We start from the raw sequence: 144,179 nt of genomic DNA on the forward strand, positions 1-144,179 counted from the left end.
GGTAACGGCGATATGAGAAATATTATAAGCGCATTGAAGAGTACCAGATTTGGTTATTTTACAAAAAAGGACAACTCGATACATATTCATCTATATACTAAAGGCATTCAGAAATTGTTACGAACGGTTCTTGGATTTGCCATAAATTCTAGTAAATGATCGAGAAGCATTTTGTCAAATATTCGTTCAACTCTCTGTGATTGTCTGAATCCTTGTAACGTGGTTGTAGTTTTTTGGGCTCATCATCTCTAATGGTCTTAAATAAATATCAACTACTAATATCCTATTCTACATAAGAACGATATTATATTCATATCTGATGGCAAGTAAATGGAGAAGGTTAATTTAAATCTTAAATGGTAATGAATCACAAACATTTGAAAATCGCAGTCTTGGTCTTATTTAATAAGATCCAATAACAAGGGCAAAGCAGGCAATGTGTTGAGACAGAGGTCCTTTCGATCGACTAACAATATTAGTTTGAACTGTTTAATTTGATAAACCAGAGTATAAATACGCATTACCTACTTTTTATGGATATTATGAAATGAATCGTGATTTTGTAATTCACATAAAGGATTATTGATATACAAACATTAATATTTATTATTGTAATATAGCTTTTCATGCTTTCATAAATGTTTCTTTAAGGAAAATGTTTGATTTACCTTATAGAGCAGTGATCTATCCACCGATAAGAATAATCATATAATAGAATTGTGTAGAAATATCAACCTTCTAAGCTTCTGGTAGTAAAGTTTTTGTATTCCTAATCTGCTTATTATTACATGTACTAAACATCATGTATCTAACATATCAATAATATATGAAATCATTGGATTTGTAATATTATGAGATTTTTACCTTTATCGTAAGTTCACCCATTCGATAAAATATGCTGTGGTTGGCACTATCACTATAGGTGCCATAACTATGACACTATGACTGGCTCTATAAAAATCGGGTAGTTATCTTAACTACGTTATTAATTCGCAGCAATAAGGTTATTTTATTTACTTCCTCTCGTGTGAACACACAATTTAAACCATACTCATATTTTGAATATTTCTGGTTACAGCGAGTAGGGACGTGGATGTGGTAAGTATCCACTGTTATTAATCTGTGTTGATATTAAGATATGAAGTATTTTGGCATACAAAATAATTATGGAGAGATGTTGCAATTATTCGGTTATGTAGATATAGGCTAGTGACTTGTCTAGAGATATCGATATATTTTTACCATATTTATTACATAAACGCTAATTATTAGAGATTGTACTAGTTATAAGTGTGGTGAGACATTAATAAATATGATATAATTGATAATATACAATATATATTCTATATTGGTAAATTATATAGGTATAGACTTAGATAGTTTTATTATAGAATATAAGACTTGGCTCATTTTGATCTCATCTAAGTCTGAGTATTTCTGGCTCTTATATATAACGAGAGAAATTAGATGCTCTAAATTACCGGGTAGTATAATAACTATAGTTTTACGCCATGTTTTGGTGAGATATTATAAACTTAAAAAATCACCTTCACTTTTCGTTAAGTGATTATATAATTCATCATATTTATTCAATATTATAATTGATATAAACATAATGAGTGAAAAAATGTGTAACAGGATCTATGTGCTGAGAGAGTGAGTCGATTATTAGATGCTGCAAAATGCGGCTACACAGGATTTCAAAATAAAATTAAAGACACACGCGACCAACCACGGAGTACTTCTATTACTGAAGTTTGAGAGTTAATCTGAGTGAGAACACTGTTAGACACACTCAACCAATTTGTCTTCACAATGACACCAACTCTCTAGACATAAAGTTTGTAGATAGATAAGTTTATTAAAACATAGAACTCATACGATGTGGCGGCCAGATGAGAGTGCGATTGTTACGATCAGAAGACTATGTGGGTATTTAGCGGTGTAGTATGGCCGGGCAAGTGCTCAATATTAATACTATATCGACTGTGTATTCGTCTATAAAACAGTACTCTGAGAATGTGCAAATAATAACCATAATATATAACGATATCTGACTTTAATAGGTAGCTCTTTTGTAAAAGATCTTCTGTAGAATTTAATTTTTCAAGTGCGAATAAGTAATGAAATGCTAAAAATGTTAAGGTGGGTAGAAGATAGCTCAGGGGGCGACTCAGTCTACAAAATTAGTGGGGCGCGGTGTGTCTTCATGGTCAGGGCCTGGAAATTCTCGTTATGTTTACTTAACCGCAAGCCGGCTCTGCCCGGGCTGTATATAACAACTGGTGGCAAAGGCTAATTACTTTTGTCAATCTAGTGCTTTACTTCTTATATGGTTAATTGGGAGCGGTAAATAGCTAGCATGGCAAAGAGAGGGATAGGAGCAATATCATAATTACCTTCATGTTTACGACTCTATAATGGAATCAAAATAATTTGATAAAGAAATAAATCATCATGGGTATTTATACAAGTCGTTCTAGATATTAACTCACGCTCTCAGGTTCGGAGGCAATATGCTTTATTTCACCTTTGTTTTTGGAAATGTTATTAGTACTATTTGACATTTTCTAACATTATTATATTTCTCGCACTTCAACTACTCACAATTCCATCACGTTGGACTAATGATTTTCGCGCAGCTAAATTAATAGAATATATCATGTTAAATATGTTAATTTATTGGAATGAGGAGTGGACCCTAACATGTTTCTATTCGTGATTATTTAATAATGAGTTATTGGTATAGTCTTATATATATTGCCCTGAGAGATAGCTTGACTCAGTATTGTCTCAATGATTTTATAAAATTATGGCCTTATAATTCTATATGTATACGATTGTTCGTGATTAGTTAGCGATTATGTTCAGTTTAGTAGTATATAGTTGGAAGGTGTATCAATCTTTTATGTTATTGTCGGATTGGTCTTGTGGGTACATATTAGTCTATATATTTGTATATTGTTATCCTATCATGCGCATTATTGTGAAGTTATTATGCACTATAATATATTATGTATTATCTTAGGCTCGTACTTATTTTCAATGTTTATGCTGATGTAAGCGTATGTTTTATACAATGTGATGCATATCTCTCTCTGGTGCAGTGTACATCTATTCGAGGTGTTGTTGTTAGATGTTATATTTATTTCTAATTGACTGTACATAACTATTTGTTCTAAATGTTTTCTAGTATCTCTCATACTAATGTAACTTTTTGGTACTCTTAATTGTAGTCATTGGAGATTTACATTATTGTATATTTATCATTAGTCTTTCTATTATCTTACTAGAACCTTTTGTGATTACATATTCCATATTTGTGAAATGGTACATTGATATTTTCATCATGAGAGTCTTGTAATTCGTCACGAGGATATTTAGTTCTTTTACAATGATATAATATCACGTATAATTAGATTACTATTCTTGTGGGAAGGGCTTAAATGTGTACTATGGTGATATCTATAGTTTTGGATAAGTGTCTTCTATGCAGATTGGGCATAATTATATAGGAATATCTCGATGATATTATGTATACAATATTATTCTTTTAGTTCCGACGAGCAGAAGATCTATTGTAAATGTACATATGTGTGTAACACATGTTTTGATAAAATAAGTGCGTATCATATTTCCATATATAGGTTACATTATATTTGTATGTACATATGTCTCCAGATCGCAGCCTATTGAAATTGTATAAGCGACAATAGTTATGTAACAATATCACTCTTATTTCTGCCACTAATCGTTTACATTGGATTTTTTCACTCACATAGATATTAGTAATAATGTAACACATTATTAGATAACGTTAAGCGTAGGATATTTTTGTGATGTTACAATTACTCTATATCCATGTATGACATATAATGAATCATGATGACACTCACCTATATTGATTCACATAAATATGAATAATATAATTGTAAAACGTATTTTACATTATTTTCTATGTTTCGCTAACCTCTGAGTACATAGATAGAATTCTAATTATGAAATTTTGTTAATTGTATGACAAAAGTATAAAGCAACAATCGAACACCCGAGATGTAGAGTTCGGTTGACTGAATACGCGAATATATTCTACGCTTACGTGATTTAATATTCTAGAATAAAGCGTGAAAAGCCCCAGGGTAGAGTGATTTGCATCCCGTTAATCATCGAGAAGCAATATTGTCATGATTATTACTATTATATCTCTCTACAAAATGAAATTCTGGCTAATGTAGCTATTTCATACATGACTCTCTGTGAGTTAAGAGAATAGTATATATATTTCTTGAGACTGTTACACATGGAGGTACACTGGTGTGTTGTGGATGATTACTAGCTATATAGTTAATCACATGATGCTGTTGTTAAGTTAAAATACACTGATTATAACGCTAACTTTGGTTGAGACTTGATGTTTTTATTATTTTCCTTAATTATAGCATGAATGTATTATATTTTCCTTTACATTTTAACCGCATGAAATAAATTTAGTTATATTTATGCAGGACCGAATAAATTCAGTGCTATTTTGGTGCATATATTGTATGTTTGTGGGGTACATATTTCAAAATGTAGGACATATTTATTTCAGTTTCGGTTTTGACGTTACTACTAGCGTATAACATGATTGATGTAGAGCCTTTCAAACGTGGGTTATTCTGTAATGATGAGACCATTCAGTACCCGTATAAAGACGACACCGTCAGCGACAGTTTAGTCGCTATTATTTTCGTCCTCGTACCTATTGTAGTCGTAAGTATGAGCAAATGATACAAGACCATATACATCTGTGAACATTTTAGAAAAAAATGTTTAGTTAATACTAATAATAATTTATTTCGTTCGATTGTGTTGAAAGCTATAAGCTGATTCATCAATCTATTCCTGGAAATCAATGAGTGTAAAGTTTCTTGGTTACGGACAGGGTTTCTTGTTGCCTCTGACAGGGATTGAACCAAATTACACGAAGGATGGAAATTCTTATGATAACTTTCACGAAATTGGTCGGAAAACATTTGCATAAACTACAAAACACTCGTCAAAAAAATAATTTTTATATTTAAAAAATGAGTTTTAGGTGCTAAATCAAACTTTAATGATTAAGCTTACCTTACATCTTGTATTATATACACAAAAGTGATTCATAGGCCATTTTTCATCACCTCTTGCTTAATTCATGAAATCAAGATTTCGTCCTTATGAAGCTGAAATCGTGATTTCACGAAGTTAAAATCATGGATTCACGATGTTGAAATCGTGAAGTCTATCAAACCGTGAACTCATGAAGTTAAAATTGTTAATTGTGAAGAAAGACCCGAGAATATGTCACGATCGGTCTTTCGTAAATATACTCTCTTGAGTTTATGTTTGGATAATCTTCTTTCAGATGCTTATCATAGAAACGGCTTACACTATTTCCTCCACAAACAGACAGACAAACGAAAAGAAATTTTTAGCACAAAAACTCTCGGTGAAGTTGTACAGGTAAATCTGTTTCATTTTTAAGTTCATTATCATCAAAATTGGTTTTATAACATAACATAACATAACATAACATAACATAACATAAATTTTATTTAACATAAAATTGTAAACATACAATTTATAGTCAAATCATATTCTGTATAGTGTAATAAGTGTTACAAGTTACAATTAGCCGAGAAGTATTGTTAACCAGTATGAACAAATGTTATGATATATATAACAGAGTTTGCATTTGAAATAATTATAAATGTAAGAAACAAATGTACTTTAACAAAGAAGAAAAAATATTTGTTAACGTTGCCGAGAAGTATTGTTGACAGATATAAACAAAGGATACGGCATAATTGCATAAAAAATACTTATTCATGTACACAGTTGTACGAGATTTGTTCACGTCGTGCCGAGAATTATTGGTGACAAGTATAAACATAAATACACTTAAATATGTAAGAAGCTAAGTAGAAAGATATTTGTTAACGTTATATCATATCGATATCCACAAATCAAACGGCAATAATAATATTTCTAAGATGACATAACCGTTGTATATGTACTAATCATTTATTGTCGTAGTTATCTCCCATTTGCTTGTAAATCATAAGAAAAAAGTATGTTATTGGTTATTAAAGTCTCTCTTTAAATGCGTAATACAGATAACTTGCCAGATTATTAATTGTTTTGATATTTGTGCTTGTCATTAGTGTTTCGAATTTCTGCATTGAAGGCCATCTTCAAAAATATGGTTTAAAAAACTTTCTACGTAAATTGTAATATTTCGGGCATATTAATAAGAAATGATATTCTGTCTCTACTAAATTTAATGAACAATTTCGACATTTTCTGTTTTCTCTTGGAATATTATCGTGCCTTCCTTTTTCTATTTCGAGATTATGAGCTGATAGTCTAAATTTGGTTAAAATAATCCTATGGCTATCTTTGTTTATAACGCTTAAATACTTTTCGCACTGAAATTCGTGTTTAAAATGACTGTAAGACGAAAGTCTGTTAGAGTTATTAATACTTGAATACAAATTTTGTTTGTAGATATCTAAAATTCTTTGCTTTATGACACATACATTTATATTTAAATTATCTTGTTGTAGCCAAAAGTAAGACATTCCTATTTGGTTCAATATATCTTTTATTTAATAAGCCCAGTTTTTTTCTCTGTATGATAGCTCATTATCTGCATCTTCTTTTAGCATGTTATACATTTTTTTAAGAATTGAGTTATCAGGTGACTTAAGTATTTTAATCCAGTATTTGAACATTATGATTTTACGGTATATTGCCATTGGATATCTCCCTATTTCTCCATATAATGCTTCTAGATTTGTTGATTTACGGACACAAAGGATCTTTCGAATAAATTTACAATGTACAAGTTCTATATTTTTACAATCATAGTATCCAAACACTTCTGCGCTATAATTTAAGACGGATCCAACTAGTGTATCAAACAGTTTACATTTATCTTGAATCTTTAGATCAAGTTGGTTAAATACTGTAAAAAGGTTATGCATAGAAAATGATGAATGTTGAGCAAGAGGCTTTTGAGTCCGATTCCAATGTCCATTTTTAAAGAAATAAACGCCTAAATATTTAAAGCTTTTAACAATTTCTAAGGTCTGACCATTGAAAATGAAGTTAAACGTTGAATGTCTACCTTGTTCAAATATCATTATTTTAGTTTTAGAAGTGTTATCTTTTAGATTCCATGTTTGGCAGTATAAATTCAAATCATTTAACATTGATTAACTCATTTGATATCATGCTAAAAAATAGCACGTTACCGTTGTTATTAACGGTAATTAACGTTACAAAAACGCACGTGCTTTATTATAAAATTGCTAAAAATAGTGTTATTAAATTATCGTTTTTATTTAGTTGCGAAAATCGCACGGGTATGTGATAAATGTTAAGTTATCTCATGTAAAGTTTCTTTTTTCTTTCAGAACAATTGGAGCATTTTTATTCGCCGCGACATGTACATTATTTCTAACAGAAACCATGAAATTATTTGGAGGAAGGCTCCGTCCTCATTTTGTATCTTTATGTAAACCAGACTTTTCTAAAATTAACTGTTCCCAAGGTTACATTATGATACCAACTGACGCGTGTACATCAGACGTGACAAAGAGGAAACTTTTGGATTCAAGGTATGGCTATAATTGGGCGCTTTGCATGCTGGGGAAATTGTCGTCTGTAAAAATGTCTGCTTAATGTTTTGAATTTCATCTATTTGGTCTCGAAATAGAAAATAAAAAATTTTGACTGTCAAACAAGTAGTTACCTGACAAGAGGCTGTGATACTCGACCCCTGGTTAGGCACCAAATTGTTTGGAAAGGCTTATTTGATTAAAAAAAATCTAGAAAACTCCCAGCAGCTTTAGCGTTAAGAATTTTTTAATAAGTGCGACTGGTATGGTCTCCGTTGCTCTGGAAATATCATAACAACACATTTTTTTACATTAATTTTGACCTAGCACTCAAGCTTTCATTATCGAAAGAAATTTGATTTTGCATTATTGTGAATATATATAATGAATAGACATGAAACTTTAAATTTTCAAAAATGTCGTACTTAAAGCAGAAATAATAAAATGTACAGAGTGTTGTCTTAATGAAAATCATTGATGAAAATCATTGAAGGTATTTTTACCGTTTGCCCATCCTGTCAAATAACAAAATTGGATCTAATAATTACCTTTAGCTTATTAATGAATTAATATCATTATATATCAAAGTACTTAAAGTATTAAGAATGATCAGGCACGCTTTACGGACATATATTACTAGGAAGTTAACAGACTTAGGCTTACTGAAAGCTGGTTCTTCTACACATGTGCCCGGCTCGTACCGTAAATAAAGCACGAAGGGGTCACAGGTTTTACTTGTTTTCCAAGTGAAATAATACAATAAATGCTATAAAACCATGTTAAAATACTTTTGACAGGTAAAATATAATTACTTAATATTTACTAGCTGATACATGTGTAACCTTGTTTTCCAGTCAATAAACGTCGTTATAAAAACGCACGTGCTTTCTTCTATACCTAGTTTATAAATCGCTCGCTCGTATGACCAAGAATGAAAACTCTGTCAGTGAGTAGAACAATCCATGAATTTTGAAGATAAGTATCTAACAATATATAATTAACTTACCTTAATAAGATTATGAAGAATTTATTAATAATTCTGTCATTTTATTCCAGGAAATCATTTCCATCAGGCCATGCTTCTTTGTCAACATTCGGTGCAATATATTTACTGGTAAGAGTTTATATATTATCATTTAATGATAATATTATTATCATCTCTTTCGATAATTCTCCATAATTACACAATCACTAAGAGGTAGCTCAACCAACGTTAAACATGTCACTTTGACCAACTTTAATGCGCTGCGCATAGGTTTGATTTAATTAGCTACTAAGGAAGAAACAAAGTTAAACGCATTATATAAGATATTACACTATGAACTTTTCTTTAAATTTGTATAAAAGAATTTTATGAATATTTAATAACTTACATGATTTAAGTTAAAAAAAAAAACATGTTCATTTACCATGTTAATTGGCTTGTGAAGTCTCAAATGCAGCCTTTGCTGTTTACTAGGATTTTTTTATTAATCTTATCCAGAAAAAAATATGGCGGACCATGGGTCAAATAATCTTAAATATCTATAAAATAGTAAGACATTATGTACAGTTTATTTTACATAATTTATTCAGATTTTATTTTTATTTTTAGGCTTTTCTGCAGCTCCGTTTCACATGGACGAAAAAAATAAGAATATTGTTGCCATTACTACAACTTGGAATTTTATGCGCAGCCATATTTGTTTGTATTTCCCGCGTGAATGATAACAAACATCATTTTAGTGACGTCATCGCTGGTGCTATTTTAGGAACGGTCATAGCTTTATTGTCGGTAAGTTTCTTCTTTGCTAGTAATAAATCATTTAGAACATAGTCTTAAACATAAATTTTGATGATATATTAAAGTCTGTAATTTAAAATGGTGTTATACATGTATAATCGGTATAATAGAGAGCGGCGTATCACTTTCATTTCACAATAGCTAAATGGACCATTTATTCACGGACCCTATAGAGCATAATTATATATAAGCGAGTCGCCATTTTGGCATTTTCTCAAATAATGACGTCACAGATGAGAGTGCCCTCTGGCATGTCAAAAATGTAATAAAAATAGGAATTACAAAAATGTTCGGAGTATCACGACAACATCCGAAACTAGTCGATATTTGCCGATTCGTTTGAAAAGGGTACACGTGCACAGCAAATAATTCCCATATCCAAATACTGTACTAGTGTATAAATTTTATGTTTTTCAGTTAAAATACGTGTCTTGTATACGAAAGGATGTGTCACAAGAAATCCATCTACCCGAACAGTCACGTGACAGATCTAGTAATCCTGTACTTATTAACAATATAACAACAACAACAAATTCAGGACAGTCTCCAAACATTGCTGTTGAGATGAAAGAAGTATGACACAACAAATATAATGATTATACAGTCGACTTCGCTTATAAAACGAACTCAATAGGACATTTATATATCGTTCGTTTTATTCGGAATTCGCTAGAAGCCAAGCAGCAACAACTTTCGCTGGGCATTTTTGTCGTGAAAAAAGCCATACCTATTACTGAATAAATTATACAGTTATTTAAAGTGGATTGGTCTACAATGGGCACATTTTCCATAAGTATTTCAAATATGGATTAAAACAATAGAAATGTATAATGTGGATATTCTTACCATATATTGCTTGAAAAACTTAAATATTATGATATTCTGTTCTAGAACAATTTAATATATGAGCCGCGTCACGACAAAACCAACGTAATGCGTTTGCGTCCAGCATGGATCCAGACCAGCCTGCACATCAGGATCCATGCTGCTGTTCGCTTACAAACCCAAGAAGAGAAACTGATAGCGAACAGCATGGATCCTGATCAGACTGCGCGGATGCGCAGGCTGGTCTGGATCCATGCTGGTCGCAAACGCACTATGTTGGTTTTGTAAAGATGGACTCATATATGTTGTATGAATATATATAATATCAGATCATGTATCTCACACTTGCCAACAACATCTCTATATAATTCTGTCATGATTTGTTGCTATGTCTGATACTAAATGCTGTCAACATAATTATTTATTGTATTACAGACCAATTCACTTTAAAGCAATATTATAACTAAATAAATGATACAGGAATTTAAAGCAATATTACACCAATATTTGATACTGATGTATAAAGACGTTGATATATGAAATACTAAAATAGAATATGATAATTATAATTGTATGTATTCACATACAATTATAGAAATTTAAAGCTACATGTATATATCTTATTTAACATCACATTTCTGTTTGTTTGTTGTTGTTGTTTTTCGTTTTTTTTTGTTGTTGTTGTTTTTTTTGTGTTTTTTTTTTTTTTGTTTTTTTTTTTTTTTTGGGGGGGGGGGGGTTGGGGGGGGTATTTTTTTTTCGGGGGGGGGGTGTTGTCGCCGATTGCTTTTTTTTCCGTTTGTTGTTTTTTTATGTTTTTTATAGTTTGCTTTTTTTTTACTTACAGTATAAAATTATTTGACATATTCGTTTTAAAAATGGAATGCAATACATGTAGGAAATATCATATGTGTTTGGTCGCAGAATAAAGAAAGCCAGGCCATAATCAATAAATTTGGATCCAATACTTATTTATATAAAATGGTGCACATGCTTGAAGCTCATTGGATATATTAAAAAGATGTGATAGTTATATTCATTGTTTTATCTCAATGCTTGTTTCAGTTAACTTTATTTAATATTTAACATCGTACTGTTATTATTTGCTTTCGTGAAAAAGTTGAATCGTTTTGGACCATTTCTAATTTACAAAAATCATGTTTTGGACACACCAGATACAGAAACGAATGTAGACTTAATCAAAATACAAAACAGAAATTGGGATACACATGTACATGTATATAAAAAATGCAAGAATATATTTCGATTTTATGTTTTTGCTGTGTTATTATTTTTATGATTTTGTTGTTGTAATAAAAAACAACAACTTAAACAAACTTTGATATGTCTAAAAAAGTAGAAAGCATACCCTGTGAATGACTTACTTTCACTGTCATAAAAAGAGTTTTATACATGTAGTGCACATCAAGAACAGTGAAAAGTCACATATTATTTATGTTTTATGAATAAAACTAGAATTTTATTAAAATATGATTTGTTTCCTTTCCTCTTATACATGTAATTCAATTTTATGAATGGCAGTGTTCAATATTTATTGGTGTAAATACAATGTTGTTTTTGTCATATGTATATCATACATTAATAAGGCCAATATAATAAAATTATAAACGTTATGGTATTTTTTTTAACTGATGATCAATTTTGAGATACATATGTGGTTCAGCCACCGTGTTTATGACAAAACTAACTGAATATGGATAAGACAATTTTTGCTGACCAGAATACTCATAATAAAATATGTAAAAATATGACAATATGACAATAAACTATATAATAAAAGTACAAAATTAAAAGTTGGGATAAACAATTGGCATTCATGTACTGTTCCCTATTCAAATTTCGTTAGGCGTTAAAAAGGTACGATGATAAAAAGTCGAAACCACGATAATGAAAAGTCGAAACCACGATGATGAAAAGTCGAAACCACGATGATGAAAAGTCGAAAGTATGAAGGCGAAAAGTCGAAAGAATGAAACCACGATGGTGAAAGGCCGAAAATACGGTGATGAAAAGTCTAAAGTACGATGGTTAAAGCATGAAATTATATCGAGGTCTTTCCATCGTGGTTTCGTTTACCGACTTGTCACCGTCGTACTTTCCACCTTTTAAATGTTAAAGTTTTTCTTATTACTTATAACTTCTAATATTTCACCAATAAACTCTCTTGCTTCTTTTACTTCTTCTTCTTCTTCTTCTTATTTTTATTTTTATTATTATTATTTATCATTTTTTTATTATTATTATTATTATTATTATTATTATCATACAGATATTCCCAATGAACGAAATGCTATGCCCGTCGTTGTATTGAAATGTTACAAATAATTTTATGGCCAGTCAAGGGCTTCTTCTGAGGTCATAAAGTCCCAAAACATAAAATTGAGTTTCATATATACAGATCAAAAAAAGGGGCACTTTAAAACAGAAAGATATCCAAAACGTGAATGAAGAATATGCTCAAACATCTATTGAAAATCGTATTTTTGTGCTTTTCTTAACCCGATTTGAGTTAAAAACGTTGCAAACACTTTTCAATTCTATGTTATTTCAAGCAGTTATCATTCGTGATGAAGATGTAAAAATGGAGTGAGCGAATAATCTGAAATTTTACTACATAAATCATTTGTTCATATCTACATCAAATAGACAATTAATCTCGAACAAAATATTTCTAGTCCCATCATGTCAAAACAACCTCGTGATCGGCGGATTCCCTTTAAGCTGGTAATGCGCAGCAGTTCAATAAAGATATCGTAATTATTTTAATTGCATATACTGACATAGGCAATCTGAAGTCTCCTGGAAGGTTGCCTTGGCCACGATAGTTAGCAAATGACACGATTTGAAAACTATAATAATACAAATGGTCAGGCGATCCAAAATGATCAATGTCATTACACGCTTTATTACTTCACCATACGTTTAGTTTTTGTTTTGTAGAAACAGATGAGAAAATTATGGTTAGATACAGCTTGCAAGGATTTATTTCTATTATACGGATTTTTATATGAATAACGTTTATATTCATTGGAAGTAAGTGCGATTCAAGTTTTGCAAAATAACAATTATATGGACATAGTTAACATTCTAGAAAAAGAATTATACAAACTACAAACCCATAAAAAGTAATTTCAGGTCAATTCTGACCTTTCTATAGAGACAGGTCGCTATTTTGGTGTTGAAAGAGAAAAAAGAACGTGCTCACTTTGTAACCAGCAAGAAATAGGTGATTAATTTCATTATATTTTTAAAATGCAGTTATTTTACTCTTGAAAGACACAGGTATATCATTAATTATTCATATATTCCAATCTCTGTCATTCACATTTCAATTTCTACAAAATTATCGCGTAAGAAATATTTACTTTTTAGAATTAGAGATAATTGTTAAATAATTTCAAAGAATGTTTGTATAGGTTTAATTTACAGTGTTAAGTGTATGGTAATAGGAACAAGACAAAAAGTAAATATTATGAGAAAATTAATTCTTAAGATAAATGAAATAGCTCTTGAAAATGTAACTGATCAAAAAGTCTTGGGTATTTGCATAGATAACAACTTAAAATGGCACTTGCAAATTGACAATGTTTGTAAAAAACTAAACGGAAAAATTGCCTTATTGAAAAAAATATCGTATTTTGATATGAAATTATTGTTTTACAATGCATATATATTGCCCATTATGGACTATTGTTGTATTATATGGGGTAAAGGAAACACAAACTACATAAATAATGTTTGTAAGTTACAAAAACGAATTGCTAAAATCATTTTACAGCAACCTCAAAGATCTCCGTCAATAAATCTATTCGAAACTCTTAATTGGTTACCGTTCCTTGACAGATGTAAATACCACTAGGCGGTGCTTGTTTTTAAAACTTTAAATAACATGGCACCGACTTATATGACAGAACTGATGACTTTATCCGACAACAAAATATATAACTTAAGATCTAGGTCACGAAAAGATATTGTATTATGGACAAGACCTAAAACAAATTATATTAAAGACACATTTTCTTATTATGGCATGAACATTTGGAACAATATACCTTTAAATATTCGTAATGTTAATAACCTTAAATGTTTTAAAGAAAAATACAAAGCATATCTTGATGTTCATATGAGTGAATGAATGAGTGAATGAATGAATGAATAAATATATACGAACGAACGAATGATGCAATATACGTATATGTTTAAACAAATTGTTGAGTGTCTGTCGAAAGTATATGAGTTGTATTATTCTAAAAATTACATATTATACACTCATTTTTCTACCTATGCATATCCTGTTGTTGTTGTTGTTGTGTTGTTTTCTATTTCAGAAGGCCACATTGGAAATAAGATATATATGATTGTTATTATATGTTCTTAATGTGTAACCTTCTTTAAATAAAGATATTATTATTTTTATTATTATTATTATTACTATTATTATAAGGGTGCACTTGGTTTTTTTCCCCAATTTTCCTCATGGGGTATCCCAAATTTCTGCAATACTAAGAACCAAAACGTATTCTCCAAATAGAAAATTTCCTTGAAATATCGTCAGTGTGATCTTTATAAATAACTTTAGTACTTGCAACAGCTAAAGTTTGTCACTTGAACAGTACTTGGTGTGGAAATTCGAATGGTAAGTTACATGCACATCAATATTACCATGTCCATATTTGACACGACTGTTGTCACGCAGTTTCCATTTTTATACCCCCATTCTGGAGAGGGGGCATTTAGATTTGCCTTTGTCTGTTCGTCCCTCCGTGCGTTTGTGCGTGCGTTCTCATGTAGTGTCACGTGTTGCTGAAAAAGTGTTTCAGCAAGAGTCAACAAACATGACAGGAATGGTTGATCAGTGTACACCTGGGGTTTTGCGTGTAGATTTATTCAGTTTTGTCAGAGATTTTGCCTTTAATTTAGCGGTTTGTATCAGGTGGTTTATGGACGGTACTGGAAAGTTCAAGTTACCTTCTGCGCCCCCTAGCACCGGCTTAAGTAACTGGCAAAATTGAAAATGTTATAAACCGTGTGCAGCCGATACAATACTGCATATTTTATACCAATTTTGCAAATGTCGTGTTTTAATAAGCAATTGCTTTTATTGAGAACTCTCTGTGTATTAATATCAAGGCTGGTTTTCAATGAGGAGATAATTGAAATATATAAGTAATGAAGTCCATATTATTATAATTTTATTTGAGTTTTTAGATAATTATGTTTTTCAGGTTTTTACAAAGAAATTTATTGGCGAAAAAAGTCAAAGTGTCAGCCATGAATGAAGTGATATCCAAATTTCCATAAAAGTGCGTCCAGTATAATGACTTATAATACAAGTACATGTATCGACAGTTCTTCAATGCCAGTATGTAATGTCCACAGCATTGTTGTGTTCTTGGCAGGATACTGAATAACTTATCATTTAGTTGTCATCTGTGCAAGTTATTGCAGCACTTATCATCTGGATGTCCTCTGTGCAGATTATTGTAGAGCTTTTACATCTGGATGTCATCTGTGCACATTACTGTAGTACTTGCATTTCGGTGTCATTTGGGAACGCTATTGTAGCACCTTGTCATCTGAATGTCATCTACGCTGATAACTGAAGAACTTATCATCTGGGTGTAATCGGGATAGATTACTGAAGCATTTATCATCTGAATGCCATCTGGGCAGGTTATTGTAGTACATTGTCATCTAGATGTCATCTGTCCATGTTATTGTAGTACATTGTCATCTGGATGTCATCTGCTCAGCTTACTGAAGAACTTCTCATCTGGGTGTCATCGGAGCAGATTACTGTAGCACTTATTCTCTAGATGTCATCTGGGGAGGGTATAGTAGCACCTTGTCATTTGAATGTCATCTGGACAGATTATTTTAGCACTTACCATCTTGGTGTCATCTGGACAGGTTAATGTAGCACATTTCATCTGGATGTCATCTTGGCAGGTTAACTACGTCATCTGTCATTGACTCAGGTGGAAATAAGCTGTATAATCCATTCTGGTTAATTAGATTCCTACAATGTATACAAAGTTAACTAGAATTTCGTTTCATGAAAAAGGAAATTAATTGCACTATTTCGATGCAAATTTTACCGAATCGTGAAGTGAATTTTAATATGAACATCGCATTATCTTAATAAGATCACACCAGACAGCTGATAAGCTTTCAATTAACGTACAAACTAAGATTCGTAGTTTTAAAAATGTCTTTTAGCTTTTGTAACGACGATGCAACAGTTGTCAAAATACTAGTCCTTCATTAATTAACATGACTAACAAAACAACAGATGTTAATGACACGTTTAATAGTGCTGATTATGTTGATATGATGACAGACGATTCATTGGTGTTAACTGTAAGTGTAGTAAGTTGTTTCACAATTTACTTAGTGTTTGTTTGCTTTGTAATTTCTGCAATGTTGAAAACCAAGCGTATACCCGATATGGCTAAATTTCTTTCACTAACATTGTTGCAATTTTATGCCGTTATGGCTTTCATAGCTGCAACTAGAAGGATAATTGACTACAACAATAAAGAGGTTGTCATTTTAACAGTGCTTGGTGTGGGGATACGAATGGTAAGCTATACAAATGTTGCCATGTTATTACTTGACAGGACTGTTGTCATACAGTTTCCCTTCTTCTACAGCCGTCACTGTCAGAGCAAGTCATGGAAGATGAAAGCTATTGCTGTATGTATTTGGTGCATGGTATTCGTGGGTTTTGTTTCAGGAATGATTTTGAGCTGTGACCTCACTTCATCTTCAGATCAATACATAAAGGTCACGTGCTTTAGGAAATTTTCTCCGCCGTTTGTTGGACCTATTCTTGGAACAACTATTCCTGTCACGTGCGTGTGTTTATCAATTATTGCGAAAATTGTATATCAACAATCCAGTATCAATAAAACGAAAAATGTTTTCAGACTATACAGGACAACGTTTGTGATATCAGCCAATGGTATAAGCTTTCTTGTTAACGTAATCTTATATGCCATCTCGGTGGTTTCTATTGATTCCCTCCAAAGTTTGCTGATTATTTATGATGTTCTCGTCTGCTTCGGGGCTATAACGGACACGTTCATTTTTGCACTTTTTTTCAAGGAGTGTCGTCTGGAACTGTTGAAGATAGCGAGCATTTGTCTCCCAAAGCTGAACAATAGAGTAGAGGACCTTAGGTATGAAATTTTCAACATTCATATGTCTGATAATATAATTCGTAGACCTGTATAAAAAAGAGAAAATAAGAACCCTTAAAGAAAGTCCAAAACGGCAAAATTGAAAATGATGCAGGCTCTGCTCGATTGAGCCTGTTCATGGCGCGAACTTACGTCAGCGCCACCTAGTACCGGCTTTAGCGGTGTTGTGTTTCTAAGTAATTGGGGAATTATATTAAAAGTTTCATTGATCTTTTTACCCACCACGGTTACACTTTGCACACAAAAACAATGTTAAAAAATAATAGTTTTTAGTTCCTAAAATTTCTAAAATTTAATCGAACTAAAGTTGTGAAAACACTAATTTGTGATGTCCACTATATCGATGTTCAACAGACTACCCACTATATCCAGGAACATAACAGCGGAATTCAACATTTAAACCTGAAATGGCAAATGACGACATTTTTATCTCAACTATTGGGGGAGAATTTCTTTATATATAACCTTGGACCCGGTAATCTATTTCGTCAGACCGAGCACAGAACTAAGACTCTGACCGATGATTTTTTTTTAGATTTGAAACTTTACTTTAATATGGTTTTCTTATCTATATGCCTACTGTAAGAAACATGTTATTTCTGTAACAACATTGTAATTACATGTACATCTTATTGTCACAAAGATATCTTGTTAATATCTGTTGTGAATTATGATTTATTTTGTTAATATAATATACAATACAACAAAATGACCACGATTTACTTTATTTTGTATGTCGTTTAAACTAAATTGACTTAAACAGGTATGCTATATGTATCTTTAATCTGCTATGATCGTAAAATTATTTTTTACACATACAGTTTTAAGTAAATTGCCTAAATGTTGATGATCGATATTAGTAAGAACAAGGTACAAGTTTGCGGACGGCACCGGCAAGGGCGTCAGGACTATAACAACACCTCTACTTTTTCACAAAAAAAATCAACTTAATAATAAAATGATTTTAATGTAATTGTTACCGCACTGTTGAATTCAATTCTGTAATTCACTCGAATTTTGTCCATGATCTGTCCTTTTAGTACAAGTTTAAAAAGCTAACGAACATACACAACATTGTCGACAACAGTACGTCACGTGACATGTCATAAATGTCATGTCACGTTATATGTTCTACATGTAACGCGTTCAATAACGAACATTTTCATTATTCCCTGGTTGTTGAGCGTACACCTCCTCGTTTCCTTTGCATCCGAAACACCCCCGAAAGCTGTTCAACAGTTGCCTTGCGCCATCTCCGATGACAGTTTTCATCTCGGCTATATGAAAACTATAAAGAATTGGATTTATTGCAGAGTTCAGCATTTGTAAGCGGTTCCCAATGAACATGATTTGGCTGTCCCTGAAAATATTCAGGATTGACAGTAAAATCAGTATAACCGACGGCAGTGTTACAATATTAGCCACTACCAGCACTAGCATCAGATGTTTAAAAGCTTTTTCCTGTAAACGTTGACGGCAACCCTGGGCGATGTTCACGCTTGGCGGCGTCTCAATGCGCTTTAGAGCAAACATTGAGCCGATGTAAAATAAAGTGAGCAACAATAAAGCGATGATGTTGAAAGCAAAATATGGCAGAATGGTCTCACTGTCTTCCATTGCCGCTGGGGAGAGACATCCGTTCAATGAAGACGTTCCTTGTGAAATGGTTAACCTCACCACTGGGATGTAGGCCAATGCAGTTATAATCCATGGACATATAATATACACAACAGTTCGTGTTGTAGAAACTTGTCCCGCTCTTGCATTCGGTTTTGAAGCATTTCGTAAAACTACCCATCGTTTTATCGACAAGAAGCAAAGGTTTATTAGAACAGCCAGGTGGGCGGCGCTAGCCGTGCTGAGAATTGCGGTGCACGCCCTCGCGCTTTTATCCAACTTCTCAAACAGCGTTAGGCATGAGATAGCCGGCGTAAATCCAGCAATAAAATCTGTAACACTCAGACACAAGGTCTGTTGAAAAATTACTTCCGGAAATTTCGAGCGATGATTGAACAGCGATTTTATTAAGAAACCGTTCAAAACAACAGTCAGAACCGATATTTTAACATTGACAATGTGTGCAACTCCTCCGATACTATACATTTCTTCCATGGTAAAATTTAGGGATGCATTCAAATTCGCAACTTTCGAATTAAAGTACCCACTCAAATTTGCAAAGTTATCCATTTTCGTCATCATACGGTAAACGCGTTTTAAAGTCAACATACAAGAGCGGATTTATGCCGCAATCAAATGATGTGATCTGTGAGTCTGTAGATTTAACAATCCAGAATGAAATGATATATTTCTAACTCCTAGGAGCGGCGTTGGTGTAATTAGTACAAGAGTGCCAGATGGCCCAATATCGCTCAAATGAGATTTATTGTTAGAAAAGGTCATATTTGTTTGCAAAAGTAAATGATCTGATCGCATTTGGCGTGACACCCTGTATGATTTATAAAATATTTGTAGAGATCTGCTAGCAAATGTTTTATGCCAAAGATCTAAGTTCTGGACATTATAGTTTTCCAGAGCAATTAAATGTGTTTTACTAAACAATTATAACTAAATGACACCCGGGGTTGAATGAATATTCCAAAACTTTTGGAAATGACTTTCCTTAAATTTTACCAATGCAACTTCCGGAGAGGATAGCATCGTGATGTATAATGTTTGAAATAAAAAACAACAATTTGCATAACTAGCTTGTAGAGGTCTATTAGGGAATACCACATGTCAAATAACTAAGTCCTACATATTATATAAGCCGATTTTCATCAACGGGGTATGGTTTTTTATAACTTTTTTGAGATACACAATATCTTTTCTCTTGTCATTATGCACAAAGAAGTAAACTATTTTCTGATATGTTTACTACTTAAACTAAACGGAATTCCGGGTAGGCCTAATTTTAACCACAGGGGCAAGATTCAAGCACATTTTGTAAAGACCAACAAGGCAATGCTATATCTATTTCTATGCTGTGTGGAATATTCTTCAAACAAGACCAAGTTTAGGGTGTCTCCAATATAAGTCCATATAGATTAAGGGAAAACCGACCGGGACCAATGCTTTCGTTATAAAACTTCCGCAGACGACAGTTGTAGTTTTGGAGTAGATGTATAAAGATAATGTTTGCTGTATAAGTCTATGTAAACAAAATGACTCCCAGATATGGCCAATTATGACTCTGAAGGCATGATTTATGTAACTTTCATAGAAGTCAACAAGTCGTCATTGAAAGCAGCTAACTAAGGATTGAGTAAATTCCGAAAATGTATTAAATGTATTAAATGTTAAAATATTGAAAGTGACGAAGAAATATTGTGAAGTGAACAAAAAAGTACTTTTCACATTGCAAACAGGACTTACAACCCATGTTAATTACCAAAAAAGTGGTCAAAATATGCAAAAATAGCACTTAATGCATTACTTAACGCAGTAAAAATATGGTGAAAATTACTGCGAAAATAAATCATACAAGATGAAAATTATTACATTTATCTTAAATCTTTTTACATTTTTCTTAAAATCTTCATACTTTTTTCTCAAGTTTGATTTTTTCTTGAAATATTTTAGCTCATCTGGAGGCATGCAGCTTTAAGCAGGTGAGCTAAAAATATTATTCATCCTTTGAAGGATAATACCTGAAAATTGTTGTCAGGATTTTTTCTCTGATCTATTTTAGATATTATCACGATATGTTTGATGTTAATATAGGAAAATGACTGGGAGATTATTAGGATAAAGGTAACCCGCGAGTTTTTATATTAATTAATAAGACTTATATTCTTTTTTTATCAAAAAAGAAAAAACTCGGATATACGTTGACCGCTATTGATCCAGGCGCTCCTTTAATCTGATGTTATTGACAATTTACCACAAAAGACATAGTGAATATTTTTGACGCAATTATCATGACCAATTATAGTCTATACGAGCTAACAAAAGATCTCAGTAATCTTTCAGAACACCTTGCCGATTTTTCATTTGCATCTCAGAATTTATATGGATTGAAAAAAAATCTACCTATGATGCGACCAAAAAAATTAAAATAGATATAGGGTGTTATTTTGTATAATGAGTAACGAAAATATTTTTTTGAAATCTACCAAAAAGTTTGGACTATTTTGGTATCATTACGATTGAAAAATATTAATCAATTTTAAACTATACATTGGCATACATACAAATGTATATAACTAAATCCGAAATAATGTCAACTGGTAAACATTTTGTACTTTCGATTTTTTAAAACATAGTAGTTTCATCCTTTATATTTATACATATATTTATAAATTTACTTAATTTAAGTCGACTTGTACAAAATATAATTAAATATAAGCCAACAAATGTCAAATCGCAGCCTTTCTTTACTATTGTCTAACAACATTGACCTGGCACTCTTGCATTTGACCCCATAGTCGGTAAATTCCGTAAACGTTACTATCTACTTGTAAATCGATATGAATCTATATAACCAGTTGTTAAATGGTCTTAGCACAGCCGTTAAAGGCTTTCACTTCAAGAATATAGACGTAGACTCGTAGGTTCGAATCCTGGTTCAGCCACTTTTATATTTTTTCTTTTCTTATTTTTAAATTGCCATTTCTCTTTTACTCGTGCAAAACGTTTTGATTTTTGGTTGTGTATTCTATCTGTGTAGTATTTTTAATTTGTATTATGAACGCGCTGTCCTTTTTATTGATTCAAGATAATGTAATGAAATGAAAAATAAAATTGTATAAAAACCCACTACTTAAAATGTATCCTAAACACCAGATGTAGTAAAACGATTTCAAATAATACTTGCGAGTAAATTTCAAAATAACATAATAAAATGCATGTCCTCATAACGTGGTGATGGTAAGGTATCGAACCAGAGACCTTCAGATCAGTAGTCAGGCATCTATATCAAAACATCACAACTCATTGACGTGTGAAGTTAACCAAGATATCGATATATTCGTTAAATACCATTGTTTATCACCTAACGGAAATTCATCAAGTGCCTGCCAGGTCAATATTGTTGAACAATTTTTTTAAATACATGTACTTGTTTACATGTTTATTTTTTGTAGCGCAGGTAAGACCGAAGTACCGTATCCGTTTTCTGTATTCATACTTATCCAAGAATTGACGGAAAAGGGAAAATATGAAACAGAAAAGGTCTTTTGAAATGCACCCATTTATAAAATACGGATTAACAAAAGGTTCAGGCTTTTTTAAGTATTGTAAAAATACAAGTAAATAGAAACACTATTATAAAGGCCATTAAGAAATCTTTGTAGATCATCACAATCACAGTGAATTTCCGGCTGTCTCATCTATGAGATTAAGGTATTAACCATTAATTCAACCTTACCTTTTAAATTACTTATTATTGAGTTTTTAAAAAGTTATTTGCGTCGTACGATCTCACCCACTAATGCACGCTCAATGTCTATTGTAATTTGATGCGATCGTTTACATGTGCGTATATTTCTGTAGAAAAAAAAATGTTACCACGGTAACAGCTTTTTTTTTTTTTAAAGATATACTGTTTTTGTTCTCTCAGACGGAGACTTGAAACGTATTTAAATTTTAACGGAGGAATTTCTTCGGGAAAAGGTTCGTCCGTAATTCTGCAGGATATAAATGGAATGCTATATATGAGCACCGTCACGACAAAATCAACATAATGGGTTTGCAACCAGCATGTATCCAGACCAGCCTGCGCATCCGCACAGTCTGATCGGGATCCATGCTGTTAGTTATCATTTTCTTTACTTGTTATAGGGTCTGTAAGCGAACAGCATGGATCCTGATCAGACTGCGCGGATGCACAGGCTGGCCTGGATCCATGCTGGTCGCAAACCCATTATGTTGGTTTTGTCATGGCGCGGCTCAAATATATTCATATGCTTGAACAGGGAGATAAAATTAATCGCGCAGCTGATTTTAATTACAACTTTTTTTTCAAAATAACATCCAAATATAGAACATAAAAGAAATCTAAAAGTTAATGTTTTATTGTTCCCGCCGATTAAACACATATTTTTTAAGTTTAAAAGACCATCTATTCTAATCATTTTTTTAATAATGAGTGTACGGTAAAAAAAATTAAGGAAAAAAAGCAGAATCGTTATTTTCCCACTCTAGATCTATAACTGTCCATCTATCAATAAAAAACCAACAACAAAAAAGAAAAAAAAGAAAAAACTAAAAGTGCCACTGTCATGGCGTGAATACCCCTGCTTATACCACTTTGTCAGAATCAACAGTGGCCATTTAGATCTCAAGGACAACCTCCCTGCCAAATCTGAGGGTAGTAAGCTATTGCATTGCTAAGTTATGTATTCTACATGTTTTGGTGGCAAAGATCAAAGTCACCTTTACGTTTGACCTATTGATCTCATAACTGCCACTGCACGACTTGAATATCCCCAACAACCATGCAGCTTTGTCTGGAGGTGTTTCATGATTAATTATATGAGATCATAATTATATGCTTCAGATGTGAAAATGTCAAAATCAATACACTGTGGACAGCCATTCTTAAGCATTTGAGCAGACAAGCTTATCGTGATAAAAGCCCCTGTGACCTTGACCTTTGGCACAGTCCACTTAAAATCAATAGGGGTCATCTACTAGTCATAACCAATCTCAATACCAAATATGAAGACTGTTGACCAAAGCATTCTTAAGCAATTGAGCAACTGAAGGACTGTGACATTGACCTTTGACCCTGTGACCTCGAAAGCAATATGTGTCATCTTATGGACATGACTAACATCCATGCCAAATGTGAAGACTGTGGATCAAAGGATTCATAAGTTATTGGGCGGACAAGCTTCTTTTAGTCAGGGCCCTTCTGACCTTGACCTTTGTCATCATTAGGGGTCATCAAATACTAGTAGTCATGACAAACCTAAATACCAAACATGAAGACTGTGACAAGCTTTTTTAACTAAAGGTCCCTGTGACCTTGACTTTTGACCAAGTGACCTCAAAATCAATAGGGGTCACCAAATAGTCATGACCAACAACCATGCTAAATTTAAAGACTGTGGGTCAAACAATTCTTAATTCATTGGGCGGACAAGCTTTTTGAAGTCAAGGCCCCTGTGACCTTTGACCAAGTGACCTCAAAAGCAATACAGATCATCTAATGGTTATGAATAACCTCCATGCCAAATATGAAGACTGTGGGTCAATGGATTCTAAAGTAATTGGGCGACAAGCTTTTTAAAGTCAAGGTCTTTCTGACCTTGACATTTGACATCAAAATCAATAGGGGTCACCTACTAGTCAATACCAAATATGAAGACTGTTGACCAAAACATTCTTAAGCCACTTAGCTGGCAAGCTTTTTTAACAAAAGGCCCCTGTGACCTTGACCTTTGACTTCAAAATCAATAGGGGTCACTTTATCTATGACCAACCTCCATGCCAAAAATGAAGACTGCGAGTCAACGGAATCTTAAGTTATTGGGTGGACAAGCTTTAGTAACCTGTGACCTTTGACCTGAAAATAAATAGGGTCATCTAATTATCATGACTAACCTCCATGCCAAATATAAAGTTGTTGGTCTAAGGATTCTTAAGTTACTGGGTGGACAAGGTTTTTTTAAGTCAAGGCCCCTGTGAGCTTTGACCTAAAAATCAATAGGGGTCATCTTCTAGTCATGCCTAATCTCAATACCAAATATAAAGGATTATGAAGTTATTGGGCGGACAAGGAAAAACCAATGAACGGCCAGACGGACAATCTGATTCCAGTATACCCCTTTACAACTTTATTGTGCAAGGGTATAAAAACAAATCTATGATATATCACTTTTACTTTAGCCTCCACTTTATTTTGTCACATTTTTTTTAAGAAAAAAAAAATTACGTAAGTTTATAGATTTGAATCACGCGGTTTATTGACTACTCCTGCTTAACCAAAAATGATGCCATTGTCACGTATTATGAACACACTGCACACAAGTGCCGTCTAGTCATAGTCTGCACTGTTGGCTACTCAATTAGGAGCTAGTTAAGATTGTTTGTTTGTTTCATTTTACGCCTTTTCCTAACAGTATTTCAGGTAGTTTCCTAACCATCATTCCTGGAGAGTTACACCAGTATTAGACCACCTTCGTCCATGCTAAACTACCAAAGCATCACCCGGTGATTGAACCCACGCCAGAGAGGTAACTGGATTAGAAGTCATCGACTCTAACCCCTCCACCACGGAGGCCGTCAACTCTTGTTACTGGACCCGGTCATTAAACAACTAGCAGACGAGTGTCATGATATAAAACAAAACGATATACAAGACATTTCAATACTTTATTATTATGAATAAGTCGGGCTGTACTCGTACACCGTAAGAAATACATATAAATAAATAGCAAATAGCATTTTGTTTTTTCAAATGGTATAATACATTGTTACTTTACATGTGATAAAAAAGCACACTTTTAACATACATTTTATTTAAAAGAAAATGCGAATAAAGAAAAATAGGCATATTCTAGAAATGAATTTCTAAAAATAGAAACGCGGCAAAGTACAGTTATTATCAAGTGACTGATGTGATTATTTGAATAATTGATGATGTCATACAATTGAAAGCGTCATGTGACTGATGACGTCATACAACATATGACATGATATAAATGATAACGTCATACCAATGATGATGTAAAACAGTGTATATATTATAATGATGTCATACAATTTGATGTTATCCATGACGTAAAAAACATCATGATGTCATACAACGGAAGATGTGATTTTTTTTTTAAAAAGAAACCATTGAATATCTTAATTTTTCTATGGTTACACTAACTACAAACTGGAAACTCTCCTACTGTTGTCATTAAATAACTACACAATGTTAAAATGGAACAATAACTGTTCAAATGCCAGCAAATCAATTAATTTCACATATCTGAAACTAGTAACTACATGTAGATCTAGTAATATCTACGTTTCTATATGGTGAGTAAAATCTAAGATCAGATTCTGAATGATATCACTGAGAAAAAAAAGTTACACTATTTTTGTGTTAGAACTAACAAAATTCATTCCCCTAAATAACTATGTCAGCAATTATAGATTATTCACATAATTAGAATTTAAAAAATGTAATGTCTTTCCTAAAATAAAGTAACGTTTTTCTTTGTTTTTCCTTTCACTTCATTTCCCCTTCTCTCTTTGCTCCTTTACTTTTCAGAGAAATCACTAGGACATTATGCCTATACTGTTGTTTTTCCCAAAGGTGTATAAAATTTGTGACTTGTATTATTTTGTATTGCCAGTCATTTAATGCCTTTCAATAACAAAAACAAATGAGACAGATCTGTACTGGAAAAGAAAACCAAAACAGGTTTTTTTAGGGTACGTAACATATAAAAGAATTAACAGAATAAATCCCAGATTTGTCAGCCTAACAACTTGACATGGCCAGATTTTAAAAAAAAAAAAAAAAAAAAAAAAATGTAAAAAGAAATATTTTTTTTTTATGTAAAAAATGCCCATTAGATAAGTAAAACCCAAAATCTGATCAAATTTCTACAAAATCGCTTCTGAACTGTAGATTTATGCAGATTTTATGCGAGACCACTTTGACTACAGAATGACAAGTAATAGGATTGTTAATTACATTATATCTTAAACTATCTGGAATGGAAAGTGACAGATCAGTGCCACCAGTATAGAACCTGGCCAGCCTGACCACCTGTACTGAGAGACCAGCCTATATACTGTTAACATTAAGAGCCGTGTCACGACAAAACCAACATAATGGGTTTGCGACCAGCATGGATCCAGACCAGCCTGCGCATCCGCGCAGTCTGATCAGGATCCATGCTGTTCGCTATCAGTTTCACTACTTGTTATAGACTTTGTAAGTGAACAGCATGGATCCTGATCAGACTGCACGGATGTGCAGGCTGGTCTGGATCCATGCTGGTCACAAACCCATTATGTTGGTTTTGTCATGACGCGGCTCATATTAACTTCAAATCTTCATCTTGATATCCCTATAATTGATAATGGACAGTTCCAAAACTGAAAGCTGGAAAAGTCCACTAAATAATATTCAGGAGGTTAATGGTGAACAAAAATGTATTGAGAAATTTAAATTTTTTCAACAAAATTGCAATTGATTTTATTTTTTAAACAAAAACGGAGCACAATAAACAAACAAAACACAAATCATGAAAAATGGAAGTGGAAAATTCTGTAAACATAATTATTATTATCACACAAGCAGTTAAATAAAACAATAATAAAGATCAGATCTAGATTTTTATAATGAACATTATTATGTCTTTTTACCAATTAACTAGAAAATCAAAAACCAGTTATCCAGAAACTGTGTACAAAATAACACAAAAAAATAAAAATATGAAATTGATCGCAAAAATTTATTATCTTAACAACTCTACACATTGACTTATAAGACCATCAACCCTATATTTCCAGAATAAATTTTATTTCTTTCTCAATATTTCAAACTAATAAAAAAAAAGAATACTTTTACCATTCAACAACACTAGCATAATATTGCACATATAATTATAGTAAATATCAAAAAACAAAAACAGCTGTTCTATATTTAGAACGGAAAAAGAAATCAAATAATATTTTAATAACAACGACACAGAAATTAAAAACAATACTAACTGCACCAAAACATAGTTAAGATAGTGCTCGGATTAAACATTCAACCCTTACCACGTTTGATATCTAAAATGTTCCCGTCCATTTTTCATTCTGGACAAAAATCATTCATATTTTTTGAAGAAAATTTCAAAATCTGTACTGACTGAGACTCGAACATTGCATACCATGTTCAGACAGCACCGGCATGCCAACTGTTCCTGGTCTGTACTAGCCACATGGGTACTTTCAGTCGGCGTCAGTTTGGTCAAGGGGTTAAATAACAAAAAAACGAACAAAATACAAAAAAATATATAACTTGTGCGGCTCAACATTACATCTGTCTATTAAAATAGGTTTATGTGTTATACGACAAAACAAAACAAACTTTCTAGTTTAATTCACACACTATAATGCATATCAGATTTAAGACTGCACACGAAATTTCCTCTTTGTTTGACCACATCTAAAAGACTTAATAATTACGCTCTTTCTTACGTGAAGTTTTCAGTCGCATCAGCATTGTAATGGTCATGCGGCGACATTCTAGTTTTCACTGTTGCAGGAACATGCAGGTGCCCTACCGTGTATTATTTCAGGTGAAAATGGGACACCTGAGTAAAACCACAGACCATCTGTTAGTTGACTGGAAAGTATATGACGAAACACAAAACTGTATATGAGTTTGAGAACTTTAGTGAATTTTACCTTTTTTTTGGTCCACAAAGTGTATTTTTCTTTATTCGCGTATTTATGGATTCAAGTCATCATCATATTTAGCAAGTGTTGCAGACAAAAATTAGATCTTTATTTTTTTCCAAATCTTTTTTTCCTCCGCAATTTCCTGCCAACATACTTATTCACGATAACTGTGAATTTGCAAAGGTACTGATTCCTAAATTTTAGAGGAAATTAATCAAACACAAATAAAACCAGTTCTACAGTACATTGTTTCTTAAAAACTTGTTATCCTAAACGTATATCTTATAACAAATTAACCTTAATAATGTCCGTAATCTTTCAAGTATTGTAATCTGAATCTAGCTTTTTTAAGTCAAATTATCACCTTGAGTCTATACATTCTAATCACAAGTCACACTATCTCTTTCACTCTATATTCTATGTACAAATACTCTAGATATGTTTAAATTTTCTTCTAATTTTCTATTCCCCAACTCTCTCTCTTTTATGAAAATGTACATTTTTATACAATAAATATTCAGTAAACAAAGTTTTCTTATCATATTTACATTATGACTTTGACATTGGTTTTGGGGTGTTTTTTTATCTACATAATTACATACAACATTTATTCTAAACAACAAATTTACGCATCAATAAACAATGACTTTAAAAGAAAATATAACAAGTTGAACTTCGTGATTGCAGCATTAAATTTAAGGGAGTTAATCATCAATTTCCAACAACTGATTACTTCCCTTTGACCATTGATAATGTATTTTGTCAACAACTGATTACTTCCCTTTGATCATTGATAATGTATTTTGTCAACAACTGATTACTTCCCTTTGACCATTGATAATGTATTCTGTCAATAACTGATTACTTCCCTTTGACCATTGATAAAGTATTCTTACTGTTAGATTTCACGACTTCTGTTACAAAGTAAGGACTTTATACCAGTAACATAAATTGCCAATTTCAAATATGCCTATATAGATATTGAATGAAAATAATACAAAAAGACACTTTGTGGGTTGGGGGGGGGGGGGGGGTAAAGTAGAATAATAGAAACACCTTAAATGATTCTAATCAAAAGAAAATAATTCATATTGGCAAAAAGAATGCAAGAAAAATGCAGCACAAGAATGAAGGTAAAAAAGATGGGTTTTTTTTTGCAAGTGGTAGGACACTTATTATAAACTTCATACAGTAATTTTCCTAATAATTTCATTCATACCGTATATTGATATATGCAAAGTATATCTGTATCTACAAGAGATATAATGTTTGTGATTGGCACATGAATTTACTTTTGTCATGGTATTTTTTTTTATTATCTATATATATATATTTGTCACCTTAGTGCAGTAACAGGTTAACTCCTATTTAATTACATAATGAGTTAACGCATTACTGCATTTAAGTGACGATGTATGCTATATGTGTATAAAGCTGTAAAAAAGGCTTGGCATGGAAAATAACCAAGATATAAAAAGCTGAATATATTATGCTTTAAAACTTTATACCTCCAGATAGACAAATTTAGCCCTTCTTTAAATTTAGAACAGTCCATTCAAAGTTTAAAGGGACTCCATTCGGGTTTTTTGAAATGACGGGATTGGAAATATTTTTCAAAGATTTTGAATTTATGAAGGTCTGGACCAGTAATTTGTAACTGTTTTTGCATATTTTGACAACTTTGTCGCATATATTTGTGAATTTTGATTGCGTTAGGATAATTTTACCTTTAATAGGCTATATTTGTGATTTTAGTTGCCCTACATGTAGGCTAAGTTTAATCAATGCATTAGTTTACTAGACAATGTTTTTCAACATTAAAGAAACATTTTTCTAAATTTCTAATAAAAAAAACACAAAAAAACACCTGGAGGTATATTGCTGTTATAGAAAGTTATGCTTATTTTTTTCTATGACTATATTCATATAAATAATCTGCATATAATGCTTCATATTTTACCTTGTAATAAGAATAATAATACTATAATATAATAAAGGGCTTTCTCTCGATACAAAATAAATACAAACATATATCCATCATATGATCATAGGTAACCTTATTGTCTGCAATATCTCAATACACCGATAAACACTTCCTGAACTAGCAGACGACAGGCTATTCTTATCAGTAGTATTTTCAGTAAAGATTACCAGTTGTGTATCTCACTATATAAATCGTATGTAAAATGGTCTGACATATGGTAGGTCTAACAGTTAATTTAAATACTTTGGTGTCAAAAGATGTGTTGAAATTTATACTGTGATGAAGCTAAGATCCAAAGCTTTCCATTGGTGTAATACATTTTAAAATTGGACATTAAATCACAACAACCTAGCGATTTAAAAATGACTTAATTTGCATTGTTTTAGCATAAGAGATATCGATTTTACTTGAACTCATATTTTTTTACTCGATATTCCTCATTTATTTAAGAGGTTCATATCAGAAGTGTTTATGGGTGTATGGAACTAAACAATTTCTCTAGTGTATTAGCTTAGCTTTTTTCTTGCAGAATAAACAATATTTTACCCTCTAGTAGAATAATGAACATCTTAAGAGATGTCATATGAAAATGACTATTAATTATGTTATTAAAGGGACTCCACTGAGATTTTTTAACATGACCGGACTGAAAATATTTTTTTCTGAGATTTGTGTAAAAATTGATGATGGTGTGAACCAATAACTTTTGTGTAAATTTTCAGGTCATTCCCACACTTTGGTTTTCCAGAACAGTCATTTTTATTGTGCAAAATGACCAACGTTTTTCACTCAAATCTGGCTAAGAATCACATAAAAATCAATTTATATTTTATTTCTGAGTATATTTCTTTGTTATCCTTTCCATAGTTTTTCATTTTAAGTGCTTCACTTGATATTTGAAAGATCTTTAAATTTTATGTTTTTAGGCCTTTGGACCTCAGTGGAGTTCCTTTAAAGTAGTATTAATGGAAATGAAGTTTTTAACCACAGAAATGACAATATCTTTCAACAATGGAAAAGAAATTATCATTCATGGAAAAGAAATTAACCATTCATGGAAAAGAAATGATTAGGAATGGTAATGGCAATATCTTTCATAGAAAAGACATTTTCAGCCATGGAAAAGAAATAATTAATCATGGAAAAGAAGTTGCAAGCAAGGAAATGGCAATAGCTTTCATGGAAAAGAAGTTTTCAACCATTGAATGAAATGACCATTCATAATTTCATTCATGGAAATGAAATTATCAATCATGAAAAAGTGTTCATGAAATGAACTAAAATGTAACTCCTATAAATCTTTAACAGATTAATTAATCATTGACTAAATAAATCTATTAAATCCCTAACCTTAGAGTACATAATAAATTTGTTTATCATAATCAGCATTTTCTTGACTTCAGCAATAACAATAAAAGTTGTTTGTCATTATACATTCAGCACTATATAACGATTTTCATCCCATTTTTAGTGTTTCTGATCATTTTTTTAACTATCTATCTAACCAATTAACAAAACTATCTCAATAATTTCCGTTTAATTTTCTGTCAACACTCCTGTCCGATGATCTCACATATTATAAGCGACATAAATTGGGTCGAGTTGATCGGCTAAAAATCCGTCTCGTAGATGCATCCGTTGTTTCTCTCCACGTGAATTGATCGGAATTATTCCTGGATCCACAACAACAACAACTCCCACGATAAGGTAATGTTCTTCAAGTACAGAATTCGTAACTAAGGGAACTAAGTCTAGAGCCTCGTTTTCATTTCCGTCTAATTCCACGACAACTACTAACAAATTTGTCCATGTAAACACAGCACTGGAAAACAAAGAAGAATGATTCCATGTTACTTTAATTGAGCTATATTTGTTTGTTTTCTGTAAGTGATGTTAGTGTCATAAATCTAGTTGCAGATATCATTAAAACAACAATTACAGATAATGAAGAACATTTCTTGAAGGCAGTACAAGCCTTAATATATTCTTATTGACATACACCCTTTTCAATTTCCTGATTTTGGAAGTAAATTTTAATAGATGTAACTTAAATTTTACCTGAAAATTGTTTGGAATTCAGAATTAGATGTTCTGGAATTCAGTAATGAATTACAGAGAAAACAGGAGAGGAGGGACCCTGAAAATTTTTCCAATTCAGAAGTTTCCAGATTTTATAAGTTTCGTACTTCAGAAGTTACACTGTATACTTATTTACAAAAAAAAGCAACAAAAAAACAACAAAAAACACTAACAAACAATACCAAGCAAGAAGTATTGTATTGAAAATATTGTGTTAATAAGCAACATGGAATTATGTTATATATAATGGTAGTCACAATAACTTTGCCAGGCAGGGCAATAACTTCATTGTCTGTGCAAAATACACCCTAGTATCACTAATACTTTAAATATTATAGTTATAGTTTATAAAAAAATTATTTTAGCTTGATTGTATTAGAAACCATAAACTTATTCAAATACTTTCGAATCCATTCCTGGAACCAGTCATTACATAGTAATATAAACTTTCTGGCTAAAGGACACTACCACTTGCTCCTGACAGGGTATGAACCCACGTGGTCCTCAATCCTTTGATTACTAGTCTTAGACATGAACCACTTGACCATGCCCCCACAAAAATATTTTTATACATTGTATATATAGAAATGACCATGGAGCAGGAAGAAAGCAGACATCTATTCATGCATAACATCGGGCCTTAACCATCAACCTTCTATTGTTGCTTTATAGCTTTTTTACATGACCATATCCAAAGTATCCGTCTATAAATTTAAGGGTTAAAGAAACATCATTATATCACAACTACAACAACAAGAAAAAGAAAAGAAACGTTTCTCACCATTCACAGATTTTTCTATGTGAGCGTAACACACTTGTTTCTATGTCAATAGGATGGTACCTCATGCCTCTCAACATAACAGTCTCGTCCAGGGAACCAACCACAAACAAGGCATCATGACGTCCTTGAAATATAACAAAGTCTTGATATAAAAAGAAACCAACAATAAATAAAGAATGTAAATTGGATAAAGGGCATTGAGTTGGTCTTGATGACTGGTTTTACATATCATTGAACTTGTCAGATCAATTATTTGTATTTCTGCTGCTAATGTTTATACATGTTGCCAAAAGTTGTATTTTTTAATGAGGCTGCTAACACACATCATCAAAATTTCAGTGGCCCCAGATTTGTTGCAGTTCATTTGATTTTCATATTATTGTTAAATAGCTATACTTTTTTTCTTTGGAAGAGCTAACAATCTATATCAAAGTTTCTACATGACGGTATCGACAATGACGATGCAAGCAATCTCAATAGCTCGACATTTGTTCGGAATAGACAAGCTAATAATATAAGTTGTGTCTCAAGAGTTGATATTTATTAGAGCATGCATACCTCCATCACTTTGAGTGAGCTCCGTCCTTCGTACGAAACCCAGGTACCCCGTCCTAGCGTAAGATGACTGTGTATCACCTGTAGCCAGGCTCGCGTCAAAGTGGTCAGGATGGAGTGAATCATCACCGTAGATTGTGAAATATCCATTTGCGTTGTGAGGACTAGCTACCCAGATCTGTAACAGAATAAACTCCATATTTAATGCATAGTGAAAGCTTATACAAAAACTTTCTTTACCTGCTAAATGCATTCTTTTTATGTCTTTGTATCTTTATTTCTTAAGCTTCCATCAGTTTGGTGTTAAGACATATTTTAGACTAAATAGTTTCCATGAAACGCAACCCAGGTCCCTATGCACTGCTTTGTTTGATATAAACAAATTTGAATAAATAATAAAGAATGTTCACCTCTCCCAGATGAGAATCGGCACACTGTCCTTTAGTTTCTGGATTTGCTATAGCGACTTTTACACCTGGTAATAACTGAAACAAAATAAAATATTCAATCATGAAAATACTACAAATAATATACATCTGTAATTTGTGGCAGAAAAAAACCCATCTATATCAAATCTTGGGTATTAAATACAGTGATATTATAAGGAGATCCAGAGACCATGCCAAAGCTAGCTTCTCCACAATAATGTATACAATGTCCCTGGCAGGACTTGAACCCAGAACAGTCAGCAGAAAGTCAGCTATCTTAAATACTTGATCAGAAGCACAAACCCTCCATAAGCTAGCTGGATAGCTTTCTCACATGAAAGAATTAATGCCATTGGCGGGATATGAACCCACAGTGGTGAGGGGCAAATGGCTTGAGGCTGATGACCCTAACCACTCAGCCATGTAGGTCCAATATACAAATACACATATCAAAGTACACTATGAATAAAAGAAAACAAGAGATTTTTCAAACAAATGGTGTACCAGATCTAAACAAAACCTTACACTAGTAACAGCTGTTGACAAAGTTTTTATAGTACATTGTACCACCAAATGGTGTACCATATCTTAACAAAACCAACCAGTATTTGACAAAGTTTATAGTATCTCTGAATGTAGTACCAGATCTTAACAAAACCTAACAGTGTTTGACAAAGCTTTTATAGAATGAAGAATTTAATTTTGAAAATATATATATCACAATATTTGAAATAGGAAATTGTTTATTGTTATAGACAATAGCCAAAAATGTTGCTTACCTTGCCAGATTCCATGAGACATAAACTATGGGGACTACCTTTCTCTACCAGGGTAACTCTGTCATTCCTTAATGCCCTCAAATCTACAAACACAGTACTAGGTTCTGGACATGCCGCACCCTGAAATATCACAGCGTATAATTTATATCATTTCTAAAATAGTCATCCTTAATGTTTGTTTTGAGTTTACTCTTACTAAATTAAATAAGAGTTAACCTGTTACTGCACTGGGTTGAGGAAATGTGAAACTTAATATGTAATTCTAAGAGGGGCCTCTGAATCTATTCAAGTACAATCATTCAGTCCTTCAAATCAAAATGTTGTCGACTCTTACAATGTAAAATTTTTGCATGTAGTTTCCAGAATAAAGATTTTGAACTTGTCCACAGACTGGACAAAAAATAAATCCATTCTTTCACCGAGAATTTCCTAACTGAAGTTGAGATACTAACACGCGGTGTATTAAATATCATTTAAATGAGACGATGCGTGGTATATTTTTAATACCAGATTATTAATATATATTTTTAATACTTACCGGAAATGATATGCCAATATTAACTCTGCAACCGAAACTTGTGCTGACGGCTCGATACGAGAGTCCTAGATCAGCGAACAATTTGGTGAAAGATGAGGTGAGCTGAATACGAGGTCGCTCTTCAGCTATCACACAACATATACGAACACATGATAGGTTTAATCCTTTAGCCTGAAAGTTACAAAATGCATGAAATTCATTAAACACTTTATATAATATGTAACAAATGAACTTTCAGGATTTGAACCATGTGATGTTCGGTAGAAATCATTATTGGCTCAAATCTTATCAATTAGCCTTGATTCCATTTTCCGAGTCCAAAAATTCATATCAAATGCATATTGTACCTCATATAGCCTTTGTTTCAATAATCAGAGTTCAATATCTATATCAAATGCATATCTTTCTACCAAAATTGCATGTGAAGAATAAAGAATAACAATAGACCCATCATTCTGCTCAAAAAAATTATCAAATCATAAAATCCTCAAAATATTCATCAGTAAACTTGAACATAAATCATTTTGTGTGCAAGTTTAATTGAAACCCAAAGAGAAATATAAGAAACATATGCTTTAAAAATTTTCTTAAGCCTCCTCACTGCCCAAAGAACTCCACCAATCTAATTACCTAACATTTTTTATTGGAAAATCTAGGTAATAAAAAAAAAATTATTGTCATATTTTCATCATAATATTTTCAATATTTTCTTGTATATAAAGATTACCTTAAGAGCAGCTGTTGAAGTACCTAGGCCTCTAGTACACAGATCCATCACTCCATATGAACAGAATGTGTCTCGTACTGAAATATATAACATATAAACTTCATTGTATTTTGGTTTTTATTTCCTATATATTCAAATCATAAATTACCTTAAACTAGAAATTTGTTCATAGGATGCATTATGTCCCCACATTTCAAAGCATGATAGCAAGATGGACAGAAAAATCTGTATCCCCCCCTCACCCTTTAGGTGGGGCATAAAAAAAACCCTAAATGTCCCTCCCACCCTCTTTCTAGGGGCATAAGAATACCAGAACTGTCATACTTAATTGGTAAAGAAACAAAAGAACACTTTTCACGAGCTTATCGCTTCGTACACAATCGACTAAAATATATTCTGCATAAACTAAACACTAATTTTCCCCGCTTGTACATTGTTACTGTAATAAGTACATGATTTAAGCTTAAAGACCTATTCTGAAGAGCTACCTTACATGAAATAAGTTTAAAAACCTGGTCGAGACTCTTACCTTTGTACATACTGACAGCAGAAAGCCATACAGCTGGGTTTGCCTCTACTTCTGATGGGGGTACTAACAATGAGTGATGACCCGAATATATACTGAAATATACAATATATATCCGTCCCTTTAAAATTCTGATATTATTTATCAATATTTGACAATAACGTATATGCTACAAGCGATGTTTTTTGTTTCTTTTTTTCTTATGCAAATATTAACACATTTTGGTCATATCTCAGCAGTTGATCCACCTAACCACCTTTCCTGTGTCACTAACACACTTCTTTTAGTACCTCAAACCACTTATAAGTTAATAATCAATTTCTAGTGAAAATTCCAGGATTTTGAAAATCTGAACATAAGTTCAAGGTCCTTCAGGGGTCAAGAACATTTGTCAAATGAAGATCACAACCAGAAATAACAGAATAGATTAAATATAAATTTATCGTGAAATTTCCAAAATTTTCAAAAACCTGACAATATGTTCAAGGTCCCTCAGGGTCTTTATGAGTAGCCTGAAATAGGAACACGTTTCGAATACACTTTTGAGACACTTTTGAGTTCTACAAGCCCTGCAATCAAGCCAGTTTACACTTTCTCTCCCTGTTTAGTGAATAACACCAAGTCATGACACCTTACTAGCATCAAAAATGGGTTTAGCTTTTTACAGACAAGAAAAAGAATATAAAATTAATTGTCATTATTCATATATTAAAGTATCAATTCAAAAAGACTTAAAAATACAAAATATATCTACCTAGATAACGCCCAGAGAGCAAATCCTAGCCCACTGTATGGATCTAAACAAAGGCAGGCTTCTCTAGAAGGGTAGAATTCACACTGCAACTTTATACATCTACATAATGCTGTCGCTGCAGCATGTGACATCTGTAAATGAGTGATATGTCAAATATACTTACTGGTACAAACTACATATATAAGAAAACTGACAAACTATATTCCTTTTTTTTTTTTTTTTTCAAAGATTTAACATTTTAATGGAGATTTCAATATTTTTATTCAATTCTACTTAGAAAAGAAAACATTATCAGTTTTAATTGAAGCAAAAGCTGTGGGTACGACAGCATGCTCAACTTTTTTCATTACTAAATAGTAAAACAACTGTATGGATAATGTAGAATTTTCTAAGTTGAAAATGGGCCAAATTTCTCTTAAAATCCATGTTATAGTTATGGGCCTTGGAAAGTGACCTCCTTTAATGCTCTAAAATAAGCTTGTGAAGTTTCTCCCCATTCAATTCAGTAGTTCTCGAGATATAAACTTGCATGCAAAATCTTAACCAAAGTACGATACTGGTGTTGGTACCATTCTTTGAATAGTTGAGCTAAAAATTTAATTTGTAAATTTGTTTACCATTCAAGCAATATTTTTATTTCCATTGAAATATGAATGGTTATTGTTTGTTTGTTTTTTATTTTACGCCTTTTCCCAACAGTATTTCAGTCATATAGGCGGGTAGTTTCCTAACCATCGTTCCTGGAGAGTTACACCAGTACTAGACAACCTTCCTCCGCGCTAAACTACCAAAGCATCTCGCGGGGATCGAACCCACACCAGAGAGGTATTGTAACTGGATTAGAAGTCATCGACTCTAACCCCTCGACCACGGAGGCGGTATGAATGGTTATGATAACTACAATTCAGTCATTTTCACTTTCCAACTGAACTGTTGAAGGGATGGCACAAAATGCACTAAATTGACCTCAATTGTTCTTGCATAACTAAATATTTAGGCAATTTTTATCTATATATTTTTACTGACCTTGACACCAGCTAACATGCCAGTTGTTGAGACACTAAAATCTAGATAACAAATCATCTCGGGAGTTGGAGCCTTGTATATAGCGGTCAATTTCTTCTTTGGCAAATCATCCGAGTCTAGCAGGGTAGGCCACGCCCTCGAGTCAACAACTCCTATTGCCTCCTGTGACAGAAATAATATATTAAATTTAATGGGACTATGTTATATTGTACATAGTATCAAACTATTATTTTCATAGCAGCAAAACTTTATGATTTTTGTGTGTGTACATATACCTTAAAATGTAGACCACTTGTATACTTCAAACTTGTTCGAAATGTTAGAACATTGTCACAATTTAAACAAAATGATTTTTGTCTTTGGGGGATTAATTTCATGAAAACACGTAATATTCACAGCAAAAACCCCTAACAGTGGGAAAAATTCTTACAAAATTCCCTCAAATATTTCTTACTTTTTCTGCACATACCAAGTGACACTGACATGGTTTTCCTATTTATTGTTTACTATTTATTTATGCTCCCTGAAGAAGGCTCTTCAGCCTGAACGGGAAATTTGAAGAATTTGCAGTTGACTGCACATAACAAGTAAAATTTTATATAGTCCTAAGTCACTAATATTTAGCACAAACATTATTTATAAGAGTTTGACTGTGAAAATAAAGGTTATAGTTTATTCAAACCACTTTCAAGTCCGTGCTCCCTGGATCATTAGAACCTTAGCTTGGAAAACTGCTGATTTAAACAACAAACTTGTGAAGCATAATGCTAACTAACAAAAACGTACAATAAATTTGGAGTAATTTTACCTTAGTCCGGAGTAATTTAATAATGTTGCTACTTGTCATAATAGCAGAGGACTTCGAGACGTCAACTATCATTTTAACTGTAGGCAATGTGGTTGAAACATTCTGCGGGTGGGGTGGTCGAATCGTCACGGGAACACAACCTAAATAAAGTAAGTAAATTACCATCTTTGACATACAATAAATAATCTTAAAATAATCCACAGTTAAACAGACATTTCTCAAATATTCTCTGGTTTTAGTTAAAGGCCCTAAAAAGAAAAAAATTGTGGGTTGTTAAAGGGTAAAACATGCCACCCCCCCCCCCTTCTTTCCGTAAAAGGAAAGTAGGGTGGTCAAGAACTTTGTCAGATATTGACATTGAAACCTCTGATAATGGATACGCAAAACGCTCTGGTGACCAGGATAGCTCTACTTATTCGAGCTTAAAAAGGAATGCATACATATCAATGCAGCTCAGCATATTTTTATCCATTCTCTTTATAAACCATGTTAGAATGGAAATAGATATTCATTTTACTTGCATTGTAGAAAAAAAAAGCATAGTTTATGGTTCAATTGCTTTGTAATTAATAGGCCTTCCTGATTATATTCTTGCACATTTAAACTGAAACTGTGCATTATACTATCATAATAATGCACTCACAATTGATACTGACATCATATGATCATACATATGAGCCAAGTCACAACAAAACCAACCTACTGCGTTTGCGACCAGCATGGATCCAGACCAGCCTGCGCATCTGCGCAGTCTGATCAGGATCCAGCTGTTCGCTTACAAACTCTATAACAAGTAGAGAAACTGATAGCAAACAGCATAGATCCAGATCAGACTGCGGATGCACAGGCTGGTCTGGATCCTTGCTGGTCACAAACACATTATGTTGGTTTTGTCATGGCGCTGCTCATATATTCATAGATACATACCAACATACAGACAGCCATAAAAAGCTGCTATTAATTCTATCCCTGGTGGGTAGAGAAGGGCTACATGGTCCCCTGTGTTGAGACGTCCTTTCTCCATCAACAAACATCCGATCCTTTCAGCTCGCTTATGTAGCTGTGAACATGACATGGAAAGCTGTATCTGTACCTGTACAATAAAGGGAGACAATAAAGCAAACACCTTACAGCGATAACCATTCTTTTGCAGATTGTAATCACTGCCAAATTCACAGATGTAAACCCAGATGTTTTTAAAAAATTAAAATTAAATAGGACATTACAAAAAAAATCTAACATCGTTTTTCTCTTTCTGGTATATTTTTAACTTTTTTTTACCTATGTTTGTTATACTTTATCAAAAAAAATTATCACAATATTAATGGCAATTTGTTGGAACCATAAAGCAATTATTCCACAAATAATAAGTAAAGTCTTTAAAAGAATCACTTAAAAAATTTACATTTAAAGTGAATAAAGCTATATATCTGTTGCAAAAAATTTGAAATTTCAATACTTCCAAAATAACATTTTGTACCTGCATGAAAGAAAAATGTTTTGTATGTTTCCTTAAGAGTGAATGGTGCATGCAAGAAATCTTTGTTACCAAAATTAAAACCACAACATCACCTAATAGTCACATATGGTTTGGCAATAATAATGTGACAACTTCTATTTTTATCACCTTTAAAGCCTGAGTAAAAGTAATTTAACTAGTAACCAGTTGAAACCTGTGATTGACCTTTTCATACCAGTATTTAGCCCAGCCAGCCTGAACATCCATGCCGTCTGACCAGGCTCTATACTGTTGGCTAACAAACATAATGTAGGTTTTAAGTAATAGAAGTAAATCTGTTGATTATTGGCTTAAATCGGAGAAACAAAAACCTCCCAACCACCTTTTAAATTACAAGAACTACATGGGTTAATTCAAGAGATTGTGGGATGGAAATCAAAACAACCATGTGCTTCCTTCACACCAGAATATGTGATTCGGAAATTAGGACAGACATGTTAACACTGTATCAGTTAATATTAATTATTATTAATTTTGGGATTTGGGGTTAGGATATCACAAAGTTTGTTAACACAATATTAGACTACATAAGACCCTAGACTTTTGTGTTTATGTGCAAATGAATTTTTAAGTTGCCAAAGGAGTTTTCAGAGCCTGAAGGTGCATTGAAAGTCTTAATGTTAAAAGAGAGATGAAAATTTTCTACAAAATCATTTTACAGCAAACTGGTGAATACCCATGCAAAATACAATGTATAATGTTTTAAGATAAAAGCATGATTTTCAGCCATTCAGTCATTCAATAAAAAATATGTAAGCAATTAAAGGCGGCAAATAAAATACTAACATGCTAAAGAAAAAAAAATTCTTTTATAATTTCATAAATTATTTAGACAATTTACTAATTTGATGAATCAAATATATATTATATAATAGTATATTTTATATACATGTTTTCACTTTAAGATATTTCAAGAATACATATACACTGCCATGCTAAATTTGTAGTCAAATATTCAGTATGTAAATAATAATTAAAATGCTTTCTTTAAACTTCAATACAGGCAGTTATTCTACAAGATATACGATGAAGAAAATAATTATCATTTCATATTCAAACCAGCCAATAAAAACTTTCAATGGGTGTATGGATGGATATTATTGGTTACATGAATTTCAAAATGTCAGCCAATGAGAGAAGAGGTTACAGCCTCGCAGCCAATGAAAATGTGGGTTCCAATCATTATACCTGTGGAGGCCAAGCTTTTCCAGACTGTCCGTGCTGACAAGGAATAAATGCCAATTAATTTTAAAATACTGCAACTCAGTCAAGCTACTGTCAAAAATCTAAACAATTCACTTATATTAATGTCCTTTATTTACAAATAAAAGTTTAACATGAGTTTTGATTTTTCTAGAATTTGGTTTCAAGTCTCATCAACACTGTGTAGGACAAATGACAACTATGACAACTTCCCAGCTATACTGGTTGAGAAAGACCTGTTGTATATAATTTAAGGCACTCACAGACACCTAAGTAGAACCAACAGTCTTCTGAGTGTTCTGTAAGCTACCTGGACAGCTTCCTCACAAGAAAGAACCTCAAGTCCCTTGTGGGCTTTGAACTTACAGCATTGAGGAGTCGGCAGTTCAGCCAATGACCTCACCAATGACCCCAACCCCTCCGCATAACCATGTAAAAACAGAGTCCCTACATGTATCTTCAAATCTTTATTTTCAAATCTTTTTTTTTTCAAATTATTTTTAAACAGTACTTAATTTATTATTCAAAATTAACTCTAATCAACTTCATTTGCGGAAAATAAGCACAAAAATATTTTAACCACCGGTGAGAACCAACAACTAAAAATCTTTATTTCCAACCATTTTCATGCAAGCAAAAGAATCTCAAGTTAAGCCAAATAGTGACATCTTCATATTGTCAAAGCAGCCTATACTTTATTCATATGAAATTTTTTCTAAAGCAGGAAAACAATTTTTTTTGGACAAAATTGTTGCTGTAGTCAAAAGTAAGCTTTCACAAAAAATGCTAATTTAAAAGAGGTAGGAGTAATAAATTACACATAAAAAAGTGAAGCATAAATTTGACTGTAAAAAAGAAGTTTACATTAAAGACAAAGCATAGCATAATTACAAATAACGAGGAAAGCATAATTCAAATAAAAATGTGAAGTTAAGCATGTATCTTCTATAGCAACATGTTTGTGACCATTATCATGTGATTTAAAGTGGCCTTCAGTTATTCTAAAGGTTAAATAAGTGATTTTTAGAAAAATTGTTTCATAAATTTGTCAAATCAAAAGAATTAAGTTGGAAAATGTATTTTTCTGTCAATTAAATACATAAATGATACGGAAACCCCTCGACACCTCTAATTTATCAGTCCACTCTCTATATATTAATTATAAACTGAGATTTTTTTTTATCTTCTATTTTTAGAACAAACATCATGAGTGCTATAAAATCTCGGAAACCCTTTTTTTAGAAGGCTTAAAAAATGATATTTGATAAAAATTTCTGAAATACTTAGTTGAAAAAACACTTTTTTTTCCAAAAAAAAAAAGCTGAAGGCCCCCTTTCAATTTTTATTTAAAACAAGACTGTAAATACTGGTTATTTAAATATTAAGGTGAATATACACTTTTTTTTTAGATAAAAATAAAGAAAAAAATTTGGGAAAAATAAAATATAATAAAAAAAACTTTTTAGACTACAGAATTCTGTGACAAATAGGGCTGTCATTGAATATGGCAATATCTAAATATCATTGATATTTATCATCTGATACAATATTGATACACATTTTAAAATATTGATACAAACTAAAATTTATATATTTATTTATTTATTTATTTAAGTGAATATATTTCCCTATTTTGCCTAATTAGAGAAGTATTTTTTTTTCTCCAGTTTTGTTGGCTAACTTGAACTTTAAACTCTGTTTTTAAATGTCAGTGACAAAAATAACAGAAAAAAAAAAAAACTTATATATTTTTTTATATTTGAAATGTCTAATACAAGCATGCATTCATTGCATGATCCCAATTTATAACAAATATTTAAATGTTTTTCATTGTATCTACTGTCAAAGTTGATTTATTGATATATTGTCGATATTTGTCTCTCGATATATCAATACAAAATTTTCCATCAATGACAGCCCTAGTGACAAACAATATTGAGTAAGCCATAGTATACAATAAATCATAGTATACAATAAATCAAACAAAAAACGACAAAAGCCGTCCAGTTTCTATTTCTTTTTCTACAGGATTAAATTATCAAACAAGGGTAATATGAGTTGCGACACGACAAAACCTTACGAATTTGCCAGCAATGGTAAAGTTTTGGTCGGGAGCCTGAGTCTGTTCGTAAAAACTTCCGTAAAAACTGTGTAAAATGTTAGAAAAATGGCAAAAGAAAGAAGGTGGGGCGCATCTTGAAACATTAAATTTTTTTGCCGATTTAATAAAATAATTGAATTTTACATTTTTAAAAATTTGGTTTTTGGGGCCCACCCTCAAAATCTCCGTAAAAAGTTTTTTGGTTTTTTTATTTTTATTTCCTAAAGTATTTAGAATGGCGGTAGTTTCCCCAACCCTTTCAATTAAAATTAAAAACCTTCCCCCGAGAAAACTAAAATTGGGGGGTTAAGAGATAAATTGGTTTTTAAAAAATGCCCTACCTTAACTGGGATTTTGGGGTCCGAAGAAAAATTGGCATCCCTGATAGAAGATTAAGGGTAAATCAGCATGACAACATAACAAATTAAAGAGCCACTGCTTGATGAATTTATCAACAAGCAAAATGCATAAAATAAATAGTGGAAACCTGAAAGAACCCCCCAAAACATGTAAAAATCTTTTAAAATTTTGTGGACTTGGATTGATTATGCCTGCTTATGGCTGAAAGTGGAAAATAAAATTCAACATCCAGGTCTCCAAGCACCTTCTATTGCAGTACTCAATATACCGGGGTAGAAACACAAACATGGTGTTTAATTAAGAATTTTGAAAAAACATCCACTGGTTCTAACAATTAGCACTGATCATTGAACCTTCAATGTGACACCATTTTTTCAAAAACTGTAAATGCTACCTTTCTTGATCCATCACCTTCTTCGTCGGCCATATTGAGTTCTCTCCCCTGAGCCCATGCCATACGAGCTCCCTGTACAATGTTTCCTACGTGTACAGCTGACGGAGTTACGTCCCTGTCCGGCCTGTGTTCTCTAGGTTTTGGCAGGTTTGTCACACACGTGTGAGGGCACATTAACACATTGGCTGGATGTAATGAACCCTCAAGAAATTTTTTCCGAGTTTCGTGTAAATGGATACCTCCCAATGGTGTCTGAAATTACAGAAGGAAAAAATCATTTTAAGGTTTATCAAAAGTTGTCAAAGATTCCAAAATAGAAATTGTATTAAGCAATGTCTATATATGTTGTATCACTGAATATGTTTTATATTATATTTATCTTCTGTTATATCTCTGTACTAAATCAAATCAAACTTTAACATGCAGCTTTAAGGCGGGTTTGTATGTTGGTTTGATTGGGTTTTATGTCATACCAACACAGTGTAGGTCTTATTGTGACATTCCAGATCTATTGATGGAGGAAGACCTCAGGTGCCCCCTGCTGCACAAACTGGCACCTCAGTAGAACCACTCACTTTCAGCAAACTAGCTGGATAACTTCCTCACATGAAAGATTCCATAGTCCCTGCTGAGATTCAAACCCACAGTGGTGAGGGGCAAGTTGTTTGAAGTCAACCACCTTAACCACTCGGTCACAGACAGTGATTTAAGACAGTGATAATGACATGTATCTCACTGATATGTATATTTTCAATATCGCACTAATAATCATCAGATACAACATGTAAAAAACTTACCTTTGGAAGATAATTAGGTGGGACTAGAGCCAGACAGAAGACACCGACTTGATGTATGCTGTCGACAGCCTGTAGAACTCTCGACATCCACTGAAAGCTCTCCTCCTCCGGACAGTCCGGACGCTGTTCTGCTATTATCACAATTCGTTCATCTTTTAGCACTTCTATAGAAAACACTGCAATTCTGTAATATTAGAGATCAAGATTTTCACATGGTTATATAACGGAAGAGAATTCATTACATAGTTTTAAACACAAACTCTTGCCGGGTTTTGCGACTCTGTAAAAATTGTATTTCACAGCTGTACATATATTTTGATATGACATCATTTACGTAAAACATAGAGTAAAGACCCACTAAATGTTAGCGTTACACTATAGGCACGTCAATGAAAAATGATTCTTTTTCACTTTAAACAGTCTTTATTTCGTGGGGGTAAGTGATAAATAGAATATTAAATTTGAGTATGTTCATTACTGAATTTATTGCACTTGTTGCATAAAATAATATTATGCTAGCCAGAAGCTCACACAATATAATTATATTCAACTTGTTCAATAAATTCAGTATTGAACTTAAACTTATTCAATATCCTCTATGTCTTGTAAAGGCAGAGGGAACAAGACATCAAGAGTAGAACCACAGACCTTCCATACACTAACTAAATAAATGTTTACAATAAAGAATCCAAACTTCCTGAAGGGATTTAAACTTACAGTGATATGTAGTTAAATGATTAGATGTCATTAACATTAACCACAGAGTGGCAATAACAACATGACAATGCAACCAGTGTAAAACCATGTTTGCACATTAGAGCAGTAACTGGTTCATTTCTTATATGATTCAATCAAGTTATAGAGGATATTGAATGAGTGTAAGTTCAATACTGAATTTATTGCACGAGTTGAATAAAATTATATTATGCGAGCCTCTGGCGAGCATAATATTATTTTATTCAACGAGTGCAATAAATTCAGTATGGAACTTACACGAATTTAATATTCTATTTATCACATACCCAAAATAAATACCGTTTAAAGTGAAATAAGAGTCATTTTTCATTGACGCGTCTATAGTATAACGCTAACATTTAGCGCGTCTTTACACTATGTTTGTATAACGCTAATGACGTCACGTCAAAATATATGCACGGCCGTGCAATACCATTTTTACGGAGTCGCAAAATCGGCACGGGTGTGTGATAAAACCTGTTATTGCACTAAGGTGACTATATGCAATCTGACAAAAAATGTTAGCAGATTAAAATTACTGTATGTGGATATTTCCGTGTGTTGAAAAGTAAGCAAATTTAAAATCCCAGATATTTTGCGTGAGGAATTATAAGGGAAGTGTGCTAGTGTAGAATTTAATGACATGTTGGTTTGTATTTACTCAAGAGGAAATTTTAGCGAATTTCACCAATATTTCCATGTCGATAACTTAACCACTTATACAGTAGTATTTTGCTTAGATGATTCAAATCCCTAATAGACAATTCAAAATTCCAAGCAGGCTAAGTTCATTAGCATCATCAGATTTAAAATGATAAAGACACAAATGGACAATCATTAAATAACATATAAATATAGAAATAAATGTATTTTTACCTTCCTCTGTATATAAACTTCATAGGTTCTACAGCTAGCACCGTGGCGATAATGTCATCAGTGTTATGCCGTCTATTTGAGATCTGCATTAAACCTTCCTTACTGCCACATACAAATACAAGACCACCCTGTGTGCAAAAAACAAAAATCATTTTAAAAAATCGAGATTTTTACATCCATCTTGGTTTATACAGAATCTATTTTAGTTCGATTGTGTAGGAAGTTTTAAGCTTATAAACACACTTTCAAATCGGTTCATGGAACCAACTAGTACTGAGCAATGAGTGTAAAGTTTCTTGCTCAAGGAAACAACGACTTGCCCCTGACAGGGTTTGAACCCATGCGGCTAGCTATCATTCGCTTGCTAGTCTGATGCGTTAACCACTCGGCCATGCCATCACTACATCTTGTTTACATTCTTTCAACAAGACCCTTTAGTTGTGGTGGCATGGCCAAGTGATTAACATGTCAGACTAGTGATGTAAGAAACTTTAGCTGTGTGGCCGTGGGTTAATACCTCGTAAGTGGCAAGCTGTTTTATCTTTACAAATCTATTACGAATTCTAAATAAGGGGGCTTAACTCCAAAAATATTGCTCTTTCAGAATTATGCCCCTTGTCTAACTACTGCACGTCCTCATAAAATAAGCAAGTTCATGTATTCCAAGTTATATATTTTTAACTGTTAAAATGTTTGTATAATAGGTTACATAAAGTTTTTGCATGATGTCAATGATGGCAGTGTTCATAATAACTCAATTTTTTCTTTGGCAACTCCATTATACTTATTCAGCAGGGCAGGTGTAAGAATAGAATGTTCACAAAGCTAACAATAATACTTACTGGACCAAGAAAGCCAAGTAACCCTGTTCTAACATATGTCTTATCACCTGCAGCAGGTCTCCCATCACTTTGTAAAGGTTGAACCTATATTGAATATTAAATAACAATTTACCACACAATTTAAGATATAAGACATATTTTACATAAAGATCATTTTGAAAATTTAACAATGCAATCATTTATCTGTGTTAAAATGTATATTAACTGTTACAAAATTTCTGTAAAGGGTTTAGATATAATAAATTTAAGATAAATATGAAGTATACATGGAAATACTTTAAACTGAAAATGAAATAAAGTAAAATTCAGCATGTAGATATCAGATTATGTAAAATATGTCTATCAGTCTGATTTTTTTTTAAAATACAAAGTTACAACATAACATATGTTGAGGATATTGAAGTTTTTTTCCATAAATACAATGTTTATTTACATTAAGTGGTGTGAAAATAAATATTTCACGGGTAAAGGCAGGCATAAGTGAAATATGATAATTTTCATGTCACAAGATGAAAATGAATACTGTATGTATAGAAAAGAACTTGAATACTCTGTTTATTATATCCTTTTTCTCTTTTAAGACCTTACAATTCTTAAGAATTTTCTTTTAATTTTGTGTATTGGCTGAATTAAGAAGAAAGCAGTCTGGCAAGTCACCAGTGAAAATATGGAAAATATGTTTCATTGCAGTGAAAAATAAATTTTTAGTGAAAACACGGAAAATGAAAATACCCATTTTATTTCATAAATATTTCACAATATTTTATTTATAGGTATATAATAAATACCATATATACAAAGATAGAAATATAGGCGTACAGACCTGGAATGTATTTACAGTGATTCCCTGCAGGCCCCAGTACTGTATTCCAGCATAGCCGGCACAGACACACAACTCGCCCACTTCGTCTGTCTTACAGAGGTATGGAGAGCCTTCTATCTTCACCACTATCATTACAGCTTCAATAGTGAATAAAATACAATTGTACATATAGATTAGGATTTGTTACAAAATATACATCACTAATTTTGGTTCGTTCCAGGAATGGATTTGAAAAATTTTCAGTTTATAGCTTCCAACATAAATTTAAATAAATTCAGTATAAACTAATAGCACAAATACTGAACAAAAATGTTCACCATTAAAACAGCAACTTAATAACCACAGGGTTCTCGGGGACGCTTATTTCGGCGTCCCGGTACGCATGTTTATTACAGCTGGACGCAAATTTTTCAGAGCAAGGATTCCACGTACGCTTAATATTGCCTGGGGACGCATTTACATTACCGATTGTTTACAACCACAAATACACAAATACGTCAGCGCATGTCAGTCTATAGGTAGGCGGTCCTATGCACATTGACCCGTGAAGCGATTAGCCAATCAGCGATAATGCTTCCGATCATTATCACGCAATAGTGATCAGACTAATGTATACACGCGCTGAACATGTAATTACCAGATATACTTGTGTATAATTTTATATCTTTGATCAACTGTAGATTGGACATTAGCAAATTTTACCGACAAAAGGATAAAATTATCGACTATTTACGCCGCAAGTTTAAAGACTGTTAAATGAGTGTAATTTTGAATGATTGTCGAATATTTTCGGCATTTTCTAGGCACAATTTTGCTTTATTTTCATTCTTGCAAAAACTTTATATAAGAGTATTAAGAATTTAAAATATTTTGCCGAAATGCCAGGACAACAAACCAAAATACACATACACTTTTCTTTGATATCCGAAAATTGATCCCGAACATCGGCGATTTCACGTTCGCCAGAAACCCTAAAATTTCGCAAAAATTCTCTGTTTCCAAGCCAAACATGCGAATGAATTGTTCCTTTATTATTTAATCATCATTAAATCTTTAAATATCGATCTTCAATTGCCCCCTTTTGAAGATATTTGCTAAAATAATTGTCGCTCGGATGAATCTCTTACACACTGTGTGAAGCTGTACACGATTTTCCTATTCATTGTATTTACGTTTTTTTTACAAATATAAACTTTTTGTCTTTAGAATGAACTTACTTAACCAGAATAAAATTTGATTTGGTATAAAAGTGAAGAAAAAAAACGATTTCCATGTGTTGATGCATTATAATGAAATAATTTCATAATAAATATTAACAACAAAACAATAATTATACTATGTAGTTTAGAGTTTCTTTTGAATAACTATAAACTTTGGAAGTCTTTTGAAGATTCAAAATATCAGCAATACTATTGTGAGCATTGAATGACTAATCTGTAAACATATTAATTGCGACGCGCTTTTGGACTCCAACTTTTTCAGGGTTGGGAGTCCATGGACTCCATGTTTTCAAGTCCTAGTGAGAACCCTGAACCATGTTAAATATTTAACAAAACATAAGAATAAAGAATTCTTAGATTTTAAATATATTTATCCCATTTTTTAAAAAAATTTTTAAGATGTGACATTTTTATTTGTATTTTGTTGGACTCAACGATTGATTTCAATGGTATGAGAGTTACATGGGGATCGTTAGGTAGGCTATGTTATCATACACGACAGCTCTTATGAAAAATCATTCTTCCTTTTTTCCAAGTATGTTTTATTATCAAAGTTCATCTAAAACTTCTTAGGTCTTGGTATTTTACTAACCTTGGTCACAGGTTAAAGAAACCTCTAACTGGATTTGGTTTTAAAACCAACCAAACCTCTTGAAATGAATAAATATGGCACCTATAAAAGACAAGGTAACTTACCACCAGGCATGACTTGGCCACAGTCCTGTAATGTAAGGGATGTTAAACTGTTTTCACTGTCCACTCGTACCACACCATAGCTTAGACCCTGCATAGATAGTATACCCCTCCCTGTAGCACTTGAACTTGTTCTGCCTGGCCTATAAATACAACATGATATTTATAACAAGGGAATATTCTTTTACATTTTTCTATTCATGTGTCCTTTAAAGTGTATAAAGCTATATACCTGCGATAAAATATAAATCTGCCTAAAATATAAAAAGACTACCCCACTTCTTTTATAAACTGAACGTTACAAGTAATTTCCCATGGATATTTATAGAAATTTCTTTTGGGTACATGAGTTACTTATTGTTCTTGCGAAGTAAATTATAAAATTGAATGGAATCAAGGCAAAATTAAAAACATATTTTGACTTGTACTTGCTTATTAACTATATACTATCAGAAGGGCATAATGTCACTTTAAGGAAAACACTTTAAAGGCCCATTATGCCTCAGAAATGCTTTAAGTTTTATTTCACAAAAGCTTTTTAACTTTCTTTACCCTTATATATCCAAAAGGTTACTCCCTTCCAATTACCTTAATCATCTTTTTTATCTGTTGCATTTTGTCAAAAGGTATAGCTATAATGTATAAGTTCTTTGTATGGAAATCAAAATACTATTTTGTTTACATATTGCCACTTTCAAGACAAATTATTTCACATTTAGCGCTATTTTCTTCTGGTAACAAGCATCATTCTCTAAAACGATAAGAATTCTAAAGAAGTAAACTTTATTTGTACCTGAGGCATAATGTGCCTTTAAGAAATACACATACATGTGAACTTTTTTCGATGATCAAGTGGGAGATTTTTCTTCAAAAAGAGGGAGATTTTAGAATTTGCAATAAACAAAGTTCTGCCTTAAAAGTAGGCAGATTTCTTTAATTTGTGGGGAAAAAAAATCATTGAAAATATGGCTGCAGAAAGTGGGAGTGTCCCGCTTTAAGTGGGAGGGTTCACATGTATGTACACTTTTTTACACACACTCTTACCTTCTAACAGAGACAGTCAGGGCTTCTGAACTACTAGCACAGGGACATATAGCCTCTGGCTTCAAACCCTTCGCTTGAAAGGCATTTAGGAATGCATCACACGATGTTAATGACCCTGAATATAAAAAGTTACATAACTATATATCAAATATTAGACTGCTTGTTTATAAAACAATATGTATATATTGCATAGCCCGAGTTTGTTTGTTTTCTGGTTTTATTGTGCAAATTTTTTATTTAACACATTTTTGGTTTTCAGTGTTTTGTGGTTTTTACTACACAGATTTTAACACATTTTTAGTTTTCTTTTTGTTTCTCTTTTATTTTTCAACATAGATTTCAATACATTTTTTGTTTTCTGTTGGGTTTTTTTACAAGAATTTTAACATTTTTTTTTTCATTTTTTTCTTTTTTACATAGATTTTAACACATATATTTTTTTTTCAACTAAAAATAGATTTTAACATATATTTTGTTTCTTTTTTAAAATAGATTTTAAACACATTTTTTTCTTTTTGTTATCAGCAGTTGTTTGACGTAACTGGCCTTCCTAGATAACTATCCAGTAATTAAAAATTTCTGCACAAGTGACCAGCCACTTATCCCACATGATTTCTAAATAAGAGGTTAAAAGACAAAAGTTCAATATGTGGGAACAGGGGGTATAAACTTACATGGATTTGCGCCGTCAGCAACAAGCAGTAATCTCAGTGAGCTGAAGTTAACATCTTTGTGGTCTTTCTGAGCTAATAAGCCCCAGTGCATATCTCGTGATTTTACTATCGCACAAGAGGCTGAAATAAATAAATACATATTGTTCAAATTCATAAACAGAAATGGATTTAACTTTATGAATGTTAGGTGGCATTACCAATGGCACCAGTAATTACCATCCAGTCTGACTTGAAAATTAATTGCTTGGTTTGAATTTTGTTTTGTTTTGTTTTTCAGGGGTTTTTTTAACGCCAATTTTAAATAATTTGAAAATAATAACCAATTGGTATCAAATTCATATCACTTCATATCCTTATAAGGGAACTCCACTCCATATTTTGAAAATTACAATTGATACTGGACATTTCTGACAATTGATACTGGTCAAGTCCAATTACAAAATTCGGCATTGACAAAACTAAAATGCTCATCTTGATATACCCAAAATTAAAAATGGATCTTTCAAAAAATTTAAGGTAAAGGTTTAATAGCTTACCTTTATATTTTGTGATCATTTTCATCCATGAGGCAGGATCAACTTTCATCAAAGAATAAGGAATAAATATTACATGCATACCATTAAATACACTCTGAAAGTAGAAAATATTAAAATCATGTTTAAAATAAACAATTTATTGAAATTCTAAAATTGGCCTATTTACCAACACATGTTTCTTTTTTCCCCTCAGTTATATGAAGAGTTAAGTTTCAAGATGTTTTATTGAAAAAAGTTAATATTTTCTCAAATTGAGAAGTAACAAAGTACTTACAGGGTATGAATCTACACGAATATAATATTCAATTTATCACATATATAAAATGAGAATGGTAAACTGTTAAAAAAGGGTCATTTTTCACTGACACTCCTATAGTGTAACACTAACATTAGCCCTGTCTAACACTATGTTTACATATTAAGCAAATGACACCACGTCAAAGTGTTATTACACAAGTGTAATATTGTTTTTATTTTATCGCTTTATTACACTCCTGCGCTGTGGTTTATGTGATAAATATATATACATATCTTTTGTAATTACCATGATGCTTTTATAAAGATCTGCTTTAAAATCAATATTTATTACTTCAATTTTTTTTCAACTTTAAGTCTGAAAAAAGGCTGTTTTATTAAATGTAAGTGAATAATCTGTAAGACAAGGTGTCTTCTTTAAACCCAGATAAACCATCATTAAAAACAGTCATGTAATTGAAGCAAAAGTGCAAATTTTAAAACTACAACATACTACAAAAATACTGTGTATGTGTATGAAAGGTTATAAATAAGTAACAAGGAATTACATAAGAATTCACCAAGTTTACTTACACATAAAATACCATGCCATAGGCCGACATCACGTTTAAAATCTAATACACACACCATTACTTCACCTGCAAGTAAAAGAAAAAACCTTCAATTTATTTTTATTTGTAATCATCATGTTAGATAATGCAATCGTTAGATTTACAGGTATGTGGGTTGGGCTAATACAATGAATACATTGAATTGTCAATATAAGCTGATCTCAAGATAGAGCTGTATTCTTTGAACCTGTTTTATTGAACAGTTTTAAACGTCAAACCCCAACTTTGGTGTTAGGATGCAAGTATATCTGATATTTGGCAGGTCCCTGTACTGGTAGCTCAAGTGTGCTGTAATTTTTATTACTTTACCATCAGCAGTTACAGGTTCGAGTCCAATTTTTGCAACACACCTTTGTCCATTATGTATACAATGTACATATCTTCATAGAAGTTAATATGAAAACTGTATTTAAGCAAGAAATACAATTTTAGTCAAACCTGCACAATACTTGTTTTTTAAGAGATAACTATAAATTATAGGAAAATAGTTCTGGTTATGACCAAGTCAGAAAAATGTTAAGTACTTTTTGTGCTTCGAAATGGGTCAGTTATTTGGAACCTCTTATCTAAGGGGAGGAATTGCTAAACTACTTATGCTAAAAATAAAACTTTGTGTACCTTCAGTATAATTACAAGCTACAGTTAAAGTTTGACAATGACAAAAAGCCCCCCTTCTCGTCACTGTAACACCAACAGTACTTCCGTCTTTCCCCGTCGTATACTGTAAAAACCAAAGAATAAACATATTTGATATGGGTGTGTTATGGAAAAGAAAAATTAAAATATGTATGTCTGAGTTACATTTAACCTATTACAAGACAAATATAGGGTACCAATACAAAGATTACTACCCTCCAAACACGATAAATTTACAGAAAAAAAGATCATGTGTCTTTGCCTTTTAAAAATATTGTCATTTCACCAACAATATATCTTGTCTTCATGTTGATGCCCTCAAAAGACGCAAGGCAAAGACACGATAAGTGAGTATATAACGGATAATGTAAGTGTTATATATATATGATCTATATAACAGATTAATAAAGTGTTCTGGAACAAAATATTATTACCCATCATAAATGTTGATACTAAATCGCTTTAGAACTTTATCAACATTTTGTTTTCCAGACATATTTCATAAGAATATCCAAATGATTCATTATTATATTGTTTTTATCAATATTTGAAATACATAAGAAAAATGTGCCCATTGTAGACCAATCCACTTTGAATACAAAATTAGTAGAATACATAAAATATGCAGGCAAAAACTATAAATATGGTGATGTTTTTATATTGAGAACTAGATTCTGGTAAATTAAATCCTTAAACAGATCTGTTTATTCTATATATAGATCTATTAATACAACTCCTGGTACAAAAACAACAACACTAATTAGCTTTCTATATCGGGCTTTTGTCTTTTCCCAGTATATCTTAAATCTCAAAATAATGAAAATAGAATTCTATTTTAGAAAGTCACTGAAAAAATGACTGAAATAGAAGTATCTAAATGTTACTGCCCATTGCAAAATGATTGACAGAAGAAAATCAAAAGTATAATCTCCCTAAAGAGTAGATAAAGCTGTTCACATTAGTGTGTTAAAAGAATGCGAAATCTATTAAGTGAGAAAAAAAAAATGGACAAAAAACTAAACATGAATAATGGTTTAAAGAATGCAGAATTTGGGAAATGATAAAATAATACATGGAAAAAAAAATTAACATGAAAAGAAATTGAATTCTAAAATTTAAAAAAAAAATATAACAGAAATTAGTATTCAGAAATTATAATTAAATACAGTCATGCAAAATTGTTAGATTTTTATTTTAAAAAAAATTGATTTAGCACAAATATCAAGCAATTATCCTAAATGAAATTCTTGAACTGTTACCATGCTAAATATCTATTGACTAGCTTTCAATCTGGACACAAAATTGTTCAATATATTTGGGGGAATTTTCAAAATACATTGGACACAAAATTGTTCAATATATTTGGGGGAATTTTCAAAATACATTGGACACAAAATTGTTCAATATATTTTGGGATATTTTCCAAACACATTGGACACAAAATTGTTCAATATATTTAAGAAAATTTCAAAATATGTACCAACTGAAAAGTGCAGACCATGATTAGACTGGATTTTGAGGCCAATTATGCAATTTTGTCTGAGGACCATAGCAGCTTGTTTTCAGCAAACAAAAATTTTACGCCATTTCTACCTAAAAGAACATTGTACTATTCTTCTCTTCTTATATCAGTCACTGTCTTGCATTTTCTTGTGGGTGGGTGGGTGTTTTTTGTTTGTTTTTGTTTTGTTTTGTTTTTATTAAACACTTTTAAAAGATTACTTTAAAAGACACCCTCAAATCAAACACTTTTCAAAACCACTGATTATTTACAAGCTGTATTCCAAGACCTGTGCAAACACTGACAAGATTCAGCTTCACAAGTGTTTTCATGACAATCTTATCATGACAACCTTACTACACTAGCATCAATAGCCAAAACCAACACAGTATCAAGCATAAAACTAAAATAGCAAAAATCTGCCAACAACAAATTTATGTTTCCTATAAAAACCAAGCTGTGGTTTCACAATGGAGATAGATAATAACTGACAAGAGGACGTGATTTTAAAATAGTCAACAACAGTAGAAGTATAGGATATTTAATGAGCGTAGGTTTAATACTAAATTTATTGAACAAGTCGAATAAAATCATATTATGCAAATATTAGTACTGAATTTACATGAATATAATATATAATTTATCACACATTCAAAATAAAGACAGTAAACAGTTAAAAAGAGAGTAATTTTTCATTGATTCGCCTTTAGTGTAACACTTACATAAGCGTTTTTTGACGCTTTGTTTATATATGCCACAAATGACGTCAAAGTGTTATTAGTGTAATATGGTTTTCATTGAATGGTCTAATTACACTCCTGCGCCATGGTTTATGTGATAGTAATATATGTCAAGATTTTTCTGGATTTTTTTTTTCTAGAATGGAAATCGCAACTGCCTCTTAAAATGTATGAATTTCCTTCATTGAAGAGATAGTCAGACATATATAGATAAATAATAAGAGAGGCAGTGAAAGATGGAGAATGAGAAGAAGATTTAAGGGCAGAAAGAAGAGATGTTAAAAAAAAAACTACACCAGGCATTCACTACAAACATGCTGTAACAACGTGCAGCTAACTTCAGAGCATCATCCAAGAAAATTTCGTATCACCAAAATATGAAAACTTCGTGGAAATCATAACTAAGGTAGAAATGGGGTAAAAACACTACAGAACTGGTTTTTCCTGAGCACGCAATGCAGGGCGCGGGCATGCCTGTCAAGAACTATACTTAAACATATAAGAAAACTATGCAAAAACAAAACTACATGAATTGGTAACCAATTATCCTAACTCAAATTTTGAATTTTTTGATATTTTAATACACATTTTTTAAATTAAAAAGACATCCAAAATGAATAAAGTAAGAACACCAAAAAAATTTGCCAAAATACTTAGTATTTTCCAATAAAAGTGAAAAATACTTTTCTATGATTTTATTCTTTGGATTTATATATTCAACTTTTCAAACTGCATGAAGCTCTTCAGTACTGAAGGAGGTGAGGCATCACTTCCTGTGTGTTTACTATATTTAGATTGTCTTGGTTACCGTGTCGGATCGATTCTGTATTTCCTTTACCTCCACATACGCCGGAACATCCTCAGAGGTTTTAGGTGGTGGTTGCCAGTCTTTTGGAAGTTTGGACATGCTGTCTGTAGATAACCAACTTAAACGTGGCCATCCTGCATAAAATAAACAATAAATTCAAAAACAAGGTGTCCAAGGTTTAAAAAATATTTTCAAAGCTAAAAATCAGAATTTGAGAAATTGGGAATTTGATTGGTCCAATAACAGCATGGAGCATGCCCTGTCCAATGAAAATCCTGGGATTCAAAAAAAAGTCTTATAACCTCAAGGCCAAACATCAATTACAACATTATCAACATCATTAATGTAATATTTCTTTGACAAAAAATGACCATGAAATCTTAATTTGTCATATTATTCAATCTTCGTACATTACATATACATGTATAAAACTTGGGACAGCCTGCAGACCATCTTTAATTAAGAGCCTATCACTTAATACCCATTATCTTGATTAAATAAATCAGTGATTGTTTAAGTGTAAGTATGTGTGTTTAAATTTGTTTATTCTTGCCATTGGTAAGAATTCCAGTACCAGTCCAAGAATACAATGAAAGTGCTTTCCACATATCTCATGAAATAGTAACCATTTTAAACACTGTCCAATTTTTTCAACTATTGTCCCAAACTTTCTGCAACATAACAAACTACATTGGTATATCAACTACTACCCTCAATAACATCAAACAAACAAAGAAATTCTCACCTCTAAATGTGACAACATCACCATTGGCAGTTTTACTGAGGCCTTTAAGACAAGCTTCTGATGTGAGGGCGTGGCATACATTTAGACTTCCCAACATAAAACCTACACCCTGTCCTCCAGCATCCTACAATATGAGAGAGAAAAACAAGTAATCTTAAAATTGTATCGCCATATTGTTTTATTTTAAGACTATTGGCATGCAAGCAGTTCCCGTCCCGTATTTTTTGTTTAAACGCTTGATTTTTACTTGCATTCTTCAAAAATTGATATCAAATCAAGCAGATGCATAAATGAGAGAAAATATAACTGTCAGTTCGGCAGTACGTATAGAAAGTTTTCAATTTAAATCACTTTCATCTGTGGGTTGTGAAAACGTAACCTTGTTACCTTTGGGGGATTCCATCCTTGCGCGCATGCGCAAAAATATTACATGTGAGGCCTGTAAAAGTTTTTTCCACTAATACCACATGCGTACAGATAAGTTAGCAATGAGACGAAAACCTGTTTAATTTTTAGAATTTTAACCTGTATTATTATATTAAATAATATTATGGCTTTAATCAGTAAAATATCATACATACAAGCAAGCCATTGTCTGTGATTGCATTTGGGTACCGATACTGTGTTATAGATACCAGCGTTTAGTCTACGCTCTATATCATTAATTACATCTACCTGCCTCTGGAAAAATGGTCACTTCAACAATTATAAATGAAAAATGGGTCTAATATAACGCATTTGTATAATTATGATCGGTTATATTTTATGTACGGGAACTTCTTCGCTTCATGGATAATTTCGGTACCCCATATGAGGCTATGTTTAGAACATAATGGAATTGCCATAATTTGTATGATTAGCTGAATATCACAATCAATTTATTGGTGAGTGAGCGTAATAAAAAATATTTTGTTAGCAACTGTGATTTTTGTACATGAACTGCTTGCATGCCAGTATGAAGTTTAAATTGTAAAATATTGGCTCCTCCCGTATACTTCGGATTAGAGGCCTCGTACTTTCCTGTATTATTTGGATAAGAGGCCTAGTTACTGCCTGTATACTTGAGATAAGAGGCCCTGTACCTTACTGCTTCACGTAAATGGCCTCATACGCTCCTGTATACTTGGGATAAGAGGCCTCGTACCTAGAACTTGAATATACAAGCAAAATTTGCCACAGTAATAAGGCAGTGTTCGTTTGCGAAAATGTAACATTCTCCTTCAACTTCTGCAAACTTGGTCTATGCCTGATTATGAAGGGAAACTAGCTGTTATAGCAATTTTAAAGTATCACTTTTATTTCTTTCTACCGCTGTAGAAAAGAAACATATCTCATGAAGTTTACAATCATAATTAACCAACACCCTTGTAACCATAGTTACATAAGCATATCTCAACATTTTCCTAGAAATCATTTACGGAAAACAATTGCAGGTAAATGTTTGATTAATATCTTTATACACAAGGACGTATTGTCACCTTAGTGTAATTACTGGTTAACTTTCATAAAATTTTATAAGGACTTAACACATTACTGCACTTTGGTGAGGATATAAATGTCAAGGGAAACTTTTCTAAGTAACACGCAATTGATCTATCTTCTTCTATGTGTTCACAAGGATATTTAACTGTAAAATAATTTTAACTGTAATATAATATGTCATATTTTTTCCTGCTCTATTATTGAAATAAAACAAGTACATTTGCTAATGATTTCAACTCAAATATTCATATGAGTGTATGAATCATAGTGTTTCAGAAACCTTATCTCTATGTATTCTTCCTCATAGAAAAATAGTTCCTTGCCACAGAATTTGCTAATGATTTTAACTTAAATATTCATACGAGTGTATGAATCATAGTGTTTCAGAAACCTTATCTCTATGTATTCATCCACACAGAAAATAATTCCTTTCCACAGAAATTTAAGGCAGCATGCCTCCTGATTCATGCTAATAATCATGTGCCATTCTATAACTTACCCGTCGTGATGTTGGTACTTCGACCGGTACTAGTACGACTCCAGCCATTAGACAACCATAAAACCCGTTGATAAATGATATGGGATCATTGTTTGGATACACTAATGCTACCTAAAAAATAATATCATCACTATGAGATATATTTCATATCACACAAAATCAGAGATGTAGATAACAGAGATTAGCAGCTCCTATATACTCCATTGAAATATCACTCATGCCTCATCAAAAAGTGAAAAATTAGGCATTTTGTAGCAAGTTAAACTTTAATGGATGTACATTTGATCCTTTTATAGTATACACCATTTGAAAGTTAAATCTTTTATCTATTGCTGCATGTTAAAATATTGGTAACTTTCCCTGCCTTTCATTTAGAAAAACATAGCAGAATATACCCACTGAGCCAGTTTTTTCATCATATGAATAGTTTAGCAACAAAATTACTTAACAAGAACTGTCGGAGGACAGTAACGCTCGACTATTCGAAAATTTGTCACAAGGGTGTTTCATTGAGTATAATAATGCTTACCTATATGAATACATAAAATTGTCCGAAAAGGTACAAACTCTTCAAGTTTCAATACATTCCCTTCAGTAGTTATGGAGAGACAAGCTTACATGCAAAAACTTTACCAAGAATTCATGAGTCGAAAAAGGGGCATAATTATGCAAAAAAAGCAAATCAGAGTTATGGGACTTGTACCAATCATCTTAGATAATCACAGAGACCAAGTGTGTGAAGTTTCAATCCATTCCCTTCAGTAGTTATGGAGATACCAGCTTACATGCAAAAACTTAACCTAGAATTTCTAAGTCGAAAAAAGGGGCATAATTATGTTAAAAAGCAAATCAGAGTTATGGGACTTGTGCCAATCATCTTAGATAATCACAGAGAACAAGTGTGTGAAGTTTCAATCCATTCCCTTCAGTAGTTATGGAGATACCAGCTTACATGCAAAAACTTAACCAAGAATTTCTGAGTCGAAAAAGGGGCAATTATGTAAAAAAGCAAATCAGAGTTATGGGACTTGTGGCAATTATCTTAGATAATCACAGAGAACAAGTGTGTGAAGTTTCAATCCATTCCCTTCAGTAGTTATGGAGATACCAGCTTACACGCAAAAACTTAACCAAGAGTTTCTAAGTCGAAAAAGGCGCGTAATTATGCAAAAAAGCAAATCAGAGTTATCGGACTTGTGCCGATCATTTAAGATAATCACAGAGAAAAGGTGTGAAAAGTTTCAATCAATTCCCTTCAGTAGTTATTGAGATACTTGTTTACACGCAAAAACTTAACCAAGAATATCTAAGTCGAAAAGGGGACACTTATATGCAAAAAAAAAACAAATCAGAGTTATGGGACTTGTGCCAATCATGTTAGATAATCAAAGCGAACAAGTGTATGAAGTTTCAATCCATTCCCTTCAGTAGTTATGGAGATACCAGCTTACACGCAAAAACTTAACCAATAATTTCTAAGTCAAAAAAGCGGCATAATTATAAAAAAAAACAAATCAGAGTTATGGGACTTGTGCCAATCATGTTAGATAATCAAAGCGAACAAGTGTATGAAGTTTCAATCCATTCCCTTCAGTAGTTATGGAGATACCAGCTTACATACAAAAACTTAACCAAGAATTTCTAAGTCGAAAAAGGGGCATAATTATGTTAAAAAGCAAATCAGAGTTATGGGACTTGTGCCAATCATCTTAGATAATCACAGAGAACAAGTGTGTGAAGTTTCAATCCATTCCTTCAGTAGTTATGGAGATACCAGCTTACATACAAAAACTTAACCACAGGGACGCTGACGCCGACGCCGACAAATGGGTGACTGCATTAGCTCGATTATTCTGCGAATAGTCGAGCTAAAAATTGATGTATCATTTATTTAAATGGGAACTGTAAATGTTTTTTTACCTGCTGCCGTAGACAAATGCATAAGCTTTCAGGAAATGTATTTTTTTACTGATTTTGATATCTGGTTAAACAGTTTTACTTGCTACAAGTTTTTAAGTTTAGCAAGCACGCACGATATCTTAACTGACTGGGAAGTTGCCTATCTCTGTTATCTATGTCTCTGCACAATGTACAGGCTGGCCCGGCAACGGCTCATCACAGTCCAACGGTATAACAGTTACTGGTAGCAAACATACTAGATAACCCTATAGCATCAATTAATACACAGGAACTGACATTTAAGTAAAAGCTCGGACATTGCATAGGGCAGCCAAATTGTCCGTTTTAAAGAATCAATGTTCACCCCAGGTTCCCAAACATAGTTTGTATGTTCTCTCATTCAAATGAGGCATATTCAATTAGAGTTTTATAGATTTAAATAAATTTATGCAATAAAAATATTTTACTTATGATGAGCAAAGTATATTTTTATTGTAATACATGTTAAACAAGCAATTATCATAGTATTGCAAGCAATCCATAAGTCCCCTACCGGTAAGAGCCCAAGCAACATTCTGAAGGGCCATTGGCCATCCACTTATGTTCCTATTTTAAGTAAATTTGTTGAAAAAGTTCTTTAAAAGTGATCACAGGAAACAGTTTTTATGTACAGACAGAAGGACTGAAGGACACTCTAAAGTTATTTTTTAAACATCCCTGTTATCAAAATATAACATTTTTAAAATCCTATCATGATTGAAGAAGTTGGAGTAAAAATTACCAATTTCTCAAAAAAAAAATCTAAATTCAAAAGGGGCATAATTCTGGAAATAGTCTTGCTAGAGTATTGAACACTCACAAATGTTGAGTGATAATAAGAAACATTTATATGAAGTTTGAAGTAGATACATTCAGAAAAAGAAGTTATTAAAAAAAAAAACAATGTTTTTTCATGAAAATTTTAAGTTCAAGGGAGGTAATTCTGATAAATTTTGTGCTAGAGTTGTAAACCTTGTCACATATGATGTGGTTAATTACAAGCAACTTATATTTAAAGTTTGAAGAAAATACCTTAAGAAATAAAGAACTTATAGTGAAAAAACTTAAAAACTAGAATCAGAAATCTTGAAATTCAGTCTATTTGTTGCCATAGCAACCAGAATTTTCAACATAGGAAGATAAGAAAAGGATGTGCATAATTTCCATACTGCCATATACCCATATGTCAAGTTTCATAAACATATTTTCAGTACTTTTTGTGTTATCACTGGATCCAGGTTATGTGTAAAATTTGCCATATTTTCAGTCTATTTGTTGCCATAGCAACCAGAATTTTCAACAAAGGAAGAAAAGAAAAAGACGTGCATAATCTCCATACTGCCATCTATCCATATATCAAGTTTCATAAAAATATTTTCAGTACTTTTTGCGTTATTGCGGGATCCAGGTTATGTGTAAAATTTGCCATATTTTCAGTCTATTTGTTGCCATAGCAACCAGAATTTTCACCATAGGAAGAAAAGAAAAAGACGTGCATAATCTCCATACTGCCATCTATCCATATATCAAGTTTCATTAAAATATTTTCAGTACTTTTTGTGTTATCGCGGGATCCAGTTTTGAGGACGGACGGACTGACTGACTGACGGACGGACAGACGGACTGACGGACGGACAGACAGACAGACAGACGGACGGAGGGTAAACTTAAAGTCCCCTCCGGTAAATCGGTAGGGGACTAAAAATTCAAACTTAATGAGGATAAATGTGATAGATCGTACCCTGTCTCCTGGTTTAATCGGCACTTCTCCTTTCTGACCTACTTTATTCAGCAAGTTATACGCTATTTTTTGCGTCTTACTTAATAATTTTCCTGGAAAAAAAAAAGAGACAGTGAAAATTCATTGTACGAAAATAATAAATAAATACATAACTGTTTATGACTAGTTTGTGCTATACAGTTATGAGAGAGCTAGTGAGGACTTCTGGTGTTTTATTCTTTTTCTAGCATATTACATAATATGAGCCGCGTCATGTCAAAACCAACATAATGTGTTTGCGATCAGCATGGATCCAGACCAGCCTGCGCATCCGCGCAGTCTGATCAGGATCCATGCTGTTCGCTATCAGTTTCTCTACTTGTAATAAAGTTGGTAAGCGAACAGCATGGATCCTGATCAGACTGCGCGGATGCGCAGGCTGGTCTGGATCCATGCTTGTCAAACGCACTATGTTGGTTTTGTCGTGGCTTGGCTCATTTATATCATATTCTTGTAAGAAATTACGAAAACTAACATTTTCATTTAGCACCTTCTACTTATAGTAGCATGTGGTTTTACATGTTGATTCTAAACAGTGAAATGACCTTGTCCTAAGCATGCAATTCATTCTTCAAAGGCGCGCAGGAATGATGTCATTTAAAGCAAGCAACTTGTCTACATATACGAGTTATAAAGATTACCTGACAGGTTATATGGCCCAAGCCTTTGTCAAGGGTCAAAGAACCTGTCAGGAATATTTACAACAAATTAATAATACAGAAAACTTTCTTTTTTAAAGAAAAAAGGTGAGATTTCTTCATAAATTGACAGCACCCATAAAAAAATTATATATTAAAACAAATACCCAATGAAAAGCTGCGTTACAAACATGATACATCATATTTGAGAAACAAACTTTGGGCCATAGTTCATAATTAATTCATAAAAGGCATGCATTTAGAACTGAAAAAAATCGTTTCAGATATACACAATATTATTACGTAACACGTACCATATGTGAGATTAACTGTTGGTTTCCCGTTCTGATCTAACACTGTTACGGCCAGGGCTTTATATGTGGAGGATCCATATCTGTGTAGAGCTGCCTCTAAATTGCGAGGTAAACCTGACGGTACCTGTATATCAAACAAACAAAAACACGAATACAATTGTATGAAACTTGAAAATCATGGGACATAAAGAATTTTATCACACATCGGGCATGCCCCTTTTGCGACTCTGTAAAAATGGACTTGCATTGCAGTGCATATATTTTGACCCGACGTCATTTGCATTAAAAAGGCGCTAAATGCTAGTGTTACCCTGTAGACAGATCAATGGAAAATGGTTCTTTTTCACTTCAAACGGTCTTTATTTTGGGTATGTCATGAATAGAATATCAAATTCCTGTAAGTTCATGTAAGCTCACCGGAGGCTTGCATAAAAGAATTTTATTCAATAATATTATACTCATTCAATATCCTCTATTTTTTCTTTTATTTATGTTTTACATTGTTCCAACAGAGTAAAGGTCGAATGGCAACTTTCCAGCTTAAATGTTGGAGATGAAGACCTCACTTTTCCCTCCATACACTACATTTCTAACTCTGCAGAATCTAAAAATAGTGCTATCATACATGTACTTACCACAAGTGGATCGCCAGGGACTGGTGTTAAGGTGCTGCCCTCTGGTTTTGGAGCATTAGGGTCGGCAGGTGGAGCTATTGAAAAAAGACAAAAAAAGAACTTTAAAATCAAAACATAATTATCTCGTATTTGTCCCTTTCAGTACACAATTTACTTACTATTTAAAATAGATGAATGTGTTAGCACAGTGAAACAATTAAGAACAATAAAATTTCAAAAAAAAATTGGTTTTCATTATTTCACTACTCTAATGTTATGATGCTATGAAACCTCCAGAGAAGAGAGTCGCTCCTCTTCTTTCATTAATGCCATTTGCAAAGCAATCAAAGCAAAAGGCACTAATATATAAAAGGTGGCGCCAGTTACCAAACATAAATAAGCCTTTCTATTTTTAGCGGATGCTGTAACGCAACATTTATGTCTTTGAGGCAGATAATGAAATAACACAAAAAGAAGAACAGTTACGTTAAAATGATACGAAAGAACTTCGACTAGTAGAAACAATGAACCTATAATTATTTGCCATGGCTCGGTCACAGTCGAACATAAATGCATATGCCATGGACGGGCGAGACTTAGGTCTTAAGTCTTAGGTTAACCAAGAAATAAGCTCTCACTCTGACCTTGGTATAAAGAATATGAGCCGTGTCATGACAAAACCAACATGTGTTTGCGACCACCATGGATCCAGGCCAGCCTGCACATCCGCGCAGTCTGATCAGGATCCATGCTGTTCACTTACAAACCCTATAACATGAGTAGAGAAACTGATAGCAAACAGCATGGATCCTGATCAGACTGCACGGATGTGCAGGCTGGTCTGGATCCATGCTGGTCGCAAATGCATTACGTTGATTTTGTCATGGCGCGGCTCAATTATATGATTCAACTTCTCATATAATACACCACTAACAAAATTTGCAAACAAACAAGAACATTAACACATTGTTGACAAATAAAATGATTTTCTTCTTCCTTTTCCATAAATATCTGCACTTCATTTCCATAGAAAAAAATAATAATGTAAACTTGAGAAAATTGTCAAAATAATGTTGCTTGTTCAAAGATCACCTTTTTTCCTAAGAAAATAGTAAAATTATTAGATAATTTTTATTATCAGAAAGTATTATAAATAACATTATTTCCATAAAATGGAAAAAAGTCTTTTGTTTCCATAGAAAAAAGTACAAAATAACACTTTCTTTTAGAAAATAGTAAAACTAACATTGTTTTATAACATTCCCGTGCCGATATTACCACTCCATAAAAATGGTATGGCACGGCTGTGCATATATTTTACTCATTCAATAAATTCAGTATTGAATCTAAAAATAGTAAAAATAACATTGTTTTCTTAGTAAATAGTAATTATCATTATCTCCTTAATAACAGCAAGAATAACATTGTTTTCTTTGAACATAGTAAAAAATAACACTATTTCCTTAATATAAATTGTAACAAACAGGTACTTTTTCCTTAATATGAATAAAACAGAATTGTAACAAAAACAATTTTGTTTTCAAAATTACCAACTAGAAGTAAGAATGGACATGACAAATGCACGGGTATCTAATCAATGCCTATCCACTAACAAAGAGATGTCTCTATAAGAAACTCTACATATCATGCATTCTGTATTCTGTAAATGTTCCATGCTAATAATGTAAACTTGAATTGAAGTAGGTCAACACATATGTAAAGAATAATGGTATTTCAAACAAACAAACAATTTTGTAAGCAAGCAATGGTCTGTGAAGTAAATTTTTGTAATTTTATTTGTTCATCCTCAGTAGTTAAACATTTTTATCTTCTTTTTTTGGTCCCCCCTCCCCCACAATAAAAAGTCAAGTTTTTGGGTAACAAAATGCATCAATTCTTCAAATGTCCAAATTTTCAGAAAAATTTAGACCCCTAAATCCATTTAACATCAGGGTACACTTTTATGTTTTGACATAATTATAAGCCAAAAAAATAATTAAATAAACAGTTGAAAATAAAAGAACATTAACATTAAATTAAAATTTACAGAAAAAATACAGTATCAATAATATTATGATCTAAACATTACGCTTAGTGATTGATCAGCTGTGAATTGGACACCAAACAACATGGATCCATGCTGTTCGTTTACCAACCCTATTACAAGTAGAGAAACTGATAGCGAACAGCATGGATCCTGATCAGACTGCGCGGATGCGCAGGCTGGTCTGGATCCATGCTGGTCGCAAACGCACTATGTTGGTTTTGTCGTGACGCGGCTCATTTGTTTCACAGACCATTACACACACATATATATTACATAAAAAGAATATGTTGGATATTAAGAAAACAGCCATCTGTCAAAAATAATTATGTTGTCTTTTTTTATTCTATACAGAAGCACATATCTTGGATAAAAAAAAATAAAATAACAGTTTAGACTTTATACTCTTTATAAACAGCCTTCTGTTCATTGAAAAGATAGTTTCCACACAGAAGAAGAGATTTTATTATGTGTTCAAGTTCAATTTTGTTCTTATAGAAGTTTAGAATTTGTTGGGAATTTTCCTCCTTAATCATTATACAATGGTTATCAATGTTAACTTTGAGACCTACAAGTGCCTAATCTAAGATTCGAAATTTGTGGGGAATATTCCTTCTTAATCATTATATAATATTTTTTTCATTTTTTTTTTATAAAAAAAAAACATCTATATAAAAACTAGAACTGTGTCTACAAGATATAAGACACAGATGCTTCTCCATCCTCCAGTGGACAAACAGCTGATCCGCAGGATGGACAAATCTATATTCACCCCCCCCCCTCCACTTAGTGGGTGTATAAATTAATTTTTTTCCCCTGAATGTCTATAAGACACTTCCAACAGATATTATACTTAGGGAACTTATTGCACACCTGGTGTACATAATTATGAAATGAAAAATCAATTATTAAGAAGTCTTTGACAATAATATATCAGCATGAATATTTGTTGGCACTCAGGTCTCAGGTCATAAATATTTATTTTATTTTTTATTTCATTTAAAGATTTTGTTGTGCAATTTTGTGCAATATTATGAGGAATTTCCACAATTTTTGTGAGATCGTTAAAAAGTAATACTATGATAATCCTTAATCCCGACCCCCCCCCCCCCCCCCCCCAGTATTGGAGTAGACACTGTTCTACTTCTAACCTTCTTTTCTTTTTTCTCCATGGAAGTAAAAACATTATTTCTCTTCAACTGCTCTTGCCTTTCTTTAAAAACAAAAGTCTGTTTACAATGAGTGTATTATATACTATATGAGCTGCATCACTGCAAAACCAACATAGTGCGTTTGCGACCAGCATGGATCCAGACCAGCCTGCGCATCCGCACAGTCTGATCAGGATCCATGCTGTTCGCTTACCAAAATCTATAACAAGTAGAGAAACTGATAGCGAACAGCATGGATCCTGATCAGACTGCGGGGATGCACAGGCTGGTCTGGATCCATGCTGGTCGCAAACGCACTATGTTGGTTTTGTCGTGACGCGGCTCATATCATCTTATTTAGCATGACAAAAGCCTCTGTGGTTTCTACACATAACAAGCTTCAAGGAAAAAACATGGACAAGACGAAGTTTCGAAGAAATAGGTATTCTATACATAATGAGCATAAACATATATTGAAAGACTGTAAATATGTAAAGATTGTTTTTAATTTTTCATTTTTTTAATAGGTACATATTTTATCTTGTAAATCCTTACCAGTTCCTTCTTCGCCTAAAATGTGTGAGTTGTAATCATTTTAGAGTTATCATTTTTCATTTTTTTTTATAATTTACTTTATCATAAATGGTCCTTAATTATTTGGTCATATTGGCGGACAGTCAACCAAACCAACTTTCCTGGGTAACTAACCAGTACCAGGTAATTATCAATTTTTTTTCATCTGCAGCCTATTAATAATAATCCTTTTAGATTACTAAATCAGCTGTGACAAACAGATGACTATTAGACCTATCGTCGCTGATTTATGCCATGTCGTATTTTCGCTTCTGGGCTTTAAATGCGAAAATGCTAACCACAAAGGGACGACAAAGTCTTACTCCTTGTATTTTCGCTTTTTCACATTTCTGAGGCAAAAAAAAAACAAAAATATGACATGAGGAGGGCGAAAATATGCCTCATAAAATCTGTCGTATCTAGCATTCCATCTGTCGTAATTTTCGCTTTTTCGCGCTCAAAATACAAAAATGCTCAAACACAAAGAGACGACAAAGTATAATATGGCATAAATCAGCCACCATATGTATGAGATTAATTGTCACAGAGGAATTTCACCTTGCCCAAGGATTAAACCAGCAACCCAAAAGTTACTGATCCAATGTTCTCCCTATTGGTCAAAGTCGTCAGACCCCATGTCACTTAAAGTAAATGAGCCGCGTCACGACAAAACCGACATAGTGCGTTTGCGACTAGCATGAATCCAGACCAGCCTGCGCATTCTGATCAGGATCCATGCTGTTCGCTTACCAACTCTTTTACAAGTAGAGAAACTGATAGCGAACAGCATGGATTCTGATCAGACTGCGCGGATGTGCAGGCTGGTCAGGATCCATGCTGGTTGCAAACGCACTATGTTGGTTTTGTTGTGACGCGGCTGAAATAGTAACAAACATTCGTACATTATAGCCATCACAGGACTGCATTTTAAGGGGACGATTATTTTAGTTTTAAAGAAACTTAAAATATTCAGATATAGATCGTTCCAGATTTTTACAATGTTTACCTCCCTTGCCAGAAGTGGCAGCCATTTTTGGGATCAATATTCAATAGACAAACCATGATAAAATCAACTCAATCAGCCAATTAAGATGAATTGTCAACATCTTTTAATACATATGCAGTAAAATATTTTTATAGCACCAATATTTAAAAGATTTTTTTATCAGTTTTCATGATTTTGTTTGTTTTGGGTTTTACATCACACCAACACAGTATAGGTCATTTGGCGACGTTCTAGCTTTACTGGTGGAGGAAGACCTCAGGTGCCCCTCCGTGCATTATTTCAGGCACGAGCGGGCACCTGAGTAGAACCACCGACGTTCCTTAAGCTAGCTGGATAGCTTCCTCACATGAAAGAATCCAAAGTTCTTGTTGGGTTTCAAACCCACAGCGGTGAGAGGCAAGTGGTTTGATGTCAACGACGTTAACCACTCGGCCATGGACGCCCCTCAGTTTTCATGAAGATGATAGAATTATGAGAGATTTATAACATAAGGATATGATATTGGAAATGACCCCAAAAATGGCAACAAGGGGAGGTAATTATTCCTAATCTGGCCAAAAAATAAAATCAAATCAAGGTTTTATACAATACGGTATGTTTTTAAAATATATTCTGCAAGAAAAACATAATATCAAACTACACACGGAATTTTTAAACCAACACAGGTTAGTAAATTAGATTCTAAGATACTATAATGCTAGCAAATTAAAAGCAAAATGAAAAGAGCGGAGATAAAAAATTCATATACTTACATTCTAAAGCGTCGTCTTCTTCTACAAAATATTCTGTCAAGGGTTTTCTCTTTGGTCTCTGTAAAAAAAAAAAAAAAAAAAAAAAACTCTTTCATTATAATATAGAACATAAAACGTTTATATTAATTAATTCTGAGACAAAAAAATAATAAATTTAATCACTTTCTTGGGTCTTCAATCCCTTCAAATGAATGAAATGATAAACTTTCAAGCCAACCATTCCATGCACTTCGTAAGTCAATTTGTAAAATAGAGGCGCTGGCACCTGATTGGACAAAAACATAATGCAGGACGTATCTCTATTAACCCATCCTGGTATTTTTTTGTCCCAGATAGCATTGAAACTAGAAGGCAGGAATAGGCCCTGAAAGATCCTACCTCTGTAACATACAGTGTGTATCCAAGGAGGGGTGATAGAGGGATTAACTCATATTTTTGAGAATTACCCCCTATTTTTTCAGAGGCAGGGGAAAAATTTCACATACAGAAAGAAAGAAAAAGGTGAACAAATGTAATAAATTCTCACTTTTCGATAAAATTCCCCTTTTTTTTCAAGTCCTAGAACACTGAACACATATGATTGAGAAATAATTGCTGTGAAACAACTAGTCTATTTAAGCAAGAACTACCTCTGTTTTAAAGAAGATTTATGGTACAAATGCAGAGTCCCATCTTTTCTTAATATGAAAATAGGCAAAGCCTATGACCGAGGAAGTCGTTAAAAATTCCTTTCATTTTTTCCGTTTTAAAGGTGTCATTAGGTATTTCATGAATCGCTTCCGTTTTCGACTTCCCTGTAATAAAATCTCTGAACAATTTGCCATCATTTAAGTATCTATGACTCTAAAGTTTGGTCACACCATGAAATAAGTGGAATCAGACCAAGCACTATTATTTTGCTGAATTTAATTTTGTCAGTATCCCTTATTTCCCCTATATTTGGAACATACTGCATATATTAAAAATTTTATAATAACAAGACAAGTCTATTGCCAGTACTTCAGGGCCCCCGAATCAGGGGGTTGAAGGTTTAGACTCCTTAACAGTTTAAAGATATACTAAGCTCATCCATGCGTAAAATATTTTTATTGAAATCTATGTAATTCTTACCAAATATGTTCAATTTGAAGAAAAGATCGAATAAAATATATATCGGAAGCTGCGTTCCCTATTACAGGTCAAGAAAAAGTGGTCTTTCCTTACAAAAAACTGCCAGGTTTTTTAATGACACTATATATTCATATTGTAACCAGCTTGTAGAATTCAACACAACAATCTTCTTTGTGTGAAATATGAAATTTGAGCATAGTATATTTTTAAACCAGCTACTTGATTTACCAGAAATGGCCAAATTACCAGATTCAAGCAGGTTTGGTGGGGAATAACCAGAATGGGCATGTTATTTTGTTTATTATATGTATGAACTTTTAAAAAAATGTGTTGCAATTTTTTATACAATAAAAATACATTGTAATATCAATCATCTTTTTTGGTACGTATTTACAAAATGACATTGGTCACGCAGCACCAATTTAATTTTGTAAATACGTACTAATAAATTTTAACTTATACTAAAGGATCGCCAATCCGTTAATACTGAAAACCCTGATAATACATGTAAATAACTGCACCTAACATACTTGACTAATCATTCATATCAATATCATACTAATATTTACTAGGTTTAGACTTTATCGATTTAAACAGACCACACAATATCATTACCATCTACGACTTGTGGTGTATGTAAGTATTTGAAATTTCTACTTCCTGGTTTACTGTGTGTAACAAATTATAAGGAAAAAATTGATTTTGTACATTGACTATGTACTTTTTGTTTCTCTAATACTCCAAATACTATACTTTATACATGTACTGCACTACTGCATAAACAATACCTTTCATTGATAACACTGTCTTTTACTGTCTTAAACAATTTATTTTATCGTTTTTTGAACTGATTCACCAGCAAGATTAAATAAAGGACGAAAAAAACAGTCCTTGATTTATGTCCTTGTTAAACTTAACTTAGTTAACCTTTTCCTCGCTAAACTGTTTAAATTGACTTTTCATACTGTACTAAAACTATGTATCATTTTTAGGGGAAATTTTCAAAACATGTACTACATAAATGAATAGCAAACAGTGCAGACTTATGACTAGACAACATGAATATGCAGGCTGATCTTGGTTTGCATTGGTTGCGCTCTAACCGACTGGCATAATAATAATTATGTGGGCGGGCTATTCAACATTCACATACTTAAACTGTTTATATACTTTGTTTATTATTCCTGTTTTACAAAGTTAACACACTTTATATAGTTTTCTATATATAAAAACTGGTATGTACATGTAAAAAATTTCTCGAAAATATATTTCATGCTTATAGAACTCATATCTAACACATATATGACAAATATTATCTTCATTCTACATTATGTCTATTTTTTTAAAAGCCTTTCATTTTGAAGACGAAGAAAAATTTCCAAAGGAAATATAGAGTGATTTACATCTGATATGGAACAAGAAAGTATAAATTTATTTGTATATAGGGATTAATAAATAGGGATAGACTTTTACCCCAAATAAGGTCTCTGAAATATTATATGATTTATTTATAGTACTGTTGGGACTTAATGCAAAAATAAATACACTATATTATATAAATCAGTGCATTGTAACTAGTGATTAATTTGACCTTGAACTGGCTGAAACAACAAGTGATAATTGTAAGATTTGTTAAAATGATACCTTTAATGTGTTCATTAATTGTTGAATCTTAGCTGCCACTTTTCCTTGATGTCTTGGTGCTGGAAATGGAATATATATATTATAATGAAGTCATGATTTATGGTGTTTTTTTGTTTTGTTGTCATCTTTTTTTTACAGCTTTTATATTATGCTAACACTGTATAGGTCATATGGCAACTTCCCAGTTTTATTAATGAGGAAGACCACGGGTGCCCTTCCATGCATTATTTCAGGCACAAAATAGGCACCTGAGCAGAATTACACTAGCTAGTTTGTTTCCTCACATGAAAGAATCTTAAGTCCCTTGAGGGATTCAACCCCACATTGTTGAGGGGAATATAGTCAGGTCGAAACAAAACTTCTAGCCAATGCAAACCTGTAATTTCCCCAAAAATCTATTTTTAGATGCATGCCATTGTAAATTTGTTATGTAACTCTATTTTTTAGATCTATGCATGGGTAAAAATCTAATATTACAGGGTTATATCACACAATGTCTCATATGTCATATATGGCATTTTAGACAGACGTTTTAAGAATATTTTTTTACATCTGTCAAAAGGTGTACTGTAACAAGAATTGTGCTAGGTGCACTTGCATGTGCAGAAATTGCACAGCTGTCTGGAAACATAATAGCTGTAATATATATCTATGCCCTTTACAATTTTAACCATAATTTATTGTCCCAATAAAATGCCATTATGTCAAATATGTAGTATACAGTATACGTTTTCTTTAAATACATGTATTCATTTTTGCGCATTTGAAAGCTTGAACATTTTTTAAATGTCATTAAAAAATCTATAACAAGGGGAAGGTCCAAATTATGTTTTTGAAATACCGGAAACTTACAGACAAACCCTTTTTTACACTGTATAAACAAGAACCGGTTGAACCGGGTGATGCTCCCCGAGAAGGTTCTGGACACAGGAAAGTATAAAAAAAATGAACAAAGGGCAATAACTCCAAAATTAGACCAGGCTTTGTTTAGGTTCTTTAAGCGTTGCAGTTCTATCCAATTATATCTAGCTACCTACAAAGTTTCATGTTGATATCTCTAATAGTTTTAAAGTAATGTCCAGGACAAAAGTCAAAAAGTAAAAATAAACAAAGGGCAATTACTTCAAAATAAGGCAAGGCAGAGTAATGATTTTTAAGCACTGCACTTCCACCCAATGAGACCTATCTATCTACAAAGTTTCATGTTGATATCTCTTATAATTTTAGAGTAATGTCCCAGACAAAGTTCAAAGTGTCAAAATGAACAAAGGGCAATAACTCCAAAAGTAGGCAAGACAGTGTTACAGTTCTTGTGCACTGCAAACTTACTCAATGAGATCTATCTACCTACAAAGTTTCATGTTGATATCTCTTATACATTAAGAGTTATGTCGCGGACAAAGTTAAAAGTGTAAAAATAAACAAAGGGGGATAATTAAAAAATTAGGCAAGGTAGAGTTACGGTTCTTGTGCACTGCACTTCTACTCAATGAGATCTATCTACCTACAAAGTTTCATGTTGATACCTCTTATACTTTTAGAGTTATGTCCCGGACAAATTTCAAAGTGTAAAATAAACAAAGGGGGGTAATTCAAAAATTAGGCAAGGCAGAGTTACGGTTCTTGTGCACTGCACACCTACTCAATGAGATCTATCTACCTACAAAGTTTCATGTTGATACCTCATATACTTTTAGAGTTATGTCCCGGGCAAAGTTCAAAGTGTAAAATAAACAAAGGGGGATAATTAATAAAATAAGGCAAGGCAGAGTTACGGTTCTTGTGCACTGCACTTCTACTCAATGAGATCTATCTAACTACAATGTTTCATGTTGATACCTCTTATACTTTTAGAGTTATGTCCCAGACAAAGTTAAAAGTGTAAAATAAACAAAGGGGGATAATTCAAAAATTAGGCAAGGCAGAGTTACAGTTCTTGTGCACTGCACACCTACTCAATGAGATCTATCTACCTACAAAATTTCATGTTGATACCTCTTATACTTTTAGAGTTATGTCCCGGACAAAGTTCAAAGTGTAAAATAAACAAAGGGGGATAATTCAAGAATTAGGCAAGGTAGAGTTACGGTTCTTGTGCACTGCACTTCTACTCAATGAGATCTATCTACCTACAAAGTTTCATGTTGATACCTCTTATACTTTTAGAGTTATGTCCCAGACAAATTTCAAAGTGTAAAATAAACAAAGGGGGGTAATTCAAAAATTAGGCAAGGCAGAGTTACGGTTCTTGTGCACTGCACTTCTACTCAATGAGATCTATCTACCTACAAAGTTTCATGTTGATACCTCTTATACTTTTAGAGTTATGTCCCGGACAAAGTTCAAAGTGTAAAAATAAACAAAGGGGAATAATTCAAAAATTAGGCAAGGCAGAGTTACGGTTCTTGTGCACTGCACTTCTACTCAATGAGATCTATCTACCTACAAAGTTTCATGTTGATACCTCTTGTTGTTACAAAGTTATGTCCCGGACAAGAAAAGGGGACGGACGGACGGACGGACGGACGGACGGACGGAAAGACGGACGGACGGATGGACGGACGGACGGACAAGGCGGCGACTATATGCTCCCCCGAAATTTTTTCGGGGAGCATAAAAATACAGAGCCATATTTGTTGAAAGTATTATATTTCAAATACAAATAACATTAAATTAATGTTTGTATGCATAGTTTCTTATCTAAATATCCACTTTAAAACTGCTTTTCTAGAAACTTAACTCATTGCTTAGTTCTGGCTGCCTGTTTCAATAACCTTATAGCTTCCAACACATTCAAACTTAAATATATTCAGCATAAACTAAAAAAACCTGCTGCTGTCTAAAACGGTTCAGGGCTAAAGTCAGTAAATACTTACAGTCACTGTCAAGGTCCATTCCTACGTTCCCAGCAACCCGGACCGACGGTACACCTCTACCGACCCTGTCAGCTTGCCGGCTACTTTTGGCGTTGTTGGTTACATCTGGTGGCTGCGATATATGCTGGGCTAAAATAATCGAAGATGAGAAAATTAAATCAGCAATCATTGGGGGATTGAGTATTATGTTACACCAATACAGATATTAGGTCATATGGCAACTTTCCAACTTTTACTGGTGGAAGAAGACCTCTGGTGCCCTTCTGTGCATTATTTCAGGCATGAACGGGCACCTGAGTAGAGCCGCCGAAGTTCTGTAAGCTAGCTAGATAGCTTCCTCATATTAGAGAATCTTAAGTCCCTAGGGGGGATTCAAACATACAGCAGTGACAGGCAAGTGATTTGAAAACAATGACCTTAACCAATCTGACACAAACCATCCATCAGTCATCACCATCAAAATCATATTTAATATCTTGGACCTTTTGAAACCTCCTTCATGCTCTTTTTGGCCTAGTTTTTTGAATTGTGCAAAACTGTTTTTTTCCAACCAATGCAAATATCATTCAAAACATAATAAAAATGCATAAAAATCTGACAATGAAATGTTTAGAAACATCTGTCTGATACCATACTGAAATAAACTGCAACAAATTTGTAACTTTTGATATCAAGATTTGGGATTTTTTTTTTAAAGATTGGTAAAAAATATAGCATATCTGCAATTCAGAAAGTTTCTGGTAATCTGACCCATGGTGCCATGGTGACACTGGGAAAAGGCGTGACTGTGGTCACACACATTTTTACACCCTTGCTAGCAATATACCTATGGTAACATTAAAACAATACATAGTCTAGAGAATATTAAATGATTTTTCTCTGAAAAAAAGAGCTAAACACAACATTAAAATATGTCATTTAATATAAATAATAAAACTATTACTAATTTTCAGTATATATGTAAAATAATGAGAGATTGCTTGATTCACATAAAATAAAAAAAAAATAATAATCCCAGGGGAAATATACATAAATGCATTTCACTTGATCAAAATGGAAATTTTTAGATAAAAATTCAAATTGCAGCATTTTCGACATGCATTTGTGAATAAACTAAAATGATGAAAATAAAAGAGGTATCTTCGGAGTTGTCAATAAAAATTAAGTTCTAGAAAACTCGGCCTGGGAATTCTTTGATAAGATTAATCCATCAACCTAAATCTGCCTCTACAGGAAAAAGGCAGAAAAATGTTCATGTTTATATGAAGAGGAACTTGACATCAATATCATATTGCGTATATGCAACTGGTCAAACCAATATTTAATTTCAAACTGACCAATCAGATTAAGCTAAATTTTAAATTGACCAATCAGGTGAAGTTTAAGTTTAAATGTCCAATCAGCTGATATTTAATTTTAAATTGATTAATCAGTTGATGTTCAATTCCAAACTGACATAACAGCTGATGTTCAATTTAAATTGACCAATCAACTGATGTTTAATATTAACTGACCAATCAGGTGACGTTTAACTACAAACTGACCAAGTTAGTGCCATTTGAAGGAAATTATATAAAAACAACCACATAAAACTTACAATGTCTGGCACTCTGCATCACATCAGCTAGCGCCTGACGCGACGTGTTTCCAGGAATCTGATATTTAACATATGCGGCACTCCTTGGTCTCTCCGAGTGACGGGGTGAGGCACTGACATCAGAAAAGGAGGATGAAGAACTTGCCCCGCTGTCTCGTGATCGTGCCCCTCGGTGGAAATTTCTGTTGGCCTCTTCATCATATATACTATCATCATCTGAGGAGGACTCTGAAATACGTTAGAAGAAAGGAAAAGGTCAAATTTAAAATGTAAAGGTCGAATTTAAAATGTAAAGGTCAACTTAAATGACTGATTTATATAATTATAGCTCTAAAGTTTAAGATATTTACAATCAATGAAAAAAAAAGGAATTTAATATGAAACTTGATTTTTATCTGAACAAAATAATCAACTACTTTCTCAAGTAAATTTTTTTTTGCGGAAATCACTTCTTAAAGGTGCTCCGCAAAAACTTGAAATTTCTGCTTATTATATACTTTTTCCTTTTCTTTACCCTACAATTGGAAAGAATTTCCCTTTATTTTTGTGTATTGGCTGAATTTAGAAGAAAGTAGTCTGGCAAGACACCAATGAAAACATGGATAAATTGCAGTGAAAAATAAGTTTTAACTGTGAAAATGAAAATATGCATTTTATGTCATCAATATTTTATTGAAAAGTTTATAATAAAGCAAATATTCTGTCTTGTGATCCTGCAAATAGAGAAATTAACTGTTTCCTTTTTACCCATAATTATCATTCCTTAGATTATAAGCTACCATGTCTTAATTGATGATGAAAGAGTTTAATTAAAGTATGGTATATAACAACAATAGGAAGTCATCTTTTAAGATTAAATACATATTACCATAGTTCAAACACATTTTTGTACCACATATTCAAAAGACATGCTGTTATCAGAAAAATATATCAGCATTTAATCAAATAACATAAAATAAAGAGAAATTATTTATATCATTGCAGGCATACAAAGAAAAATTCAAGTTTAGATATAAAAGCATCCTGATGGCACAGGGAGATAAGTTGATCAAAGCTATAAACCTATATTAATCATCTTTTGATATTCTTACATCACTTGATATTACTAACAGTTCTTTCTTTTACCATGTTAAATATCTTAAATGACCTTGTTTCTCTTTCAATGCAAGGAAATCTGATTTCAAATCTAGTCATCATTTTAAGGCAGTCCTACTGCAGTGCTCTCCTGCCAAAAAAAATTCTTACATTGACCAACATCAAAACAAATTGGTCATTTCCGGACTATCATTTTTCACAATCTTCCATATTCAAAACTTACCACGAGCACAGACCAAACAAGAGCTGTCACAGGAGACAGCGAAGCTCGACTAATAAAATACTGGACGCAGTAAGGAGGACAAAACTATGAAAGAAAAATCAATTATGTATAATTATGTATTAAGTTATAGTAAAAAAACATCTGTTAACATAAATTCCAAGATCAAGGGGAATAATTCTAGAAATAGTCACACTAGAGTTATGAACCTTGTCACACAACATGTGTGTAATGATAAGAAATATATATTTGAAGTTTGAAGTAGATACCTTAAAAAGAAAAGAAGTTATAATAATTATTTCTTAAAGAAAATCCTAAGTTCAAAGAGAGATAAATCTGTAAATATTGCTTCAAGAGTTATGAACATTGTCACATAAAATGTAATCGATGATAAGGAATAAGTATTTGAAATTTGAGGTAGATACCTTTAAATCTAAAAAAGTTATACAGTCGACTCTCGTTATCTCGAAGTCATTGGGACCGTCCAAAAATATCGAGATAACGAAATGTCGAGATAAACATATTAGGGTTTAAACAAGGCGAAACTGATTTTTACAAAAGACATGTGCATACCTTATGTCAAATAAACTTTAATATCCCTATGTCTTGTTTTCATAGGCCTAGTCAATATTTAACAAAGTAACATTAGCGGGAATACGGGTGTCCGTGATAAAAACACATAGTGAGGTTTACTCAGTAATACACTAATATAGTGAATCGGATATCGGATATGGTTGATTCGGATATCCTCCCGGGTTATTTATCGGGTCTTTCTCGAGATTGTTCGACCACTGATTGATTTGGTGGTGATGTTGTGAAACAATATTGCAACGATAGCGTTTCTATACTTTCACTATTTCATTTACATTTAAAGTCATAATGAATTGATACAGTGTTCGAATATTTAAAAAGAATGTAAAATCCATTCATTTTGGACATAAGTCAATCAACACGCTAAATAGATTACTTTTTATAAAAACAGCTTAACTTGTTACAAACATAATTGTCATTATGACATGCGCTATTAATTGAGCAATTATCGTCTAGATTGTGTTTTTCACACGTCTGAAGGGAACAGACGAAAGAAAATATTAGTCGAGATAAACAAAGGATAATAGTGTGAAAATAACTGTTTGGGCTGAAATTTTACATCGAGATACTGAAAATATCGAAATAGAAATATCGAGATAAACAAATATTTCCAATAAAGATAAAGAAGGAAGAAAATCGGGACTTTCAAAATTTCATCGAGATAACGAAATATCGAGAAAAGCGATGTCGAGATAACGATAGTTGACTGTAGTAAAAAATAGTATTTTTTAAGGAAAATTCTAAGTTCAAGGGGAGATAAATCTGAAAATATTGGTGCTAGAGTTATGAACCTTGTCACATAAGATAGGGATGATGATAATGTACATATATTTGAAGTATGAGGTTGATCCCTTAACAAATAAAGAAATAAAAGTAAAAAATAGTATTTTTTAAGGAAAATTCTAAGTTCAAGGGGAGATAAATCTGAAAATATTGGTGCTAGAGTTATGAACCTTGTCACATAAGATGGGGATGATGATAACGTACATATATTTGAAGTATGAGGTTGATCCCTTAACAAATAAAGAAATAAAAGTAAAAAATAGTATTTTTTAAGGAAAATTCTAAGTTCAAGGGGAGATAAATCTGAAAATATTGGTGCTAGAGTTATGAACCTTGTCACATAAGATGGGGATGATGATAACATACATATATTTGAAGTATGAGTTTGATCCCTTAACAAATAAAGAAATAAAAGTAAAAAATAGTATTTTTTAAGGAAAATTCTCAGTTCAAGGGGAGATAAATCTGAAAATATTGGTGCTAGAGTTATGAACCTTGTCACATAAAATGGGGATGATGATAACGTACATATATTTGAAGTATGAGGTTGATCCCTTAACAAATAAAGAAGTAACAGTAAAAAATAGTATTTTTTGAGGAACATTCTAAGTTCAAGGGGAGATAAATCTGAAAATATTGGTGCTAGAGTTATGAACCTTGTCACATAAGATGGGGTTGATGATAAGGAACATATATGAGCTGCGTCACAACAAAACCAACATAATGGGTTTGCGACCAGCATGGATCCAGACCAGCCTGCGCACCCGCGCAGTCTGATCAAGATCCATGCTGTTCGCTTACCAACCCTATTACAAGTAGACAAACTGATAGCGGACAGCATGGATCCTGATCAGACTGCGCGGATGCGCAGGCTGGTCTGGATCCATGCTGGTCGCAAACCCACTATGTTGGTTTTGTCGTGACACGGCTCATATTTTAAGTTTGAAGTTGATACCTAAGAAATGACAAAGTTATAGTGAAAAATATTTTACTGCACCAAAACTTTAATCTGAAATCTGGACGCGGACGCCGACGCCGGGGCGAGTAGGACAGCTCTCCATATACTTCGTATAGTCGAGCTAAAAACTAGAGCTATGCTGGGATCTTTTGATATTTATAGCAAATCTTCTCTTACTTAATATTGAATACAAAAAATTAATAGTGATACTTTTAGGCCATTCTAGGCCATTGTGGGTAACAGCGGCCAAGGCTTTCATAATTATATCTATATAATTATCAATTAATAATGGTATTTAATTTATTCTAAAAAGGAAAAACATTAAGCAAATATATTATAAACCTAAATAAGTTGAAAAAGAAAATAAAAATAAAGGTCTGACAGCAATTCACAATAAAATAGTCAACTAAATCATAAGCATTCAACATTCAGAAGTAATATTTAGAAAAACAGTTTTTTAGTGCAGAAATTACTGGTACTATTTTCCAATTTTATAGTTTAAACCCTTATTAAATAATGTTCTGTCGTCTACAGCCGTGCACTAAATCCATTGACCTTTAACCCACACTCATTTTCCTAAATGAAAATTAACCCTTACCTTGCTACTTTTCTAAACTACTGTTCAATGTGAAACAATAGACTAACTCCGGAAGTCAGAATATTTTGGGTTTTTCCCTGCTAATCCAAGAAACAAACTTTTAAAGTTACAGCTTCAAAATAAGCGCAACTGCATGATAAATTTATTTCGACAAGAAGTACACTATGAAGCAATAACAATAAAAATTTGTTTTACTTTGTACCGGGGGATTAGCTGGGAAAAACCAACATTTGCCGAGGTTCCCGATAACATCTATTTACAAGCCAGTCTACTTGACACCGTTTTGTCCTAGATTATGAACCTACGTGTGTCCTAAAAAAATGGCCCTTACCTTGCCGACTGTCTCTCTGTCTCTGTTGACCATGATAATTTACTGACGTTCTCTTGGAGGGTAAGGGCATGACTGGGATTTTCTTACTGTGAGCCGCAAGGGCCTGCATTACAGCCTCCGTGCGAATCTCTACAAAATGTAAGCCAATAGCCAAGATGTATATAGTGCAATACAAAAATGAGCTGCGTCATGACAAAACCAACATAGTGCGTTTGCCACCAGCTTGGATCCAGACCAGCCTGCGCATTCGCGCAGTCTGATCAGGATCCATGCTGTTCGCTTACAAACCCTACAAGTAGAGAAACTGATAGGGAACAGCATGGATCTGGTCTGGATCCATGATGGTCGCAAACCCACTATGTTGGTTTTGTCATGACAAGGCTCAAATCTGGTGATGGTATTGGGTTAAAACATGTGTAAAGGATAGAAAAACCTAGAGAATGGTGGTATATTTAACAATAAAGCACAGATGTATGAAGATAATACTCCAAATATTATAAATTTCCCAAATAATACAAAGCAAATTTGAATTAGATATACTGGGGTAGATGAAGGACAAAAACCAAAGCTCTGATCAAATTTTGATAAAACTCTCACTAGCCAATGTTTCCATGAAATTAATCAAATTCAGCTTTTCTCTCATTTTGCCAATTCAGCTTTTTTTTGTTTCAATTTTTTTTTTCTGGAATTTTTTTTTTGATGAATTCAACCAGTATCAAATTGATTCTTTCAACAAATGTCATTTAACTGACATTGTCAGAACTTTGTTTCCTATAAGTTGAGACTGCAAGTCTAGAATCCTGGCAAGGGGACTCTTCTTTTTGAATTTTATATAAAAGAAGTTAATTGTCTTGCAGTCAGGTCCATACTTTTATTGTAAATAAAACCACCATAGAAAACAAATCACCTTGTAACCAGGATGTGATAATGTTTTAATTGACCCGCCCTCATATTTCATAGTCTTAAAACTCTACAGATGGAATTTTTTTCTTGGTACAACATTTAATATAAAAGCGAATGCCAGACAGTCAGGAAATCATCATAAATCATGAATTTTTTTAATAGGTAGGTCTTTGGACATAAAATAATTTTTATTGTTTTTCTTCAGTATGGAATTGTGTGACCCTTACGAAAGGTCATTTAGGTTTTCTCAATTTTAGTTTAAGCAGAAAAAGCAATGCTATTAGAGGGAAAATTTTCTCAAGAAATGTGTGAAAATAATTTATTAATTTACTTTCTAGGGCAACATTGAACACAAAGGGTTACTAGCTGTGCACATACTTAGACATGATTTTTTTGTTGTTTCACAAAATATTATCAAGGTCTGAAGGGTAAAAGGAAAATTTGAGACCCAGTCTCCTTACCAAATACTTGGCATCTGATTGGATGATAATTTACAACTGAAATTCAAACTGACCAATGGCAGAACACCATTTTTTTTAGACTGGTTGTGTGTATTTTTTTCTCTTTCTTGTGTATTTTCAAGAGGGACGGACCTAGGACTTTCATAAACAAGAATAATGCTAAACATCACAATCCTGCACCTTTGATATGTACAATGTACCGTGAAAATGAGTGCCAAACATGCAAATTCCTTCAAGCCTACTCAGTCATAATCAACCCCAAACAAATGAAATGTATCATAAAATGAATCCAAACTAGACCAAAACAAAAAGAATAAATTCTATTTTCTCATAATTCAGTTAAAATGCTTGAACCAAGTGATGAGCCTTTGCCACCAGTATAGAGCCAGGCGAGTCTGCACACCATCCTGTGCCAGGCCACATACATATCTGTGCAGTACGACCAGGTTGTATACTGATGATTACGATATTTTTGTATATCCCTTAAACTTTAAAGCGGCCTTCAGCTTTTCTAACTTCATCCTGATGAAGGTCTTGAAAGACCGAAACCGTAGATCCTAGAATAAACCAGTTATAAACCATCCTGATGTTTGATGTGTATTCTCTCCTTCCTTTGATTTACTTTTGTATTTTTCTAACTTAGGTTAAATAATAATGTTACTTTTAGATTAAAAATTTCAATCTACCGGTCCACTCTCTTTATATAAATTAGTAAAACGTAAGATTCGTATCTCAAGCTATTTTTATAAAAGAACATCACTGTGAGCTATAAATAACTCTAGGGCTTAACACTAGTTGCACTTTTCCCAGGTAATGTTACTTAAATGTCGAGTTTGAAACAGCACAGAATGGTTTTTCCAGCAAAAAAATAAAAGCTGAAGGCCGCTTTAAATTCAAAGCAGGGCGATTCCACTACACAAATTTAACAGGTCGCTGGTTAAGTTATTATTTTAATCTAACAAATTTCTATCCCATTTAAAGTCTAGTTTGAATTGTATAGCACTTGCAACCAAATAATATAACTTATCATTATAGATAAGACAGTTCATTCGAAGGAAATAGCTCAGTCACAAAAAAATATTTAGCTTCTACAATATGCAATAGGAACCCTGTTTTACCCAGCCATATCACTGCAAATATAACAAAAAGGAAAACGTAACTCTTGTCAATATTTTGCTCACTAACCTGAATGATAGCGATTGTCTTCCCTTGTCAGTCTACGTTGGGCTTTTCTCTGGGCTGATGTCTGTGGACTGGGCTCACTGTTTGGACTGGAGACATCTGAAATATGATAAGAAGGTATACAGTCTATATTAACATCCAACTTGTAAGCAACTTTTTTTCTTGTTCACAAATAAAGTCAAACCCAGGTAATCCTTTTCTTGACCACCTTCAAAATTGAATAAATCTTTAAACACTGGTGACTCATTAATTGAATAAATCTTTGAAAACAGGTGACTCATTAATTGAATAAATCTTTAAACACAGGTGACTCATTAATTGAATAAATCTTTGAACACAGGTCACTTATTAATTGAATAAATCTTTGAACACAGGTGACTCATTAATTGAATACATCACTGAACACAGTTGACTCATTAATTGAATAAATCTTTGAACACAGGTGACTCATTAATTAAATCTTTGAACACAGGTTTAATAATTAATTGAATAAATCTCTGACCACAGGTGACTCATTAATTGGATAAAACTTTGACACAGGTGACTCATTAATTGAATATTATTTATATTATCATAAGTCAAATGTTCCTGAAAGTGTAGAAATTCAACATTACAATAAAACCTTCTCCAAAGGGAAATATAAAATGAATTCAGACTGACTGACTATAATATTATTTGTAAAGATGAGCAAAGTCTTAGATAAATCTATTACATTTGTTAGGTACCTACAAGAACAAATTATGTCTCTAACCTTTACAAGGCTAAGCAAATATCTTAAGCTAAATCAAATTGTCAATCTTTCAATCAGAACAAAACCATCCATCACTTTAAGGAAAATTTTTTTGATAGATTTACTGACTGAATAAGATGAACTGTGCAGACCATGACTTTGGTTTGCACTGATCGCAAGGGGTACATGCTGTAGCCGTCAGAAGCAGGGTGAAGGGTATGAAGGCATGGTGACTGTATGTATAAACATTTCAGATATTTTTCAACATGTATTTCAATATCTAGTATGTATACACAGAATTCTTGTTTACGCTGGGATCTCTCTATCATCACCAAAGATTAGATTAAACTTATCTGATTTTATTTTCCATAACTTCCATGCAAGAAAAATACATGTTTTCTCACAGATCTGAATTTTCATTTACTTAGTCATTTCATATATATATTTCAAGAGTCTTGAAGACTATTAGCACTAACTCACTGCAATGTCTAGAGAAACTAAGCAGTTTCAAAACTACATCCATTGTGGTATCCCATTCAAATTCCTTTTTGGATCTAATTCCGTAAAATTTTGTACCATATTTTCAAATAATTCAAACAACTTCCAAGGCTTTTTTTACAGGCTTGGGGAAGCAGACCTTCCCCTAATTTTGGGTGAAAATAATATGGTATTTTTGTAAAAGGGGAAGAAAAAACTTGATGTAAATTCAATTTTTGGAAAAAAAAACAACAAAAAACTGCATGATTTTAAAGTTTTTTTTCTTTGAAGAAGCCTCCCTTAAAAGGGCCCTGCTAAGAGAAGGAAATAAAGCCCAGACTTCTTATCCAGATCTGCTTTGAATTAGGAACTCGAGAATGAAACTGATATATTTCCAATTCAAAATGCTGGGGACATTTAGTGGGGATTTTTCAATTTGTATGTCCTCATCAGGCACTTGTTTTTACCAGTCTTACAGTACTACCAAAGTCAAATCCCCTGCAATTCCCCTGCCAATGTCCAACCATTAATATACACAAATTGATTTTTGAAATCTCCTTTTTTTAAGAGAGTTTGACACCAGTTTTTTGCAGAAAGAATAAATGTAAACTTTCAATTCAGTCTTCAAATTAACAGAAAAAAGTCTTGTGATTCATGATTATTCATCCTTTATTATGCATGATAATGCTAAGAAAAAGCGAAACTCTACTTGCATCTTCAAAAAGACAGAATAAAGAATCTTTAATAGGTTGCAATTAGGTTAAAAGCTTTTTCATCATGTGGACATGATACTTATTTTGAATCCAGATACTAATTCAAAATCATATAACTGACATCTGAGTTGAAATGTATTATGTAAAACAAATACTACAAAACTCCAGTCTGATTTAAAATCACTTGATAGAATTCAGTAATTCCAAAATTGCAAGTCCTGCAGAAATGGAAATAATGTATGTTTATATCAAGTGGTCTCTTGAGGGAGGGGAAGGTATGGAGGGTTTAATATGGTTCTATAACAAAGGCAGTCTTTCAGTGCAGGTTTCTTAGTATAATATTCTTTTACTATTTAGGAACAATAAAGAATCTTTAATCATGACTTATGTATTGTACATATATACAAGTACAAGGTCTTGTTTATAATAGTGTCACCCCCACTGAAAGGGCCAGCCATTTCTGACTTATTAGACACCTTCAATTGCATACCATGTACCTCCCAACTCCTACCACTATGCCAGCCGCCAGGCGGATAGAAATCAGTTCCCATTCATTTTAACTACCTCGCGGCTAACAAAGCGGGCATTTGGGAACGAGTCCCACAAGAAACATTCATCCTTGAATTAACGCTCCTTGTGGGGCACGAACCTTCGACCTCCCAGTCCGAAGGCGGACACCTTATCCGCTTAAGACCAACAGTACCATATTAATAATGTGATTCATAATAACTCTTTTCCTTTAATTCATTCATACCTTCACTGCGAACAAGAAGTCAAAATATTTTAGGAGGTCTATTATAGAATACAGAGTGAAATTAATTAAAGATCAGGGGGCAAAAATAATTCCTCAGATATAATATAATACACTTCATGATCTGTCAGGTCATGATTTAGAAAATCTAATATCATACATTCAGTATCAGCAGTATACCATTCAAAAAAGCAAATTTCCAGATTTTCCCTATAAAATATTATCTCTAATTAGGTTCAACATGATACGTGGATAGGGGTCACTCTATATAACACATGTATGCGCACAATTAATGTCAATGCACATAATATAGAAAGTAAGAATTATTCTTCAACTTTGTCTCTGACACTTTAAACAATAAATAACTCCAGATTTGTCAGGGACACTGTTTTGTTTTCTGTCTTATTCTGCTTTGTTGAATTCGGGCAAAAGTTTCCTGAAACCAAGAAAATATTGGCTCATTTCAGGGGGTGCTTTTGTTAACAATTCAACTGTATAAATCTCATACCTCTTAATATAGCAAATGAAATTTCTTAAACTACATGTAAATCATATTTCAGAATAAAACAAATTAATTTTGACCATACAATATTCTTATTAACCATTACCACCTATGATCTTAAACGAACTTGTCCATCTTTCAATCTGGATAAAACCATTCATCATTTCTAGAGAAAAATTTCAATATAATGACTACTAACTGATTGTTCAATACTCCCTGGGACTGGGTTCAAACTTGCATCAGTGAAGTGTTTATACAATTCAAAGCCCCTTATGAACCATGCATGTGACCACATTCTAAGCCAATATCAAATATTTCTTTTAAATTTTCTGGTTCAAATCTGTCTGGGTACTTATTAAATGACATATAAATATTATTTGCTTCAAATAATTTTATCTCTGTTAATAAAACATGTATGTGATACTTGTATGTAAATTATATATGTAAGAAACATTTTATTAACCAAATTTGCATAACGTATGCAAAGGGAAAGCAAATATTATTAGGGATGCATCTGTCCTACTATATTATGAGTTAAACACTATACAATCATGTACACTCTAAACACACAAAACATGGAAACATGGAAATTCCTCAGCGAGAAAAAAAAATCAGCAGGATTTCAAACATCAGTCAGAAAAAAATATATTACCTATAAAACTCTCATAAATACTTTAAAGTATATATTATTGAAGCTATAAAACAGATCATAAGCCAATTAAAATTCACATTACATAAATTACCTACAGATCATACAGCGATGATCAAATAAATGGAATCTATTCAACAATTTATCAAAAATCTACTATAGAGAACAGAAATAAAATATATAAGCTCCAGCTTGAAAGGTTAAGTTCAATTACTGTAATTGAACTTTCTGAGTCTGATACAGAAAACGCTTGTTATGTAATTATTACAAAAAAAACTTGTTATGTAATTATTACATAAGTTTTTTTCTGTATCACTGACTCAGAAAGGAGTTCTTTTAAGCAACTTACCAGCTATATATACAAAATATTATATAAATATATGCATTTTTGTAAGATTACAATATTTAATCCTTCAAAAGATAAAAAACACCTATGATATTTTAAAATCTCCGTTTAACACATCGTTTTAAATTGTCACAACATAATGTATAATCCACTTTGAGAAAACTTTAAGCAGTAATAAATAAGTAGCCTAAAGTCCTTCAGCATGTTATGTAAATTGTTTGGTTTTTTTGTAAATGAAAACAATACCCACCATTTATCAAACAAACAAAAAAAATCCCAAAAAAATCATTATATTGTACATAAAAATATCCTATGTTTCTGTTAAGATCAATATAACCAGCTGTGTATAACAATAAACCGACATTGAAATATACATTATGTTCAAATAAAACACAAAAATGCATACAAAAAAATGCATATAAAATGCTTCATGAGGAGTATTATATATCCCAGGAATGTGAGAAAATGGTTAACCAATCGGCCATTTTTTTGTTAAAACTTAATTTTTTGATAATGTTTTGATCTCTATTAAATGTCATCTTAATTTCAAGTTGAAAGGATATACAATTTATTTGAACAAGTGTGATTATTGTTTGATTTCATAAAACTGACGAAACAAAAAAATATTTTTTGAATACACATCAAAATAATTGAAAGCTGTATAAAATTAAGTGTCATTTGTTGTGACTCCAGTATTCTTAAGAAGAAATACCTGTTATCTTCAAATTCGTAGTATTTGATAAGTGAAATAAATTTGGCCCGTAAATCAATTACATTTCAGAAGTCATCTTTTTTAACCCTTAAATTGATCGAACCCGAAATGACTCGGCCTAAAGCAACTAGTAAAGACCCAGGACAGTCATGCAGTCTGTCTGGCCACACACACATGCTAATCATAAGTCACTCATTTTTTTGTACTATGATACTTAAAACTTCAAACAGACTAGCTGTTCTTAGGAAAGAAAAAATCAACAACAGTTGAAAATAAAAATTAATTGTTTTTACTTATCAACATTTTGGCTTACACCATAATTAGAATAATTTTTAATACTAAAAGACAAAGGTATGTTATAATAATACATTACATAACATTAGTCATATACCCCATGCAATTGCATTGTGACAGACTTATATTACTTATATTTCATTCAAACTACTGTTCCAAGCTCATAAATTGTATACTTTGATATTGAAATCTCTTAACATAAAACTTAAAATAAATTTTTCCAAATTCAAAACTGGGCAAATCCTTCACACAGATTTGGGGGGATTCAGTCTCATGGTAACCCATCCTCCGACTCTGCTAGCTTTAAGCCATAAAAGCATAGTCCACTTTACCTATAAGATAATTGAGCCGTGTTATGACAAAACCAACATAATGGGTTTGCGACCAGCATGGATCCAGACCAGCCTGCGCATCCGCGCAGTCTGATCAGGATCCACGCTGTTCGCTATCAGTTTCTCTACTTGTAATAGGATTTGTAAGCGAACAGCATGGAACCTGATCAGACTGCGTGGATGCGCAGGCTGGTCTGGATCCATGCTGGTCGCAAACCCATTATGTTGGTTTTGTCGCGGCTCAATTAATCACAGCATTTCCTTTTCAAAATTCAGTGTGATAACAATTCATATAATGGAAAACCACATGAAGAAGAAAATCTTGAGGATTAAAATATGAGTCACAGTAATAAGTAACCAAACTCAAACAAAGGCCATGTGACCACAACAATATGCCTTTGACAACAACGAACTGTACTGTTATTTTTATAGTACTTCCACAAAGATCAAAGTGACTAAGTCTGATCAGTAGTTTGCTTTTGTTGTTTATTTTTTCCTTCTTTTGGTTGGGTTTTTACATTGCACCAACACAGTATAGGTCATATGGCGACTCCCCAGATTTACTGGTGGGGGAAGACCTCTGTGCCCCTCAGTACATTATTTAAGGCAGAAACGGGCACCTGAACAGACCCATCGAAGTTCCGTAAGCTAGCTGGATAGCTTTTTAAAATGGAAGCATCAGAGGTCTCTTTCACAGCTTGAACCCACAGGGGTAAGAGGCAAGTGGTTTGAAGTCAATGACCTAAATCGCTTGGCCACGGGAAACTGTCATTATAGTATAACAATATGTGTATATCATAATTAAAGTTAATTGAAATGATGTTTCTTTATATTCTGACAATACATGTAAAGAAATGGTACCCCGTTTCTCAAAAAAAGTTCAAAAATATTATAGACTATATTTTCTACATCTTTGCTAAATATATAATTTTGCTAAATTCTGATTATCTATATTATCAACAATGGTACAAACAAGAGCTGTCCGTAAGACAGCGCGCTCGACTTTTTTATTGCTTGCCAATAAAAAAAGTTTTTGCAGTAAAAGGCAATACAAGAATCTCTGTATTTTTAAAGTGAACTAGTTGTTTGATACCCTTGAATATTACAGCAATGTTTATATGACATAATTTATGGTAAAGTGAACAAGTGGATAGGAATGAATTTTTTTAGATTTTTTAAGTTTTTTAGTGCTTGCCTATAATACAAAACATTGACAGTTAAGGGCCATAATTCAAATAAAATCTTTGACAGAATTACCTTCTCCTGGACATGTTTGGGAATCATGATTGTAAACAAGTATTCCAACTTTCAAATTAATATCTCAAACAGTTCAGTCAAAAAGTGGACTGGTACTAAAAACTTAACCAAGATTCTAAGTCGATAAAAGGCCTTAATTTTTAAAACAAATCCTTGACAGAGTTACCTTCTCTTGCGTACAGATGGGGGTAATGATGTGAAATGCATTAAAAGTTTCAAAGCAATATCTCAAAGGGTTAAGGCAATAAGTGGATTTTACCCATATTCAATGTATTTTCTAAGTCAAAAAGGGGCATAATTCTGTCAAAAACCTTGACAGAGTTATGTCCTCTTGTCTGTTGATGAAGGTCGTGATGGTAAACAAGTATGGTCAGTTTCAAAGCAATACCTCCAATGGTTTTGAAATAAAGTGAGGTGGTACAAAAAACTTAACCAAGCTCAATACACTTTCTAAGTCAAAAAAGGGCCATAATTCTGTCAAAAACCTTGACAGAGTTATGTACTCTTGTCTGTAGATGGAGGTTATGATGGTGAACAAGTATGGTAAGTTTCAAAGCCATACTTGTAATACTTCTGAAATAAAGTGGGGTGGTACGAAAAACTTAACCAAGGTGTGACGCCAACGCCGACGCTAACGCCGACGCTAACGCCGACGCCGGGGCGAGTAGGATAGCTCCCCTTTTCATAGAAAAGTCGAGCTAAAAACAACACCTAATACTTCCGTAATGAGATCATAATAAGTAGCCAGGAGCCAAACAATTAACAAACATTCTTTTATCAAATAAATATACATAAAAACCTGGCTTACAATCTCAGGGGGGCAAAAAACAAGAACCATTAATTACATGTGATCACACTGTGTGTTTTTTTTGTAGTTTTACAAGAAATTACACTGAAACTAAGTAAACAGTTGTAACAATGAAACAATTCAGACAAAAATCTGTATCACTGAAAATAACCAAAAACAATTGACAAAGTAATTAAAGAAATAAATCATTTCATTGATAAGCAAGGAAATGTTTACAACTTTGTTAAATTTAGGTGAACTTTTCCCAATGTACTTTAGTCCAATTTTTGCTGGCTTTGTACCTGGGAAAGGCAAAAGCTGCTTCAAACACCTATCAATAACTGCCCTATCCCAGCTCAGAACCTAAACTACCGCCCCCCTCTCTCTTCCAACCACATCCATCTAGATACATGTACCAAATTATTTTCAAATCTGTGAAGTTTTTTTTTTAAATGAGATTTCTTCAATATGTACACTAAAAGAAGACATATTTTGTCTGGCTTTACAGAAATAAGAACAGGAAAGATGATTTTGGCTAAAACTGTTGACTTGCTTGGCATTTAAATACAAAAGGATGTTTTGTTTTCGTACTCTGAAATTTTTTTTTTCTATTTTCACTTTCCCACTAAAAACTACTTCACCTCTAACTCGAACCCTCTTTAACATACTGTGATACAATTGTACTTCATACATCATTCTGCTATAAACACAATGTCATACAAGCAAAAGAAACTACGCATTCAAAACAGTTCATACAACTCTGTTCTGTATATTATATATGAGCTGCGTTACTACAAAACCAACATAATGGGTTTGCGACCAGCATGGATCCAGACCAGCCTGCACATCCGCACAGTCTGATCAGGATCCATGATGTTCACAGTATCAGTTTCTCTACTTGTAATAGGGTATGTATGCAAACAGCATGGATCCTGATCAGACTGCGCAAATGCGCAGGCTGTTCTGGATCCATGCTGGTCGCAAACGCATTATGTTGGTTTTGTCAACATCCGCACAGTCTGATCAGAATTCTTCTGTTCGCTTTCCAACTTTATTTCAAGTAGAGAAACTTATAGGTAACAGCATAGATCCTGATCAGACTGTGCTGATGCGCAGGCTGGTCTGGATCCATGCTGGCCTAAAACCCACTATGTTGGTTTTGTCGTGGAGCGGCTCATAATTATATACTATGAATTTGCCAATTTCTAAAAATAAAATTTCTTCATGCTTAACTTACTAATTCCAGCCAAAAATAATAACATTTCAGACTATTAATTTCCTCAATTAACAATATCAGATTTCTATCTGAAAAATATTTTCTTCAGTATATTAATATAATAAAGGATGCAACTTAACAATTAATAAGTGTGTATAACCCCTTGACTCATGATACAGCCTACCAGGTTAAAAGTTAAGTGAGAGTCTAGCCAGATTTAGTTCTTTGATAATGTAACAAATATAACAAACATATGAATATTTCCAAAATTAAAAGAAATATAATTGTTATTGTATAATGTGTTCGATTTTAAGTCACTGCAAACGTCCTAATGATGACTTTCCAGCTATATCAGTGGTCAAGTTTAATTGTAATGGAGAAGTTACGCCTCACCCAAGAATCAAACCAGTGACCCTCTAGATTGCTAATCCAATGCTCTCCCTTAATTTAGGTATGCAGCAGACAACCATTTTTTTTAAAAAAAAAAACATTAATATTCTTAGAAGTTTTTTTTAGCTAAGTCTATGGTTGCTGGACACTAAGTTTAAACAAATATCTAAACAAAAACTTCAAAATATACCAAAAACGCCCAACCTCATAATGTAAAATTATATTGTAATATACAAAAAAACATCGGAAAAAAACTGTTCAAACATGATTATTACTTTTAACACTAATGGGTAAACAGTGTTGTTCTCACCCCACGTTAATGTATACAGACTTAAAAAATGTCATTTCAATACTTAAGATGACCGTGTTTGGCCAAAATAACTCGTAGTTTGACCTGTAGCCGATAATTATCTTGGCTGAACGTTGAAAAAAAGTTAATAAAACCCGAACAAACTAAACTGTACAAAAACTAGGCATTTATAGAAATAATTTGACCGTAAAATTGAAACAAATTGTATCCTGCTTTAAGTTATACTTATTATCCTGTATCATCACCACACCTTGCAGTAAAGGGACTCCACAGAGGTTTTTTGACATGACGGGACTGGAAATATTTTTTTTAGATTATTACTCTATTTGATGTTGATCTATACTAGTAACTTATGTGCAAAATTTCAGAGCATTAACTCGCTCTGTTTTTCCATAATACTTATTACAATAGTGAAAAAGTACCCAAAATTGAAAAGCGTTTAAACGCTTTTCACTCAAATTGTACAGAGAATAGCACATACATACGATTTTCAATGTATTTACTGTATATTTCTTAGTTATATTTTATTTATATTTCTGTTTTATGTGCTCATGTTGATCTATGCGAAAAATCAAAATTTTATGTTGTTAGGTTTATAAATCTCAGTGGAGTTCCTTTAAACCCCATCAAGGTATATCAATTTGGTAAACTTTGCACCATTCAAATACTTCTTAATAGATGTTCAACTAGGTATAAAATCATCTTATCCGATTTAAGATACGTCAGTTTTTATCAAAATCAAAATGTTCAACATGCATGAATTATACCAAAATAGCAAAAAACAACTAAATTTCATTCAAAATCAAAATAGTGTCTTCAAATAAAACGGTGCTTTAATTAACTTTAAAATCAGCTTTGTTCGGGGATTTTTGTTTTGTTTATTTCTTTATTTTAATATTTTTATACAAGAAAACATGTTAAGTCAGCTGAAATTCCAATTTGTTTTTTTTTTTTGTTTCTCTGTGTTCATTAAATACAGAGATGATTTTGCAAAGTTATGCCATTCAAAAATATCTGGATCTGACTCAAATTTTCAACTGTCGGAAAGATTGTGTTTGTTTTTATTGGTTGATACAAGACGAAGCTGCCAAATTTTTCACAGAATCTCCAGACTTTTCAAAGTAACAGATTTCATGATGCACACTAAAACATAACTTTTCACCCTGAGTGTCTTAATGTGACATTTTCTGATATTAATGATTTCGTTAAATATAACAAATACTTGACAAATTAAAGTTGAGGTTACATGGAAGCCTCTAGCTGTTACATGGCACTAGGGAAATATGTTGCTTTTTGTTGTATTTAATAAGTTAAACAGACAATGTAACAGTCTTACCGCGACTTTTCAAACTTTCCTGGGTGTTAGAAAAAATCACAAGTGTCCCTTTGTGCATCATTTCCATTGTTAAAATGGCCCTAGAGTCAAACCACCAATCTTTGGTTAGCTAATTAGGTAGCCTCGTCATCATATGTAATCCAAAGTCCATGACGGGATTTGAACTCACAACAGTAAAGTAATTATCAATAATTATTAATCATGGGTATAAAATGCCACTCTGATTTGTAACAGTTGACTGCATCAATATTCGGTACAATCGGGACACCTGAGAAGAACTGCTGACATTCTGTAAGCTACATGTAGCTATATAGCTTCCTCACATGAAAGAATCCAAAGTCCATGTCTCAATTCCAAACCACTGTGGTGTGGTTTCACTGGTTTGAACTCAACAATTTTAACCACTCGGGCACGGACGCCCTGCCAATCTTTAAAATTCTTAACCTGATATTGATTCCCCCAAAACAAAATACAAGGTGAACAAGTCCTTTTAAGACATTCAGATAAGAGCTAAACCAACCTAACTAGGCAAGCAAAAACAATAACATCTGTAACAGTTATTCAGATAATGTTACATTATACAAACATGATTGGTAAATTATAATAGACCAAAATAACCATCATGAAAACTTGCTCACTTCTGCTTATTGAACAGAACAGTCCTTGTACAAAATGTATAATACTTATGTCAGATATAAATCAACAAGAGTGCCTTACCTGGGGGTTTTGATGCCTGTTTGTAGGGTGCCAGTAACTTCTGTTTTTTCTTATCATATCCTTTCTGTGTTATATCACCTAAAAATATATATATTATACAACTGTATACAATCATATTTTTGATAAACAACAAATAACTGACATCTGATTATGACAGCATACATGTAGTTCAAAGATATTATTATTATTATTATATTACTAAAACATAATGCAAGCAAGAATTTCCCTTAATACAGGTTTACCATTACACATGTTTTGAATGCCTTTTTACTCTTTAACAATTCATTTATTAGAAAAAAAAGAGCTTAACACTAATAATTATATTCAAATACAGTCGACTCTCGTTATCTCGAAGTCATTGGGACCGTCCAAAAAATATCGAGATAACGAAATGTCGAGATAAACATATTAAGGTTAGAACAAAGCGAAACTGATTTTTAAAAAAGACATGTGCATACTTTATGTCAAATAAACTATAATATCCCTATGTCTTGTTTTCATAGGCCTAGTCAATATTTAACAAAGTAACATTAGCGGATGTTTACCAGCGGAAATACGGGTGTCTGTGATAAAAAACACATAGTGAGGTTACTCAGTAATACACCAATATAGTGAATCGGATATCGGATATGGTTGATTCGGATATCCTCCTGGGTTATTTATCGGGTCTTTCTCGAGATTGTTCTACCGCTGATTGATTTGGTGGTGATGTTGTGAAACAATATTGCAACGATAGCGTTTCTATACTTTCACTATTTCATTTACATTTAAAGTCATAATGAATTGATACAGTGTTTGAATATTTAAAAAGAATGTAAAATTCAGTCATTTTGGACATAAGTCAATCAACTCGCTAAATAGATTAACTTTTATAAAAACAGCTAAACTTGCTACAAACATAATTGTCATTATGACCAGCGCTATTAATTGAGCAATTATCGTCTAGATTGTGTTTTTCACACGTCTGAAGGGAACAGACGAAAGAAAACTATAAGTCGAGATAAACAAAGGATAATAGTGTGAAAATAACTGTTGGGGCTGAAATTTTACATCGAGATACTGAAAATATCGAAATAGAAATATCGAGATAAACAAATATTTCCAATATAGATAAAGAAGGAAGAAAATCGGGACTTTCAAAATTTCATCGAGACAACGAAATATCGAGAAAAGCGATGTCGAGATAACGATAGTTGACTGTATCAGTGTTTGGTGTTCATACTAAATAGGTATGAGCTTTGAACATACAAAGTAGATGGTTAATAGTTCATCACAAGATTTTTTAATACCTGCAAATGATCAACATATCTGTGTCCCTTATATCTTTAAATCTCAAGAGTTAAGAACTCTACAACAACATTCAGATACTGATACCTTATATTACATCTACTAAACAACAACACTGAGACTCTACAAATAAATTGAAGAACCAGAGTTCAATCTATAACATCCCCAGATTTCAAAATGCAGAAATTAATTCAACTGTGTATAAATCATCTGTCACTGACAATGTCAAACCAGAGGTGAAGAATTTACCAGAGAAAACAAAACATTTTTAGCAGAAACAAAAATACATCACTCAAGGAAGAAAAATATTCTATCTTGTAAAGTGGTCACACAGATAACTTTAAGAATGGTAAAGCTATTAAATAACTGAATTTGCAGCAAAAAAAAATCTCTCAGGAAAAAAAATGTGTTGAAAATTAAGATGAACAAAATGACATCTGGTGTTATGAAACAATTTAAAATACCATTTTGTTTTTGTTTTTTTCTTCATTGATTTATACATGACAAAATACAACATCCTCAACAGGGCCAAATTTATTCAGGATTCATTTATTCTAGGATAGCATCTTCAAACATTAAAGCACCATAGCATTGAAGAAGCTCTTATTTTCAAAGATTTCATACTTTGTAATTCAATATTTTTATTTTGTAACTTTCAATTGGGAATTTATTCCTGTGTATTGGGAAAATAATATATTATTTTCAATTGGGAATAACGGCTATAAAATAAGCCCTTAAAAAAATCCCCGATTAGATCACTCTCCCAGCAAGTGTTCATAACTATCCCATTCCATGAACATTCTTTCATATATATATATAAAACATTATATAAATATATAAAAAGACATATAAGAATATGTCAATTATTCAGTCTGTGCTTGCAGTCATTCATTAATTAATTACAACACAAGCACTACGATGCACCATGCATTTCTATTGCACACACATGTGCATTTAACATATTTTCAGAGAGATCTGTTTTATATTCCTCGTTAGCTTTCATACTTAACATTCCCTCTATCCTGGCTAACTTAAGCTAAATAAAACAGTAAAATACTACCAAAAAACTTGTTTCTTTCTTTCTTTTGTTTTGTCATTACCTTGTATATCACCCTTGAGCTTAAATGAGCATATATTAATGAAACTATACAAGTATTTAATTTTTTTTGCCGACAGTATGTACACAAATGTCATGTATATTTCGAGAATATTTTGTTTGTTTGTTTTGGGTTTTACGTCACAGCGACACAGTATAGGTCATATCGCGACATTCCAGCTTTACTGGTGGAGGAAGACCTCAGGTGCCCTTCCGTGCATTATTTCAGGCACAAACGAGCACCTGAGTAGAACCACCGACATTCGTCCTGGTCGGGATTCGAACCAACAGCGGTGAGGGGCAAGTGTTTCGAGAATACCGGTATAATTATAATATTATTACAAAGTCAAGCCATTAACTGCAACTATTTTTCTTATATATAAGTTTGTTACATCATAGGGTCTGTTGTGTATTTCTTTAGATATTATACTAGATATTAACTCCCTGACTTGCTCAATTAGAACAGGGTAATAAAACTGCCATAAAGAAGGCATAATCACGAACTATGTGAGAAAATTGGCTCTCGTAATCAGTTATTATATTCTTTAACATGAGTTGAATATGAAACCTACATTTCAAACAATCTCTTGATGTAATTAACATGTTCTACTCAAATCTGAGAATTATTTATAACATTTACTATCAAAACAATTTACAAATTTGCTTTCATAATAAAACAAATTTGAGCCGCGCCACGACAAAACCAACATAATGGGTTTGCGATCAGCATGGATCCAGACTAGCCTGCGCATCTGCGCAGTCTGATCAGGATCCATGCTGTTCGCTATCAGTTTCTCTACTTGTTATAGGGTTTGTAAGCGAACAGCATGGATTCTGATCAGACTGCGCGGATGCGCAGGCTGGTCTTGATCCATGCTGGTCGCAAACCCATTATGTTGGTTTTGTCATGGCGCGGCTCATTTCTATGAATAGTTTATACATTCTACAATGCTTTTTTATAATTACTAGAACAAGTTGGTTGCCAATTAGGAAAGAGGACACAATGCTATTAAAATTATCAAAATTAGTGTTTGCAACTTATAATTTGTATTTACAAAGACAGGGAATACTAGCCAGACGGCCTTTATCAAGAGTTGATCTTTTAAAACAGGTTTTTTGCGTTACTCTATTGATCATCAACTGTGAAAATGAAATACATTGTTGGTTTGTCTATACCACTAGTATAGACCCACATCTTCACATACATTCATACTGTCTGAGTACATTGAAAACTACTACATACTAAATTAAAGCAGCATGCCTCCAGATTCTTCTTGATTTTCATAAAAATTTTGGAAATGTATTTAAAAAGAAAAATAAATGTAAGATGAACAAATAAAGTCTTCACAACTCTGGAGTTTTATATTATGACTTAATTACTATCTACAAGCATTTATTATTTGAAGCCAACCAGGCATATCTGTCTACCTTTTTTCTTTTTTACAATTTTTAAGAAAAACCTATCCCTTAAAACAAAGAGACCTTAGACAAAGGACAAAGAACTTGGTGTAATTTGAATATGTTTTTTATTCTATAAATAATTAATGAGGTCCTGAAATGACTATAAATAATAAAATAATGCTGAATATTGGAAAAATCGAATGATAAAATCCATGTTTCTGAGTTATAATCAACATGCATCATGTGTGAGCAAACATGAACTTTCATGTTATTTTAATTTATAAAACCTCCTTTTTTAAATGCAAGGCTGTATCTCATAAAACATATTTTTATAATACTTATAAATTGTAAAATCTGATGCTGTTTCCGTAATCATACAGTTGATTCTACCATAGAAAGTCTCTGTTATATTTAACACACAAAAATATTTTACATGTAAACAGATAACAAAATGTTACACTGTTATTTTAAATATATTTTTGACATGCTTTGGGACTGCTTGTAGTCCCATGTAGTACTTAAAATGAGCCGCATCATGACAAAACCAACATAATGGGTTTGCGACCAGCATGGATCCAGACCAGCCTGCACATCCCCGCTGTCTCATCAGGATCCATGCTGTTCGCTATCAGTTTCCCTACTTGTTATAGGGTTTGTAAGCAAACAGCATGGATCCTGATCAGACTGCGCGAATGCTCAGGCTGGTCTGGATCCATGCTGGTCGCAAACCCATTATGTTGGGTTTTGTCATGACGCGGCTCAAATCTATTTTGAAAATTCTTGTCAGCACCCTAAACCTGCACAAACAGCTTTTTACAATCATGTTTGAACAATAAAATCACAAATTTTATCATTTTAAAAATCAATAGAATTACTAAATAATAGTTATGCACTAGTTTAGTGTACATATACAATGTACATCAATATATTGGGGGGAAAAAAACACAATTTCTATGTTAACGATTTTACACAGAGCACTACATCAACATTATCATTATAAAAAATAAATAACAGAACTACACTCTATTCATTTCCTAGACAGTAATTTGTGGTAATACAAGAGAAATATAGCATACAGTATGTGAGTGAGCGTTATTTCAGATTAACCGACCACTTCCAAAATGGATCATCTCCCATAAAAATATACAGTGAATGAATCACTACCTATACTTCACAATGTTTATATCATTCAACTTTTGTTTATTTAACTTACTGGACCATAATTTTTACCAGTTACAATGACTTTGGTTTTATAAATTTTATTTACTGGACTGTTAAGTAACAATTTATTATGCAGTGTTAAAAAAAAACAACTTCCGTTATTTATAGTATTACAATAGATGAATAGTGTATTATCAAGTTAAACCAAATGACTTAGCATTTAATAATAACAACAAAAGAAAAAAAAGAAAAAAAAACCTGTGGTCATTATTACTCATATTCATATAATTGTTTATATACAATGTATGATATATACAAATAATGATTAAACAATAAAGAAAAGGCTGACAATCGCTTGTTAACATTCCATCACTTCTTTTGTTTTATTTGAAACTATGCATGTAAGTATGGATAATAAATGCCACTGAAGATGATGGAAAGGCTGAAAGTTACCGCAAATTTAAATTAACAATTTCTAAACAAAATAATTATGTCATTTATATTACAACAATAAGTTTGTCATGACCTTCTACAAGGTGATAGTAATAAGTTTTGGATACAATCCACTCCCCCGCCCACCCCGAAAATGAACGTGTCAATCTTTTAATCAGGACAAAACAATTAATGAGCCGCGTCACGACAAAACCAACATAGTGGGTTTGCAACCAGCATGGATCCATGCTGGTCGCTATCAGTTTCTCTACTTGTAATAGAGATGGTAAGCAAACAGCATTGATCCTAATCAGACTGCGTGGATGCGCAGGCTGGTCTGGATCCATGCTTGTCCCAAACACACTATGTTGGTTTTGTCTTGACATGGCTCATTCATCATTATTTTCAGGTACAAGTAAAATTACACAAATATAATATACTGAGTAACTGAATAGCAAACAATGAAGACCACGATTGGATGGCATGTAAGTGCTGGGCGGCAGAATTTGTCTGCACTGGTTGCAGCATCAATATCAACATATAATCACCATAGTGCAATAACAGGTTAACTCCTATTAATTTTAGAAGGACTTAACCTGCTACTGTGCTATAAAGGTGACAAAATGCAAGTTGTTCATTATCTATTAAATATTCTTCTATCATGTCCTCATGGGCTTACAAGCCTAATAAGACTTGAATAAAAAAAAATATATAAACTGTCAATATAAAAGAATTTTCTGTCACATTATTTTACATTGAAAAATGCTAAGACATAGTCATACAGGAATTGTTACGGTAACAACTTTCATAATATGAGTACAAACCAAAATGAAATGATCAGGAATTTCTCAATTAAAAGGTTACTCAGGTCGAAACACAAAAAGGCTGCAAGATATCTCCTAACATAACAGATCAAAAGGTTACTCAAGCTGATAACAGGTGCAGGACTCTGGTGTATTAATACAACATATATTATCAGTCTGATGTATTCCTACACTCACATCTGGCATAAGTGTCAAAATGACCAATCTAATAGCTAATATATATGTAGCCGATATGAGGCTGAATCATGAGAAATTATCTCCTAGAGTTCTCACATGTGATGATTACAAATATAAACACAAAGAGAAAAATTTTTACGCAACACATATTGTTTTGTAGTTTCTTTGTCCTGAAATCTTATAATAATGACTGAAATAGTTAAACATTAAAAAATATTAAAAAGAATTGCGCTCAAGATATTTTTTAAAAAAAATTCTGATAAAAACATGTGACACAGTTTTTTTTATTCGTCAAAGATTGAAGTCTTTATGCACTTTTATAGGAAAATAGTACATTCTAAATTTCAAAGGTCACAATAAAATTACAATGTTTTATATCATTTTGAAATTCTCCAACAATATGACAGCCAAATTACATACATGTATGCAATCTAATCTTAAGGACATGTAAAGTAAAGTTAGAGAAGTCCTGCAGTTTGAATAATCCAGCTCAAAAAATTACTTAATCTTGTTAACTTTCAATGAAAAGCAATTAGATTGTCAGCTAATTCTTTTCTTTTATATAATGCACGTCAAATGTACCTAAAATTTAAACTGAACAAGATATGTTTGTAAAACATGTATGCCCCCTATCAGCAGCCAATTAGTCATGTGATAAGGTTATTATGCATGACTTCTGACCCAGTGATCAAACAATTTATAAGGGTTATCAAGTATCTACTGGTCATGACCTTAACCTTTGACCCCTTGACCCAAAACTCAATAGGGGTCATCTGCTGGTCACGACCAATCGTCATACAAAGTTTGAAGTTCCTAGGCCTAAGTGTTTTTAATTAAATGATCGGAAACCGTTTTTACCTTCAAGGTCAATGTGACCTTGACCTTTGACCCCTTGACCCAAAACTCAATAGGGGTCATCTGCTGGTCATGACCAATTATCATACAAAGTTTGAAGTTCCTAGGCCTAAGCTTTTTTAGTTAATTGATCAGAAACTGTTTTTACCAACAAGGTCAATGTGACCTTGACCTTTGACCCCTTGACCCCAAAATCAATAGGGGTCATCTGCTGGTCATGACCAATCACCATACCAAGTTTGAAGTTCCTAGGCCTAAGGGTTCTGTAGTTATTTATCGGAAACAATTTTTACCTACAAGATCAATGTGACCTTGACCATTGACCCCTTAACCCCAAAATCAATAGAGGTCATCTGCTGGTCATGACCAATCACCATACCAAGTTTGAAGTTCCTATGCCTTAGGGTTCTTTCGTTATTGATCAGAAACCGTTTTTACCCAAGAGGTCAATGTGACCTTGACCTTTGACCCCTTGTCCCCAAAATCAATAGGGGTCATCTACTGATCATGACCAATCACCATATCAAGTTTGAAATCCCTAGGCCTAAGGGTTCTTTCGTTATTGATCGGAAACAGTTTTTACCTACAAGATCAATGTGACCTTGACCTTTGACCCCTTAACCCCAAAATCAATAGAGGTCATCTGCTGGTCATGACCAATCACCATACCAAGTTTGAAGTTCCTATGCCTTAGGGTTCTTTCGTTATTGATCAGAAACCGTTTTTACCCAAGTGGTCAATGTGACCTTGACCTTTGGCCCCTTGACCCCAAAATCAATAGGGGTCATCTACTGATCATGATCAATCACCATACCAAGGTTGAAGTTCCTAGGCCTTAAAGTTCTTTAGTTATTGATCGGAAACCGTTTTTGCTTTCAAGGTCAATGTGACCTTGACCTTTGACCCCTTGACCCCAAAGTCAATAGGGGTCATCTACTGATCATGACCAATCACCATACCAAGTTTGAAGTTCCTAGGCCTTAAAGTTCTTTAGTTATTGATCGGAAACTGTTTTTGCTTACAAGGTCAATGTGACCTTGACCTTTGACCCCTTGACCCCAAAATCAATTGGGGTCATCTACTGATCATGACCAATCACCATACCAAGTTTGAAGTTCCTAGGCCTTAAGGTTCTTTAGTTATTGATCGGAAACCGTTTTAGCTTACAAGGTCAATGTGACCTTGACCTTTGACCCCTTGACCCCAAAATCAATAGGGGTCATCTACTGATCATGACCAATCACCATACCAAATTTGAAGTTCCTAGGCCTTAAGGTTCTTTAGTTATTGATCGGAAACCGTTTTTGCTTACAAGGTCAATGTGACCTTGACCTTTGACCCCTTGACCCCAAAATCAATAGGGGTCATCTACTGATCATGACCAATCACCATACCAAGTTTGAAGTTCCTAGGCCTTAAGGTTCTTTAGTTATTGATCGGAAACAGTTTTTGCTTACAAGGTCAATGTGACCTTGACCTTTGACCCCTTGACCCCAAAATCAATAGGGTTCATCTACTGGTCATGACCAATCACCATACCAAGTTTGAAGTTCCTAGGCCTAAGGGTTCTTTAGTTATCACTCAGAAACCATTTGGTCTACGGACCGACGGACCGACGGACCGACAAGTGCAAAGCAATATATAACAAGATATGTTTGTAAAACATGTATGCCCCCTATCAGCAGCCAATTAGTCATGTGATAAGGTTATTATGCATGACTTCTGACCCAGTGATCAAACAATTAATAAGGGTTATAAAGTATCTACTGGTCATGACCTTGACCTTTGACCCCTTGACCCAAAACTCAATAGGGGTCATCTGCTGGTCACGACCAATCATCAAACAAAGTTTGAAGTTCCTAGGCCTAGGCGTTTTTAGTAAATTGATCAGAAACCGTTTTTACCTACAAGGTCAATGTGACCTTGACCTTTGACCCCTTGACCCCAAAATCAATAGGGGTCATCTGCTGGTCATGACCAATCACCATGCCAAGTTTGAAGTTCTTAGGCCTAAGGGTTCTCTTATTATTGATCGGAAACCGTTTTAACATACAAGGTCAATGTGACCTTGACCTAGTTTAAAGTTCCTAGGCATAAGGGTTCTTAAGTTATTGATCGGAAAGCATTTTTACCTACAAGGTCAATGTGACCTTGCCCTTTAACCCCTTAACCCCAAAATCAATAGGGGTCATCTGCTGGTCATGACCAATCACCATACCAAGTTTGAAGTTCCTAGGCCTAAGGGTTCTTTAGTTATTGATCGGAAACCGTTTTTACCTAAGAGGTCAATGTGACCTTGACCTTTGACCCCTAGACCCCAAAATCAATAGGGGTCATCTACTGATCATGACCAATCATCATACCAAGTTTGAAGTCCCTAGGCCTAAGGGTTCTTTCATTATTGATCGGAAACCGTTTTTACCTACAAGGTCAATGTGACCTTGTTTTTAACGCCAAAATCAATAGGTCAATGGTGACCAATCACCATACCAAGTTTGAGTTCCCCTAAGGGTTCTTTTGTTATTGATCAAAACCGGTTTTTAATTAAAAGGTCAATGTGACCTTGACCTTTGACCCCTTGACCCCAAAATCTATACGGGTCATCTACTGATCAAGACCAATCACCATACCAAGTTTTGAAGTTCCTAGGCCTTAAGGTTCTTTAGTTATTGATCGGAAACCGTTTTTACCTACAAGGTCAATGTGACCTTGACCTTTGACCCCTTGAACACCCAAAATCAATAGGGGTCATCTACTGATCATGACCAATCACCATACCAAGTTTGAAGTTCCTAGGCCTAAGGGTTCTTTTGTTATTGATCAGAAACCGTTTTTTAATTAAAAGGTCAATGTGACCTTGACCTTTGACCCCTTGACCCCAAAATCTATACGGGTCATCTACTGATCATGACCAATCACCATACCAAGTTTGAAGTTCCTAGGCCCTAAGGTTTCTTTAGTTATTGATCGGAAACCGTTTTTACCTACAAGGTCAATGTGACCTTGACTCCTTTGACCCCAAAATTAATAGGGGTCATCTACTGATCATGACCAATCACCATACCAAGTTTGATGTTCCTAAGCCTTAAGGTTCTTTAGGTATTGATCGGAAACCGTTTTTTACCTACAAGGTCAATGTGACCTTGACCTTTGACCCCTTGACCCCAAAATCAATAGGGGTCATCTACTGATCATGACCAATCACCATACCAAGTTTGAAGTTCCTAGGCCTTAAGGTTCTTTAGTTATTGATCAGAAACCGTTTTTGCTTACAAGGTCAATGTGACCTTGACCTTTGACCCCTTGACCCCAAAATCAATAGGGGTCATCTACTGATCATGACCAATCACCATACCAAGTTTGAAGTTCCTAGGCCTTAAGGTTCTTTAGTTATTGATCGGAAACCGTTTTTGCTTTTAAGGTCAATGTGACCTTGACCTTTGACCCCTTGACCCCAAAATCAATAGGGGTCATCAACTGGTCATGACTAATCACTATACCAAGTTTGAAGTTCCTAGGCCTTAAGGTTCTTTAGTTATTGATCAGAAACTGTTTTTGCTTTCAAGGTCAATGTGACCTTGACCTTTGACCCCTTGACTCCAAAATCAATAGGGGTCATCTACTGGTCATGACCAATCACCATACCAAGTTTGAAGTTCCTAGGCCTTAAGGTTCTTTAGTTATTGATCCGAAACCGTTTTTGCTTTCAAGGTCAATGTGACCTTGACCTTTGACCCCTTGACCCCAAAATCAATAGGGGTCATCTACTGGTCATGACCAATCACCATACCAAGTTTGAAGTTCCTAGGCCTTAAGGTTCTTTAGTTATTAATCGGAAACCGTTTTTGCTTTCAAGGTCAATGTGACCTTGACCTTTGACCCCTTGACCCCAAAATCAATAGGGGTCATCTACTGGTCATGACCAATCACCATACCAAGTTTGAAGTTCCTAGGCCTAAGGGTTTTTTAGTTATCACTCGGAAACCATTTGGTCTACGGACCGACGGACCGACAAGTGCAAAGCAATATACCCCCTTTTTTTCAAAATGGGGGCATAATAATTATAATATATAATTATTGCACCTTTTTTTACACAAAAACAATAACCACAATTTCTGGCCAATGGCACAGTTTAAATTTGCCACTTGTGTCTTTATGGGGTTTTTTTTCACGTCCATTTTAATACATTTTCTGTCAAATCTTGACAGTCACCTAACATGTCAAGAGACCAACTACAAACCCCCTAGCATGATTTCTGAAGCAGCAGCTAGAAACAAAATTAATGGTCATTAGACTAAATATCCACAATAATTCAATAATTGTCATGAAGAAATTAAGCCTTGCCCAAGGATCAAACCTGCTACCCCCAGATTTATTTACAAATCAAGATGCTCTACCTATTGAGCTCAGCTTGCAGGCTTACATTCGCCACTTAAAATTAGTCCATAAAGGGAAAGACATTAAAAGATAATATGTCATTTTAGATTTAATTTTTTTTTTGTCTGGAAAAATAATACACTATTCTGTGTGTATAGAATTTTAAAATCACAGAGATTCCAGGAAAAAGCTAATAGTGTTCATCATGTGGCATGCTTTTAGGTCTTTATAGATAACATCAATTTACTAACCCCCAAATGCTCTAATAAATCATAACTTCCCACAATCACAACTGATATACAAGCTGCATTACCTAAGAAGTTTTTTTCTCTCTTCTCCAAAATTGACAAACAAACAAAATAACATAGAAATATTTTCTTATATTGTGAAAAAATTCTCGCATGTTAACATCTTTTTTTTTCTGTTACTTTAAAATTTTCTGATAAAAAATCTGTTACATCATTGTGTCTTTGATGTTCTGTTTTAAATTTAGAACTTGACAGTAAAAAATGAGCTTTAAAAAAAATCTAAAATGATCTTAAATATAGTGCAATGAAGCAGTTTTTTCTTGAAAAAACAAACTGTTGGGTATTTTTAGTTCATTTATCTTCACCAAACATTTCAGTGTTACAGTTGTTGGTATTTAGAGATGCTCCATTTATTGGAACAAATATTGCATTAAAATATTCACACACAAAATTCGCAACAATACAAACTAAGAGAAATTTACGATTATTACAGGACCTTTTTTCACAGGTTGGGGAAGCAGCCCTGCCGTTAATTTTCGGTAAAATTTCCACTGTATATTTGCAAAAATCAAGAAAAAACTTGATGTAAGTTTAATTTTTGGGGAAAACTGCATGATTTTAAAGAAAGTTTCTTTGGGGAAGCAGCCCTATACCGGCCCCTGCTATAGAAGGTAAAAAAGTCCTGTATTATTAAAAGTAATTTGAACAAAAAAGTAAATACTCAATGGGTAAAGAGAGAAAAAACAACAACATGTAATAAATGCAAAAACAGCTGACTCAGCTAAAAATGAAATTTCTCAGTCCTACAAAAAATGCTAATTGCTTATTTGTAAACTAGACACCAAACGTTTCTTGCACAGTTCTGTTACTTTACAGCTAATTCTGATGAAAAAAAAGATGTCTGAAAGCATTTCACCTTTTCCACCTAATTATGATGATTTATATCCCAGTAAAAGACATTTATTTACAAAGAACATGTAAAGAATTCAGGATTATTAGTTTTGTCTACTTATACATACATGTTGTAAAAGTTTTCTCACTCACTAGCAACACTTCCCAACCAAAACAAACTAATAACCCTTAAAGTACCACAAGATTGAAGAAATGTCATTAAGTACACAAACTGTAATGTACATGTATTTAGTATTGTCACCTTAAGTGCAGAAAACCGGTTAATTTGCCTCCTATTTTATTATATACATGTAAGGACTTAACCTGTTACTGCACTATGGTGAACGTATGTACCTTAAATTTCAATAACAAATACTTAAATTTTGACCACTAAAAAATAAATTTAACTGACTGAGCATTAACTAGCTGATCACAAAAAGCTAAAATTTCCACGGAAATGTTGACAAAAAAACAATACATTCAATTACTTGTTGATCACTCAATGTACACACTTGTAGTCTAGTGTGTACATGGTAGAATAAATATTGATTATAAAGCATATCTTACAGTATCTTAGAAATAAGCTTTCTATTTATTTCCTTAGACTTGTACAATCAAATTGTTTTGGCATGAAAAACCCCCGTCTCTCTCTCCACATTTTAGTTAATCAATTCTTATAAGATTACCACGGAATACCATTTCTCAGGTTTCGTGGATTCAGACAAAAAAAGTATATCTAAAACATCATTTGAATTAAAATAAAACATTTACGATGATATTCAGATAATAATGTTGCATAAACTGACTCAGCTGCTGTAGAATATGTTCCAGATTTATTTTTCATTGCTATTATATTCACTTAAATTATATTTTCTTCTGCAAAGATGATCTACTTCAAGAAGAGCTATTCAATCAATTTCAATATATAAACTCCCCAAAAAAACCCACCCCCCACCAAAAATCTACTTGAGTGACTTGAAACTATTTCATGCAGACAACTTTATTATAATATGAATATGAATCAATATGACCTATATATAACTGCACCAAGTTTGATTTTTTGTCTGTGATAGCATCGGGTTTTTTCTCATTTTAATTAGGAGGAGGCCTTAGCCTCTTGATTTTGGGAAGAAAAGTTGCTAAAATTGCTGATTTGTGATTTAGTAAAGCTGGTGTTAATCTGCATTTTTAGGAAAACTGCATGATTTTGTAGGAAAATTTCTATAGGGAAGCAGCATTTTATAGGCCACTGTTATATAAGGCAAAAACTATTTGTCTTTAGATGCCTGTAATCTAAAGATCATTGTAATAGATAATTGATGAGCAAAGAAATGCTTTCAGAATAATGCCTCTTGTCTTAAAACTAGGCCTTACATGTACAAAAGGCTTCATATTTATAACTTGTTCCAGGTATGTATGGGAAAGGACCCCTAGCTTAAATTGTGAACAATAATATGGCATTTTTAGAAGTTGCAAAGTTTAGGGATTGTAAATAGCAAATTAAGAAACCCAAAAACGTGTCTTTTTTGGGGGGCAAGACCACGAAATTCCATGCCATGAATTCACAGTATTTTCACTTAAAAATGTTTTTTGACAAAAATCATTTTGGTAGTTGACCATTCATTCATTTATTTATTTTTACATGTACTTTGTAATTCAACATTTTCAAATAACTTATTTAATCATGCATTTATACAGACAGACCTATTGATTGGTAAGTATTGATGGAAGAAATGACCTTAATTTTTTTCCAACCATTTGACCTTTTGATCTCCTGATTTGATGCTATTCTTTTCTCACAGTCTACGGACCTTTCACATGATGTGTGACCTAGTTTTTTTCAAGACGGGCATGGCATTGATCAGGAAAAGAACTGATTATGATCTGTAATCATCGCGTCTCCATGGGGAATTCAATTCGGCATTGTACATTTCCAGGAAGTATCTGCACAATCTAATAATAGATCAGCTTTAATTATATATTATTCAATTTATCCTAATATTGTATACATTGTACATTCAATAGCCACACGATACACAATGAGCAAACAAACATGAAGCTTACATTTGTACATTAATAAGCCAATAAGAAAATCAGATTGTTCTTTGCAAATGCTAAATATTTTTAAATGGACGGGTCCAATTTTCAATCATGTCAAAACCATTTATCATTTTTGGGGGAAAATTTCTAAATAAGTAATGAATGGATACAGCACCGTGTATAGACAATCATCAGACCTCGGGGATATAACCTCCGGGTTACGAAAGCCAATCTTGACTGATCTACACTGGTCACAGGCATGGCTAGATGCCGTTGCTGTCTGCAGATCATGGGATATGCTTGAATATCAGGGCTTCTTCTTATGAAATTATTCCAGTCATAAACAAACATTATGTACAGAAATAACCAGTAAAATTAATTTTCAAAGCTTTGAATTTTGATTTTTTTACCAGTTTATATAAATCATTATATACACATGTGTAAGCAAAAAAAATGTGTGTCAGTAAGAATTTTCATCAAAAATTATATATTAAATGCACCAGAGTTAACCTTTATGACTTCAAGAATATTTATTCATTACAGGCAATTTTTTACAATTATTCTGTAAAGTGTATTTATTATGCAACTGAATTACTTATTTTCCTTCTCTTTGTTATGATTATTGTTTTTCAAAAATATTCCCATTAATCAAATTGGGAGGTGGAATTATATTCATGTATGCTTTATGATGGAATGTTATATGCATTCCCCCACATGCAAGTTGCATAATTATTCTTTCTATCATTGTTGAACTATAGTTATGTTGTACATAAAACTTGATCTAGACTAGTACATTTACTGATATATAACATATTGATATTATTATATTTTTTAACCTTGAGAAAGGTGAAATATTGTTCTGTTAAAGTTAAGACATCTGAGCTCACCTGTTTTTTCTTTACATATTTTTACACACCAGACAGATGCTCTCTAATGCAGCTAAAATATTTATCTTCCCCATCAAACCCATTACAACAATAACTTGAATAAGTAAATGGTTTTTGAACTAATTTACGGATATAATATTATGATCTTTTGCGAGAGGTCGTACACATATTTTCCTATAATTACAAAAACAGAAGACTTATGAATGAAATGTATGGTTCAATGTTATACATTAGATGCAAGTGCCCTAAATTATCTGAAAAGTTAGTTGAGACAAAAGTGTTAACTTTTAATGTGCTGGAACTGAAAGTGTGATATATTAGCCTTCCTCATCAGAAATGGCTCTATACTGCAGGGGCCGTATTCACAACTGATCTTAAGTTAATTTTTTGACTTAAATATAAGATTTTTCTTATATTTTGAGAAATTATCTTAGATTTAAGATAATAATTCGCAATTTACTTAAGTGGTATTCACAACTGTTTTTTATCTTAAGTTTTGACTTAAGATGGACAATTTTTGTCTTAAATATAAGTCAGCTACTACCCTATCTTAAAGTTAAGAAATTTCTTAACTTGGCAGTAAATCATCTTAAAAATGGCGGACGGTAAACGTCGATTCGATTGAAAACTTGCGTTTTTTTACTAGTATTAGATATAGCATTGAGGTAATCAACGCCAATAATTACAGCAATAATGATTTCGTTCAAAGTAATTTATACACACGATAAATGTGAGTAAAACAAGGGAGTTAAATCGGCAAAATTGAAGACGCAAAGGAGACGCTCATTTCACAAACCGGAGAATGATCGCCAGTTTCTTGCTGGTAAGTACTTGTAAAGAAAATATTTGTGTACAGAAAAATGTAAAATGTAGGTTTGTGTGTTGTTCTTAGAGAAAAACATAACCGCTAAACGCTTACGAGTGTTTATTTGGAATGTCACTGGTTTTCGCGAGAATCACTTGTGACTATCACTGAAAATTGCGGATAAGCTACAACTTGCAATGCTTAGCGGATAATTTTAATTGAATAATTTACATATGCAAATTGATAATGTCCCGTATTACCGATGTGTTTATTGAAAACCTGACACATGCTGAATTGATAATGATTTGCCCCACTGATGATTCGCCCAAGAACGTTTCGCCCCACTATATTGATGGTTCACTTCAGATTAGAGACGATTCGTCCTTCTTTAGAATAATCCTTTTAAACGTCCTTTAGGTTATCAAAATAAAGAAATAAAAAGATGAAATGTTTCTTTTGGTAACCGTTTATTTGTGAAATAAAATGTTCTATGTATTTAGCAAGTGGGTTACCATACGCGCCCGTACTGGGTGCCAGAAGTTCTAGCTGTATGTGAGTCACATATATCTAGCCTATACACACTGTTGTGGCTAGCCGTACAGTAGTTTTTCAATAATAGATAAATGCAATGATGAAGTCAGTAATTTGCAGGTCTTATTACATTTTCACACAGAATGAACATACATATTTAAAAAAAATAATATTACCGATGATGTTCGGCCATTTATATTATCATGATGACAAGATATCGAATAGATCCAGCAGGTTTTTTCTCTCTACTTTGGTTATTGGTGCCAGTACCAGACTGATTAGGAAAAAATGCGTTATTTTGACTCAAATTTTATTAAGCATCTTTTCAGCTACAAGTAAAATTAATCATAATGTATAAAGACAGTTAACATCTTCCAGTGTCCAGGTAGAACTATTGAGTGGTAATTAATATAAATATAATGATTTTAGAGAAATATCATGGCCTGAACAGTCATTTTGAGAATTTTCTCATTAGAATTTTGGAATTTTCATGTCTTTTTACCATTGGGAACAGTACCTTTTTCAAGTAGTAGTTATATTAAGAAAAAAAACACTGTGATCTATCAGAAATAAATTCACCTTTAATTAAAGAGTTTTCGTTAGCCAATGGAAATTCTGTACATGTTATTTACAAGTTTTAATTATTAAAATTACTTTGTCATGATCTACATGTAACTACTGCTGGATATTGACCCACAGACTTTAAGGTCAATAATACACTACAGTAGTGTTCTTGTGCAGTCGTGAAAAACAGGTGTGTTTCATCTTGTATTGGTGAGCAAACAACCAGCTTGTCATTTTCAATGCCCGCTTAAAGCGTTCGAGATAAAATTTTATTACAAATGTATTATAAATATGTTCCATACAAATGATATAATATTGTTTCAGTTTTTTTCTCTTCATTTTGTTAGTATGGTTTAGGTTTCCGCTCATTATCTTGAAAGCAATTTATCACAAAGTCTTCATATTTCTTATTTTGATTGGTCATAACTATTAGATGACCCCTATTGATTTTGGGTCACTAGTTCAAAGGTTAAGGTCACAGAGGCCTTTTAAAGTCAGAATGGTGTCTGCTCATTATCTTGAAAACTATTTATCACAAAGTCTTCATTATTTTTCTTTTTTCCAATTAACTGAACTCTTCCAGGTACCCATTTATGGCAAGTGTCTATAACAAAATAACCAATAATGTGTCAAGGGCTAGAAATGGGGGCATGTGTTGTTTGACATTTCTTTTTAAATTTATTAGTTCTAACTCTAAAAGTTTGATGAAATATACAAATGGTATTAGTAATTGTAAGTTCCATTAAACAGATATTTTTTTTAGTCTATCTCTTAGTCTATATAAAATGTTATCTTTGCCAAATAAATGCAGAAAATACCCAAACAATAATCTTTTTTCCATCAAAATGAATTAAAAAATGTTTATTAAATATATTAAAGCTAGGAAAAATCGTCCCTAAAGTGGGGCAAATTGTTACCAAAATACATAGGCACTCTCCGGGATTTAAACCTGAAACTTTTTGATAACAAGGAGCTAAAGGGTTAACACAACAGCAAGGCTGTTGGAAGTGGCCTATGTATACAACTACATTCACAACATGTTGATTTTTTTTATAAAATAAAATCAATGAATGTCCAGCATTTGCATTCATCAGCCAGTGAGTTTCAAATTTAGTCACTCATTATAGCCTAACATATTGTGCGCCAGGGTTTGCTTTATAAATGATGCTTTGTGACATCTATGTTATATAATTTTTTAAGTATTTTTACTTCAAATAGTTATCTTTTCTTAGTATCTCTGATAATCTCTGAGATCAAACAACAATAAAATGAATAGTTTTCATGCGGTTCATGAATCTTCCAACCACCCCTTCAAATACTCCTGCCTCATATTAAGGCATTACTCTTAATTCTTATCACACACCCAATCCAATCTCAAAGCATTCATTCATGAGATGTTTATTTTTCACTAGAAGCGCCCTGGATTATATCAAATTGTGTACACAAAAGCTTAATTTTTGATAGACATGTATGCTGCTGTCAAATGAAAACAATGCATAGAAATGTTTTTGTTTTTTTAACCCATCTTTTACTAAAAGGTTATTGTTGCTTAAATACATAGAATAGGAAACAGGTTGACAGTCATAAAAAGCACGAAAACAAAAGCAGCCCAATCTATCACAAGGAATTCAAAGAAAAATAAAAAATAGATTTATGATGGAATGAAAAAGCTCAATGAGTATTATTATGTTGGTCAAATCTCAATAGTCTTTGAAAAAATTTAGACATTGTAAGCTTACTGACACTAGGATATCAGTCATCAGTTTGTTTAAAGCAGGGTGTTCACTAGCCATGAAATCCTGAGGGTCATTTTGAACAAGTTTTACAGACTACAGGGTCAAATCCGTAGGATTTTTACAAAATTTGACCCTCCAGTTAAAATCCTGAGGGTCAAATCAGGCCTTTTGGAAATTTGAAGGGTCTAACGGACACCCTGTTAAAGTTTTCCATGCACCATCAACATTAAATTATTCAATTGAAACTTAACACACATTTTTTGGATCATAATTGGTGATTATTATCCAAGGCTCATAACTCTAGCATGGATTTTGCCAGAATTGTAACCCTTTTTGAACTAGAAGTTCCTGATGCTACATCAATCTTCATAACTACTGAGGTATTCACTTAAAACTTAATATTCAGATTTAAAATTGGAGATCACCATCCAAGGCCCATAACTTTACTCTAGCATGGATTATTGCAGAATTAGCCCCAATTTTCATAAAGGAGATAGACATGTAGTTCAAAACACTGCCAAATATAGACACATACCATTATTATCATATTGTCTGTTCAAGGTTATAAATTGAACACAAACTTGTGTCACTGTTGTTCAGTGTTGTTCATGGTTAGACACTTAACCAATCATAAAACTATCCTTCTGTTAATAACATTTTTAATATCATGTTGAAGGTGTGGTGAATTGTCACATCTGTGGTGCAAAATCTCTTTTATAGTGGGGTTTGTTGTTATTGGGTAAATGATATAGAAATTTGTTGATATTTTATATTTACCTCAATAAGTGACAACATAATTATGCTCAATTTGTTTGTTTGAATGATATTCAGAATGATATTCAGTTAAAACTAAAACTGCAATTTTAGTTTGACTATACAAAGTATATGGAGAGCAGTCCTACTCGCCCCGGCGTCAGCCTCCAGATTTCAGGTTAAAGTTTTGGTTTAGTAAAATATTTTTCACTATAACTTTTCATTTTCTTAAGGTATCAACTTCAAACTTCAAATATATGTTCCTTTTCATCAACCACATCTTATGTGGCATGGTTCATAACTCTAGCACAATATTTTCAGATACATGTATCTCCCCTTGAACTTAGAATTTTCCTTAAAAAATACTAATTTTTACTGTTACTTATTTATTTCTTAAGGGATCAAGTTCATACTTCAAATATATGTTCCTTATCATTAACCACATGTTATATGACAAGGTTCATAACTCTAGCACCAATATTGCAAGAATAATCTCCCCATAACTTAGATTTTTTTACTTGAAAAATGTAGTTTTTTCTATAACTGATTTAGTTTTAAAGATATCTACCTCAAACTTCAAAAACTTATTCATTATCATCAGTTACATCTTATGTTACAAGGTTCATAACTATTGACGCAATATTGTCAGATTTATCTCTCTTTGAACTTAGGATTTACCTTAAGAAATACTTCTTTACTTTTAAGGTATCTAATTTAAACATCAAATATATATTTCTTATCATTACACACATGTTGTGTGACAAGTTTCATAACTCTAGCATGACTATTTCCAGAATTATTTCCCCTTGAACATGGAATTTATGTTAACAAATGTTATTTTTTTACTATAACTTAATACATAATAATAATTATACATAATTGATTTTTTTTTCATAGTTTTGTGTTCCGTACTGTGTGTAGTATTTTATTAGTCGAGCTTCGCTGTCGCCTTTGAAAGCTTTTGTTGATTTATGTACCTATATTTTCTTAAAAAAAAATTATTTTTTTTTATATTTTCAGATGATATCACACTATTCATGAACCTCGGATTTTGTAGTCATCCAGACCGACAGTAGTACGGAGAATAAAGATATCAACATAGTAGCAACATGTTACATAATTTATAATGCTGCTGAACATAGCACTACTTCATTGACCAAATGCATGGAAAATGAATCGGGATTAATGTGTAGTGACTATATACTACCACAATGTATCAGATTTTCTATCTGACAGCTCATGGCATATAACATCAAATATCACCTGTTGCAACTTTAAATCATGGACACTAAATACATGAAAAACACATAGGAACAATGAAGACTTAACAGTTACTGTGTTCATAAACACTGGAACACATCAGAGGAATCAAACTCTAGAAGACCACTAGTAATCCAAAAGATTCATACCTGGGTACATCATCAAGGAGCCTTATTGTTACTAACTTTTATGCAGGACATGTCATTATCAAATTTCTTGTGTGATAAAATGTAAAATCTATCACTGCCGATTGTGTTCATAATATGCAAGAGGAATTGGTCCAATGTTTTCATCGAAAAACACATGAACATTCTAACTTGTGAGAAACTTGAAGACTATCAAAAGGATAACTATGAAAGAAAATTTCATTCATGGAAAAAGAACTGTGTGAATTAAGATCAGAATTAACATTTCCTAGTAATTGTTTTCAGTAAGATTATCAGCACCACTTTTTATAGAAGAAAAAATGAATGTTATATTCATTCGGTATGACTGACCTGTTGGTGTTGTTGATTTTCATTATACAATACATGTACTTACAAATCTATTACACCAAAACTTTATATGTGGATGAACCTTAATGAGTTCAACCTGAACCCCTCATTTTCAGGTCAAAAGGTCAAAGTCACTGACTTGTGGTAACCAAACATAAAACTAGCCATTTAATAGGCGTTTACTGAGGAACATCAGACTTTGACAAATTGTATGTACCAGATTTAACCAGGATGAGTTGTACCTGCCATGATACTCATTTTGTGTCAAAAGGTCATGGTGATGGTTCACAATGACCTGTGTTGATATTTTTAATAAGATTTTTAAGGTCAAGAACACATATTGAAATGTGGGCACAGCCTGCTTAGTCAAAGTTAAGGTCGATGTGATTTTATTCAAATTATCTATTTTTGTAGAAAATTAATATGAAGTTTACTATCCAGATAAGCTCTGAGAAAACTGGAGTGCACTGCTCTTCTGACAGCTCAATCATACTTGTTTTTTAGCTCGACTATTCAAAGAATATGAAGAGCTATTGTAGTCGCCCCGCGTGTCGGCGTCCGCGTCGGCGTCTGCGTTGGTTAAAGTTTTTTGTAAAGTCAAATATCTCAATTATTGCTTGACATATTCAATTGAAACTTACAAATACTTATTTATAGTAACAAGGTACATCAGATTGACAAGTTGGATAACTCTACCTACAATATTGACATAATTATGCCCCTTTTTAACTTAGAAATTTTGGTTAAAGTTTTTTGTAAAGTCAAATATCTCAATTATTGTTTGAGATATTCATTTGAAACTTACAATACTTATTTATAGTAATAAGATACATCAGATTGACAAGTTGGATAACTCTGCCTACAATATTGACAGAATTATGCCCTTTTTAACTTAGAAATTTTGGCTAAAAGTTTTTTGTAAAGTCAAATATCTCAATTATTGTTTGAGATATTCAATTGAAACTTACAATACTTATTTATAGTAACAAGGTACATCAGATTGACAAGTTGGATAACACTGCCTACAATATTGACAGAATTATGCCCCTTTGAAACTTAGAAATTTTTGTTAAAGTTTTTTTGTAAAGTCAAATATCTCAATTATTGCTTGAGATATTCAATTGAAATTTACAATACTTTTTTTTATAGTAACAATGTACATCATTTTGCAAAATTGCATAAACTCTGTCTGCAATATTTGCAGAAATTATTTGCCCCTTTGAAAACTTAGAAATTTTGTTTAAAGGTTAAAGGTCTTCAAAGATATTTACTTGAATACTTTACACATGTACTTAGGGTCATAATTTGAGGGTCATAATTGTATGTCACTGACCAAGTTCCATAACTCTATCTTGCATTAAGGCTGATTCATATCCCTTTTCTACTAAGTCTCTTGGTTAATGTTTACATGCAAGTTTTACATATCTCAATAACTATTTAAGATATTTATTTAAAACTTCACATATGCAATTAATATCAGTATTGTAGGTCACTGACAAAGATCCGTAATTCTATCTTGCATTTAGGCTGATTTTTCTTCCCTTTTTCAACTTCAAATTTCAAATTCATGGTAAAGTTTTGCTTGTAAGCTGTTATCCCCATAACTACTGAAAGGGTTTGTGCCTTTTTTTGGGACAATTTTATGCATTCATAATAATAAAGCAGTGATTTACTTGATAAAACATCTTAATACCTTTTCTGTCAATTTTATGTATTCATTATATTAAAGGTAATTAATATTATTATACTCAATAAAACACCCTTGTAACATTACTTTCCAAAATAGTCAAGCCAATACTGTATAATTAGACTCTCTCTAAGGCCTATATAACATGAATTTATAAAAAAAATTAGCCCTTTTGTGAACTTAGAAAATTTATGATTATCAAGGCTCTTTAACTATCAAGCACTTAGAATAGTCGAGCGTGCTGTCCTACCGACAGCTCTTGTTTTTTTTTTTTTGCTTATCCTTAACCTATTTCATGAAAATTGTTTGGAATTTGTGAGCATTTGAATGAAATTTTCTGTATAACTAGAACAGTCATAACTGCAGAACTGGATATATAACCTTGCATACCTCGTTAATTTCTAAACTACTATGCCGGCAGCTGTCAGTATGTCTCTAAAAACATTAATCTGCAGTGCAAGCACTATCATAATGTCAAAAATAGAAAGCATTGGCTATGTACTTGGTCACAGCTTCTGAAATATGTATTTTCTTCTAACATGTATGTGTGATTTAGAAAAAACTGTTTCATGTAAAAGTTTTACATTTGATAATGCAATTAAAAAGAAATAAATAATAAAAAAAACAACCTGTGTCTTGTTTACACACTAGTGATTTATCATTTAGGAAGCAGAATAGCTGAAAAGCATGACATGTAATTTAAATGCCTTCTTTTTGTATTATTTTAATAGAACTTTTATGCAACATTTCAATGAAAAAAAATGAAATTTTAGCCATCTGTCTGTACTAGGTTTAACTTTCCATGCATAAATAAGTTCTACCTTTATCATGGGCTTCATACACTTATTTATACAAATTTAAGCAAGTCACTTCCTCCCTCTCCATTATTTAATTTTTTTATCCTATGTAATGGCTAGCCTAACCCATCCAGTTCAGTCATCTTATATGAGCCGCGTCACGACAAAACCAACATAATGGGTTTGCGACCAGCATGGATCCAAACCAGTCTGCGCATCCGCACAGTCTGATCAGGATCCATGCTGTTCCCTACCAGTTTCTCTACTTGTAATAGGGTTTGTAAGCGAACAGCACGGATCCAGATCAGACTGTGTGGATGCGCAGGCTGGTCTGGAGCCATGCCTGGTCGCAACACCCATTATGTTGGTTTTGTCGTGACGCGGCTCAATATGTGCTATTGAGTTTTGCCAATACAAAGGCCATGGCCTTGACAAGTAAACCATAATAGGAGGATATTGATGAGTGTAAAGTTCAATACTGAATTTATTGCAGCGAGTTGAATAAAAATATATTATGCGAGCCTCTGGCGAGCATAATATTATTTTTATTCACAACGAGTGCAATAAAATTCAGTAATGAACTTACACGAATTAAATATTCTATTTATCACAATACCCAAAATAAAGACGTTTTAAAGTGAAATAAGAAGTCATTTTTCATTGACGCGCCTATAGTAATAACGCTAACATTTAGCGCGTCTTTACACTATGTTTGTATAAAGCTAATGACGTCACGTCAAAATATATGCACGGCCGTGCAATACCATTATTTACGGAGTCGCAAAATCGGCACAGGTGTGTGATAAAAATGGAGTATCCATTTCCCCCAAATTGATTCCCATTTTAGGCTATAAAACTTAATATAGTTTTATACTTGGATATAGATTTTCATTTTATAATTCATGTTGCCATCCCTTCCACACAATCTAAACATCTTATAGTTTTTATTTTGGTACTTTGACACATGTTTTTCAGCTGGATTTGACAGCGTATAAACAACCCGGGTTCTAATTTTAGACATTGAAGAGCACTTCCGTTACTATTTTTAAGTAAACGGAAAACCCCTCTTTCATTAGCAACCGGACTTTAAGAATTTTCTTAAGCGAAATATTTTAATTACTTAAGATATTTCTCAATCTTAAGAATAATCTCAGCTAAGTTTTTCTTAAGTCATTTTTCCAGAATACGACTTAAATGCTTAAGAAAAAAAATTTTCTTAGCTAAGATTTTTTTTTTTCAACTTATGTTTTTAAACTTAAGAAAAAATAACTTTAAGAATCAGTTTGTGAATACGGCCCCCCAGGTAGCTAAGGCTTTTAAAAGGCAGCCCTTCAGCCCTTTTATTTTCTGTTGGAAAAACAATTCTATGTTTTTAAACCCAAACGAAGTATTTAAATTTTTTTAAATCTTGGAAAAGGGGCATTATATAAATGTTAACCCCCAAACTGCCCTTAAAACCCCAGTTTTTAAAAACCAGTGTCCAGGGGCTTTTTTTTCAGGGAAAAGTGACCTTTTGTTTCAAAAATTTTCCCTTAATTTTTTCCCAATCTACGTTTTTGAATTTTTTTAAAATAGGGAACATTTTTAACCCTTTAGAAAGTTAAAGGGCTGTGGGGCCCGGGTTTTTAAAATCTTGCTTTAATTTTTTTGTATAAAATTTTGATATTGAACTCTCTTATATTTTTATTTGATTGTAACCAGGATATCTTTATTTAAGAAATTCAGAAGCCTTCAAGGTTAGTTGTTCATGAAACATAAAGATCAAGTGTAAAAAAAAAGGATATGAAAGATTAACTTGTGTTAATAACAACTAAAATATGTAAAGTTTCAAAAGAAAAACAAACAAAAATACAGCTTAATCTCGATTCTCCCATGATGTGTAATATTGACAATTTAGTCATGCATGTAACTTTAAGAATGCTACACTTAATTAATAATTTATGGTACAAAAATGTAGGTTAAGTGTTGTACAGATCATTTTTACTTCCTTAGTCTGGCTATCTTTCAAATATATCTGTGTCTGTCACTACATAAACTTTAGTTTAATCATATCAAACTTAAATTTTAACATTATTCTGTGTTATACAATGTAGCTAATAACTGTGAAACAAGTTGTGTTACATCCTACATTAACCATTTTCACACTAAAATAAATATCTTAAATGGACTGGTCCTTCTTCCAAATATTCAAATTTGGACAAAACCACCAATCATTTTTAGGGGAAAACTGCAATAATTATAGTTTAAATGTACATGTAACAGATCAAATAAGAACAGTGCAGACCATGATTTGCTGACGGATCTTGATCTGCACAGTGAGTGGTAGTACCGGTATTTTCAGTTGCCACCAACAGCTATACATGTACAGTGAAGTTTTATCACACTCGGTACGCTTCCTGTAACTAATCAGTATTCAAGTCCATGTTTTTTTTTCTTTATATAACATACCCTAAAAGTACATTCCCAAAGAAAATAGACATAAAATTCCCCCAATTCCAAAGTTAAATTCCCAAAAATGGCTGTTCAAAATGCCCACTAAGGCCAAGTGATTTCTCTAAAATCATTTAAATCCAACATATTCATATAAATCACCATTCAATAGCTCTATCTGGACAATGGAAGCTGTTAGCTATCTTTATTGATGATAACTAATCTTCTTTGTAGCTGAAAAAATGCATTAAAAATAATCCCAATTTTAGTCAAAATAATGCATTTTTTCCAATCAGTCTGGTACCAGCCCCACTCCCAAAGTAGAGAAAAAAACGCTGAAGTCTAACATGAGCAGCAGGTAAGATCCTCAAATTGAGAGGTAGACAACTAAACCACTACCACTAAGCCACTGTGACCAAACTTTTTTTTATCTGTATAAATAAGAATCAAAGCCAATATTTCTCAACATAACATGTAAAATTATATCTATTATATTTTTTCCATAAAAAATAATCTCTTCTTTTTTTAAGTGACATATATTTCAAACAATTATTATGACAGACAAAATTCTGGATAAAAGTCAATGCCATTAAAATTTCAGAGATAGTCCTATGTATATTTAAACTAAGCCACTAAAAAACTTAATCATAAGACAGCAATTTCTGCGCATAAAAAAACTTACAAAAAAAAAGCTCTGAAATGACAAACTTTTATTTGTTTTACAACAAAACCAAAACTTTCATCAGAACATAGTGGGTGCCAAGGCTAGCGTCTCTTCTCACAGCGGGGACCAAACATGTTTAAAATTTCAACTCTGACTAGAGCATGATAATTATTTATACAAAATGATAAACAGCACAGATGGAAAATCAGATTACCGTAAAAACTTCCTAATAAAAACCGGGCTAAAATTTTCAAAAAGGCTATTTATCAACACATTTTTTCCTAAATAAAAAATCACAGTAAAATAACTTTTAGTTATCAAGTGTCTGGAATGAATAAACAAGATGCCATATGCCCTGAGTCGCTCACCTTGTAATAACCCCCCCCCCCCCCCCCCCCCCCGCCCAATTTTACCAGTTGCTTTATTGGGGTTTATTAACAGACTTGGTAGACACCCTATTAAGGAAATGTTCATGCAAAAACATCTAACTTCTAGCTCATAGTTTTTAATAAGAAATATTTGTAAGTTTCTTATACACAATATATTAAACATGACACCCTCGGCAGGGCCATGTTTTACGCCCCTGGCTCTTTATTTGAACAACTTTGTAGATATTTAGCTTAAGATGTTTCATGCTTAATATTAAAACTCTAGCTACTTTGTTTCAAAGAAATTTTTAAGTTTTCTATACACATATTTAATGGAAAAATCAATGACCCCCGGCGGCAGTTTGACCCAGAGGCTTTTATTTAACATACTTGGTAGACACCATTAGAGCATGTCTCATTGCTAAAATATCTTAAGCTCTACCTCTTTGGTTCTAAGAAGATTTTAAGTTTTACATATGCATATTAGGGAAATCATACCCTCTGGCGGCCAATTTTGACCCATGGCTTTATTTGAACAAACTTGGTAGTACATTCACTAGAAATTTCAGCCAAATATCTAAGCCTAGCTCTTTACGGTTCTTAATAGAAATGTTATAACGTTTACTATAATTCATATAGGGCAAATCAAATGACCCCCCGTGCGGCCAATTCAGACCCAGGGCTTTTATCTGAACAAACTGTTGGTAGACATCTCACTAGAAGATGTTTCATGCCAAAACTAATATCTATACTCTACCCTTTCGGTTCTCTTGAAAAGAAGATTTTTTTAATGTTTTTACTATATGCATATATGGGAAAATAAATTGACCACTGTTGCAGTGTCCAATTCTGGACCCAGCGGCTTTTATTTGAACAAACTTGCTATACATTTCACTAGAAGATTTCATGCCAAATATCTAAGCTCTAGCTCCCACAGTTCTTTAAAAAGAAGATTTTTTTAACTTTTTACTATACTGCACTTATAGGAAAAAATCAATCGACCCCTGGGCGAGGGCCAATTTTTGACCCCAGGGCTTATTGAACAAACTTGGTAACATTCACTAGAAGAATGTTTTATGCCAATATCTAAGCTCAGCTGTGACGGTTCTTTAAAAGGAACTTCTAAGTATTTCTAATGATATTAGGAAAATAAATTACCACTGCGCAGGGCCAATGACCCCGAGGCTTTTATTAACAACTTGTAGACCATCACTAGAGAGTTCAGTCCAAATATCTAAGCTCTAGCTCTACAGTCTTTATAAGAAATTTTTAACTCTACTAATATGCATATGGGAATAATCAATTGACCCACCCAGCGGGCAATTTCCCAGGCTTTATTTGAACAAACTTGGTAGATCATTTCACTAAGATTTCATGCCAAGATATCTTAATCTCTACTTAAAAGTCATTAAAGAAGATTTTTAGTTTTTACTATATGCACATGGCGAAAATCATGACCCCAGGCGGCCAATTTACCCCAGGCTTAATTTGGAACACAAACTTGTAGACATTCACTAGAAGATTTTATGCCAAATTCTTGGCTCTACTCTTGGTTCTTTAAAAAAATTTTTTAGTTTTACATATGATATAGGAAAACAATGACCCTGGGCTGGCCAATATTTTACCCCTGGGCTATTTATGTTGGAACAACACTTGTAGACATTCACTAGAAATTTCATCACACCATCTACCGCTCCCTAGCTCCAAAGTTCCATAAAGCAAGATTTTAATTCTTTCACATCTCATCATAGAACCATCCAAGACCCCCTGCTGGGCCAATTTGACCCAGCTTTTATTTGAATCAACTGTAGACACTCACTAAAGATGTTTCCATTCAAATATCTTAGCTCAGCTCTTACGTTCCTTTATAAGAATGATTCTTAAGTTTTTACTATATGCATATAGGAAAACAATGACCCCGAGCAGGGCCAATTTAACCCAGGCTTTTTATATTGAACAAACTTGTAGACACTCATTTAGAAATGTTTTGCATGTCCAATATCTAACTCTACTCTTAGGGATTCTTTAAAATAAGATTATTAGAATTTTTCTTTCGCGGCCATCACACCAGCATATCTATGTAATTAATTCTTTGAACAATTTTTAAAGTGACCACCAAAGAAACACATTCCTGTGAATCTTGGATGGAATTGCTCAGTGTATAGGAATTCATTTAAACAAAGGGTTACGACGTACACGACACGACGACGACGGACCCGGACAAAGCGATCACAAAGCTACCCTGTCACTTGACAGGTGAGCTAAAAAAGTTAAGTTTTTTAAATTCATATTAAGCATATTGTGATTTACTATAACATACTAGATCTGAATGATTTGAAATAAAATTAATGCTTAAATTATGAGTCACATGATGAGTAATTTTCCCTATCAAAAGTGGGCGCCTAATATTAGGAGGCATTTATTAGGAATATTTACTGAAAACTTGCAACATACTGGGAGTTCTCATCTGTTAAATTTATTTGTATATAAAACAGGTGATTATGCTTTATAAAAACTAAACCAAAATTCAACCTGATAGTTCATTTCATAACACACATTTAATCTTATTTGTATTAAATCTTTCCTTTAAGGTATATCATAACAATCCAATCTCGAAAATCTAACCCGGCCCCCATGCATTCAATCAACTGGAAGACTGCCATTCAAAAATTCTATATTAGCCTGGCATGATGTCTACCATCTGAGCTATGGGATATTATTAAATTAATTATCACCAAACTTGTACCCCTTACTTGATAAATAAAACCATTAAGTTTGAAATTATAAAAATCTACTTGTTTGTATTATTCACCAAAACATTTTCAATCAATAATTTTATCTATTATTCTGAGTATTGTGTGATACAAAATAACTTTAGTAATAGTGTCTCCGCATTAAACATTCAACATACCACCATGCAGGTTGGTTAGAAATAAAATTTCATGATCAATCTGCGTCAGTTTTTTTTTTGGTTTGGTTTTATGTCGCACCAACACAGTTTAGGTCATATGGTGACTTTCCAGCTTTACAAGTGGAAGGATAGCTCAGATGCACTCAATGCATTATTCCAGGCTGGCATGAATGGAAACCCAAGTAGAATCACCTAGGTTCCGTAAGTTTACTGAAATGCTTCCTCACATGAAAGAATGTAGAGCCCTGGTATGAAAAACTGCAGAGCCCCTGTAGATTCAAACCACAGCAATGAGTAGAGGGGCAGTAGTTTGTCAACACCTAACACTCGCACAACGCCAATTTATCTGAGCAGTAAATCCACTTAGTATTAAGTCCCTCTCTAAACTTGCTATTACGACAAAAGTCCCATCAGCTGCATATGGAGCTATGCTATACTTCAGATGAAATTTAAGAACAACCAAACAAAGTATTAGTGCACATTTAAATCATATAAGTGTAACACATTTCATATTATGTTTGGTATTAGTGAAAGCGTTCATGGTTTCTTGTTTATCAATAACTAACTACAAATCTATTTTTGTTCATGAAAATAGCTATTAAAATAAAATGACTAAACTGAGCACCATTCATAGCAACACAGCCATACCTTAACCCTTTGTTCTGGAGAATAGTACCTGGGACCTTTAGCACTTTACTGTTGGCACCAGTAAAATACTTTAAAAGACTAAATGCCTTAAGCTCTGCTGAAGATATTCAGATAGTAAAAATCAAGTCCCCCAAAGTTGTAGTTACTTTTAAGGCTATATTCATTTTTATCGACAATTTGTAGAGTACTAAATCATTGCATTTGTAAGGATTATGATAACCTAATTAATTTGACATTGGTGTGAATAACTGAATAGTTTGACCCAATTTACAGACATTTTAACTACTGACAACAACTGCTACTTGATGACACCCAGTAATAAGGTTTACTACTACAATCATTACTGGTACTAAAGATAAATTATAAAGTTCTTGGAAAGAAAGAAAATGAGTTAAACAAAATACTGTTCAGTACACTATCAATTCTGCTAAATTATTTTTATTATGTGCAAAATCTGGAACTAATTATATATTTCTGTCCCAGGCAAAATGAATCAGCAGTATTTATTCTATGAAATTGAAAATGTAGAAATTTACGATTGAGCCTAGTACCATTTGATTGATATTGCATGATTAGCAATATTTTGAGAGGAAGTCTGTGAATGTTTTACAAAACGAATTTCAAAAAAAGATGTCAACTAAATGAATGACATCACCCCGAAATTGCGAAATTGAGAAAAAATAGCTGTTTCTACAAATAAATTACAATAAATTTTTCCAAATATGTGAAATATCATCCAACAATACTTCTTTTGACACAAAAACATAGACTTTCGTTTCGAAAAAAATCAAATTACAATTTACCTTCAGAATGTTCTGAAATCAACTCGCCACTTTAACCTGGACATTCCAGCCAATTCGAAATTATCAATGAATCCACCTTCCTCCAATCTCATAATTCAAAAAAAACAAGACAATTTTTTTGAAAACTTAAGTGTCGCGCAATTTTGCGATGTCCCATATTGGATTTTGAGTTAAACCCCACTCAAGTCTCGCCGGAACAGACCGATGGTTATTGTAAATCTTGTGCGTGTTATTAAATCACTTTTAACATCCCCAACTAAAAATGGGCAATATGAAAAAACCGTCTTCGCTTTTATAAATTAATGAAAAAGTGACATCGAATTCTTCATTTTCACGTGATACTTTTCTCACGGTTATAGCTTCGAACAGGTTTAAGTCGTGGTAACTTACTGATACCGAAATCAAACTTGATTCGGAAAATTACCGAAATCCATTGATAATTAAATTCCGTGCCAATAAAGACTTTCCTTACCAACAGTCAAACCACTTAAAAAACTAAACTATAACAATTGCATATTTTTCCTTCTTTATTTCGATTGAAAAAAATAATAGTGAATAAAGACTTCACTTAAAAAAATCTAATTGAAAATATTTATTTTAATGATGTTAATTTACAAAATTGTAATTATTTATTACTTCCTCTTTTTCTGAACGGAACAACGTTCGCCCCAAACCCAATCGCCCCAATCGAAAACTCAGCCCGCTGGACGTTTCTGGGCCTCTTTCCGCGAGACGTTTCCACCACATCTAAGTATTATTGCATAATTAACAACAACTAATTAATAACAATTAAACAATTATGACACTTTAATTTTTAATAATAATTATATCTATATCTCTTAACCAGTTAGATGTACGTACATGTTTAAATGTTAACAAAACAATAACATGCAGTCTTAACTAATTAGAAAACAAACCACAAAACTTCTGGATAACGACTTAATTATCAATTGATTACTATAAACAACATTATCTTTTCATCTTAATAAACTATACTAATTTTTAAAGGTAACAAAAACTCTTGTATAGCTTATCTAATCGCGGAAGTTAATATAGAGAAAGACTTCAAAAGAATGAAAAAAACTGGTGCATATAATCTCATGATAATATTTTTAATTATTATTGCTATTAGATAATGATAGATGCTAGATGTTATAAAACTGATTGAAAAACTGAAACCAAATTAGGGGCCTCCGTGGCCGAGTGGTTAAAGTCGTTGACTTGAGATCACAGGTCCCTCACCACTGTAGGTTCGATCCTCACTCGGGTCGAAATCTTTCATGTGAGGAAGCCATCCAGCTGGCTTACGGAAGGTCGGTGGTTCTACCCAGGTGCCCGCTCGTGCCTGAAATAATGCCCGGAGGGGCACCTGGGGTCTTCCTCCACCAATAAAGCTGGAAAAAAATCGACGAAAAATCTCGGCGGGACGCTCTAGGATGACCCGACTTGAGTGTACGGTCGCCCACATGGGCTTTCCGGCGGCGACCTTAAAAAAACGCATCAAAAAAAAAAAAAAAAAAAAACAAATTATAAATACAATACAGTTTATTTGCTTTAAATGCTATGTACCTGCTATAGATAAGTTATAACATTCGAAAATAAAGTGTTTGTGTTATGTTCTGTTCTGTTTGTATTCATAAAATATTATCTATATATGTTGTAAACGTATTTCTTGATCACACATAACCATATAACAATATGGACGACACATAGCAACTTAGGTTGTATGGAAATCTAGAATTGTTTATTTTTCTGGCAAATATTTATACTCTCTGGAAAATTGTTCTGTTTCTCATTGTATGTATATGTTTATTTGTATTTCTATGGCTATAAACATTGTACTATGTTTTATGCTTAATAAAGTTCGTATTCGTATTCGTAAATAATTGTTTGTTTGTGTATTATATTTTTTTTTAAATAAAGTTTATGTTCTGTTCTGTTTGTATTAATAAATTATTATCTATATATGTTGTAAATAATTGTTTGTTTGTGTATTATATTTTTTCAAATAAAGTTTATGTTCTGTTCTGTTTGTATTGATTACTTTTCCCCTACTACTATAATAATCTAGTTTTTATACAAAATGATTAAATATATATATTAATTGATTCATTTAATCATTGAAATGCTATTAATATATCGGTTTAAAATACAGTACATATTATGGGGCCGATTTGGTAAAGGGCCGAAACGTCCGGGGCCGAAACGTCTTGGGTAGTTTGGGGCCGATACGTCTTGGGGCCGAAACGTCTCGAAATCGTTCTGAACAACCCGTTATGTCGACGCTCTAGTATTATAGAGACGTAAGTGGTACTTATGACTGATGCAGTTTCAATATCTACAAATGGTCTGGCATAATTTGGTCTGGTCCCCAGCCCCCTAGACATAATATTTAAGCCAGATAACATCAATAGTTAAAGGTCGTTTGTGCATTTTGGATCTGAAACATAATCATATGCCTGCAGGACAGGGCGGACCGTGAGACAGGGCGGACCGTACCAGGGCGGACCGTGACTCGAGACTAGGCGGACCATTTTTTCGGACAGGGCGGACCGTCACTCGAGACGAGGCGGACCGTGATTTAAAAAAAATATTTATATGTGGATTAATGTAACAAAAGTATTAAATTATTGATGTTTTTGTTCTTTGTATTAATATTTCAATGAAAATATAAAAGTAAAAATATAAAATCACTTTTAAAAGTTCATGTGTAATAGTATATCAATTTGCTGAATGGACACTGTCACTCGAGACGAGGCGGACCGTGATTTTAAAAAGTATTTAAAGTATTTAATTGTGGATGATTTTGGTTTTCTTTATAATATTTCAATCTAAACCCTTCTATGTAACATAACATATATTTTAGAGTAGTTTAATACTTTTTTTCAAGAAATTATTTGTAACTGCGTCGACTTACGCAGGTGATAATTAACCAATTATCGGGATATTACAATGTCATTGTTTGTATAAGACGCTAACAATAAATAACAATGATAACGAATTACATCACATTAAAATTATTTGCAATACAACACAATAACAAAAAATGAAGTGACATATTTAAAGAACAAAATTATTTTATTAAAATTTACATAATAAGCACAGACACATGAAATAAAAAGTACACTGAAATAGAATTTATTAAACAATAAGACACAATAGAGACTTACAGTTTGTATTACAATACACACAATGATGACGAATGACGAGTTTATATACAAATTTTACATCACAGGCAAGAAGAGACACATTATTTACAATACCAATACAAGATAAATACTTTTTTTTAAATCACGGTCCGCCTCGTCTCGAGTGACGGCTCGCCCTGTCCCAAAATATGGTCCGCCTAGTCTCGAGTCACGGTCCGCCCTGGTACGGTCCGCCCTGTCTCACGGTCCGCCCTGTCCGTAATTCAATCATATAAGGTCGTAACTGCAGTCTTACATTACAATAAGGCCCTATCTGGCAGATACGTCCTTTTAATATTGAGGCAGTTTGTTTCATGTTACTGTGAACATGGGGCGTAAATGGTAGATACGACCTTTTTATAGAACGTATATAGAAACTTTAAATATAAATAAACCTATAACATGCTGTACGCATATAATGAATTTTGGCCGGCAAAAGGTCTTGACATCCTCGAAAATTGGAGAGACACAGTACAGTAAACAATTAATATGAGTATATTTGATAGGCATGTATAAAAAAAATACACGCAAATGTATGCAAACATGCAACAAAGAATAGATTCTCGTGACCATGCGCCGCTCAATACATAATTTTAATGTCCGTGACTTGGGGTACAGTGTAGACAATCAGAATCACATAATGAAAAGTGTTATTTCTTTTAATATTTTTCAAGTCCATTTGGCTGAAGCATACAAATGACCTCATTGGTGTCATTTCTTTTGTAAATATCATATTATTGTAACACTGCATACTCTAGTTTTCTTGAACTCTTGACGTTAAATTCTGATGTAGAAAAAATAGAAATCAGCATGAAAAAAAACTTAATTGATTATTTCACAACATATTAGACAAACAATATAAAGTTACGACAAAGAAGATCATTTGAAAGTATTACAGCTTTCTTTAAAACAAATGTTATCTGAAGAAATTGTCATTCAAGTACTTCTGGATCTCTACAAACGTATATTTCCTTACACAAAGGTGTTGATTTTTTGAAACTTGTATCAATTGATTCTTCTGTCTGCGGAAACATTAGGAACATAATATTATCGTTTTGTTTCATTGTTTAACTAAAAAGAAATTAAATGATGTGATTCGGATTGCCTTACATTCGGATTGCCTACACATACTTACCATTTTAAAACGTGGCCATGGTAATTTCATTATCAAATATTTGCTGTCAAATGACATTAAAATAGCATTTGAAAAACACTGTAAACCCATCTTCTTGTTGAATAACCAAACAAAGGAATACAAATGAATAACAAAACACAGAATTACCAAATTAAATGTATACTTTTTATGCAAGAATAGCCCGTTTGTACCTTTTTATCCCTAAACATTTACAAAAGCGCTCTTATTACAAATGTATATACAAGCCGGGGCTCAGGCTTTAAATGTATCATTGTGCTACTGGAGATGTTAATCACAAAAAGTGCTTCAGTATGGTGACAGGTAGTAAAACCTCTATTATATCTAATGAGGTCAGTTCCCTCCTCATGTGACATGAAACTATTGCAAAAATTGTTTGTTTGAGCTTCTGTTTTGTTCAGTTTGACGGTGCACCAACACAATATTCAGATGATATTACGCCCAAGCAGGAAAAATTATTTTGACAACTAACCGCCAATGTAACACATTTTCAGCACCATTATGGGTCAAAACCATTGCACCTACTCAAGCTAAGAGATACATGGTAATTCAAACCCATTTAGTCCCCTCTTACAATTAACGTGGGTGCAGTTCTGATGTATCAACCTTAAAGGCGACCCTCAGTGAAAAAGCGTCTTATTTATAAGATTACAGTAATGAATGAACAACAGAGAAACATTTCATTTACAATGTACCTGTATTCTGTCCGTGCAGGGGTTGCCAATCACAATATCCTAGACAGAGGACATTCCCTGAATGACAGATAGGGGCTCTGTCCATAATATAGAAGTATCTAATTCTTTTGCTTTTTCAAATTCTATGAATTTAACGTAATAAAAACAACAATATTAAGACTATCTTAGTTACAAATAAGTCGGATTTATACGCAGTTCATTATTGTTTTAACTAATCATTTGTTTAGATACAAAAGGGACAATAAATATATATTTTTAAGCAAAGACAAATATTTCGAAGAATCTAATGTATTTTCAATCATATATAATTAAAAGTATTTTTATTGCTGGTTTATCAAAATAAGTCGACCATGAATTTAAAATCATATTCCTCAATGTTTATTTCTGAATACATATACATGTATTTGACAATTGAAGCAATAAAGAAATGTAATGAGGGATTTTTAATAATGTTAATTGTTACCATGTTAACCTCAAAATTAGTTTACAGTCAAGTTGAATATGAGTATGCCATGGTAAGTTACTGCATTGTATTTATTGAGCACTTTCTAAATGGCTCAAACAAAGACAAAATGTTGAAAAGAAAAGTATGGCCACAATTACTAGTATTGAGCGTGTTAATTAAAACTCATTTGAGTTGAAAAAAATAGAACATGATATGTTATTCCTTATTGCGTATACTCTCAAGTTCTAAAGTTCAAATGTTGCTGATGTTGTAAATTCAACATTTAAGATAAAATATAGATTTCTGATCAGACCTTTTTCACTACCAATCATCTGTTGAATCAGTCTGACTCAAGTTCAGATATACCTAGGTAATTTCTTGCAATTCGATCTGATTGCCTCCGTATTTGTTTCGCCTTCACTGTGATTCCGATTTCCCGCGAAATCTACTTTATAGCAATGAAATCAAATAGTCATAAGACGAAGTATCAAAATATCACTGTCCCTTGAAGTAAAATAAATTGTTGGCTTTTGATATAGATAAAATTGTTCGATGAAATATACTGGAAATGAAAGACTCAATTTCTAATTGGCAAGATTGCCACTTTAACTTGCAAGAAACCGGAGGCCTTAACAACCACCAGTCAATCACTAAACAACTAAGATCGCATATTTTGATAGTACAAAAATTAATGATGAATTATATGAATTTTGAAGCACATTATTTGAAACATTATCTAAACTTTGGTTGTATTTACGTCCTTGTGTTATTTAAAATTGAGCCGCGTCACGGCAAAACCAACATAATGGGTTTGCGACCAGCATGGATCAATACCAGCAGGCGCATCCGCGCAGTCTGATCAGGATCCATGCTGTTCACTGTCAGTTTCTCTACTTGTAATAGGGTTTGTAAGCGAACAGCATGGATCCTGATCAGACTGTGCGGATGCGCAGGCTGGTCTGGATCCATGCTGGTCGCAAACCCATTATGTTGGTTTTGTCGTGACGCGGCTCAAATTACCAATTTCAAAAGGTCGTACGTGGTACTTACGGCCTATTGTTCTCCCAGTAAAAGGTCGAAACTGCAAAATCAATTAAAATCAGGAAAATAACAAAAGATAACAGATTTCAGATTTCAATATTTTATTGAGCATATGAACATATTTAGATGTTCTTTACCCACATATATAACATGCAAGGCGGTGACATTTATTACAATGAGAAGAGCATGATTATGTTATTACAATGAACTATATAAATAACTAAAGAACAATATTCACATGAATATATATAACCAGTGACAGCATTGATATTGAAAACTACACTTTTGACTGGAAAACATACCACAAGGAAATGTTATATCATACAAAAACACTTCATTACACTACATAAATAAAGAATAAATTTGGACAGTTTTTTTCATTTTCCCCGAAAATCACGACCTTTAAAGGGACTCCACTGAGGTTTAAAAGCCTAAAAACATAACATTGGAATTTCTTACATAAATGAACTGGGGCGCTTTAAACAGAAATATATGCAAAGATAGTTAAGAAATATACTTTAAAATAAATCGAAAATCGTAGTTTTATGCTTTTCTTAGTCTAATTTGAGTGAAAAGCGTTTAAACGCTTTTCATTTTGGGTCATCTTTTTACAAATTGAATAATTATTATGGAAAAACGAAGTGCACGAATGATCTGAAAGTTTGCACAAAGATTCGTAGTATGGTACATTTATCTGGAAAAAAATATTGTCAAAAAACTTCAGTGGAGTTCCTTTTAATACTAGAGCGTCGATGTGTTTAGCATGGACGTACGTCAGGGCAAACCACGAGACGATGCGGACAATGTATATTTTCAATTTAAATATTGCTATTTAATTTTCTATATAAATTTCAGCATCATTATCATCCTAAAACATGTCGTAGATATAAGCATTTTCATTTTGAACAGATTTGTATTTAAAAATTTTAGCATCGATCTAATACCAGTTAGATCTACATATATATGTATTAATCATATGCACACAACATAAGGCGGATTGTGGATTAATCTAACTTTATATTTGATATTATAGATATTGACCCATACAATTATAAGTACTGAAATAGGTTGTGTAAGCTAATGGGAATGGTTTGAGAAAAAATCTCATATTCAAAACATGTTTTCTTTTGCTAAACTTGAAACAATTACCTTAATTTAATATTTTTATATATACCATATATAACATTTTAGCTGTTTAGAGGAATGTAGATATTTTATATTACTTAATTACAATATGAAAACGAAGAAATAATTGATATACAATGTATATTAATTCACTAAACAGTAATCATCTTAATTAATTAAGGCAGAGCACAAAAACCAATTCTAATATAAACTAACTCGTCAAAGAATGAAATTAATTCAACACAATTGTTAAGTCAACCAGGCGCATGCAGTTAAATTTCATGAAATTATGTCTATAATATTCCAACAAGACATATTTCTTTTTTATAGCTGTGCAAGTTGTTATGAGTGTAATTATGGGTGTAAATATGAATATATGAATGACTGAATATATATTTAGTGAAAATATCTATATACATGCGGCTGCCTTTGTATATATGTTCTTGGTTGCATGTTCGTGCATCTGTAAAGAAATAAATGAGATGCCATTCTTAAATTTTGGGGCATCTCCTTTAAATTTTATACTACAATGATGATGACAGGCCTTATGCTCACATACAAACTGCTGCTTCACAAACAGCTTCCTGTCTCATATCCTTGCATTAAAGCAAACCAACTTTCAATATTACTGTCAAATTTATTACATTTTAATATATTTTGTTGTTTCAAGAGCATTTGTTGTTTAAACTCATCTTTATATATCAAACACTTCTTCTGGTTGAAGTGTGGTAGTTATAACAAGTTTGCGCTGGCAAGATTTTCTTTTTTACTTTCATATAATTATGCAATAATCTGCTGAAATTCTCAAATGCACTTTTCCAGAATCCAGTTATGAAACTGTCCACCAATTTGGGGATATTCAGGTTAACAGTACACAGTCTGGTCAGAAAGCACTAATTATGACTGGACTGTCATGCCGAGTTAAGCAATGGAATTATGTGTTTTAGTGATAGCATAGTTACATGTATCTTGTAATGTAGCAATTTATTCTTCAATGGTGTGTTAAGAAATACTGACCTACATAGAGATAAGTTAATACATGTATTTCAGTCAGAATTTACTGACTTGTGTAAAGACGGAGGTTGTCAACTGCTTCTAGTAACAAATGGTAAAATAAAACACAAACGAAGAAGTTTTTCAATCAACACTTTATATAAATATTGAAAAAAAACAACAACAACAAAATTATTAAAAGCATTTCAAATTTATATGAAAACATCTGTTTCTGTAATATCAAGTAAACAAAATCCATTTTTTTAATCAATATAGAAAAACTAAGGAAATGAAAACTTCAAGAAGCAAAAATACAGAAAAAAACACATGAATCATAAATATGCTACAAGATGACACCAAAAATAACTTGTGTGAGATTGCAATATGGTTTTTATGGAGATCATATCTTACAAAACCTAAATTGGAATTATAAAGCCCACAAAAAGCTTAAAAGCTACATGCCTCCAGGTGAGTAAAATTATTTCAATAAAATCAAACTAAAAATGAGAAAAATGTAATAAGATGTTAAGGAAAAATAAAAGTAATATTTTACATATTATGTGCGATTAATGACTGATTTTTCAGTATTTACAACTATATTTCTACTGCGTTACTAACGCAGTAAAGGCTATTTATGCATATTTTGACCACTTTTGGTAATTTTATGTGGTTTGAAAGTGCCATTTGATAAGATGTCAATTTCTCCCTTTTGGTAACTATACAATATTACACATTCAAATATATTTTCAAAATTTTCATGAAAATTAGCATGAATCTCAGGAGGCATGCTGCTTATCATACACAAGTTATGATTCTTGGACAGCTACAGAATTTTATATATGATAACATGTATATACCTGTGTAATAGGATGGTTATTTATGGTAATCTAAGTTAACAGTTAAACTATAAGTTATGAGTTACTATCTTTCATACTTACTGCATCATGGTATACCATATACAATATTATTAATGTCAACCAATCAAATTGTTGCAGTGAATACTGAATTTTATAAACATGATAAATAAGCTGACTTAGGCAATGTTAGCTAGGTTAGGTACTGTACTCTGGTCAGTACAACAAGGCTTAGCCTTGAAACATTAAACTGGACTTAGTCCTAAATACAAATGTTTATGTTTAGTGTACAATCGACCTCTTATAAAATATATCATAAATATAATATTGATAAAATAACGAGTAGAATATTATTCTTAATAAAAATAAATATCATTTAATCAGTATACTTACTAAATATGTTAGTATTACTCATATAATAAAAGTATTGATTGAAATTGTATTTACTAGTTGTTATTGTTTAGTCCATCATCTTAATAAAGTTATACTTATATAAGTATACTGAGCCCTGAGAATTTACTTCTGTTATAATTTGTGATTGTTTGGTCTCAGTGTAAAGCATTGATTCTCATTAGAACCTGACAACTATTAATCTGGAAGGTTAATATCAGTGTTTATTTGTATATCAATAGAATGTATAATATGTCTCTTTAAATATTTGTTTCTTTGTTTCATTTTATGCATTTTCCCAACAGTATTTCAGTCATATAGGCAGGTAGTTTCCTAACCATCGTTCCTGGAGAGTTACCCCAGTACTAGACTACCTTCCTCCGTGCTAAACTACCAAAGCATCTCCCGGGGATCAAACCCAAGCCAGAGAGGTAACTGGATTAGAAGTCATCGACTCTAGCCCCTCAACCACGAAGGCGGTTAAATATTTAGGTTTCAAAAAACGTTTCCTGACATCATCAAAACACACTCAAAAATATAATAGAATTCATCACCTATGGATCTATCACACAATGTACAGACATACCTGTATAATTTTGATGGAGTTTTAACTAGATATGTTTCAAAACAAAAATTACAATGTATGTTTAAATAAGCTATAATTTGTGCATTTACTAGAATTGTCAATCCCGTACGAAAAAGTAAGACGGAATCCGCCTTATATAAGGCGGATTCCATCTAAAATATTCAGAAAATCCACATTTTCCTGCTAGGTTAAGGCGGACATGGAATTTCTAGCAAAGTCCGTCTAAGTTTCTGAAATTTCCGCCTAAATTCTCAAACAGATTCCGCCTAGAGCTTAGGCAGAAAAGGATAAATGTAAAGTCTTAGGCGAAAAATTCAACTTAGTCTTATTTCTTAGGCGTAACTTCCGACTTAGTCATTCAAGGAAACCTTGTGTGTTATGCGGACAACTCAATTTAAGCAGAATTTCTGACTTCATCATATTTTGAATATTAGTACACACTGTCAAACAAAAATAACATAATTATGTATATTTACATATTCTCTCATGATTTAATCATTATTTTTACATAAGTATTTTCCATTATTGTTTAATGGTAGGCCTGATCTTTTACAGTAACTGTTAGTATTAGCTTTTGAGTATTAAAATGCGTGTCAGTTGAATAACAGTATTTAATTCTTATCACTGAAACTTGTCTTATTTGACACCATTTGTGTGGATTGTGACCACCCTCCCCAAACCAAAAAAAAAGCTTGCGGTAAGCTTGAATGCAAGCTTACATTGGCTATTTATGCTTGCTGTAAGCTTGCCAGTTAAATTTCATACAGAATTTCTTTAACTTGCGCACTAAGCTTACAAGAACAATTTTTGTCACATTAGCTTGCGCAAGCTAATCTTTGAAAATTTGGACTTTAGAAAATTCTGTGATTAAAGCAGTCTGGGAAATAAAAAGTAGTGAAAATTTTCTAAGCACAAAAAACTTTAAAATGTTTATAAAAAATTCATTTCACACTCAAAACTAATTAGCATTTATATATAATAATTATAATGGGATTCAAATGATAACATTTCTTTCAATTAGTTTTTATCTGCCTGTTCTAATACATTCTATATATGTTTTTAAGAATTCATATAACTTTAATCAAATTTTTTTAATTACTGTTTATTAAAATCTTGTTTACTTTCTCAAAATTATTAATTAATGCCATGTCAAAAAATTAGAGAACACCACAATGTGGCATCTGCATGATGTGACAGTAAAAAAAAAGAAAATCAAACCAAAATCAAAATGAAAGAGGAAATCAAACCAAAAGTTTTCAACACAATTAAACTAAGATAAAGTCAGTATTTTTAAATTAATTATTATGAAAGTTAAACATAATTCACATTCTTAACAACTGTGAACAATTACAATCAAATATAATGTCAACATTATATATTGTTCTAATTACTAATTGTTTTTTTTTCTTTCAATCACTTGTTAATTAGTTTTATTTATGTCTAATTTATAATTCATTTGCACATTCAGTATATCCCTTCTTTTAATTAAACATTAACTATCTTGTGCAGAAGTTATTGATAGCATAAGATGGTCTCCCATGAGTATTAATTGTAGACTGTTGGTAACATACTGTACATGCCATAAACATTAATTTTGTAACTGGTCAGAGTGAGTGAGTGGTCAAGTGCAACTATAATTACTTTCTCGCTGCTGTTTACATAATAACCAGTGTAAAACTCACCTATCTAATATAAAGGAAAGTGTGAGATAAGTGGGGTTTACAACATGTAATCTAATATCCTGAACAAGTCTGGTATCAGGATCTGATCTCAGAAAATTCAAATATTACTCAGGAAGTTCATTTGGACCTCAGTGCTTTATAACATTAGGAATAGAGTTAAACATGTGACTTAAGTGCCATTTAGATGCAAAAACAACTTAATAAAATGTGAACTTTAATATAATTTATATAATGGGACATTAAATGAGTTCTTCATTCAGATGGAAATGGAAATTTACTAATGTTTAGTGGAAAATAATGGTAAAATTATTTACACTATTTTCATACAACAGTCTGTTCAAATTTACCTTGTAAATGATTTACACTTTTTAATTTTAGTTTTTCTTCATAAATTTTACATATATGTGCTGGTGTAAATCTTTTTTCACTTAGTGTTATTGAGTGGGAATTTTCAAATCTGCCCTTTTTACCAGATTTTTTCATTAATAAACATTTACATTCTTGGGATATTTCAGTAAATTATGGGTTTATATTAACTGAGTACTTGAAACTTTTTTAACTATCAGAAAAGCATTTTGAATTTACTCAATTTATAATAAATATATGTATTCAGTAGTGATTTTTTTAATTTACAGGAAAACTTATCAATGCCCACAGGTACCATAGAAAGTTTCAAATTATAATGATGATGAAGAAGAAGAAAATTGAGTTGATAACAGATATAATTGATGGTTAGTTTTGTTATTCAATAAGGTTAGATAACTGATAAAAATAATGAAATAAATAATAATCATTGATTTGAACAATTTTCAATCTTAGTTAAACAACTTTCAATGTAGTATATTATTTCCATTTAAACAAAATGATTGTAATTTTAGATTTAATTTTTGTATATTAAAGATTTACTTACTTAATTAAAATATTATTTATCTTAACGGTTTGTAAAATACTTAAATGCATATATTACTTTCACTAGTTAAAATTGTTGTCAATTAAAGCAAAAGTTCTAATAAAGATTCATGATCAATTCTGATGTAGCAGTCATTTAACCAGTAGGAATGCAAATAATTTTCAAATGTATTGTTTAAACAATTATAAACAATTGCATTGCTAGATATAGATCTACATGTTGTTGACATTATTTATAGCAATATTTAACAAAATTGAAAAACTGAAGAACAATTTTAAATTTATAAATAATTTATATTAAACTGGCAAGATTGCCAAAAAATAAAATTTTACTATTGCCTAAAAAATAATATTTTACTATGCCTGTGCTTTCAAATATTGATCTTTTTAATTACATGATAATAATACCAATCATATGCATACAAAACATAAATAATTAATTATTATACAAATATTTTTCAGTGTGTACAACAGGCTTTAAAGGATATGGATAGTTGTGTGCCACAGTGAAGCCATTCTGAAAGACTGCATCTGTAAATTACATATTACAACATGGATACTTATTTGGAAAAAAACAAACAGTTATCTTAAATAAATATTTTGTTTTATATTTTCTCAGCTTGGTAGACATTTATTATTTTTTGTATTTGTGCAATAGAATAATGTTTGTTAAGATCTCTAATGGAAATCTAGAAATATTAGTTGAAATGAATAAATTAATTCTATTATATATTAGTTTATTAAAATATTATACCTTATTACATGACAATTAAAATTTTTTATTTGTTACAAGGCGGAATTTTTTCCGCCTAGGATTTTTTCTGCGTAATCCGCTTAAGGTAGGCGGAATCCGCCTAAGGTAGGCGGAATCTGCCTAAGGTAGGCGGAATCCGCTGACATAGCCAGACTTTAAGCGGAATATTTAAATGAGCTAAGGCGGATTCAGTCTAGATAGGCGGATTCCACCTTAGCTCATTTAAATATTTCGCACCATATTCCGCTTAAGGTCCGCCTAAGAAGCAATATTCAACTCTTTTCAGTTTAAGGCGGAATCCGCTTTACTACATAGGCGGATTCCACCTACAGTCAGGGCGGAAGTTTTCGTACGGGATACCAGAATACCACTTAATATTTAAAAATAAATCTGATAATTTTCGTTTGACTGACATCGTTAACTATTCATGGTAATTCCAAAATATTTTCCATACTCATTCAAAATATTCTGAACAAATTTCATGCACTGAAATCTTAATCTAGATACAGTCAGGGAGTTGTTAATGTTATTTACAAAATACGATATATCGAACATGGAAATCTGTTGTGTCGTGGTATGACTAAGTCAGATCAATATGATATAATTCTACATTTAATGTCAAATAGATAGTGGTTTAACACCATACATCATACAATTTGGTGTACTTGA

General features: G+C 32.6%; 2 protein-coding genes across 2 annotated transcripts; one reads left to right on the forward strand and one right to left on the reverse strand.

The window, feature by feature from the left end:
- Window positions 1-4,597: 4,597 nt before the first annotated feature.
- On the forward strand, window positions 4,598-10,396 carry LOC132760425 (phospholipid phosphatase 1-like). The gene is made up of 6 exons (XM_060752404.1): window positions 4,598-4,752; window positions 5,387-5,484; window positions 7,440-7,643; window positions 8,700-8,757; window positions 9,238-9,417; window positions 9,844-10,396. The coding sequence occupies exons 1-6, from the start codon at window positions 4,624-4,626 to the stop codon at window positions 10,003-10,005; spliced, it is 831 nt and encodes a 276-aa protein (XP_060608387.1). The 5' UTR covers window positions 4,598-4,623; the 3' UTR covers window positions 10,006-10,396.
- A 21,435-nt stretch (window positions 10,397-31,831) lies between these two features.
- On the reverse strand, window positions 31,832-97,693 carry LOC132760423 (disco-interacting protein 2 homolog C-like). The gene is made up of 37 exons (XM_060752402.1): window positions 97,569-97,693; window positions 86,053-86,148; window positions 83,504-83,632; window positions 78,928-79,155; window positions 77,331-77,459; window positions 74,455-74,513; window positions 71,701-71,758; window positions 69,925-69,939; window positions 66,196-66,269; window positions 65,561-65,684; window positions 64,570-64,661; window positions 60,891-61,001; window positions 58,910-59,033; window positions 58,195-58,298; window positions 55,098-55,200; window positions 54,442-54,506; window positions 53,614-53,707; window positions 53,078-53,197; window positions 52,404-52,518; window positions 51,363-51,502; window positions 49,447-49,583; window positions 48,624-48,707; window positions 47,782-47,909; window positions 46,171-46,354; window positions 45,374-45,625; window positions 40,724-40,889; window positions 39,797-39,936; window positions 38,989-39,150; window positions 37,963-38,093; window positions 37,212-37,303; window positions 36,683-36,759; window positions 35,956-36,126; window positions 35,418-35,537; window positions 34,621-34,695; window positions 34,214-34,388; window positions 33,656-33,779; window positions 31,832-32,617 (listed from the first exon to the last, which is right to left on the reverse strand). Exons 1-37 carry the CDS (start codon window positions 97,681-97,683, stop codon window positions 32,365-32,367), a joined length of 4,566 nt encoding a protein of 1,521 aa, XP_060608385.1. The 5' UTR covers window positions 97,684-97,693; the 3' UTR covers window positions 31,832-32,364.
- Window positions 97,694-144,179: the final 46,486 nt, after the last annotated feature.

This window comes from Ruditapes philippinarum, unplaced genomic scaffold (genome assembly GCF_026571515.1).
Source record: "Ruditapes philippinarum isolate M1 unplaced genomic scaffold, ASM2657151v2 ctg2415_1_1_1_1, whole genome shotgun sequence".
Classification (NCBI taxonomy): domain Eukaryota; kingdom Metazoa; phylum Mollusca; class Bivalvia; order Venerida; family Veneridae; genus Ruditapes; species Ruditapes philippinarum.

Bases quoted from the DNA above. Each gene is read 5' to 3' on its own strand.
- LOC132760425 (XM_060752404.1), top strand. From the start codon at position 4,624: ATGATTGATGTAGAGCCTTTCAAACGTGGGTTATTCTGTAATGATGAG. The intron at 5,485-7,439 runs GTAAATCTGTTT...TTTTTCTTTCAG, and splicing joins CTCTCGGTGAAGTTGTACAG to AACAATTGGAGCATTTTTAT. The intron at 9,418-9,843 runs GTAAGTTTCTTC...TATGTTTTTCAG, and splicing joins CGGTCATAGCTTTATTGTCG to TTAAAATACGTGTCTTGTAT.
- LOC132760423 (XM_060752402.1), bottom strand. From the start codon at position 97,683: ATGATTGTATACAGTTGTATAATATATATATTTTTAGGTGATATAACA. The intron at 49,584-51,362 runs GTAAGTTACCTT...TCACTATTGAAG, and splicing joins TGGCCAAGTCATGCCTGGTG to CTGTAATGATAGTGGTGAAG. The intron at 32,618-33,655 runs GTGAGAAACGTT...TTTGTTTTCCAG, and splicing joins CATAGAAAAATCTGTGAATG to TGCTGTGTTTACATGGACAA.